This window comes from Clarias gariepinus, chromosome 22 (assembly GCF_024256425.1).
Source record: "Clarias gariepinus isolate MV-2021 ecotype Netherlands chromosome 22, CGAR_prim_01v2, whole genome shotgun sequence".
Classification (NCBI taxonomy): Eukaryota; Metazoa; Chordata; class Actinopteri; order Siluriformes; family Clariidae; genus Clarias; species Clarias gariepinus.
The window spans coordinates 5,469,148-5,613,326 of NC_071121.1; the positions used below are offsets into that span (position 1 = coordinate 5,469,148).

The following is a 144,179-nucleotide window of genomic DNA, read 5'->3' on the forward strand; positions in this document are numbered from 1 at the left end:
GTAAAGCTCCTTTGCGACAATGTCTATTGTTAAAAGTGTTATACAAATAAAATTGAATTGAATTGAACTACATAAACTTTACCATATGAATAAGTATATGTAGTGCTTTAATAAAGAACAATAAACTTTTTCAAAATAATTTTAGTTATCGGTTTATGAAGCATTTTCATAAATCTGTAAATTAGCTTTACCTATAGAAACAATAATTATGAGCACATTATTAATAATTTGTATTTATATTATAATTATATTTAATTAATATATACATATATATATATATATATATATATATATATATATATATATATATATATATATATATACACAATATATACATGCTATTTTTTATGGATATTAGTAATCTCTTCATACACAAAGAGTAATAATTTTTATTTTCTTGTGGCAGGATCTTCTTTTTGTTTTGCTACAACTGTAAAAAAAAAATGGCTGAATTAATCTTAAAAAACTGACTTCACAATTAAAAAGCTTGCAACTGCACAGACCCTTAGATTGACCTTTCACAAGTTTTGTCATACTTATACTTGCTTTCTAAAAAAAAAAAAGATTTATCTGGAAGGATGAAAGCAAATGATCCACAATATCTCTTTTATGCCATTAGCACCAGCACATCACTTACAGAATTTTAATCTTGTTCCTCTAATTAACTGTAAGGTGACGTCATCCTCGCCGCAGCTTTTCCACCCGGGCGCCTGGCCGAAGGAGGCTTATAAGGTCATCGCTCAGGCGGATCTCTGATTCCAGATCAATATTGGTTGGGAACGCTGCTTTATTATGGCCTCTGTTTCATGCCCCTTAACATTGAATTAGATAGCTACTGTGCATGACACTTCATACACATTAGAATAGATGAATAGTCATAAAAAAACAGCAGCTGTATGAAGATTTCATGGAGATGACTGACATTTCTTATTAAAGTGTAGCCAAACATTTTTTGTTAAATAGCTTAAATAGTAAAATTACAGATAGTGTGAAAGGAGATTTTGTATTAAAGTATCAAGTAGTATTAAAGGTAGAGGTATTATGCAAAATGCATTTTTTTTTTTAGATAGAACCTTTCTTGATTTTTGTATTTGCCAGGGCGTAAACCATTCAGTTAGATTTTTCCCCAAATATAAGAAGATACCGTCTCCTAGGTCATGGCTCAGCTTTGTCTAACTATTCCATTCGCTGGAAGAAACCTACACACATTGGGGGACCTCTGAGACTTATGTAACCATTTAAAGAAATACTAAAAATACAGGACCTTTAATTGTCAAGTTCAAGAATTATCCATGACCTAATCTAATATTCGAACACTTTCTGGACATTTTCTTGCTTGTTTTGCTTCTTGAGGGGTATTTCATTCACAGAAACATGATTAGAAGCTCAAAATATTTCAGAATATTAGCCTGAGCGTGTTTATGGTTGTTAAGTCTCAGAGATGCAATGTCCTTAGTTTGATGCCGTTGGAGACCTGCATATTCTCCTAATGAATTTCTTCTTAACTCATAAGACTTTATGCAAGGTGGGTTGACATTTCTAAACTGCCCCCCTGTATGTGTGTGTGTGTGTGTGTGTCTGTGTGTGTAATTGTACTGCCCTGCCCATGTCCATGCAATGGACTGGTGTGTCATCCAGGGTGTGTTAGCCTTAAGGTCTCCTTAGGACAAACTCTTAATTAAACCGGTTATTGAGGATCAAATGTGTGAATGATATTCTTGCAACAAAACAAAACAACTGAGAGAAACCACATTCACAATCACAGTGTTCGTTGTATTGCTCACTTTGGCTCACCCAGGGAATGCGCACAACCATTCAGGAGCGTTCACATCTAAAAATGAACTCATAACATTCTAAAATTCATCCGAAGATCTCTATACTGACGACCTCATGGGATCAAACCTAGTGAATGTCAAAGTGCATGAGTGACGGTCATATCGTCATTGTCGGCTGGTTTCTAGCTCAAGGCAATGGCACACCTCTGTCAGCCCTTGTCCAGGCCTAGGTTTCTCTCATTCTTTCTCTGGCTTTCTCCCCTCCACTGGGGTGTGTGTCTGTTTTTTTCTTCTCTTTTGGGCTGGGCCGAGCTGAAAGGACTTCTTTAATCAGATCATTTACTGAGGGAAACTCGAGATGCTCTGACTCCCACGTTCACCAGGTACACACAGCGGGATTACGGTATGAACGCCCTGGGGGTTTAGATGAACACACACACAAACACACACTAAATGAACACACACATATCCATACCAACCTAAAGCCACAATAAGGGGTTGGGAAGGAAATGAAAATGGAGATGAAAATAGATTCAGAAAGTCTTGATTGGCGGCACATTAAAAGGTTTCGTGTTGTAGTGTTGCATCTCACTTTTCACTACAGATCACTATAGATTACAGGTGTAAGATGGTATGTGTAAAATGCAATAATATAATACTTTATCAGAAAAAACATCCAGTGCAATAATAGAAGACGTTGTAACAAGGTCCATTGTCTGGCACGAGAAGTTTAAATTGATGTAGTGAAATTGAAAAAGAGAAAATATTCTTATCAGATGTACAAATCGCAAGTAGACTGTCAATTTAATTTGATATATGAGTAAGTTGATTTGATTTAATAGCACAAAGGTTTATTGTATCATTCGTTTCTAGCAGCTATTTTTTACAGATTTAAAATGACTAACTATCTAACAAACTAAGAACTGAAATGCTGTGTGTTTGGTTGTTTAAATGTACAAAAAAAAATCTTTTTTTACCTGCCAATTTTCCGCTTCACACTCCAGTCCAGTAGGTGGCAGTAATACACCAAACCAGCCATAAACTCAAATGAAGAAGAAATGCGCCAGCAAAACACACTACTTGTGGAAGATGGAAGCAGTTTGAAGCATTAAAAAATCATTAAAAAATCATTTAAAAAAAATTGAAGTATTTATCCTTTAAATAATTTTATGTAAAACAAACTTCTAAATAGCAATTTATTAAATTACTTTCTTTTAGTCTACAGCAGGAAATGTACTAACTTGAAGCATGAAGGCTGCCTCGCATATACTACGTTCGTTTGGTCTGTAGATTATAACTGTCCTGAAATTAAGACAAATTCTGACCAAGTAATTTGATTGGACAAAAATCATTCCGTGAGTGCTGATAAAGAGTACAACAGCACTGGGATGTTCAACTATATGTATCACTTCCTTTCACAGATACCTGAGACTTTTCTAGTGGAATAAGTCAAGGCATAAAGAGAAAGTAGTCCTGTATGATTTAGTCCCTTCACCTTTTGGATACATAGTGCCGGTTAGAGTTTAAAACTACTTTTATCACTATTAATTACACTAAGTGTTAATTGCTTATTGTCAATCGCCAGCTCTGCCGATCGTGGTTAGTTGGTTCGATCAGTCGAATAAGGATAATAATTGGCAAAATACCTGGCTAAATAAATGATGTTTGTGGAACTGTTGTATAAAAGCCATATCACACTCGAGGTCATGCTGTTGTACTGAATATCAGCACGGCCATGATATTGTATACAACCGCATCACATCCATGCTGATATTCATTACAACAGCACTCCCACTCATGTAATAATAGCTAATCTCAGTCTTATAAAAGAATAATGTATTTGTTATAGAAGGTGAATTCTCAAATCACTGTCAATCACCGACCTTTTGGGGGAAAAACTGGTTATTGATTAAATAAGAGTAGAGCTTTTTTAAAATTTTTATTCAAAATGTTCGAACTTAAATGTTTGCAAAATAAATATTCTGACCTTAAATGCAAAACTTTACCAGCACTGATACTCTCACTAACTCCCAGCACCGTGTAACATGTACTCATTGTGAAAACATAACCATAAATACGGACAAATTTCTGTCATTTTGTCTCTCACACACCTGGTCTACCTGTCACAGTGTTTGCGCTGTGCAGCTGTTAGGTTAGTCAAAGCTGAGATATCCTGCGTCACAGATGGAGCGTTCTGTACGAGAGAGACACAGACAGAGAGAGAGAGATATGGAGAAAATATAGAAATGCTCTGGGCATGTAGGTACAGTTGATGGAGCAGTACACCCGTCCCAAAAATATGACATCTGTGTGATATATCCATGTTCTCCTCGGATCCTTAAAATCCTGCATTTTGAAATGATGCCAAATGTGACCTACTGTTCACTGTGTGTGTGTGTGTGTGTGTGTGTGTGTGTGTGTCCACTGGGAGGATCAGGAGGCGAGAGGGGATCAGTTTACCCCAAAAATGTGGCGGCCATACAAAAGCATCCCATCCGGCAGGACCTGGGAGACTGTAGGGAGGGAGGGGTTACCACCGCGATGGCAGAATCCAGGAAACTGGAGATGACATGAAAGGGCGCATTAACAGAAAGAGAGAGAGAGAAAGAGAGAGAGAGAGTAGATTTGGGAAGTAAAGTAAGACAGGAAAGGGGAAGAGAGTTTTTTTCACTACCCTTTTTTAGACTATACAATGTAGCTTCATGATTAAATCAGTTTTAGTCATTCAGGTTTAGTAGGTGTGTTTGTGCATCTGTGTGTGAGTGTGTGTGTGTGTGTGTGTGTGTGTGTGTGAACCAAAGCTCCACAATGTTTTTCAACCTTAATTAATGCTAATTAATGGTAATGTGAGTCTGATTTCATGATAAATTCATACAAGGTGATGTGCTTGGATTTCTCTCAGTTTAACACAAATTAGGACCTAATTTAACTAAAAGTAACTAAAACCTAAAGTAACTAACCCCAGGACTAACCCCCACTATAACTGTTATAACCTTCATTCCAGACCGAGTTTCACAAGAAGTTGTAAGAATGTGAGATTCTGTTGCATAAGCATGCGACTCGGTTGTGGTGTTTATGTAATTATGTAATCGATAGTGTTTAAGTGACTCCACATTACCCATGATTTATAGTGTGGTTGCTTTTTTATGGATAAAACAATAGGATTAACATTGTCTAAACAAAACCCAATAAAAATTTCAGGCATTGTCGGTCATAGCTATGTGAGTGCAAAAATATCTCAGGTGAATCTCTTGCCGATGGTTTCTCACGGTTTGTTTAATGTTGTGATGTTGTAGGGGAGCTACACAGGCTTGCACTTGGGAAAATCCCGCCTGAAGTAAGACTCATGTAAAATTCCCAGTCTGTGACAAAAAAATACGTCACCAGAAGTGCAAGGTCACTGATTACATTTACTTCCATACTGTACTTAAGGACAGTTTTCACATATATGCACTTCACTTGAGTAATTACATTAGTGGATGCTTTTTACTTTTCTTACACTACATCCTTAGCATCTGTACTGTACTTTCTACTTCACTACAATTCTGCTTGGTGTGTAGTATCTGTGGTGCTGAGTGCTATATGTAATTGCATGATTTGCATTCCCTCCATGAAATGCTCAATCGTGTAGCAGGTGTTTGAAACCAGAAGCAGAGATGGTCGCATCTTTGACTTTATTGACTGTTCTTTTTTTCATCACCACCTTAAATACTGTAGAGAGCACCTTAAAACTGGCCATCCTTGTTGAGTAGTTTGTTGATGTTTTTTTGCATCTCTAGCTCTGATGCCACCTCCTTGGCATCCCGCTACACTGACTACAACAAACTGGTAAATATCTCTAATATCTTGCTGCAAACATTTAAGGTCATTAACTGGCACATAAACCAAAGTCTACTCATCCCATCTCTGTACACAGTTGGATTTCCAGTCTAGCTTGTTGTTGATACAGACATCTACGTATCTACAGGTGCTAACCAGCTCAACATCTCGACCCATGATGGAAATGTGGCTGGTTGAGGTCTTCTTCCTCCCTTAACTGGATTCAGAAAATACACTATGTGAGAGAAGATTCATTTAATTAACAGCTTTTCCTTATCGCTGAACTTTTACCTGGTTACAGAGGGGTTCCATATGATAGAACTTATCAGTAAATCCAACATGCTTGAAAATATCAGGAGCCTGAGTTGCTGGATGGTGCTAACTGCAAGGTTGTTCACCATGAAAAAGTGGCTCAGGATTTTAATATTTGTCAGTAACTGATCATAGGGCTCGCCTACCATCTGGCTACACAATCTACGCCAAACGTAGAACAAAACTGTATACTTTTAATTTATCTATTGATTGACACATTAATGCAGGACTTCCTAAAGAAATAAGCCTACACAGTTTAGCTAGTCTGCAGTATAAATTCCAGGTGTGAGATAGATGGATGATTAGAAAGGCAGACAGATAAAAAGAAGACAGAAAGACAGACAGACAAGCATATGTCACAAATATCTTGTTGTGATTGATTAAAGTAATATTTCTCTTAATGCATTGGTTTAGGTGGAGATAGATAGAAAGATAGATAGATAGATAGATAGATAGATAGATAGATAGATAGATAGATAGATGGATGGATGGATGGATGGATGGATGTGTGAATGGATGTGTGGATGGATGGATGAATTCCTAGATACACAGAGCCATCCTTCTATCTAGGAACTTCTTTGGTCCACCTAGGAACCATTGGGGCCAATGGTGACCGTTGTATTTACCCCCTCTTTGTACAACCATGGTAGGACCTTCAGCCAACACTCACACACGCATTCACACACTATGGTCAATTTCGAGAACGGCATTTAGCCACTTGCGGGAGGAAACCGGAGAACCAAGAGGAAATCTAGATAGATAGATAGATAGATAGATGGATGGATGGCTGGATAGATAGATAGATAAATAAATAGATAGATAGATAGATAGATAGATAGATAGATAGATAGATAGATAGATAGATAGATAGATGTTTGGATGGATGGATGGATAGATAGATAGATAGATAGATAGATAGATAGATAGATAGATAGATAGATAGATAGATAGATAGATAGATGTTTGGATGGATGGATGGATGGATAGATAGATGTTTGAATGGATGGATGGATGGATGGATGGATGGATGGATAGATAGATAGATAGATAGATAGATAGATAGATAGATAGATAGATAGATGTTTGGATGGATGGATGGATGGATAGATAGATAGATAGATAGATAGATAGATAGATAGATAGATAGATAGATAGAGAACCCTATGATGCAAACAAACAAAGTGAATGCCAACTATCTACACACGAACAGTGCATGATGTTTGCAGTATGCGATATTTGGTGCTATTTTTAACTCTTTTCTTTTAACATTTTAACTTTTCATCTTGTTATTGTTTTTGTGCAATCAATTAAAGCCTTATTAATACAGCTTGTAAATAGTATAAATTCCAGCTATCAAATAATTTAACCACTTACACTTAAGAATATCATTTGACCGCTAAGTAAAAATAATGGGATTATTTATTATTCCAGCTCAGATGCGAGAGTGAACACAGATTACGTCAGTCAAGAGCAACGACAGGGCTCGTGATCGAACCTGATAACTGAATGACATGAAAAACATGGCCTTTTCAGATTTCTGTATTGGCTGGAGTCAATCTGATTGTCCCCTTATTACACCTCATATAAGAAGATATCCCTCAGCCAGCTTGTTGCACAGCTCTTCTGTTCACTGATAGGGCCTGGCTCCTCGATAGCTCATTTACATAGACATGTGAAACGGCGCATTTAGCGTAGGAGTGAAATAGAGGGAGTTTGAAGTATGAATAAAAATGTGTAAGAGATACTTTAGCTGCAGTTTTAACAGACTCTTTGAGGGAGCTCTGAGACCTGTGTTAACTTGTTACAGAAATATTCAAATATAGGACCTTTAATATGTGACTACCGGCTGTCCATCGTAAACTTATAATCCCTTTACACCAGTCCTCGGGTACTTACACTGGCTTCCTGTAACATTTAGGATAGATTTTAAAGTACAGTACTTTTACTCATTTACAAATCACTTAATGTCCTAGGACCTAAGTACATTGCAGATATGCTCACTGAATATAAATCTAACAGACCACGCAGATCGTTAGGATCGAGTCAGTTAGAAATATCAAGGGTTCACACAAGACAAGGGGAGTCCGCTTTTAGCCAGTATGCTGCCTGCGGTTGGAACCAGCTTCCAAAAGAGATCAGATGTGCTAAAACATTAGTTATATTTAAATCTAGATTTAAAACTGTTTAGCTGTGCATTTGAATGAACACTGTGCTACTGTACGTCCGATCTTAAATTTTTAACTGTTTTATTTCTATTCTAAATCAAATTTTAAACAGTTTTAAAAGCTTCATTGCAAACTGTTTTTATTTTAATTTTAAATCAAATTTTAAATCATTTAAAAAGTTTTTATTGCTATTATTTTCTATTTCGTTTATGTAAAGCACATTGAATTACCATTGTGTATGAAATGTGCTATACAAATAAACTTGCTTGCCTATAATCTTTTCTAAACTTTATAGTGTAAAAAAAAAATCACAATTCCATCATTTAAAGGGTTTTCCCAGATTGCCACACATTTTACAATACATTTACCTTTTCAGGTGAAAGATCACACGCTATAGAGACACATGCTATATGAGATGCAACCCAGCAACTAATTGTTTCCTCTGAAATCTGAAATCATTACCAAAAAGCCAGGTGGGAACCTGGAAGTTTACCCACGACTACATGAAGCTCCTGGAGCGCTGGGACCGGCTCTGGCAAACCGTGCTGTCTATGTGTGAGAATGGGATGGTTTAAAGATCATGGCAAATCCAGGAAAAGTCATTTGAGCAGCAATGATTTAACAAGTGCCTTGTTTCTTATAATGAACTCTACAGGTATTAAACACACGCTGTAATGCAATCTAGGGATTAGATGTAAATAATCTCATCATATGTTGTTTGTTATATATTCCACCACGTAGTGTCTTGTGTCAGCGCACGGATTTGGTTTCCTAACGTTTGCTCACAGTAAGGGCTAGACTGTGCTAAAGTGTTGGAGACCCTGTTGACAGACAGACAGACAGACAGACAGACATACAGACAGACATTGAGTGTTAAATTTTTTTTTCAAGATTGTTCAAAGTAATATTTATTTCAAGGGATTGCTTTAAATGGTGATTAGATGGATGGATGGATGGATGGATGGATGGATAGATAGATATGTGTTCATTTTACATGTAGCATGTAAAATGGAGTGGTTTATTAGACACACACACACACACACACACACCCTGTAATGGCATTCTAAATATATGTCTGTGATGAAACATTCAACTGTCTCTGTCTGTCATTTAATACAATACAGCGCTCTCACCATCTCACTCACCCTCACACACACACACACACACGCACACACACATGGGAGAAACCTAAGCTCCTTTTAGCTAATGAAAAAACCAACAGCACCCCCATGTTAGCATTAGCCATGACCCTCCAAACCACGGAGGATATGGATTGATCCCTGTCTGTCAGATTCAACACACACACACACACACACACATGACACAAACACCCACCTCACACAGATATACACACTTAGTTAACGTAGTAAGGGTATTAGATGAAACCTGAGCCGTATCCTCTTTGGGGTTAAGAAAGCCCACTCTCTCCTTCATTAGCCCACTTGACCGCTGGAGTGGCCCTTGAACTCAAACCTGAATCCTCCTCCCCCACGAACAGTTAGCATCTCTTAGCTAAGGGATTCATTGGAAAGGGCAATGAAAAAAAAAAAAGAGTAGATCAGCCACATAATTTTCTTAAACGTTTTTAGTTTCACACCAAGTAGCCATGAGGCTAATCTAGCTAATATGCAGCAAACTTTCCCTTCATCTCTTACTTCAATATTTCGTTTCTATAAAACATAAATATAAATCACAATTTAAGTTCCATTAAATTTGTCCATTCGTTCAATTCTTTGCTGAAAAAGAAAACAGTTCAGCTTAAAAATGGCAGCAGCTGCAGTTTTGAGTTCTGTGACGTCCCTTTGTCCATTTTTTTTCTAAAAATATTAATTAAAAGAAGCATCACAAATCACATAAGCCTGAGATGTTAAACAACTCTGAACAGTTTGGAGTGAGTGTGTGATGAGTGTGTTTGATATACAGATTGTGGGATTTACATATAGGCATTTGGAAGATGCCCTTATACGGAGTGACTTACATTTTTTTTTATAATTATACATTTGGGAATTAAGGGTCTTGCTCAGGGGCCCAACTTCATGCTTTTGCACGTTCCATACTCATTAGCAAAGTTAAGTCTCATAGAATCAGTATGAAATGAAGATTTTTAGACCCCAGGACTGACCTGAGGTAAGGGAAAAGTGGTTTGTGTTCAGCCAAACTATTACCATATTTAAGAAAGAATTGTTTAAAACATCTAATACGATTAAGAAACGTATCCACACAAATAATAAAAAAAAAAAGGTTTAATACGTTAGACATAGAGTTCTGCCGTACAGAAAGACAAAAAGACAGACATGTACATGGGCATCAACCTGAAATAATAATAATAATAATAATAATAATAATAATATCACTGATTACATTAAAGCTCATGAAATTATTTTTAGCTTTAACCTTTTAACGTTTTCTACAAGCTATGTAACCATCAACAACGGGTACTTACACTACACATTACACATTAGATGCATGTCACATTTACTATTACAATGTCAAATTTTTATTTAGACTTCCAAGATAAACTACTAAGAGCGCCCCCTCATTCCCCCAAAACCTAGTCATGCATTGTACAGAAGTGTGTGTAAGTGTGTCCACATCGGTCTGCTGCTCACGAGGACTCCTGTGCCTCCTATTTAACTCAGTGTCAAATATGGCGCCCGGTGAAGGGAGTAGATTCAGTGGCACGTTTCTGCCCCAGTCTTTGGAGTGATACTTGAGTGTTTGATTCTTCAAGTGATAAGTAATTAGAGCACATCCCTCCCTCGTGTGCTCTGTCTGAAATACCAACATGACTGTAAATCAGGGGGTCACACCGACTCAGGAAATGAGCCATGGCCTGCAGTTAGTAGGGACCTTGAACTCAAACGCATAAACACCAGGGTTGGTTGGTGGACAGTGACTAGTTAAACAGTGAAATGATCCAAATGAAGTGCAGTTTAATTTTAGATTATTGTCTTTTATATATTTTATATTTTTGGAGTGATATATGGCATTAGTTTTTCTATGCAACTAAACTTGTTAGTTTGTTATGTAACATAATTGCAATAACACAAATAACACAAAAGAATTTTATGAATTAAATATTTACACAATTCACACCTTTTTATAGATATAATGTACAGTAGTGTTTCACAATTAAAACCTGAGTGCTTAAATGGCTCACTTCATGAAAAGAATAAGCATAATTAAAGCACAAATCAATTATCAATTAAACAATAATTTTCCTAACTGTGATGCAATTGTCTTGATTTTCAATTTGGTGAAATCCTAACTCCACATCATGGACTGCAACTACACACTTAAGCTCTACTCAGACAGAACAATGAAAACATCGAAATCACAGTACTATAGTGATTTATCATGACAAAACAGCCTGCAGACAGGTCACTGATTTTGATTTCATGATCCCCATTTAGTATCTCATGACTTAAAAATCTGGCAGTCTCTGATGCATGAAGTACAGAAAATTAGTTTAGGAACTTGTGCAACCCAAGAAGAACTTTCCCCACATACTGTAAATACAGACAGAATCACCAACCCTGAACACAGGCCTTTGTAGCTTTTTCAGGGTAATCATGCCTCTAATTGAACACATTTTACACCAAAAAAAAAAATGCTTCACAGATGTTAAAAATCCATTTAGATCAAAATCAAATAGTAGGAGACACAGAATAGCCAGTGCAGTACGACTCACCAAAAAAAGCCAATGCTGGCCACAATAAAAAGGCACCAGAACAACGAGTGCACCACGGCCTGGCACACACAGGCCCTGGCAGGTAATGAGCCAAAAGCCGCCAAACCGGCCTCCAAACTCCCCAGATAGCATTTTTGGCTCTTATTTTCAGTCCAGTCTCTGTGCCTGAGAAGTTTCAGAGGAATGTTTTTTGTTAAGGCATGAACCAGTGAGAAACAGGTGCAGATGATGACAGATGATCAGGCCAGTGATTATTGTACTGGTGATGCTGAATGCTGAGTGGTTGGAACAGATGAAGGAGGAAATGAGGTCGCTGATGAGGTTGTTGCATAAACAAGCAATTTTTAAATTGAATCTTTGGGCACTTTGTAGCCTGCTGCAGTAAAACAGTTCTTCTCATTTCTTTAATTTAATCAACATTGTTTAATTTATTTTAATTAAATGTACATTAAATAAGTTTTCTATACCCCTTATTTTGTGTACAGTATTATAGGTCGCAGCGGGTCTGGATCCTAGGGCACGAGCCAGGGTGCACCCTGGACAGGGTAGGGTGCCAGTCCATCACAGGGCACGAACACACATGCACACTACAGACAATATGGGAACGCCAATTAACCTAGTCTGCACGTCTTCAGACTGTGGGAGCAAACCGGAGTACCTGGAAGAAACCAACCAAGCACGGAGAGAACATGCAAACTCAATGGACAAAGACAAGAGGAGGGAATCGAACCCTCGTCATACAGTATAGACAATGTTGTATATACCAGTTGTATATATATATAGAATTTGTTGTATATATATTCACTGCCTATAGCTTTTTCATTCATTTTTTTAATTTATTTATTCAATGAATTTATTCAGACTACACAGCTACTGTATTAATTGCACTTCTGGTAGAAGCAGAACTCCATTTCGTTGCTGAGTGCAATTACAAAGTTGTATCTCTGCCTCCAAATCCCTTTTTTTTTTTTTCTTTTTGTCTCGCTTTTGCATCCACAATGTTGCAAGTTCTCACACGGTGCGTCTGTCTTTCAGCAAAATGTACACGAAGTTTGTAATTATATGTAACAGTAGTTAAATGTCGCAACATTCCGGCCTACAATCCAAGTGTTCTTGGCATGAAAACCATCGCAATCAAATTTCTGTCCAACTGCCTTTTCCTTAGCGTCATGTCCCGTCAAACTGCCTCGCTCCGTATGACCCTCAAAACCGAGAGATTCATTTCGCATACTTTCATATTCGAGGCCTCGGCGCTCCAGCCAGATATAAGTAGCGGGCATGCGTAAAATATAGTTGAGAGTAATTTGCTCTGGTCTGTTTTGTGTCACGGGCAGTCATGGATGAGTGAGACAGGGAGGAATTGGGGCCCTTTAAACCCACCTCATTAACACTGTAGGTTTAACTCACCTAGAATCCGAAAGAAAACATTTCTGTGTAGATTCGCGAGGGAAGTTTATAATTCAAGCTATAACCACTAATTAGGGAAATTATTAAGGCATGGTCAAGGAATTGTGTTTTGGGGGAGAAAAAAAAAAAAACTCAAGGAACTTTCTCTCTCTCTCTCGCTCTGTGCCGGTCTTGTGCTTTTTTTTTTTTCGGTTAATGCGGCCCTGGTGTTTATTTCCCCTTACGCACTCATTACCAATGAAAACATAGCACACATTTTTACTCCTAAAGTTTGGACAGAGCCACTGATCAGCCGTGTGTATATGTGTGTGTGTGTGTGTGTTTTAAGTGAGTAAGAGCTTCAGCGCTGTCCAATCACTCTACAGGAGATTTCTGTCATTGCCAGGCTGTGGAAGCCAAGGCCGCAGCCTCTAAGCATTCTGGGATTCCTCAGCATACTTTTGTTCCGGCGTCATGCTGGGGTTTGGGAGTGAAATAATTTGATTTCATTGTGTCTAACAATAGCGTTTATTTACACAGAACCTCTGATTATTTATTTGGCTAATCAACTTAATATAGCTGCTACGGAATTCCTGACTAAAGGCTCGTCTGTGGAGGATGTTTACTTTTTTTGCCAATTATATATAAAAAATTAAAAAAAAAGAAGTAGAAGGTAATCCAGTCTGCACCAAAGCAAATGAAATTCAGTTCAATCCAATAGGAAGATATAGAGACAATATCAAGAAGCTGTGAAGTTAAAAGCATATAAGGTGAAACCAAATTTGAACTTTTTGGTCCAAGTTCTCTAAAATTCCAGTATGATTGGTCTGACTTGGTTTGGATGAGTGTCGTGTCCAATGGCTATGTTTATGTTAATCCACTTACTGACAAACAGCCAGTCTAAGCCCCGCCCACTAATTATATTATAGAAAATGCTATTACGTTCAGCCTTTATTCACCACGTACTGTAGGCGATACATTACTGCACAGAAAAAATTCTTTATTCTTCGCATATCCCAGGCTGGGGTCAGAGCGCAGGCTCAGCCATTACATGGCACCCCCGGACCTTGCTCAAGGGCACAACCTTGCAGACCTGTTGCTCGAACCGCCAACCTTGCCATCAGAAATTCAAAGCCACCACCTATTGGTTCCAGGTGCTACCGGTTTGGAGCTGGTACCAAAAACTGCAACGTTCATCCATGTTAGTGCACGAGGCAGCGTGGTACACACCGCAACCAGGGTGGCTAACCATTACAGGGCACGCACAAAAAACGTGTGCACTGAATTAGAGCAGGAGCACAAAGCTGTAACATATAGTGTGGTGGGAAAACACCTACCATTCTCGAGTAAAAGATATAGTCTTATGGATGATGGGTATGGCAGGTGCAATGTCTTTCCCTGCTCTCTCTCTCTCTCTCTCTCTCTCTTACACTCACCCACACACACTCACCCACACACACACACACACACACATGACTCACACTGCCCCAGTGGGATAAGGGCAGCTAAATAGATCTGTCTGCTCTGACTTTGTGAGACCGAGTCAGACAACCAAACTGGGGAAGAGATACCATTAGTGTTTCACCTGCTTATCTGCTATAGAAGGGCCAAAGTACCCACTTCTCTCTCTCCCTCCCTCTCTCTCTCTCTCTCTCTCCCTCTCTCTCTTAACCCTATAGAAAGACAATAAAGCATCATAGACTGCAGAGCAGATGGTAGTCTAGTTCAGGAGGTACAACCTTACAGACTCACAGCTCCTAAAACATTCAATTTAAGTGCCTAATGAAAGATGAAAGATGTGTGTGTGAGTGAGAGAGAGAGAGCGAGAGAGAGAGAGAGAGAAAGAATATGTCTTTTTAGAAGACTGTCAATCCCTCTAATTCAGTTAGAACTGACCTGGCCTACAGTTGTTTTAATGGAAAGTCCATGTGTTGTACTGTAGGTGTGTGTGTGTGTGTGTGTGTGTGTGTCGGTGGGGGGAGTTCTTTAGGTCCAGCCGACATGCTGAGTTAATGGAAGTAATCCTACACCCTAATGAAATAACAATGGTGGTGGACAGAGCACACACACACACATACACACACACACACACACACGAAACCTTCTGTCTTCTTCATCATATGACTGATACACCCAGGCTTTAAACGTTTATATTAAGGTTAGGGTGGCTGCAGTAAAATTGGGAACGATTTGACCTTTGACCTCAGAAAGGACATTTGTAACAGCCACTTTCTTACAATCCGACTTAAACGGGGACAGGTCTTTTTTTTTTTAAATCCCTTTGATAATCAGAATGTACGAAGGTTGTGTCCCTTCGACCCTAATCCGTATGAGGGAAACTGCTTTTCTATTAAAACTGTAAACAGAAATAAATGTTTTTTGGGTTAAGGCTAGGTGTTGGCATGCCATTAATTATCTACACTAACACACAAGTCAATGGAAACATCCTGCAAAGATAGAATTACGTGTGTGTGTGTGTGTGTGTGTGTGTGTGTGTGTGTGTTCACATGGCCATACAGTGACAGACATGGTAATGGTTTGTGTCTGAGCCTTTCATGAGCAGCTCACTGCTACACCCTGCATCTTTTCCTCCTTGATATAATCACTTGGATTGTCAGAAAGACTTGCAGTATTGTTTTTTATATCCCTTTATATATATATATATATATATACGGATATAAAGGCAAATAATTTACATTCACATGCAGTATATAAGGCTTTATTTTCGACTTGGTCTACGTGTAATACAGATAATTAAAGCCAACATGATTGTAATGAATGAATTCTGGTTATATATTTACTATATAACTTCTGCTGTGCAGGTGTGAACGTGTTACATTCGTTGGTTCGTAACTGCATTGTGAGCAGAAATGGATGCCCCACATGTGATTTGTACAGCGTGCAGTGATTCGTTTTTTTGTGGTCTGAGAGTGTACCCATTTACCCGACCAAGAAAAAGTTCCAAAGTCAACATGGAAAATTAATGCTTACTGTTTTTTTGGGACCAGAATTGAAACATTATCAGGAAAAAGGTTCAACAATCAACAGTGCTCGTTACAGTGAGACGCTTAATGAAGAGCTGAAGCCTAAACAGAGGACTGCTTAAACTTTGTTGTAACACTGAGGTGTTAAAGCATCCCTCCTACAGTCCTGATCTCGCTCCATCAGACTTTGACCTGTTTGGTCTCCTGAAAGCAGTCCTACGAGGACGAAGATTCACTTCTGATGAAGAAGTAAAGACAGCGGTGCATTCATGGCTGACAGTTCAGCCGAAAGCTTGTTGACATGGACAGATAGACAATGTTTTAAAAAGCAAAATGTTGAAAAATCATGTATTTGTCCTTTTTCAATTAACTTTCAAGTAAAATAAATGCTACAGCGGAGTGCGGATAATTTTCGACTCAGCATTGTGAGCATAAACAGCGATATGTGTTTGGCTCCTAGCAAATTTTGTCCTAAATTATGCTGAACAGAAATGATAAACAGATGCAACAGCTCATAAGCGTCTAATTAAAGGGAACGTTTGGTATGTGATTGCATTATTGTCTGTGCAGGTTTTTGTGTCTTGGTTATTTTGTAATTTTTTTTTATAGATTTTTAAAAAATAATACAAAAATCAGTTTGAGCAAGAGCCTTTCAGTCTGTTTCAGTTATAATTACATCAAGATGACCAATCACAAAACACAAAAGGAGAGAAAGCGAGAAAGAGAGAGACAAATATACTGGCCCCCCAACCTTGACAAAGTCAAACCTTTTCACCTGCCATAGTATTTTAAGGCCCCCCTGTGACTCAGAGGCCCTTCGAATCATCTTGGCTCGCTCCTCACACCTTTACATCATCCCTGGGTGCAAATATACATCTCTGCCTGTATGTGAACGAGGAACTGAGTGCTAAGTAAGATAAAGGCGCAGAAATAAAGATGTACAGTGTATAAGTTTTTGGTCAAACCTGCTGAATACATGCATGTCATTTACTATGCAGTTATCCACTGAGTGTTGCATAAAAGCACTGATTGTGTTATGTAAAAAAAATAGTCTTCTGGCTGAATGACAAAACCACAAATATTTTTGTATTATTATTATTATTATTATTATTATTATTATTGGTAATAAAAAACAATGCTAAATGCATGTTTTATACAGTTGTATTCAAATGAACTAAAAATGTATGTTATCATATTATATTATATATCTACATATAAAAAAAAAAAAGAATGTCTCTCTATATTGCACTATGCTGAGGCCTATATAAATCTCTTTAAAAATAGTAATGCAAAAAATAGCAAAAAAAGTTTTTAAGGGCCTCCACCACCATGCATTAGTTAAGTCTTTTAGACTCACATCCTTACCAAGTTTGATGTGAAATTTATTTGAACCTCTCGCTTCTGCATCATTTTCTACTGCTGTGCATTACTGCCACGTGCGTGCCTGATTTAATATTTAAATTAGTGAGCAATTATACAGGAGCAGGTATTACTTGTTACGTGGACAATGAGGGTATATTTTTGCCATTTTTTTATGTTATTATAAAATAACATATAATATATTATTTATTATTTCGTTTGTTTTTGTTTGTTTTGCAATATTACCTTACATGCCATTAGCCTTATCTTTATTGACATCTTCATCACAGATACACACACATTTACACTTTCACACAGACCACCGGTGACGGTACACAAGGCCCTGCACTAATCTACTGAGCTGTGGATGCTTTCACTAAAAAGTTCCATACACCATGCAAAAACGTACACGCGCATGTACACACCCCCACCCGCGCTTTCTGCCGCTGCCGACCCTCTGTGCGAGTGTAAGCCTCTCTTGCCTCTCAGTGGGATATTAGCAGGATTTATGAGCTGTTAAATATTTCCTTTGTTCCCGGGGCGGCCGGCTGCTGGAGCGATCAGAGCTCCCGCTGCTCAGACGAGTTCATTAACCCCATCAGAGAGAGGCTCTCCTGGGCCGCTGACCGATCCCCTACAACAAACACCTCCCCGATCTGCCAAACACACATCCTCCTAGGTGTGTGCGCAATTTCATAAAAATATCCTCTTTGGATAAATGGAGCGTTAGTGAAGGCCGGAGGTGCTTCAGAGGATCGAATTGTGCGGCTTCATACACTATATAGGTGTGTTTTATATACATCTGTTTTTTTAATAGAACTTTTAAGCCTTACGAGGACACCCTTGAAACTACTTAAGGCCTCTTTTCCTTATCTACTTGGCACTTCCTTTGTAAGGTGGACTCTCCGTTGTAGGGTTCTACACTTGTGGTCAAAATATTTAGACAAAATTAATATTCCAATGTTTTAATGACATTCTCTCTCACTCGCTCACTCGCTCACTCACTCATCGTCTATATCGCTTTGTCCTGTCTACAGGGGGGTTTGGAGCCTATTCTAGGAGACTTAGGGCATGAAGCAGGGTGCACCCTGGATGGGTTGCAAATAAATCACACTGTACACATGAACACACACACTCACTCACACACTACTCCTACCGCCTGCTACCGCCTTCTTCACCATTCTTCAACAGTTTTCCATAGTGCTTAGTGTTTAGTTCTGGAGATAACCCAGGACATGACTCCAGAAGCTGAACACCATTGTCACACAACCAGTTCTCTCTAGTTTTTTAGTTAAATAGAACAAAATTAACAAATTAGTCAAATCAACTGTTCACAATGAGAACTATAACACATGCCATAAGTATAATGTATTCATACTTTTGGTCACCAGAACCTTTAAATCTTCTGGAAGAATGACAGACTAAAGAATCCTTCAGGGTCCAAGATTCAAGCTCCCTATAATAATTACATTTTAATAACTTCATCAGCCTTAAACTTATGTAATGCACAAGTTTATATGTAAAACAAATGCATGCTAAAAATGTACAACCGTAGATTGCTTAAATGTTCTCTGAATAAATAACCGGTTCTTCAGTTTCTAAAGTTTTACTTTTGCGATAACTAAACCCATGTACAGTAGTTAATAAAACACTTTTTTAAGGAACGTTATCGTAATATGATCAGATGTGTTAAATGGGGCAAAAAAGCTTCATGCTGCAAAAGATCACTTTACTATTTTACTTTATATTTCTTATGTTAAAAGTACTGCCATTTTATTTACCACCATTCCTATAGTACTGAGAAATTTATATTGCAGCAACCCTGACAGGAGTTCTGAATGCAAAACATAGGTATGTAATAATAATAATAATAATAATAATAATAATAATACACAAATATTATAATAATAAACGTATAATAATAAAATTATTATTATTACACATTATCTTAATTATAGTAACCGATTAGACAAGTACTTGTATACTTGCTGATATGGTGAGGTTTTCTTTATTAAGAACTTTAAAGCAGCCTCTTACATTTTCAGACACGAGGACGTTGTGGTTTCTTGGTAACATGATGAGCTGCATGAGAGGCTGGTCATGGAAGGACTGTTTATATCTGCTATGACATAATTGATAGCAGGAACTAACTTGTTTTATGGATGTTACACGATTTTAAGGGGAATTATGAACGGATAAAATGTATGACATGCCGTAAGTACTGTTCAAGTAAATAGTCTTTTTGTTTGTTTGTTTTTTGTTTTCAGACTAACATGCAGACATGCAAAGGTTATAATCATAAGATCTTAATTTGAGAGGTTTTTTTAACTAGAAAAAAAATTTTTCCGTTAAAATGAAATAAAAAAAATTATCTTAACCCCTTAAACTCTACAAAAGCATAAAACATTCAGTAATCTAGAAGAAAATGAAGTTATGTAGGAAAGGTTAGGAATATCAGGAACCACCAATGGATCATGGGAGTTCATGAAACGTCACATGTGTCGTGCATATTTCTTGAAATCTAGCCTAAACATCAGCGTCTGTGACATTTTCTAAATCTAGAGTGCTTACCAGCGTCCGTCTCTTTCCATCTCAGGCTTTATTGCGCAAAGTTGTAAATGTGCAGGGGAGAGCACTATCAGCGGAGTGGGGGGTAGGGCGTCTGGGACGGTGCCAGATGCAGGCCCCACTTACGCCACCACTCGGAGTATTTATAATTTGTTTGACAGACACTTCTGGTGGCATCTCGTGCTTCTACAGCGTCAGCACAGCGAGCACAGCGCCTGCGTCTATAAATAAGACTCTCCCCGGGCTGAACAACTCCCCAAACTCCCCAAACCCCCCAACCCCACCACCACCTCCACCTCCACCACCAGCAGCACCAGCACTACCACCGCCCCAACACCCTGCCCCACCCCAGTGACCACTTGCGCTCATCTACGCACCTTTTCATCCTCCAAGCAACAGCTGTCACAAAAATAAATACTCAGGCTTCCATCCAGTAATTGCACTGCCTCTACTTTTTTTTCGGAATTCAGATGAAATGATAAGACGTGTGTATGAGGCATGAGTTTATATTTGATTATGGAAGCGAGGGATTGGGTTTTTTATGTATATGAGTAAGGGATGGTGCCAAGTTTTCATGGAGCATACTGTGGAGTAGTTCAGGATCAACGCTACCTCCTGCTATTGCAATACATATAACAGCATGGAGTTTTCATATCTTTAAAGAACGGTGCGTCAATCATCTCACATTGTGGTCCGAACAAAGAGGAGGATAAGTTTCTCTCTCTTTCTCTCTCTTTCTTGATCTTCCTTGCTCTCCTCCTACTCACTTACTCTCTCTCTTTCTTTCTAATGATTACTGGTATCTGGTATATATTTCATTCCAAGGCATGTTGGATGAACATAAACATGCTTTCTCTCTCTCTCTCTCTTGCTCTCGCTCTTTTTCTCAGTGGTCTATATGACAGTCAATTGACAAAGAAAAACCACAGAGCTTCAGTCAATGTGTGTGTGTGTGTGTTCTGGGAACCCCTCCATACTCATATAGCCTATGAGTCATTTGCGTTGATCAGACCTACGGTGATGTCACTGTCTAACACAAATCATTCCTTGGCAGCGCGTTACCTCCGACTTCACATTCTACGCTCGTCAGAACCCATTACGTGGCACAGAGAGCTTTAGATATAGTGATGAACAAATCAATCTGTTCGTCATAATTTGAAAGAAAATCAAATCCGTGTCGTTTTGTGTATTGACCAGCGACGCCTCGGAGCTGTGCAGAAATGTGGGCCAATGTGCAAATCTATATTGGGTTGATCCCAATGTGTATGTACACTTCCTGTTCAGATGCCGTGATAAAGCACATGGCCTGAAGTTTGCTAATAATAGCCAGAATGTAAAAGCGTGTATGAGCTAGCCCTGGGTCAGCATGTTCACGCTCAGCAACTTTATCCTGGGTTTCTGTTGCAAATACACAACTGAACAAACAGCACCGGATAAATAAAAAATAAAAAAATATTTAAGCATGACATGTTTTATTTGTTAAAAGAATTGAAATTATTGTATAAATCACTTTAAGTCATTTAGTTTTTTCTGGACAAGAAATGTGTGTTTCTGTATATCTAATTAGATAACACATTACTGTGTTACCTATAATACTCATTTTAATAATAATTACTAATATTATTTGTACTGCATGCATATTTAACCTTTTCTAATCAGCTTAATCCCTTCAGTCTCAGGAATGACTTCAAAACCGTTTTTTCCAAGGTAAAATTAAATGAACCTTTATGTAATAAAGGTTATTTTGTGAAATATTATCAGGGTTATTTAAATCACTACATTGATCTTTTGTTCTTCTTCAATCTTCTTCCAGGGGGAAAACATTAATGATCTGTAACATAATTTATATTTATATTAGTTAATTTTTCCCTGGTGCAGGAAAGAAAATCATACAACTGATATTTCATATATACAGTACCAGTCAAAAGTTTGGATACACACTCCTTCTAATTCAATGGTTTTTGTGTATATTCGAGATTTTAAAACTTTGAAATAACACACATGGCATTAGGAAATTTAAGCAAAAAAAACAACATGAACCAGTTGTTATTTTAAGACATGAAGCTCAGCTGTTCTGGAACAGTTCTTGCAAGATCATTATTATCAAGTGCATTTGCAAAACCCATCAAGCACCATGATGAAACTGGCTCGCATGAAGACCTTCCCAGGAAAGCAAGACCAAAATTTACCTCTGCTACACAGGAGAAGTTCATTTAGCCTCAGAAATCACCAGCGCCTTAAGTGCCTTCACGATTGTTTTACAGTGTAGAAAGAAATAAAAAGGAAGGATTTGAATTATATTAAATTAGAAGGTGTTCCAAACTTCTGACAATTTTAATGTTGTCTTGAATATTTCTCCAGGCTTCCTGAAGGACTTTTTGGCTCTCGTTTTTGCAAGGTTTTTACTCCAGTCCCTGTTCCTGAGTGGTTTCAGAGGAATGTTTTTGTTTGTTAAGCCACACAGTGACCTATGAATCATTGAAGCATAAAACCATCTAACTTAAGGCATGAACCACTGAGAAACAGATGCAGATGATGACAGATGATCAGGCCAGTGATTAGTATACTGGGGATACTGAATGCTGAGTGGTTGGAACAGACGAAAGGGGAAATGAGGTCGCTGCTGAAGTTGTTACATAAACAACTAATTTTCTTAATTGTATCTTTAGGCACTTTGCTGCATGTTGCAATAAAAAATGTTTCACTTTTTTTAAATTTCATCTACATCATCTAATCAAATTTAATTAAATGTAATTAAATGTCATTTAATTTAATCTAAAAAACTGAGGGATGGCTCAAGACCTTTGCACAGTAATGTAAATTTTAAACACAAATTTAAATGCTTAGTGCATGGAGATTCATCCTGTCATCTACACCAGAAAATACTTCATCGATTGCTTTGTTTATTTATTTTGCATACTGCTTATCCTGTGTAGGGTTACAAGGGGCCTGAGGCCTATCCCAGGAAGCTCCGGGCACACAGCAGGGGACATCCTGGATGGGTGCGCAAACACACCCAACACAAGCAATATGAAAACGGCTATCAGCCGACAACTGGGTAGTGGAATGCAAGAGGAGTATGTGGAGGAAAATGCAAAGTCCACACACAGACGATAACCCTGATGGTGCAAGGCGATAGTGCTACCCATTGAGACACTGTGTCCCCAAAACATACACTATATGGACAAAAGTATTTGGCCAAACCTGTTTAGTGCCCCTTATCCCCAGTGAGAAGTAATCTTCAGCATACCAAGACATCTTGAAAAATGCTATAGTTAGAACTTTGTGGCATCAGTTTAGGGAAGGTGCTTTTCTATTCCAACATGACTGTGCCCCAGTACACAAAGCAAGGACTAGACAGCAAAGGCATGGTTTGATGAGCTTGTGTACAAGAATTTGACTGGCCCGTACAGAGCCTTGACCTCAACCCCATCGAGCACCTTTTGGATGAACTAGAACAGAGATTGTGAACCAGGCCCTCTCGTCCAACATCAGTGCCTGATCTTATAAATGCTCTACAGAATGAATGGACAAAAATTCCCACAGAAACACTCCAAAATCTTGTGGACATCCTTACAAGAAGAGTGGAAGCTGTTATAGCTGCAAAGGAGAGACCGACTCCATATTGAAGTATATGTATTTGGATACAGTGTCATTGTTTGGCCAAATACTTTTGCCTACATGGTGTGTGTTCATTCAATTATTCATTAATTTTTTTTCATCATCTATACTACTTTATCCTTGTGCAATGTTGCCTATCCCAGGAAACTTATACGCCATGAGGTGGGGTACACCATGAATGGGGTGCCAATTCATTGCAGGACACACACACAAACATTCACTCACACACTACAGGCAATTCGGGACACCAATCAGCATAATCTGCATGTCTTTGGATTGTGGGAGAAAACCAGAGCATCCAAAGGAAACCCACCGAGCACAGTAGAACATGCAAACTCCATCCATCGAACTCAGACGCTGAAGGTGCAAGGCAAAAGTGCATAACCACTAAGCCACCATAGTGTCTGGTGCACACACAAAAAAAACTGGGTGTGTATTGGAAAGCTGCGCACTCCCCCCAAACCAATACTTCACGCACGAGCTTCCTCATAGAGCTGATGGATTAATCTGGGGTTTAGGCTAAGAGGCCTAAACTCCTCCCGGTTTGGTTTGCGGAGTAAATAAGGCTCAGTGGATCACTCGGGCCATACGTACTATTAATACGCGCGTGCATGGTGCTGGCATCCCCCGGCCATGTTCCCCTCTCCGGTCTGGATTGGCGGCGAGCCAGCTGTTCCTCGGCGCGCAGCAGCTGGGCGCATGCGCGTCGCGAGGCGGCTGGGCTGCGTTCCTGCGCCGAGAGCTCTGTAGATTTAATAATGAAGTGGAGCGCGAGCGCGCTCGAGCTAACTCCAGAGACATAAACAGCAGAAAAACAAACAAACACAAAAAAAGGGGAGAGAAAGAAAAACGCGTAAGCGTTCGTGCGCAACAAGCTCCTATGCGTTTGCGTTTGTGCGTGTGCGCTTGAGTGGAAGCGTGCGGTTGTTAGAGTGACTTTGCGGTGTGGTGAAGTTATTGTGCAGGAGGATCCGCGCTGACGCTCGAGCGCGTGAATAGTTTTGGGCGAGCATGTGAACGGAGTGGACCGAGACGCAGCGTCTGGACCGTTTCGGAGATCTCCGTCTGACCACAACCACTCCGCAGAGTAAGTGCACCACAGTGTGCTTTTATTTATATTAGTTTATTTTATTCATTTGCTTTTTTTACTTTACATTTTTGTAAGGAACATATAGCATTTTCTCCCATTTTATCTATCTATCTATCTATCTATCTATCTATCTATCCTTTGCCAAACTTCTTACTGGTTGAATACATTCATTAAATTGATAGTTATCAGCTATGAATAAAGCAGTCAGTAGAAATTGCAATGTACACAACAGTAGAGTCTCAGCAGGATATATATATATATATATATATATATATATATATATATCCTTGGTGCAGTTTGTTGAAATGATCCAGATTTGGAGGAAACACTTTATAAAAAACAACCTGTGACAGTTCTGCTTTTCGCCTAAAGAACAAGTCTAATGCTGTTCTAAACTCAACCTGCTTTATTTTGTGTGTGTGTGTGTGTGTATGTGTGTGTGTCCTCACACCACAACTATAGCCAGTAGGCCAGAATATTCACTAGATGCATTAGATCTTCCCTTTACACTTTGGGCACATTCAGGTGCTCTACAGTGCTCACTCTAATTCTAGTGTAGAGTAATGTAATGTAATTACATTTACACTATCTCTGTAATAGATAGATCAGAACAGATCTTGTTTTTTTTTTTTTTTTGTTATTCATAATCAGGACACATAAAAGACTAAAAACGCAAGACGCGTTATTGCTGTGTTGAAATGGTTCGCGTTTCTCTATGCAATAAGTCACAATTTAACCAAATCATTAACTTGAACGTGTTTTTATGAATAGTTAAATTATTAGTATAATAGCAATAAATAATAATGAACACGCCATCATTCATGATTCACACTTAAGAGGGTTTGGGGACAATAATGTTACATATTACAATCATATCACAATTTGTATTAAGTCATATGACATAATTGTTACAATGTATTATTATTATTATTATTATTGCTTGAGACTCCTCTCCCAGTCCCCACTCGTCACGTCTGTTTTCCCCACGTGCCGTGTGTGTTTTTGTATTTGATACGAAGCAAACGGCGGAGAAATATCACCCCGACACCGAACCCGCCCGCGGTGCCCCGGCAGTGGCGCGCGCTGTTGGCCGCGGGCCGCTTTCTCGCGCGCGCTCTCGGTAGCGACTCTGCCTTTAATGACCCGATAACGGAGACGAAGACCCGCGGATTAGATTACACACACACACACGCACACACAGACGCACAGAATGAGGAGGAGGCGGTAGAGGCCACACTTGGTATCATAAACTACTTGACCACACAATTAATCCTAACCTTGAAGATCAGAAAGCATATCTCAGATTAAAATCTACATTTTATTTAAAAATATATGTGTTCTACAGTTAAAGCCTAACCTTAAAGTCTGAAAGTGATTCTGTCATAAGGGCATCATCTTAAATTCTGATCAAACAGCTTTCAGCTCTTCTCAAGGCACCTATTTACAGTTATAAGCATTATTATTATTATTTAATTTAAATGTAAATTTGAACACTGGGTGATATGCAGTGAAATGCTTATACGACTAAAAAAAGTTAAATATTAAATTATTATTACAATGAGATATGCTTTCTTATTATTGCAAAAATGAACTCTAACCTATACAAGATGCCTTGCCTTGATAGATAGATTAACACAAATTCTATATACTTATCTAAACAAATCACATAGATTTCTAAAATGCCAAAATTGCTTCTCGTACAGTAAAACACAAAAATCATCAGATCACATAATGTTAATATATCAAGGCTTGATAAGCAGGAATGCAGAAATTTGGAATTGTGGAGCATTATCTAAAACACACACACTGTTTTTAAAATTAGTTAACACCACAGTGCTGTTGAATTCTCCAATCTGATTCGGCCGAAAGTATTCAGTAGTTCCATGACAGTGCTGTCTGTAATTCCAGCACAGGTTTGTACAGTATGCATTAATGTTTCTGTGGTAACAGCTCATTCACAGGGACTTGTACGGAGGATGCTCCACATAACCTACGATTACACAATTAAATACACCATTGAATTAAAGTTGACAACTGAATATGTGTTGTTTTGCTTTCTGTATGCAGGTGGTGATAAATAATATTTATAATTTATAGTAGGGGTCCCCAGTGTCACTGCTTTGTAATAGTAATATTTGTGTTGGGGAAGTCTTTATGACAGAGCTCGTAGTGTTTTCTGGTTTCTCAATAATATGGCAAGTTAATGGAAGAGAAAGAAGCTGCTGAAGGAGTGACTTTATAGTGGCTATAAGTGAGAATATAAAGTAAATTGTCTCCACAGCATTAAACATAACTTATGACATGTTGATTTAAGTATGATATGTATAAGTATATCTCCATATATACATATAGAGATATACATCAATTTTCTTAAACTGCATGTCCTAAAGTGTTTTATTCTGGTAGTATAAACGAGTATGATCTCACTGTCATCAAGTTACATCATCAGTGCTATATGCAAAACCATATTTTGTATTTTGTATGGCCTGGCACACAACCTTAATAAATATTTAGCCTGCAAGCATGTTGCTTAACTTAACTTAACTTACCACCCAGCTAGCTATTCTAATGTTAACCACAAAAAATTGAATATAGAATTAGTTTAACCTTCTGTTGTTATACACTTTAATTAAATAACTTTTCAGCAGGTGGTTTTTCAAACATTGCCATACAGATTTGGGAAATTATTATTAATGTAATTGTTGCACGGACAGAAAGGATGAAAGATTCTTCAGCAAAAGAACACCTCTGTTCTCCTTTGGCATTGCTTCATATTTAATCTGGGAAATGAACTTAGCACATGCTAACATCGTCTATATATACTGTATATATATAAAAGATATAGCTAACACCAGGTGCTCTCTCTCTCTCACACACACACACACACACACACACTTTCTTTTTCTGTCGCTGTCTGTTTTTCAGCAAACATAACTATATTGTTTGTGTAAAAATGAATCATAACTTAATGAATAAAATAAATAAACAACATATAATTAATGATGTAGCTATCACTTATGCTAGCTCTTATATTGTCAAACCCATTGTAAACCCCAATAGAGACTATTTTATAAATGAAACTGGTAAATGACAGAGATAACTACTATGCTAGCTCTCTTTCTCTATCTTTGTGAAAACAGAAAATGAATCCACTTTGCAACTCTCCCTTATTACAGACATTAAGCTCCTTCTTTTTTTTTTTTTTTAAGGATTTCTCATTTGGTTTAAAACACAGCCCTTGCTATTTTATTTATTACATTAGGCACATAGATTAGCTTGGCATATGCTAAATTTCATTTTGTTCTCACTACTTTAAAAAGAAGTGCTTTGTGGTTAATGATTTAAAGGGAGGAAAAAGCAAAGCCTTTAGTGTATTTGGCTGGTCATCCTGCTGCGGTGGTGAAGCGCGCGGAGAATGGCACACGACTCTGAATGCAGCAGCAATAAAGTGTGCTGCCATCCACTTTTAAACATGACATGCAGGTGCTGTTCAGTTATAATTATCTTCGTCGTATTGATATAAACATATGGGGTGTGTAGGAGAAATGTACGAGGGGCGTTCAAGTCAATCCGAGACTTTTGATTGTGCAGAATAACAGAATGCAGTTATGAGAGTTAAAAACTCCCTTCATTGCTCTATATAATCCCCTGCTACACTAACACACTTATCCTAGTGTTTCACTAGTGCTTGGATACCATCAAAGTAGTACGTTTTCTCAGTATGCAGGAACCATCATCGGACTGCCTGCTTCACGTCAGAAATGCTGGCCTCCCAGGAACTCCTTTAATGGCCCTAATATGTGGAAATTGCTTAGACCGGGGTCAGGAATGTATGGTGGATATGGCAATAACACCCAGCCCAGTTCCTGTAAGTGACGTTCCTGACACGTCTCTTGGACACATTGGTGACAAGTTATCTAACAAATTTTCAAGAATCAGGCATTCTACTTGCTTGAACGTTCAAAGAAAGAACTACAACGCGCTCCGAGCCTCCTTGGCCAGGATCGTTATTCATGGATGTACGGCCTTATTTGAAATGTTCAGTTTTCTTACTGTGGTCTTGTATAAATGTCAAACTTACATCTTTATTCACCAGAAATTTTCGTACAAGTCCTGGTTTCACTTGAACGTCCTTGTATTTATTATAGTTATTTCAAAGCGGTTAGATTTGGAGGACCTAGTTGGTTCGAGTGAATTTAATGCTGAATTAAAAGCTTGTGTGTGTGTGTGTGTGTGTGTGTGTGTGGCAGGACAACAGCCTCTAAGGGCACGGATAACAGTAAAAATCAATGCTGCTCGGCTCCCTCCCCACTGAGCATTAAAGGCTAGAGTTTCAGCACACAGCGGCACTGTGCAAATGAAAAATTAAAATGATGTGCCCTTCACCCTGCCACACATATATATATATACACACACACTTACTGCAGCACCAATCTCACCCACACATACACTAGCTGCTCTTATTAGAAAGATTAAACGATAGACATTAAAGTCATTAAAAGCCACTAGATGTGAGAGAAAGAGCGAGAGAGAGAGAGAGAGAGAAAGGTAAAGTGCTCAGCAGAATTCAGAGAGATGAAATCAATATCAGTTTAACACTGTGAAGTTTTAAATCTTGGGCCCTGTATTAACAAGTGTGTAGATGTGTATAGGGAAATCGATAAAATATTTACTCATGAATTTTATTAATTTCCCTTGTAATTATGTCTGAAGCAGTTAAGACTCTAAAAAGTTAAGGTGTACAGCTGAGCTGATCAAGGTCAATAGTCTTGTAAGAAAAAAAAAATCTACAGTAGCTCTCCTGGTAACCTGGGATTTGAACTCACAGCCTTCTGGTTGCTTGCTTAAAAATCTGTAAATTTAAAAAATATTTCATGAAATAGAAATTAGACGCCATAATTCACTATTATTCTACAGTTTTTGTTTGCTGAGAAGGTGTGATTAATTCTCCATAGCAGAACAGAAGGAAACTTTTACCGTGAACGCAGCATATGATCTAAGTGTAATAATAAATGGGAAATAAAAACATACAATTGTTACAGTATAATGATATTTTAAAGGATTGTGGTGTCTGAGCTTTGTAACTTTTGTCAGTATTTGTTCCCCCAATCGACACGTCTTCCTTTAGAGGCGTTTACGCTGTGTGGTTTCTCGTTAACACGACGAGCTGCATTTTTCTGTCTTGAAAAGGCACGTTGGTGTGGGAACCAGTCATAACATTCCATAACATTATATCATTAATAAATTGCTTAATTAATAAAGCATTTAATTTGCTGTGCTACGATTTAGAGAGATGAAACACTTCGGCGAATACTTCTGAGCAACTGACATTTTGGACGCAATATGGCTAGTTCACAATAACAATGAGCGTACATGTTCCTGTTTATCCGAGGAGCTGTCAGAAGATAGCTTCATAAAAACTACCGATTTGCCCTGTCCTGCAATGATTTTACGATAGTAACGGTTTGCTAGCACTGGAACGGTATGTACAGTACGTAGCATGATGCAATCAGCAAAACATCCTAATGCTTTCATACTAAATATAAGCACTCGTGAAACGTCCATCTGTTTTATAATAAAGGTTTAGTATTGGACACAACTGAGAGAAAGAGACACAGGAACAATTGAGTGTGATTTTGATTGATTAATTGATTGATTGATTGATTGATTGATTGATTGATTGATTGATTGATTGACTGATTGATTGATGTACTGTTGAATGTTATGATGGTAAGGCATGACCACAGATAAAGCCCATCTGTGTAAGAATTCATTCATTCATTCATTTTTAGTAGCCACTTCAGCCCATCACAAATGAAACCCACATGGGCATGCACAGAACATGTTACACTCCACATCGGCTAGAGCCTGAGCCCAGGATCAAACTCCCAAGCTGTGAGACACAGTGGTACAGAAAGAATGAGTTATTTAAAAACTTGAAAAAATTTTTACATCAAGTTTTGTACTGGTTAAATAATATTTCTTCTTCTATTTCATCATCATCTTCATAATAATAATAATAATAATAATAATAATAATATATGTACAGTAGTATCTATGGATATTTATCAACTGCCCCATAAAATGCCCTTACACTCCAATATACAGTATAAATGCGTTTGGAATAAATCCGTTTTCTGGTCGTTTTTTAAAGCAGTAAGAAATACACTTTAATATGTTTGTCTACTAATAGTGAATTACTTTATAGTGGAATCGTTTAATTTCTTGAAATGTAAATTAGGGTGAAAGCTATATGGATTGCCCGATCTATCATACTGAATTGATTGATTGATTGATTGATTGATTGATTGATTGATTGATTGATTGATTGATTGATTGATTGATTTGCTGATCAAAAGCTTGAACCAGTGAGAAACAGGTGCAGATGATGACAGATGACGATTAGTGCACTGGTTTTGCTGAATGCTGAGTGGTTGGAACAACAAAGTTGCACATTGCAGCCTGTCCCAGTAAAACATGTGTTCTCATTTCTTTAATTTAATCCACTACAATTAACAAGATCATTTAATATGAGAGGTGGCTGAAGACTTTTGCACAGTCCAGTACATTGCTTTAACAAACAATACACCGATAAGGTAGAATATTATAATACACACTGTAATATACACTGCTTTAATACACTACACAGTACACTATATTGTAAACTGCATTGTACTATATGCTGATTTAGTACAATATACACACTATTTTATAAAGTATTACATATTATTATTATAACACACAAGATGACAGCGTATAGTAGTCTATAATAAACACTATAGTTCTAAAATACTGTAAAGCAGCGTTTCATAATTCCTGCTTTTACTGTATATGCACTGCTTTAGCCCACTGTACGCAATGAAGTATTTCATATTATGTATAATACACACTGTAACATATGCTGGTTTAACACTATATGCACACTATAAAGACGTTTGTGTGTGTGTATGTGTGTGTGTATGTGTGTTGCCAGGTCGCTGGATCAAAGCTTAACACAGTGGGAGTAATCAACTGATGGAGAATACACAGGAGCTGACCGAGCAGGCGGTAGGAGAACCACATATACACAGACAGACACACACACATAAGCACACACACATACGCATAACACAGGGGGCGGTTAGCTTGCATTGCGGTCTATGTTATGAAACCAGTTTTCATTAATCTTTCGATATAATTGCTGTCATATGGGAGCCGCGTCTGTTTTTCTTAAAAAGCTTTTCAGGATAAGTGAAACATGGCAGTTTTCCGCTGTTGTGGTCTGATTGTCAGGATCCCTCAAGGCGTGTAGAGTTGATTTTTACTGCTGCATGTGGCACAAAGAGTACAGTCAGCGTTCAGTGTGTTTCAGCTGATGTCTTCCACCTGTTCGATTTCTTTCTTTTTTGGAGTTTATAGATCGCCTCACATGTGATCTGAGTCAGTGCTTCATTTGGTTTGTATTAGTTTGTATTTGTACTGTTGGCATGTCATTCTTTAGTGAAAGTAGGAAGAAGAATCTATTTTATTATACTCTATTCTATTCTATTCTATCTGTTTAGATTATTCAGGGATACAAGCATCTTAACACAACGTTTAAAGGTTAACCCGCAGCGCGATGGTAGAATTATGATCATAAACTTATTAAGCTTTTGGGAAACCAAACCCAGGATTGCCGTGTGAACTCTGCCAGGATTATTTCCAAAAACATATCTTCTCATTCACAAAGTATTACTTTGGATGTTTTTGCCATTGTGTAGTAACATCAGAATGCACACTGCAGTACTTCATTATGCTGTACACATTTGTAATCCCAGAATGCCTTGCTGAAGTTTAGGGTCTAAAAAAATAAGTACAGCAATCCCATAATGCACTGCAGTGTTTGTAAGAAATAGGGAGTAGGGAATAATTTAGGACACAGATCATGTATTTTTTTTAAGAAATAAAACAATAACTGATGGATTAATAAATTAAACATATTGTAATTTTAGATTACAGGCAGATATTGTTTGGAATTGAACAAGATACATTTAAGCGGAACATAATTAAATCACACATAACTGGACTGAATTGAACTGAATTAAACTCAAATAAACTATGCTGACACTGAAACTGTACTAAATCGAAATTTATTGAACTGGACTGCTTTAAATTAAATGAACTGATCTGAATTAAGCTGAACTAGATTAAATAAATGATACTAAAGTAGATAAAATGTAACGGAAATGAATTCAACTGAACTGAAATGAACTGGTTTAAACTTATTTACATTGGACTAAAGAAATAATATTAGATAAACTAGATTAAATGTAACTGAACCGAATTAAAGGGAACTGAAATAAACAAACTAAACAGGACTCAATTTAACAAGACTTAATTGAATTGACCTGAATTAATCTAAATTAGACTAAATTACTTTAACTGAAATAGATTGAATGTAACTAAACTTAACTGCATTAGAATGAATAAACTGAATTGCATTAAAGGGAACTGAATTAATCTAACTAAACTCATTTATATTGAACTACAGTTAATGTCATTAATATAAACCGAAATTAATTGAATTGAACTAAACTGAACTGATTAAACTGAATTGGAATAAATTAAAATGAACTAAATGGAGGAGAATTCAACCTATGTGAAATGAGTTGAAGTAATTTAAGCAATATAACTTAACTCCAAAACTCAACTGAATTGAATTTAATTGTGTATTAAATAAAAATAAAAAATTCAACAGTCATTGTCTCAAAGCAACTTTACAGAATTAAAGAAAATCATGAAAATGTGTAAGAAAATATGTATAAATCAAAGTGATCTGGTTGTCCCTAACGAGAAAGCCGCGGGCGACTGAACTACGGAAAACTACAGAATTGAATCGAATGAAACTAGCTGTATTAAATTTAGCTGAATTGAATAACAGTAATGAACAGAGGGAGAGAGAGAGAGAGATGTGTGTATGAGGTGTATCCAGGCCACCCAGGACTGAGTGCTACTGGAGGGTTTTAATACTGAGCAGATGAGGACTGAGTGGCTGGGCACAGTAGCCATATGGCCAGCACGTCTTGAAACAGTGGCCCCACATGTGCACACACACACACACACACACACACACACACAGACACAAAGACTGACAAAAAGACACACCCCATCTTTCTCTCTCTCTTTTTCTGAAAGTGTTCTATAATCTGAACTTGTTCTGTGTGTGTGTGTGTGTGTGTGTGTGTGTGTGTGTGTGTGTGTGTGTGTGTGAGGCAGATCTGCAGTGTGGTGTAACAGGTGGAAATGTTGCTTGCTGTTTGACTTATGTACATGTTTCGCTATTAATAGTTGTGATGTTGTGCAGTCGGGCTCTCTGACAACATCAGCCTTGTGTGCGTTTGTTTGTTTGTTTGCTCGGCTGATTGTGGGTCTGCGTGACTCAGGTCTGTCCTGCACATCCTGCACATCCTGTAGAATCAGGCCGAATCCGCAGCACCGACGCGGACAGGGTTCGGGTTTTTTAGCTGAGCGGGTCGATATTTGTGGAGATTATAACAAGCAGCATGAGACATGAGAACCACATGGGAATTAAGGAATTATAACACACACACACACACAGAGTGTTGGGGAGGAATAGGAGGGTCAGAAGCAGCGGGTTGTGAGTTCAAATCTTGTGAGGGTCAGAGACGTACAGTTGGGATGAAAGACACCCATGAAGCACAACAGAATCTTGTTGTTACATTGTGACCGCATGTGTCTCGTTATATTTTGCTTGATTGATTACCGTCAGGACATATTTTCTCTTCCTTCAACCTGCCTATAAACTGTCATCATGCACGCATCAGGAGGTTAAAAATAACATTAAGCAAGGAACAAAACACCTGGGCGTGTCCAGAACATCCTGAAGTGTTCATCTCTCTTACACCACTGCAATTTAATCGAATTTAACAATTACAGTTCATAATTTATTAACCAATTCCATACTGTACTTTTTATAGTTATATTCAGTGTTGTGGAAAGTCTACAAAACAAGGAAATTTCTGTTAGGGCATCCTTCACCAGCCTCTCTTTAACCTCCCACCTGACAAAAACCCTACAGCTTGTCACGTCACTAAGAAATTGCGTAATATTGGTTATAAAGCTCTGACACTGGAGACTCCTTGTAAAAAAAAAAAAAGTGAAATAAAAGTCTGCCTTTTGATTTTCCTTTATGATTTTCCTTTGTTAAAGTTTTTATTACCATATATTACTATTTCCAAAAAAACAGCTTCCTTAAAAAATGAGCTACAGAGAACAACAGAGCTGAGCAACAAGGTGGGGGAGGGGGTGTCGTCTTATATGAGGTCACAATAGGAGAAAATCTAATTCTTTTGACTATGTAAAGCTGCTTTGCGGCAATGAAAATTGCTAAAAGCGCTATACAAATAAAATTGAATTGAATTGAATTGAAATAATTGACTTGCTCAAGCCCAGGCAAATACAAAAAAAATTTAAGTACAAAAAGCTGTTGTGTTTTTTTTTTTTTTGTAATGGTGTTGCATTCGAATTATTCATGCAACCCCAGTCAAAAATGCATTTAAATACTGTACTACGCCTAACCTAGTAGCCTCACCTACCTTAAACGTGCTCAGTACAATCACAATCACTTATACTTGTGCAAAATGATCAAACACAATGCCTAGTTTATTCGCAGGCAGTTGCAGCATTATGGATGTGACATTTGGACTCATATCAGTAAACAAAACGCTTTAGAGCATGGACGAGCTGTTTTTATTACATCAGTGAACTATTTTGCATGAACAACTAAATGTAACCTCTTCAGCTGAAAACTAACTTGTGAAATTCATATAATTATTTGCATTTTGAAAATATACAGCATTTTATCAATCAGTGTTCTGGATTAGGCATTAAACAGACGAGCTATTATTAGAGAAGGAGCATGTTTTCTACAAACCCTGTGAATTTTAAAGACGACTACAGAAATAAATTTACACTCGTATGATCACAAAAAGTATAGATTTGAAAAATCACTTGTCTGACCCTCTATATAACTATACTATATAAAGGATACGCTAGAATAATTTCTATGTTAATGTAATTATGAAGAAAAAAAGGTAGAAAATGATTAAATTCAGTTATTTTGCCATTTTTATGGTCCTTTTTTTCTCTTTTGCCTTGTCATCTATATGTTTCTTTGTACTTTTTCATGCTCAGCATTGGACAGTAAAAGTTTCGGCAATATAAGGAGACATTATTATTTAATGTATCAGTATGGTTTGGTAAGAACCCTATGTATTATGCCTACCATTTTTGCATGGTAATGTTAACCCTTACAATTTTGACTATGTGATGTCATTTGTACACTGTAGATTATCGGTTGTTTGATGATTATAATGGTTTCTACTGAATGCCTATTACTTTTGCACCATCGAAAAGTCAAACAAAATCAACCATTTTAAGCCCTGAACACTCTCATTTATTATTAATGGTCGATTATGTAGAGCATCCATTGTACAAAGCCCTGCCTAAGAAACAATAATGTATTAGAACAAAAGCATTCACTGTATTATAAACCAGATGACACAGTGCTAGAGCTGGTGTTATAGACATTATAGAAATTAGTTGGATAAATACTGTATGCTTATTGCTCCTCTGAGATTTTTTTCCTCCTAAGAAATACAGACAGGCAAAAAGACCAAGGGCAAGATCAAGAGGCAGAAGGAGGGACGTGGAGTGGCATGTGGTGCGCCCCAGGGGGATGTGTACAGGACAGAGAGGAGAAAAGGGGAAAAGGGGGGAAAACCACACTTTTAGCTTTGCAGCCTTGAGTCTGAGAGACTGAGGGGGGACTCATATTACACCTCTCTCTCTCTCTCTCTCTCTCTCTCTCTTTCTTTTTTTTTAAACACGTACACACTAACTCAGAGGCACATCATTCACACAATTTCCAAGAAAAAAACAACAACGAGACAGAAAGAGAAAGAGGCGGACAGAAGCACTGAACACATCTGTACTGAGGATCATGTTTATGTTCCGACTGCAAGAGAACGAGATCTCTCACTTCTAATATACATGTCAATCAAATATTTTATACATCAATTTATATCACTCGTCTTTGACTGATCAGAACCGCAACATTATTTATAATGTTTACAATAAATATAGTGTCAGTAATATCAGTTTAGGTTTCAGTTACATCGTCTGATACTTTGTTTTTCAGTTATGAAAAGGTACAAAGCAAAAAGCTTATAAAAGCATTAAGGAGAAAATTAACGAGAAACCAAAAGAGAAAGAAAAAAAACAGGAAAAAAAAGGGACAAAATGCTTCTTAAGAACAATGGATGGATACTGAACAACTGATTTAAATGTATAAATGAACAAATTTATCCTTCCCAAAATTCATTCCAAAGAGATTCGTCCCTCTTTGTTCAGCAACTCTCAAGTTTGACTTAGTGTGAAATTATATTTGATGTATAATGTTTTTCAATAAATTTAATCAGCTTGTGCTCTTTTTTCCCTTATGGACACATTTGACATTTCTAAATTTTTTTAATAGCATAAATCCATCTACAGACCTCTAACGATTTAGTCAACAGCTAGCTATACAGTAATTGATAAAATAAGTAAACAAAAATCAAAATCAAAAAGTTAAACAAGGAGAACGATAAAGAGAAACAGCATATAATTATTTTCAATATTCAGTCAAATCCTTTTTGGAAACATGGATATTTTTATTAATTTACACAGTTTAACGAAATAAAATGATATAAACTTTGGCTACCGGGATTTTGCAAATAAATAATAAATCAAAATTTAATTAGTCTTAGAATTGAATTAGCATTTACATAATGATAAAAAAAAATACTTATACTTAATACTGGTATACAGCAGGTAAAAAAAAAAAAAAAACACTCGCTAAAAAAATGAAGGATGTTTTCACACCTAGAATCTGTCCTGGATTCTGTGTGACGGTCTGGTTCTTGTTGTTTTACTGGAAAAAATCATCTTAGCAAGTAAAATATTATTACATCTAACCAAACCTGTCTTCAGTGTCTTATAGATAAGATTAAGTAATTAGATAAATTAAGATTATAACTGTCACATTTTAGATTATCACGTCTTTATTTTGACTCATGAGTATCATTCTCTGTGCTCATACTGTTGCAAACAGTGCTGTCTAAATAAATATTATTTGATATAAAAGGATTTTAAAATAAGAACTACCGTAACTACCCCAGTCATGTAAGCACTTTCAAGTAATTTAGCAGCAATTCTTCATTAAACTATTGCAGTCCAGTCGCAGCCATAAATAGATCCAGGGTTCATATGGATGAGAAGTGATAAGTGGACCAGGGTTTAGCTTAATGTAAATAATAATAATGATATTAATAATAATAATAATAATTAAAGAAATTATTATATAAGAAACACAGACGTTGGGATTGTTTTATTTAATTTCATTCAAATTATTCTTACAGATTTTTATTAATTGTTTAAAGTGTATAAATTATGAAAATTATATACAATTCCTACATATTAATATTACTAATATATTAATAGTCAATTTGTAACTTACATTTTTATTATTTGAACTTCATGTTGAATAGAATTAATGTGTAATTTAAAAAAGGGTGTATTCAACATTTTCATTTTTCATTTAAAAACATTTGACAAAAATGTCTTTGCTGAAGTAAAATAATGTAAATAATGTGAATAATGTGGTTTGGAGGTGATTTATTACATTTAATACATAAAAAATTGACATTACATTTAAATGCTTTAAATTGACGTATTTTAGCGTGGACATCGTAAATGAACGCGTCTAGAGGTTCGGTACTAAAATATAGATGATTTAATTTTCACGCACAATGTTGTCCATGCTACAAGCTTGTAGCCAATCAGCTAAGACGTTTGCTTCTTAAATTCTGAAGTGTTTATGCAAAACGTAAATTCAATAAAAAATAAAAAAAATATATAAATGATTCAGGATAAATGTCATGTGTGCCCTTAAAACAATCGTCTGCACATAATGTACCTACTTATAATCACTTGGTTAAATATGTGTGTGTGTGTGTGTGTCCAATTTTTGGGTGACGTCCTGAAGGACACTTCGGGTCCAGACTGAGCACATTATTTAACAAGCACGTCGACATCTGGGAAGCAATTCATCATTTAATTAAATGCGGCTGAAACCCGGCCCCTCGTTAATGAGATTAATTTAAATAATTAATGAGCCGCTGACACAAGCACGAGGCCTCATGAATAATTCAGCAGCATTTTTTTGTCGACTCCAATCGGAGGGGAAAAAGCCACTTTAATGCTAGAGTGCTTTTTTATATAAAGTTTCAGTTTATAATCTAACACACACACACACACACACACACTCACAGAAAGAAAGAGAAAACACACGTGAACTAAAACGCAAATGCATCTACACACACACACTCACACTCTTAGAAATGTTGTGTAGGTGTGTCTGGTGTAGTTCGCTGGTGTCCAGTTTCTTTCTGCACCCCCCCCCCCCCCCCACCTCCCCCCATGTTGGATTGTGCCATTCTGAGCGCACACATCAGGTTGGCATGGAAACGGAGCAGTCTAAGACAAGCATGTAGGGAGGTCATAGTGAGAAGAGTTTGAAAAAGTTTGTATCAGATGATTTGGTGAATAAGCGCCTAAGCACGATGAAATTTAGGTTTTAATGCATATGAGATTTTTTTAATAGGTCATTGCATGTTTTTTGCTTTTTATAACTATGTGTTAAATTATTATTATTATTATTATAGGGGGAAAAGTTGGAATTTCTATTGGGATCTTTAGCAGGGATGTGACGCTTAAAAGAAATAGTATATATGATTTGCATATAAGAAGGTGAATAATGTATCATTCTTTCATTCTCACCCTCGGGTACTTCAGGCAATCTCGTGCATCGTTATATCACCTGGAGAAGGTTCGGGTGTTGATGTATTTTCTCCTGTGTGTGGGTGTGTCTCCTTTTTCCCTTTCTTCTTCTGTAAGAAGTCTCTCTGACCTGCAGAAAGGAGCATTTCTGTGAGGAGATGTGTGGCATAGTCTTACACCTCCCTGGGGCTATTTGAAATGTGTGTGTGTGTGTGTGTGTGCGTGCTCACTGCTTGGGGAAGGGGGTGGCTTCAACAATGCTTTACATGAAAGCATGAAAAGATAGGGTATGAAGTTACAGTGGTAAGAAGCATAATGCTTCAAACTAGAATAAGTGTGTGTGAGTGTGTGTGTGTGAGGTGTCTAACAATAAGGCTGGAGTTTCTGTATGTCACACATAAACGTGTGTGAAGCAGCTTCAGTAAAGAAAAAAAAATCATCAAACAGAAACATGGAGATTTTCTGAAGCCATGTTTGGTGTGTTCCTGAGTGCCCCAGCTAGAGGAAATTAATAATGGTGCGCTGTTTCGTTTTTTTTTTTTTTTTCCTTTGGTAGGAATTCAGGGACGTTTGAACTTTCCAGCGATTTTAGTTTTCAAAAAACCTTTTTTGATTCCTGCTCCACAGGTGGTACTTTTCTGAGGAACTATTCATGTGGACAGGAGCGCTTTTAGATAGAGGTGCATAACGCAGTTACATCTGGGCCTCCGAGCCAACTGGAACTGGAAGCCCGTCAGAATGAACGCAGTCACACAGCTTCAGTGTCTCCACAAGGTCTCCGGTTTGATCCTGATCTCAGGTTACTGTATGTGTGTGCGGAATTTCATACCGTTTCCTCCCCGGTGTCTGTGCGGGTTTCCTCTGGGTTCTCTGGTTTCCTCCTTGAAACAGACCAGCGTATGGAATGTCTCTCCTAAACTCACCATGAGCGATGAATGAGCGTGTAAATGTGTGATGGCGTAGCATCCTGTTGTGTGCGATGGCCTATACACCGAGGCCACTCATTTAATCATACACACGGCGGTTAAACTTTCAGCATTTTTTGGGGGACAGAACTGGAGATTTTGGAGAAACCACACAGACATCCAGAGAACATGTGGAATTCTACAGACAGTAACCTGAGCTCGGGATCGAACCACCATGGAGCCGGCGCTACCCCTGCACCTCCACCTCATTCTGGAGTAATCCTCCGATTGGAAAAGAAAAAAATAATCTCAAGATTAATGTACAATCTACATAATTACGTTCGAGCCAAACTGGGACTTTTGATTGTACAGAACACAGATATGAAAGTAAAACTTCCTTTTAGTAAAACTAAAAACTGCGCTTATCACACTGTTTCACTAGTGCTTGGACAACATCAAGATAAAAAGTTTTCTCAGAACCATGATCATGCGCCACGAGCTTAATGTCTGAGACGCTGGCCTCCCAGGAACTCCTTTAGCAGCACAAATATGTGGAAATGGCTGAAATGACTTCAGGACCGCACAGGGAAGTGTACAGTATGAGTTCCTGTAATATGAAAGTGGTGTTGGTGAATGAATGGTGTTCAGTTCCCAAAGACGGATGTGTCTCTTTCACAAGTTGGTGATGAGTTATCTGTTGATTTTCAAGCATCAGGCCTTCCACTTCCACTCTATTTTCCTGCGGGTAAGAGTCTCGTCACCGTACTGTTCTTGAATTCTAATGTTAATGTCGATCGGTTTTAACGCCTTTATTCACACGTTCAGATTTGACTTGAATGCCTCTCCAAATGTTACTTCCCTACAAAGGTTTTCAGACTGACAGTATTCTTATCCTGTGGCCTAGAGACCTAATATCAGGATGTATTTATTGATAGAGTCATTAATCTGGATAAGAGTATCTGCCAAATCTCATGCTTTTCTATTCTTTTCCAATATTTATGTTGTTCCCTCGTTTCATTAATGGCGTTACTGCGTGTCTTTATAGAGAATTAAATCAGGGGTTATTAATTTTTAAGGGTCTATAAAGACCAATGAGCCATGCTTGTGATTTTTGGCATTATAAATAAATAAATACGACTTGCTTTTGGAGTAGAACATGGAGATTTCTTATTGGCAAGACAAGGTGGTTTGTTTTCTTTTTTTTCCCCAGGAACTATTTGAGATGCCGGATTGCATATAATCTGTTACTTCCCATAGCTGATGACAGAACAGTCACCTATTCATTCCTCCTGCCTCTACACAAACGCGCACACACACAAGCAGACTGTGCATGTCCGGCTCCCGTCTGCACCTGCATTTACAAACACCTCAAGCTCAAAGCATCAGGCTTTCAATGGCTTCGGTTAGAGATAAACACACACACACACACACACACACACACACACACACACACACACACACACATTCCTTTTCACAGTATTTGTATTAAAGTAAAATAATAGCTGTAGCGAGTGAAAGCATGCACGCGTGCGTTTTCGTGTGTGTGTGTGTGTGTGTGTGTGTGTGTGTGTGTGTGTGCGTGAGAGACATTGCACAGTGACCACTCAATTTTCCAAACATGCAGAACCCCTCCCAAAACCACACGTTACATCTGACACACATGTGTATTCATGTATGTGTGTGTGTGTGTGTGTGTGTGTGTGAGTGTGTTTTCAATTATGGTCCCATATGACTGCAGGCTCTGTAGTTTGCAAGGGGTAAGTGGTCTAAATTGAATCTGAGACGTTTATAGACATTTTAAGTTTCTCCACGCTTTGATCAAACCTTTTTGTCTTCATGGGCATTGATCATCAGGAAAGCCGAGGAATTCCGTAATATAAAGTCAAAAATGAAGAAAAATAAGAAGTGGCAGAGTGTTCTTAGAGAATGAAATATGTGAGGCTTGGTGAATTACACTGGTGCCGGATTTGGTAAGAAGACCTACTAGAAAGAAATATCTATTTATCTATCTATCTCTATATAGAACATTCAGTGAGCGGAACGCCTGATCCTTGAAAATCGTTGGATATCAAGGTGTTTGTAGAAACTACAGTATAGACGCATCATTCACCAACACCACTTGCACATTACAGGAACTCAGCTGGGAGTTATTGCCACATCCCCCGTACAGTCCTGACCTCACTACCAAGTCATTTCCACACGTTTTGTCCATTAAAGGAGTTCCTGGGGGGCCAGTGTTTGAGATGTGGAGCAAGAAATCCGATCACGGCTCCGGCGTACGGGAAAAAACTTTCTACCTTCATGGTATCCTAATAAAACACTAGTTTCCACTAGTTTCAGTTAGTTTTCATTAATGACTAGCTATCCATCCATCCATTTAGGAACCTCTGTAGTCCAACAGGGGACATTGGTGACCACTGTATTTATTCCTACCAAAACCGTGGTAGGACCTCAGGTCAACATTCACACACTATGGGCAAATTGGGAACGCAATTATCCTAAGCTGGGTGTCTTTGGACTGTGGGAGGAAACCGACTCTGGAGTGGGATTCGAACCCAGACCCTGGAGGTGCTAAGCAATGGTGCTAACCTCTAAGCCACTGTACTTCCAAAAGTTTTTTTTATTATTATTATTTACTATAATAAGTTATAATTTATACATAGTGCACATGAAGTGCAAACGTTTGTTTAGTTTAAAGTCTTTTGAGTCGGATCGAGCTCAAACGTTGAGGTGCTTTAAGACATTTATTTGAATAGACTTCATCAAACTATGTAATGATTTAAAGGGAAAATAGGAAGATTATTTAAAAAGAATTTTGGACTAATAGTTAAGGAGGTGCCAGATTAAGCCAATCTTTTTTTTTTTTTTAACCCTGATGATTTATTAAAATGCCCACGAGTCCCTTCACTGTCCTTTGTAATGGAAATGATATCTATTGGAGAAAGGTTGGGAATGTTGTGTCTAGAGCTTGGGGAAGTATCTGTACAACCACTAAAAAGAGACATACGCAACTTCATACAAGCACTCCAAACTAGAATGTAGTTTTCGGAACTGGTTTTCTCACCCATGTGCTGAAATCATGACATAATAACATGTGGTTTATAATTTATTTGCGTAAATAAACTATATATATATTTTTAACCACCTAATGTACCATTAAAGCTATTGACATCTAATGTAAAGTCGTATTTAAGGCAGGAAATGTTCAAACATTTGGGTCAAACTGTGAAGTGGTTCGCTAAGAGAAAATCAGGAAAACTGCTTTAGGAGAAAATATCAGCCTTTTACAGAACTGCATATGAGATTTAAAAAAATATATGAGGATACAGTCATTAACAGTAAATGGAAGAAACATTCACACACAGACGTGGATAAAAGATGCTGCTGAGGCAAGTGGAAGAAAATTCTGCTTTTATACAGTAGCACATTCAGAAATATCAGGTGGATTGTTTTACATTCTTAAACAAAATTATAGGAAGAAAATAAATACAGTATATACTGTTTTTTTGTTGGTTTTTTTTACTCAGCTATAAAACATTCAGGCATTACGGGTAGAAGGAGTGCTAGAATTTAATGAAATTTATTTTCCAATTTAGAAATGTGCCTAGGATGATTTAGGCATTATTATAAAGTCTTTAGAAAGAAAAAAAAATCTGATGTCGGTATAAATGAGAAACAGTTAGACATTTTCCAATACAGTATCCATTGCAATTTTTTTTTATATAGTGAGGACTGAGACACATTGTTCGATTTTTTCTTTTTCATTAAAATTGAAATAGAAAAAGGAGTTCTTAGAAAGTTCTAAACAAAGAGAGTAAAGGTTTGATATCTTGAATATTTAATATTCAATTCTGCACAATTTCTAAATCCTGATGCAAAGGCCTGCTTTGTAAAATAATAATACTGTGATTTCCCTCGTGTCTAATCTCTTCTACTGAACATGATTTCATTTGACTCACTGATGGATTTGTGTTTACAAACTTGTAGAGTCTGTACTGCCTCGAGTGCAAAGTGCAAAATACTGAGACACTCAAAACATTATATACATACAGTACTGTCCGAAAGTATTGAACCCCCCTTATTCGTTCATATCAACTTAAATTAAATGGAAAAAAACAGGAACTATGGCTTGTTTATGTAACAATCTCAGCAGCAACCTCACTTCCCCTCTCATCTGTTCCAACCACTCAGCATTCAGCATCACCAGTATAATAATCACCGGCCCGACCTGAATCATCTGCACCTGTTTCTCACTGGTTCATGCCTTAAGCTCGATGTTTTTTATGCTTAAATGATTCTTAGGTCACTGTGTGGTTTAACAAACAAAAAACATTAATCTGAAACTGCTCTAGTACAGGGACTGGACTGAAAATCTTGCCAAAAAATGAGAGCCAAGAAAGTCGTTCAGGAAGCCTAGAGAATTATTCCTCAAGACGACATTAAAAATACAAGAGATTCTGGCTCTTAAGAAGCAAAATATGAAGAACACTGGACTGTATGTCCAAAAAATCGTCTTGTTAACTTTAAATGAAAGTTGTAATTTAATAATATACACTGCCTAGTCAAAAATCACACACGCTAATATTTTATTGGACTCCTTTTGCTTTGATTATGGCACGCATTCGCCGTGGCAGTGTTTTGATAAAGTTAGGCAATGTCACAACATTTATTTCTGTCCAGAGTTGAATTGAATTCTCTCCAAGATCTTGTTGAAGTATTGATGATGGAAGAGTTGAACCGCTGCGTAAAGCCTCCTCCAGCACATCCCAAAGATTCTCAGTGGGGTTACGATCTGGACTCTGGTTACGATGCTGGCCAGTCCATGTGTCTCATGCTCACTGAACCACTCTTTTACAATCTGAGCCTGATGAATCCTGACATCATCATCTTGGAATTTTTGGGCCATCAGAAAAGAAAAAAAAAATCTATTGATGGGAAACCCTGGTCGTTCAATATATTCAGCTTATGCCCCAATTGTTTGGGCCCATACTGTAACGTTGCTGAGCCTAAAACCGGACCAACAGAACCAACCCCAGTTCATTCACCTCTATACCTACCCTGATGCACTCATCGCTCTGGAAGAGGGTAAATCTGTACTAATCAGACCACATGACTTTTTCCACATTACATTTTATTTTTCTTTTAGCAAATTGAAGGGTTTTGTCTGTTTAGCCTCAATGAAAAGTGGTTTTCTTAAGGCTGCACAGCTGTTTAGTCCCAATCCCTTGAGTTCTCTTCGCATCCTGCATGTGGAAACACTTACTATCTCACTATGTTTAACTCTTTTAAACATAGGCTTGAGTTCCACTGTTGTTGTTTTTTTTTTCAATTTGATTTCACCACTCTTTCACAACTCTTAAATGATCTCCAATCACATATTAATCACTGCAGCAATTATCCAATGGAAGGCTTAGTTAAATCCAGGTGGTGACTGTTTTGGGGGCTGGGCAGCGTAATTTGGAATGGAACTTTTTGCCAGTGACTTAATCATTTTAGACTACTTTTTAAAAAAATATATTATATGATGATTTATACAGAAATTGTGAAATATCATGCTGTAAAATGGTACATATGTTGTTTTGAGAGACGACTAATGCTGTTCCATGATTAAACAAATGCAATTTAAACAAATAACCCACTGGATTTCAGCAACTTTGTGCATGAGAAGAAAAAAACGAGGAGAATAATAATCCTTTCTGTTCTTTTGCAGGTGAAGAAACCTCTCCCTGATCCTCCTGCTTCAGACCTTTCTGACAACAGGTACAGTAACAACTACTGTACAACTCCTTCTCAATACACACACAAACACACACTACTGTGTAACAAACACATGTCCATTTAGAGGACCTTAATGCCTGGTTGTGACGTTTCACAGTGATAGTAAGTGTTTTATGAGAATGAACAGAAGAGCGGACACAGAGAGGAGAGACACACAAAACGCATGTATACACAGAGAGAGAGAGAAATGGATGGATGGATGGATGGATGGATGTTAAAGTCATTGCATATGTGAGTGGGTGTATTGTAAGTGTGTTCATTCAAGGACTATTCAATACCTGGATCTTAGACTGTGTGTGTGTAAGTGTGTGTGTGTGTGTCTGTGTGTGTGTGTGTACTGAATTTCGTACAGATGTTTCTGCAATAAACATTAAAACGCAGCATGTCCATTTGAGTGATGTAGCTTGATTAGAGAAGCAGTCATGAGAAAGGGAACGAGAAAAGGAGAGAAAGAGAAAACAAGAGAGAGAGAAAGAGAGAGAGGTATTCCATATCCTGGTATGATGGGATGAATAGTGTCAGTTTTGTGAGAAGAACGGTTGAGGTTTTGTCTTACGTGTTTTTTCTTCATGTCATTTGACTGATAATTTATCAAAATCTACTAAATGAATTCATAGCACTTGGCGCTATGTGCATGGTGGATTATGATACTCTTAAAAAAAAGATTCATCAAGGGTTCTTTGAATACACTTGGAACATTTCTGTAATGGAATCTATTCCAAGGAAAAAACATATTGAACCATATAGAACCGTATAGAATGTTGCTTTCTGATAAATATTATTATAAAGTTATAGATCTTTGTAGGCGGCGGTTATCACTGGGGCCTCACAAATCCAGGCTCAAGGGTTTGACTCCTGCCTCGGGGCTGTGTGCATGGAGTTTGCGTTTTCTCCTGGTGATTGGTGGGTTTCCTCAGAATATTTCGGTTTCCTCCCACAGTCGAAATTCATGCAAATTAGGCTAATTGGTGTTAATTGCCAGTAGTGTGTGAGTGTGTTTTTGGGCACCCTATCCAGGGTGTACCCAACCTGATGGAAGGCCCTTTATGGTAGGTTTTAGGAGCCCCATGACCCTTAACGATGAAAGCATCAATAGAGGGACAAATCATTCCATTTTATAATGATGTTCTTATTTTGTATTATAAATCCAGAACACACATTTGCTCTATATTGCTGTGTCTCCTATAACCACAATCACAAAAATTAACCATATTATATTGCCAAAAAGAAGGTTTTAGTCCTTATTTCTAAATAATTAACGATGATACAATGAATAAATGATATTTATGCTTGTTTAAACTTACTTTTATGTGCATGTGTAGTTTAATTTGCTTAACTTCTCTATATCACCCTCACTCTGTGCTTGCCAGGGTTGCCAGATCACACAGCCATAATCCCGCCTAGGCAGTGCTGAAAACCAACACATTATGATTATGCCTTTTTCCATAATTAAGCAGGCCGACTCTGTTTAATCTTCTATCTTCTTTCATATTGAATTATTAGAAATAAGTCCAGTTAAGGGGTCTAGAGCCTATCCCAGGAAGCTCAGGGCACAAGACAGGAGATGCCCTTGTTTTGATACATACTGTACAGTACACACCCAGTTGCATACTACGGCAACTAAGAAACACTAAAACAGCCTGAAAAGCTTGTCTTTGCAATGTGGGAGAATCCAGAGTCCCTTTAAACCACCCACAAAGCACGGAGAGATTTAAACCTTGAACGCTGGAGGTGCGAGGGAGCAGTAGTAACTGCTGAGCCGCAGTGGCCTCCTACAATATGTCTTTTCAGGCTTTACATTTGCCAAAAACAGTAATCAGGCCAAAAGCTTTTAGTTAAAGAAAATAAACAGCACACATTTAGAAAATGGAAGAAAAAAGTTTTTTTTTTTTTTTACTTTGAACATGTGAAGCCTTGACCTGGTGTTGTTACTTTAGGGATAGAATTATATTCATTCAGCCGAACACTTGGCACCTTTCAGCGAAATCACTTTTAGATTTTGTGATTCGTTTTGTCCTCGCTGCTTTCTATTCAAATTCCTCCTTACATCCCCCAACCTCATATTTTTGAGTTGTTTTTTGGATCGATTTAGTCTGTTGTTTGTTTGCAGGTCATTGGAGATGCAGGAATTAACCAGCCCTCAGCACACAGTCACCAGTGGCAGCGATGGCAGCTCCAAACTGGACAAGAGTCTCCTCACTAACAGTGTCTCGACCAACGGAACAGGAGGTAAGACATATACGGTAGCATACGGAGCAATATTGAGTCTTGCGTAACTCACACTGTAGTTGTGTTAAATTCATTGGTTGTATGTCAGGTTCATAAAAAAAAATATTATTCATAGAAATCTAACATGCATCTAACATCTGTCGCATAATTAATTGTCAGGCTTTATGAATTATCATATTGGGTATATTATAATCATTTAATCCACAGCACTGTTGAATTCTTGATCATGATTGTCTAGTTTTCTGTGACGATACATTTATTTAGTGTTTTTCGGAAGGAGTCTCCAGTTTCACTAAAGAGAAAGATGTAACATCGCTGGCAAACTGTTAAGTGTTATGAGATGGAAAAAAAACATTCCAAGATGTGCTGTTATAAGAAAATAAGCAATGTCATTATGACTCCGCTTTATGTTAATCGCACAATCCTGTAATTGATTACATTACTATTAGAGCAGGTCTCAAGTGCTTCGTTCCCTAAACTTGCCAGGGCATGGGTTATGCAAGATGCTGGATAAAATGTTGCACATTTCCGTGGTCTGAATAGCATCGTGCCTGCACAGACAAATTAGCCCACCCCATCCGATAGTTGCGACATAAAAGGAATGTACATGGAACTGGAGCAATGAAATCTTGCTGTCATGTTCCTGGAACGATCACATAATGATTAATCTGTTGCCATGAAAGGAGGAAATAATGTTCAGACATATCATGCCACTGAGACATTCCTATGACTGGGACACCTAGTGCCTTCACAACACCATTTCAGTGTTTCTCCATAGACTTATGGTAAATTCTGATCCTTCCATCATTTTTCATTTGCTTATTCTGGTTATATTGGAAATCATACATTCAATCATTTCACACACTGCTGTGTAATGTCATGGGGGAGCTGCCTGGAGCGTATCCAAAGAAGCTCACGGCACAACGTGGGAGAGTCCCTGGATGGTGTGCCAATCCATTTCAGGTGCACACACTCAGACACCTATTCATACAGTATGTGCCACTTGGAAACACAAGTCAGCATACATCGCATGTCTTTGGACTGTACGGTGAAACTGGAGTACCTGGGGGAAACCCACAATGCACTGAGAAGACATGCAAATTCCAAAGGTGAGATTTGAACCCTCAACCCCAGATGTATGAGGCAACTACTGAGCCTGTGACCCCCATAATGGAGACCAAATACAACTGAGCAAGTATGGGTTAATGGGTTTTACTCAAGAACACACCAAGGGCAGCTTGGAGATGGTGATCAGTAGCCCAAATCCCTAAACCACTGAGCCATCTGATTCTTCTACATGTTCCTCTTCCCACTGGAGACACATATTTGCGACAATCTTAGAGTTCCAATCTTCAACTAACCCCTAAAGGACAATTCCAAATGATGTGTTGAATATAAACGTGACTCACTCTCAACAAGCTGATTTTTTCAGCAGGATTTCTGTTTGCGAGTAGTTTTGTTTTTGTGCTATTGTTGCTAAACCAAACTTGTAGAAATTGTAAAAAAAAAAAAAAAAAAAAAACCTAAGACGTTGTCCAGTCATTTGTTGGACTGTACCATTTTTATGCAATTTATGGTGCTAAAAACTTACCAGAGTGTTGCAAAAGTAATAGGGATTTTACTGTACCAAAGACATAATGTATCAGTCACTATAACTGCATTATTATTACTTACTGTATGGTTGTTATTTTAAATAATGCTGGTTAGAAACCAAGGACTGTTAAACACCTTTAAGCAATACATTTTCTATTTGTGGGTTTAAGTGCTCAGTTATAATTTATTTTAAAGCAGTAAAAATCTGGTGTGGAGTCTATAAACATGCAGTGATCTAGGAAAACCTTTCAGAACATATGGTATTAAGGTTATGAAATAAAATTTCTATCCTTTTGTAATTCTGTGCATTTCTTTTGCTCTGTACATTCATGTCTAAACAATCTAAACAAGAAAACGTTGACTTTTTGGAGCTGACTCCGGGGTTATCACAGCTATGGTATAAAACATGAAATGACCAGGACAGCAGAAAACAGTGAATGTTGTGTCTATTGCATGGTATTCAAGCATTTTTTGTTTTTTCAAGCAAATTTTTATGTTTTTTTCAACCTAGTTTCCAGTCTATTTCATCTATAGTGTGTGTGATTATTACAGAAAGGAGTTTCAACACATTCTTTTGTACTGAGAAAAAAACAGACAGAAAGACCGTTTACTTTGTGCTCATTTCTAATGGAAAAGTCAAGGCCAGTTGATAAATTCAGAAAATACTGTATTTCAATATATGAAATACTGTAAATAATCCAAGCAAATTAAAATCAATCAACCAAAGCATCATTAACCTAACAATAAAAAAATCATAGGATGAGAAAGAGGTGAGAGAATGTGTTACTGAAGCAGCTCCTATGTAGTTTTATCCAATTTTGGATCTCCACCAGTAAAGTAATACACGATTACAGTTATTTATTATTCTCCAATGGTTTTATGGTATCCATGTGTGATTCTGTTTATGTTGACAACAAATACCATAAACATTGTGAAAGGATGAATTACACAAAGTTTATTTAACAACTTAATTTACAACCAAGTTTGATTAGAAGTGATTATAACTTCATTAAAAGTGATTTACTGACAGAATTAGTCAACTTTGGCAAAATATCTACAGATAAAAACTTTGAAGAAAACATGTTTTTCATAAAATTTTTCAGTACAGGAAAACATTTTTTTTTACTGGTAATTAATTGTCGGTCACTCCAGATAGTCATTTCACACATAAATTAGGAAAGACATCCAACTTTTAGGTCGTTTAATGATGATTATTAGCATAGTTGCATGAATGTTAAAAATAAATTTGGACGTTTTCTCCAAATCGATAAAGGAACTGATGCCCTGAAACAGGCTAAGAGGAGTATAAAAGGGGGGGGGGGGGGGGGGGGACATTTCTGCGTTTAAATATTTTGTTTTAAATTGTTACACAAGAATTGTTTCATAAGACTTTGATATTCAAATGATTGCATTTTAAAGAGAAACAGCAATCATTTGGAAAAGTTTTTTTTTAGTTGTGATTTTCTGTTTTTTGTTGCCAAGTGGGTAGAGCAACTAAATAATAATATTAATTACATTTTAATTAATTTAATAGTATTTATTAATAATTTGGCCCCTGCCCTTGTTGCCAGCTCCGCCCAGCTCTGCGATTCTCCAGGCAACAATTTTATGTTCCTTTCAAATGTTGATAAAATTTTATCCCCTATAGTGATATATTAGGTTAAGGAGAGTGATATGGAGGTAATTTCCTGACATATATGTTTGTAAAGCTAAAGAAGGCTAGGTTAGCAGTTATCGGCTAACCGCTAATAGCTTACCTAGCCTTTGTCAGCTATTGTTGCATATTTGTGTAGCTGTATCGATAACAACTGAGTATGTCATTGTGAATTATCATCCAGACACAATAAATTCAGTTGCTTCTGAAACAAAATGTTTTTCCATTATTTTGTTTGTCAGAAATGTGGATAGGATCAGCTTTAAAATGTCAATGTCAATGTAAAAAAAGAAAAAAAACTGTAAATTCCAAACATATATATATATATATATATATATATATATATATATTATCATTTTTAAATTCTACTACCTCACATTGAGTCGTGTGACTGAAAGATTTTGGACTTGGAGTTTCTGTCATAGTTGTATAGAATGAGGTCTGAGTTCATGTCTGGAGTCAGAAGTGTCTCTTGCTACAGTAAGTGCTGTTCTGGTAAAGCTTGGGTCAGGAAGATTATTCATTTAAGACTTGAAGGTCAAATTCACTCTGTTTTAGCCGGGAAACTACGCTGAGTCATTTGGAGTCAGACGGAATAAACCACGACACGTGTGTGTGTTTGTGTGGTGAAAGATTTGGCTGTTTATAGTTTGTGTTTTGTGTTTGATTGAGAATCCTGTGCAATGAAAGCTATTTCCTGTATTTAGAGGTTTTTACTGCTGGGAGGAAAATTCAAAAAAGATAAACTAATCTCTAACTAATAGTGTTAATTAAATGCACATTAATGTTCACGCTTCAGATAGATCAGTACATGTGTGTGTGTGTGTGTGTGTGTGTGTGTGGGTGGGTGGGTGGCAGTGACCTCATCTGGTTTTGACATGCCGGCCGAATGAAACAATAGAGTAACCCAGAGAGGAAAAGACAGCAGAAGTCTGTAAATCATTCCGATTGGAGTACGGCTAATGATTTTAACAGAGACACACGCACACACACATTACCAAAACAGCGACATATTCAACATTCTTCTCAGTTTACCTAATCATCATACAGTCCAATATGAATACACACATACACACCCACGCACACGTACGCACAGCAATTGACGAAAAGCCACTGGAAAGCAAGAATCCCAGTGCTGGTGAAAGATCATTTAACTTTGATCAAGTGTACAGTCACACACCAGTGCAGAAACACTAGCATGCACATACAGCACATACTTACTTCTTATTTCTAGACAAATTTATTTAATTTATAAGCATAACATTTTCAGCAATTAATTTTAAGCAAGAAATAAATGCTTAAGATAAAACAAGCATTTTATACTTTAAAATAGTAAAATGTTCCCTAACATAAGTTTAATAATCTAATATTTGATTTGTTATTATCTTATATTAAGATTATATTAAGAAATTGTATATTAATATGCTGTAAATATATTTGAGATATTTTCACTTGATTATCAGAGTCAGCAGAAATATTTAATACAAAATGATTTATTATTATATGAAAGTTAATATTTACATAGCTTAGAAAATAGATCAAGATAACAACGTTTCTAACAAAAACACAGATGAGAGATAAAGCAGTGGTAGTGAGGGTCACGAAACAGACATAAAGGAATCTGTAACAGTATATCAATCACATATGGAAAAAATTGTGGTCAGTGATTGACTGGCTGATTGATTGGCTATTGGGAATAGTATTGATTATTGATTGGCCATTGGGAAAGATGTTGATCAGTGATTGTTTTTTGGAAACTGGTGGTCAACATCTGGTATTGGGAACAATAGTAATTAGTGATTGTTTTTTTTTTTTGTGAAAAATGTTGATCAAAAATGGCTGCTGGAAACAATGTTGTTTACTGATTGGTCATTGAGAACAATGCGAATCAGTCCGTAGTCAATAGGACTGATGTTGAACAGTGATTTGCACTGAAAACAATGATAATCGGTTATTGGTTTTTGCAAACAATATCGATCAGTCAATGGTTGTTTTGAACAATGGTGATGGTTGTTGGAAACAATTTTGATTATTGGATGAACATTAGAAACTTTAGAAAATTGAGATTAAGAACAATACTGGTCAGTCACTAGTTGTTTGAAAAAATGGTGGTTGGTGATTGGTCATCAAAAACTTTAATCAGTGATTGATAATTGGGAACAACGATGATCAGTGATTGGTTGTTAGGAACAGTGATTAATTATTACAAGAAATGTAATTGTTATAGCTGTCCATATACATAGCTATATATAGCTCTCCATATAACTATATAACTAGTTGTTGGAAACAGTGATTGCGATTAGGGACTAGTTGTTGGGAATGTTGGCTGTGATGTGAGTTGGAGAGCCGTATCAAGTACATGTAAGTTGCTAATGTCTCTAGTTTTGTTTCTTGGCTGCTTTTAGGCTAGTTTATAAATAATAATTAATTAAAACTAATCTTATCAACACCACTACACTCAATACACTCATATTAGTACCATTCACTCTACTATGCCCAGTGCTTTATTAAGAATGATCCACAACTCAAATGACACCTGATTAGCAATGGTCCTGCGGATCCTCTGTAGACCAACTAGGGACCATGGAAGCAAATAGTAATTACCATTGTGTTTATTCTCATTTTTATGACTGTGGTAGGATCTCTGGGCAACATTCACATAGGCATTTACACACTATGGGCAATTTGGGAACGCCAACTAGTCTAATTCGCATGGCTTTGGACTGTGCACACAAACTCTATGCACATACTGTAGACCCGTGGCAGGAATCGAACCTGGACCCTGGAGATGCACAGCATCCGTGTTAACCACTGAGCCATTGTGCCGCCATAGATAACTAATACTTGGTCATTTTTATGCTTACGTAATAATTTGCTGTAGCTAATAAACTGGAAACTGAGTCAGGAGGCAATAAGAACTGATGTCCATGTTTAATGTTGTATCACGTGGGTTTAAACTAGGACGGAACAAGAACCTGTAGCCTTGATGACTTTTTTGCATGTACAGTATTTACTGTAACTGCGCTTTGGGAAAAAGATCACAAAATAATGCATTGTGAGAAAACCGTTTCTAGGCAAATATGATATTCGGACCTGGAGTCTAGCAGGCACCTTTTTTCATGTCAATATCAAAACTCCTACAGAGTGATACTTTCATTTGGAATCTTTTTTTAAAAAAAAACACATCAAACACAATCGGATATGAATGTAGAACAAGACTGGACGATTCTGTCTTTAGTGAAACCTTTATGCATATTGTAGTCCATGATGTAACTGACTCCCCCCCCCCCCTCCCTCAGGCGAGAACATGACCGTTCTAAACACGGCTGATTGGCTGCTTGGCTGCAGCACTCCGCCCACTGCCCCAAGTACGAAGGACTATGGTATATTGCATGCGTGTGTAGAGTGAACATGCTTAGAGACATTGTGTTTTAGCGTGTGCTGAGGTGTGTTATAAAGCTGCGGTATATACACACTGTATATACACTATACTGAAGGACAGTATAGGCACACTGTTGGCTACGGAGTTGTAAAGCTGCTGTATTTATGTGACTTGCAAAGGCTTTGGTGTGGCTGCTGTTCATACATTATAGGACTTTTTTTTTGTACGGTGGAGTTTATTTGATGATTTTAATATTTTTGTTTTTCTTTAGTAAAGACAGAGCCGCTGAACAGCAGTGATGCAGTCAGCACAGCAGGAGATACAGGGCTGGATACTTACACAGGGTCAGGTAGGATATCACACACACACACACACACACAGATGCAAACACAGAATGCCTTGCGTAACCCTATGACAGAAGTTGCTGAAAGCATTAAGGCCTCGTGTTTTGTCCTTGGGTTAACGTCAGCACAGCATTGTCTCTTTATTTAGCTGCATTACACGCCCAGACATACACACACACCAACATTCTCACACACACACACAGATCCCGAACTTCACGAAGGATTTATCCCCCCTGCAGAGAGAGCTGAGGCCCATACTCCAGCTGACAGAAGTGTCTGATGTCTCAATAGTGAGACAGAAAGAAAAGTGTGTGTGTGTAGGTGAGAAATGTTTGCATGGCTTCATATAGGAGGGTGTTTAAGACGTTTAGGAATCCATCCATCTCACAGTGGGAAAGAACTGGTAAACTCAGTTAGGACAATATATCCACTTTATGAAGTGCCTCAGTGTAGAATAGATACTGTACTGTACACAGGAGTCTTGTGTTATATTTCCTGTAAGGCTCGATTTATTCATATGGAGGTTTGTATTCTGTATTTTTTTTTTTTAAAAGGTATTTTTTATACCTATTATTTATATGCAGTTATTTTTCCTGTAAAGGCAAAAGCATAAAAGGTGAAGGAAGAAAGGGAAAAATGATTGCTAATATATACAAGAGACAACAGGGACAAGATGTAAAGGAAAAAGAAATAAGAACGACTGTAAGTAAAACATAAAGATGAAAGAAACTTAGTGGACAAATAAAAGAATAAGAAGCGGAGAGCAAAGAAAGAAAATGAGGGGAAAGGATGGACAAGGGCATGAGAAAGAAAGGAATTGAGTGGTTCAGTAGCAGAAAAAAAAATAAAAGGAAAAAAAAACAAAAATAAAAAAAAGGATGGGGATAAACAGGTGAACAAAAGAAAAGACAATGGGAGGAAATAAATGAAAGTAAAAAAGTGAGTGCTAACATCAAGAAATGAAAAGGAAAGAGCTGGTAAAAGAAGAAAATGAAAGGGTAAAGGAAACAAAAGAGAATGAAAAGCAGGGAAAAGGGATGAATGGATAAAGGGAAAGGGAAAGCAAATGAAAGAGAAGTACATGAATGGATGAAATCAAGAAAAAAGGGAAAAGGAAAAGATAGTGTTAACATCATGACAAGGATAAAAGCAAAGGAAGGGAAAGGAAAAGATGAGTAAAATAAATTAAAAGGAACCTAAAGAGAATGAAAAAAAAAAGAGATGACTGGATGAAGGAAAGCAAGGGAAAATGAAGTACAGAAAGGAAAAGCACCGGTCCATTTAGGTCGAGTTAAATAAGCACAGAAGAGGAATGGAAGGGGAAAACCCGGAGAACGTAGGGTCACTTTTTTGATATTGTTAATTTAATAGAGAGAAGTTCGCCTTTTTTCTTCTCCTTTTACTAAATGGACAGAAAAAAGACAGTTAACTGTCAGTCAAAAGAGTGTGTGTTCCTGTGTGTGCCTGTGTGTGGGGGGTTTACGGCTTTTGGCAGATGCTCTATGAGAACGAGTCGTCCAGGATTCATGTTCTGCCCTGCAGATTCGCTATTCAGCAAAGAATGTATCAAAGTGAAGCTGATAGATGACACATGTTGCTGTTTCCTGGTGGATCTCAATCCAGACCGTGTGTGTGTGTGTGTGTGTATATATGTGTGTGTGTGTAATGGGATTTATTGATCTTAACTAATACCACTTGTGATATTATTTTTTTATTGTGTGCAGTTATAACCAGCAGCGGATTCAGTCCTCGACCTGCACATCAGTACTCTCCTCCACTTTATCCATCCAAGTAAGGATCTATTTACACACACACACACACTCACATACAAACACACCTTACATACAACCAGTTTCGCCTACTCTCATGTTCCCGGGCCTGAAGGCATGAAATATATCCACTCACTTAAACAAACACCTCAAAAACAGATCCATCACATACAAGTCTTTTTGATCTGTTTGATTGACAGGCCTTATCCTCACATCCTGTCCACGCCTGTGGCTCCGCCCATGCCGCCCTACACTGGACAGTCCCAGTTCAGCAGCATGCAGCAGTCAACGGTGTACACACCATACTCTCAAACCACACAACCTTACGGCCTCTCCACCTATGGTAAGCTTCCTTTTCCTCGTTGGTGTCTGTGTGTCTTGTGAGCAGACACCAACGGTGTGAGCGTAGATGTTGTAATATACTAAGATATAAGATATGCAGTTTACGTTCAGTCATTGTTCATCACATATACATTAATGCACAGTGAAATTCTATATACTTCGCATATCTCAGCTTCTTGTTAGTAGGCTGGGGTCAGAGTTCAGGGTCAGCCATTATACAGAGCAGAAAGGGTTAAGTTGCCTTGCTTAAGCGACGACTTGATAACACCATAACCATCTTACCATAAGATACACTTCTTTAATATGTTTAATTCCATCCATCTATTCAGGAATCTCTGTAGTCCAACCAGGGACCTTGGTGGCCAATAGTGACCATTATATTTACTCCCATTTTTACGACTCTGGTAGGACCTGTGGTCAACATTTACACACTACGACCAATTTGGGAATGACTAGTCTGTATGTTGTTGGACTGTGGGAGGAAACCAGAGTATAAACTGTATGAGAAACCCACCATGCGCATCGGGAACATGCAAACCCCATGCACACCCCATGCACACATTGCCAGAGATGGGACTCGAACCTGGACCCTGGAGCCACTTCTAAGCCACCATACTGCCAGTATGTTTAATTGCTCTGGGTAAAGTACTACATGACCCACAATTCTGTTCCCCCAATCAGAAAATTTGGCTCAAATAGAAATTGGCCTAAAATAGTAACTGGTTAGTTTTTTATGAGATGGAGGACATGGAACAGTAATTCCACAGACCATACCCCAAAGTCAGGTTAGAATCTGGGCCACTGGCACTATGATACAGCAGCATGATTCCTTTACCACCCTACCACTATAGAAAGAGAAGTAACATCTCCATAAAAGAGTCTGTATTCTCTAACCAACTTTGATTGTAATTATGTCACTTAAACCGATTAGTGTTGCTAGACAGCTCCCCCTCTTGGTGATGATTTCCTAAACCTCCGCACTCTTATCACATGATAAGCAAGAGTGAGTTGCACCAGTGCCTGCCTTAAAAATTAATTACAATTCTAAAGTAAGTCCTACTCAAAGTCAGAACCACAACTGAGGATCGTGTAGTTTTCTGTGAGCCTCCAAGCAGGTGGTGAGTCAGGGGCAAGACATCGTTCCAATCGTCAATGTGAATGTGATGTCCAAAGCAGATGGTGCAAATGAAGTGGTGGTTTTGCATAAGTGTTCAGTAGTTGTAGTTTGGAATAGATTTCCTATTAAGCAGGTTAAAATAAACTTATTGTAGTTGATGGTACAAAGAAAAAAAACAAAAGACGCTTTCTCTACACAATAAATCTTAAATGCACACTATGTTGTGATTGCAATCCCAGTACTAAGCACATGGATGTCTGAGAACGACTTCTCTTTAGCTGCTACAGTGAAAATGTGTGTTACACTTAGGGTGCTTTCATACTAGGGACTCAGGAACAGATCTGAGACCCCAAAGTTCCCGTACAACTGCGTAACATGAACACTCAAGTATATGCCCATGCACAGATCAGCATACGGTACACTCGGGCACGGTTCAACCCAAATACTAAACCCAACTGCACCTATCATCCCGAATGTCAGTCTCCTCCAATATTTTTCAATGTTATAGCTGATATAGTGGTAAAGCGTATCATAAAGGTTGATTTTCTTGTAATCATATTCTCTTGGAGTTAATTGGTTGCAACAGAAACGTCTATATGTATACTGCCACCTACTGTATTGGAGAGTGTACTCAGGTTCGGAACAGTGATGCTACTGTGAAAGCTGGGCAACAGTGAAGAGCGAACAATATTATGAAAGCACTTAAGTTCAATTTAAATAGCTAGCTATTTTGGTAGGTACTGTATATGACTTTTTAAAGCTAGTCCTTCAATAAAATAGGTAATAAACCGCTGATAGGTAGTGCATGTTTAGTGCCTTTTTGTTTACCAGTGGGTTTTCCTTTCTCGGACAGCCCCATATAACCTTCTAACAGTAAAGAGTTTTCCCCTGATGTACTGTATATTTGCAGCGGATTTAGGAGTGATGTTACCTGGGATAAAGATGGAAGGGGGCCTGTCTCAGACCCAGTCCACCCTCCAATCAGGGCTCAGCTACAGCCCTGGATTTACCACCCCCCAGCCTGGACAGACGGCGTACTCACCCTATCAGATGCCAGGTAATTATAGGCTACAGCTAACCGACACAATAGCTTCAGTCCATCCTGCAGATAGATGTGAGAGTAATGAAAACTTGATTACCAGGATCTGCCAACATGGCTAGTTTGAGCCAATGGATTCTCACAGTGTCCCTCCTTTTTTTTTCTCTATCTCTCTTTATCTCTCTGTCTTTCCCACACACACACCAGCATCAGGGTTCACCTCCTCCCCTGGCCTCTACACCTCCAACAACTCCGTGTCCAATCCAGCCAACTTTAGTACACAACAGGTACTGTTACACACAAACACACACTTTCAGAATGATGACATCACTCACGAAAACAGGTCTAACTGTGTACACGATATACCCGTGCATCATTAGACATTCAGCCGTAGGTAAAAAAATAAAAATAAAAACGGAATGCTTTTGTTCCTCCGATGAATCTGGCTGCATAAACAAAGGAGTTAGTGCTGAAGGGAGAGGAGGGAGAATCCTGAGGAGGAACGGATGGGAAAATGAGTCTTCCTGAGAGCATTTTTACTGCACCGTTCATGTGCTCAGAGACGTTAGTGACAGGTTTAGAGGCATCTGCTGTAAAAGACCAAACAGTGTGTGTGCACGTGTGTGTAAAGGACACCAAGGGATTCATAAATGCTCCCATCAAGTGGTCTCTGTGTTCCGGCCAGGACGCGTCGTTCCTTCGTTTTCACTCCGTTTCTCTCTCTATCGCTCTCGGATTCTCTTACCCCTGGGAAAGTTTCCATTTCTGCAGCTCTTCAAAAGCAGAGCTCAATAGTTTGACCTTAAATATGTCTACAAGGTAATACACTATAAATTACGCCATATAATGATATTCCAGAGCGCTGTTAAATTCTCAAATCACATTGGTCAGGTGTGTATTAATGCCATTAATTTAATGCGTTATCATTTCCGTGCTCGGATTCTTAGACAATTAAAGCCAGATTGTTAATGATAACTTAAGAAAAAAGGGAAAAAAAGTCCTTTCCTTTCATGACTTTGCACTATATGGTTACAGTTGAAGTCAGGAGTTTACGGAGTTTTAAACCAAATACACTTAAACTCAAGTTTTCACAATTTCTAGTAAACATTTCTTGTCTTAGGATCACTTTATTTCAAGAACGTGAAATGTCAGAATAATCATAGAGAGTTTTTTCTTCCATTACATTTCCAGTGTGTCAGAAGATTACATACACTTCTGAGTCACTGTTATTTAGTAGCATTGCCTTTAAATTGGACCAAATGTTTTGTGTCCCCTTCTACCATTTTCTTACAATAAATTTCACGAATTTTAGCCCTTTCCCCCGGACAGAACTGGTGTGACCGAGTCAGGTCAAAGTCACACTTTTTCAGTTCTGCCCACATATTTCATATCGGATTTAGCTCAGGGCCACTCCAATACCGCAACTTTAACATCCTTAAGCTATATTTGCACAACTCTGAAAGTATGCTTGCGTTTATTATGCTTTTAAAAGAACCATTTGCGACCAAGCTTTACCCTCCTGGCTGACGTCTTGAGATGTTGCTTCAGTATATCTATATAGTCTTGCTCATGATACCATCTAAGTGCCCCCATCCCTTCTCAAACAAAGAGGCACTGAGTATGACTGTAGGCCTTAACATTACGTCCAAAGGTAAACCCCACTCGCCTCAAATGAAGCTTATTAGCCTATCAGAAGCTTCTAAATCCATGTCATCATGTCTGGAATTTTACAAGCTGTCCCAAACTTTTGCCCTACAGGAATTGTCATAGAGTGGATTACAGTATAAGTAAAATAATCTGTAAACAATTGTTGAAAAAATGACTTGTGTCAGGCATGAATTAGATGTGATAATCGACTTGGCATAACATTGGTTTGTTAACATGAGGTCGGTGGAGTGGTTACAAAATCAGTTTAAATAAATTTAACCAAGTTAAAGACTGTAACCTTTTGACTTCAACTGTATGTGCCCAGCTAAACTTAATGTTGCCAAATGTTATTTAAGTGTTTGACTGGGCGAGTAATAGCTGGTGATGGACAGTTCGAATCATTTTGGTGACTCGGTTCTTTGAATCTAGCTCATCAAAATTAACTAATCTTTTTTGAGTCATTTTATTCATTTCGATCAGAAATAAATTAAAATGTTGCGTTTTCAATAAAAAATACCCCCATACGTCTACATACACAAATTATGTCTATAGTTCCAGTTATGAAAATATTACGATGCAGCTAACGACATATTATAATAAACAGAATGAGCAGCTCACCTCTTATATCTTTCAGTCTGAGTCGTTCGTTCTTTAAATCTATTGCATCGCATAGCGTCTAAGGAAGTCACGTGACAAAGGAACGAACGACTCGAGACTCGAAGACTCACTAGCACAATCATTCAATACTGTTTCCTGTGTACTGCACTGCATAGCGTCTAAGGGAGTCACGTGTCAAAAGAACGAACGCCTCGAGACTTGAAGACTCATTGCTGAGAATCGTTCAATTCTGTTTCCTGTATATAACATTTTTGCAAAGGTTTTGTGATGCTTTGCGCATGCGCGCCTAATAGAAAACGAACGAATCACTCTCTGAGATTACTCGTTTATCTGAGTCATGTTAAAGATTCGTTTAAAAAGAACAAATCGTTCATGAACGACCCATCACTAGTGATAGCTTAGATGGCTTTTATTGGTTAGTAGATCTTAAAAATATAAAGTGATAATCGAAATGATCGTTTTTTTCCTGGCCGTTACACACCACTAAAAGTAACTCGAATCGAATAAAAAAAAGTACAACATTAAATTCTTTCATTTGAAAAAGTTAGCGTTGCTAAAAGTCACGTGGTATAAGAGGAATAAACCACTTTGGAATGTGTTGTTATTGGAAAGTAATCGGTAACTTCAGGGTGGGAACTGCCTGGTGCGTTGTTCGATCTAGCTTTTTGGGTATGGTTTTTTGTTGGCGATGATTGTGGTTTGTTTTTTGTTTTTTTGGTTGAATGGGTAACTTGTTTGGTTCTAGCAGATGTTTTATAGGTGCGAAAACCATAGGCATATTTTCTCATTAGGAACTTTTTAATGACAAGAGGAACTTTTACTTAATTCTGCGATTAATATCCTACATTGACTCTAAATCTAAATCCAGTCCTGTATTTTGTAATCACTGGAAGGTTAATACACTGTAAGCTTAATATAACTTTAAAACTATGTATTTTTTTAACCGTAGGAGTATCCCTCATATACAGCGTTCGGGCAGAATCAGTATGCTCAGTATTACTCTGCCTCCTCCTATGGCTCCTATATGACAACCAACAACACACTGGACAACACAGGCTCCACCTCCAGTTATCAACTGCAAGACCCCGCCCCTGTAATAACAGGACAGGCTCCTGAGATGCACCCAGGTGAGTGCTGACCAATCGGGAGGATAACAGTGCAAAGAGCTTGGGAAGTATAGTTCCTCCTGGGTTCCAGGACAGCATTAAATATGTTCTTGATTTTTTTTCTCAGTGTATCACCTTTTCACTGACGTGGTGCTGGTGCTGGATCAGGGAACCAGTGACCATTTTCAGAACCTAGCCATGTAACCATTAATCAGAACAGCATTCCTAAAGGTTTGCACTTTTTAGATCCTGTCTCAGTAGTGGTCTGGTTGTTGCCATGGTGATGAAATTACTTTGCCCAAATCTCTAACAACAACAGTGCAGTGTTTGGGTGCTGCGACTGACCCACTTCTGGTGAAATGTGATAGGGTTTGAGATCGGGAACCAGTACCCTGTTGGTGGAAAAGGACTGTGGAAAAGACACATTTGTTACATAACCATGCAGGCTCAAACAGCAGTGTTTTTCGTGCATTCAGGTGATTTTGAGGCGGGCCAGAGTCCTTCTACGCCCATCAAGGAACTGGATGACCGGACCTGCCGTGGGGGTGCGACTAAAGCCAGGGGGCGTGGTAGGAAAAACAACCCCTCCCCTCCTCCTGACAGTGATCTGGAGGTAATTTTATTTTACAAAACATTGTAAACATGTTGCTGATAATTCAGCCACATTGATATTTCATATGATACAGTGATAGTTCAGTGATCAGACACAGGAAAAATTTGAATGGTGCAAACATTTTAAAGAAGGTTGTACGTCTACAAATGACGATCCCGGCTGGGTGGCTTGGAAGCCACTGCAGTAGTTCCCATGAACATTCAGCGAGTGAAACGCCCGATCCTTGACAATTGACGGATAACATGTCGCAAAAAGAGATACATGTCGAGAAGCGATACATCTCGCTGTGGGAACTGTACAAACAATCTCCAATGCTCACGCCAACCTATTTACACATGTTTGAGCCGTCAAAGGAGGCCAGTGTTTCAGAAATGAAGCAGGCAGTCCGGTAATCGCTCCAGTGTTCTAAGGAAATTCTGATGAGATCTATGCATTTGTGAAACGCTGGGATAAGTGCATTATGGTAGCAGAGGATTATATAGAGAAATAAAGGGAGTTTTTTACTTTCATAACTGTGATCTGTTATTCTGCACAATCAAAAAGTCCATATTTGACCTGGTCACCGCTTGTACATACTTTATTTTAATATGCTTGTGTTTTACAGAGAGTGTTTGTTTGGGATCTGGACGAGACCATCATTGTCTTCCACTCGCTTCTCACTGGATCTTATGCTCAGAAATATGGAAAGGTATTCTCTATTTACCTTCTTCTTCTTTTTGTCTTTCTTCCTGCTGAAAAAAACCTAAAAAGTACCTGTTCTAACATAATCATATATTATGTTTGTTTTTTTTATCAGTACTTGTACCAAAGTCTGAAAAGCTGATTTACGTCCAGCACCAACAATATTTCAGGCCAGGGCATTGGTGGCTCAATTGTAGGTTTCTCGTCTGCCATGCAGAAGGTCTGGGTTTAACTCCAACCCAATGCCCAAACCCCAGCCATTTAATGCAGTGCCGGTCCCAAGTCTGAATAAAATTGGAGTGCCAAGTTGTGTGACGATCAGATAGTCCGCTGTAGCAACCCTTTGATGGGAGCAGACGAAAGACTAACAACAACCAACAATATAATAAAAGAATTACTCACTCATTGTCTATACCACCTTATCCTATAATGGGTCGCAGGGTTCCAGGATACATAGGGCACGAGGCAGGGAATACCTTGGAAAGGGCGCCAATCCATCGCAGAGCAAACACTCACTCAGTCACTCATTGACACAATAATTGACCTAATCTGCATGGAACCTGGAGCCCCCAGAGGAAACCCACCAAGCACGGGGAGAACATGCAAACTCCATGCACACAGACCGCGAGGTTGGAATCGAACCCTGACCCTAGAGGTGCGAAGCGACAGTGCTAACCACTAAGCCACCGTGCCACCATAAAATTAATGAAGGAGTGTAAATAAATGAATAATACAAAACTAATATGGAAATAATGTGGAGGGGATTAATTTGGTCTCAGATCTAAATTTTTAATAATCATCACACCCTTTCAAAAACAGGCTGTAATGGAAATTAGATTAGGTAGCATGAGCTGCATGTAATCTTTTGATGGTATTTCAGTTCAATGCTGCTTTACTTTGCCACACCTTTTGAAATTCAATCTGAAAACAATGTTGAACTGGTGTTGTAGAGGTGCGTGGGAAACAACCCCCAGCTCACGGGCTTTAACTGGAGGGGAAGAAGCACTGGATGAAGTCTGATATATCATTATATCATTAGTTACATGACGAGTGTGAGGGTTTTGAAAAACAAAAAGAATCTTTTAAGAGAGAAAAACCGGTAGTGTGAATGGAGCACCAAGGAAATCTAATGAAGCACCTGCAGAACCCATATCTAAAGTTTCCTTCGAGACTGTGAATCCTGCCTATGTCTGCGCGGCGTAGAGGATTTAGAGGTTTTTATTATTATTATTTAATTTTTTTTAAACCACAAGGTCCACGGGATTGACCAGTTCCCTGAAACAGCAGCAGCTCTGTATTATACAGACTTTTTTGACAGCGAGTCTGATTAGACGTGTGAAACGTTTGCCCTGTTTTCACACCTTCACTCGTTTCTTGTCGTTGGTTCTGTGAGAGCTGTGGAGACAGCTGCATCTATTCCCAGCTGACGGGCTATTTCTGACAGCGCAGTGACGAGCAGGACCCTCCGATCTTAGGCACTTCATCAGCGACACTGCCAAACTCTCTCTCTCTCTCTTTCTGTCTCTCTGTCTCTGGCACACAGACACAGACACATACAGCCTGGGACGTGGAAAGGCTTAAAATCAAAAGGTTATTTAAAAAAAAAAATTATTATTTGTACATTATTATAAGAGCCTTAGACAGACAGACAGACAGACAATCAGATTTATAATGCAAATTATAATGTTACAGTAGCAGAAATATGAAAACAGTGTATTAACAGAGAATACAAGTCTAAAGTACAGCTTAATAGAAATAATAATAATAATAATAATAATAATAAACTACAAAATATGAACTTTTACAAGAGAAATGCAAATAATTGTAAATGTCTTTTTACCAAGTAATAGTAAAAGTGTTAATTATTAAATTGACTCTACAATGATTTTAAGCTGTAGCATTGAAAGTTTTGACACCCCCCCCCTCCCCCCAGAATCTCTGTGTACAATTTCATACACACAATATGTTTAACGTGTTTATATATTTAACTTAAATAGAATTGTGCAAAAACAAAAATTATTTGTCTCTTATACCATTTATTATTTAAACAGCGTGATGATCGTCTCCGGACATGAAATATTCTAGTAGAGAGTAGACACTAGGAATGTGTGTGTGTGTGTGTGTGTAAGTGTGTGTGAAAGATGAAGACACACTGTTTTCTATTCTGGCTCCGCTCTTTTGAGGCAGTCAGCGTGCACATAGCCAACTCACATGTGATGATTTTTACAGCTGAGAACCCCCAATCCCCCCCTCCCTCACCCCCCACCCCCCTTTCCCCACCCTCCCTCTAGCCTCTCCTCATTTTCCTTCTCTTTAACCCTGTCGCTTCTTTAAACTCCTGCCTTCTCCTCGGGGTCGTGACATGGCTGTATGTGAACGGGTTGATGGGTTGCAGCGAGCGTATTTGAACCTGTTATGGATTTTTTTAGACTAAGAGGCGCAGCAGTGGGAGTCAGAGTGGAGGAATTCGTGTTAGGGTTTTGGGAAGACTTATTTGAGACCTGGCTAATAAAATCGCTTTTTAAAATCAACATTTGTAAGGATGTGAGTTTTTTATTTTATTTTTAATCATGTTATATGATAAAGTTGTTGATGGTGATGATCAAGATAAACATAAAGAACATAATGTAATGTAGTAACATATAGCAAGCTAGTTAAAAGAATTAATAGCCTACAATCTTTATGATAGGGAGTCTTTGTCCTCTTATTAAAGACGTATGTATTAAATTGTGTTTGCTCCTTTCAAGTTGTTGACGAATGTTTCGCGCTCCTTTCTCTTCTGGTTTTATCTGGCTCGGATCTTTAGACGTCTTTATATATTTTAATACAACATGACATATTGTGCGTAGCCGTTAAAATGCACATTCTTTATTTTGGAAAGATGGTCCTACTGTCAGGCGGACAACGTCACCTCATGCATTAGGGTTTGGGGTTTGGATCTCACCTCCAGTCTGTGTGTGTGTGGAGTTTGTATGCACTCCTTGTGCTGGGTGGGTTTGCTCCAAGTACTCCGGTTTCCTCCCACAGTCCAAAGACAAGCAGCGTTTCCAAATTGCCCATAATGTATGATTGTGTGTGTGTGTGTGTGTGTGTGTGTGCTTGTGCGCTTGAGTTGAGGAATAGTTCTCCAGGCTTCCTGAAGGACTTTTTTGGCTCAGATTTTTGGCAGGTTTTTCCTCTCAGTTTTAGTCCAGTCCCCATACCTGAGCAGTTTTTAACCGATGATTAGTTTATACAATGGAACCTTGGATTACGAGCACACTCATAAACAAAATCAAAGAATTCCCATAAGAAATGATGGAAACTCAAATTATTCGTTTCACAGCCCCAAAAAATAAATACATAAAAATAATTAATACAAAATATTAAGTAAAAATAAAACAAATTAACCTGCACTTAACCTTTAAAAAGAATCGCGACAGAGCATTGTTTTTTGTGTAGAGCAGAGAGAAAGAGTGTGTGTGTGTGTGTCTGTGAAGCCGAAAGTAGGAGGGCTCTGTGTGTGTGTGTGTGTGTGTGTGTGTGTGTGGCACGGTATCCAATGATGCGCATGCACACAGACACAGAGCAGACTGAGCCATGAATGGATTTTAAACCACTCTAATGAGACTTGCTTTTGCTTTACACGTGCGCCATACACACAGTGTTATAGTAAACATGCATGGATGTTGATTATACCAGTAAAAGACACGCACTAAGACCCAGCAGGGGAGACGATTACCCACAATTCTGCAGCGCAAGAGAGAAAAAACGTTGGCTCAGTTGTGAAAACAAGAAGCGCCTGCGTGATATATGATACTCAGTACTCGTAAACCAAGACTTGTTCGTTTTCCAAGTCAAAATGTATTTAAAGTCTTTGCTCGTCATGCAGGACACTTGCAAACCGTATTACTCGCATTTCGAGGTTTCACTGTACTGGTGATGCTGAGTAGTTGGAACAGACAAGAGGGGAAATGAGGTTGCTGCTGAGGTTGTTACATAAATAAGCAGTTTTTAAATTGTAACTTTAGGCACTTTGCTCCAGGCTGTCACAGTAAAAAAAAAAAAAAAAAGGTCCCATATCTTTCATTTAATCTACATCGTTTGATTTAATTTAATATGAAGAAATGACCGGACATAAGATTTAGCCCGTATACTGCACAGTACTTTATATATACAGCTTTCTATGAGCCAAAGCATGGCTGGATCCTGGTACACTTGACCCCAAGTTTTGTATGCTTGTGTAATACGAACACTTCCTATCATCCTGGGAATGGATCAGCATACTGTGCTCCAGTCCACTTGAAAATATGAAAACCAACTGTACCCGAACACCTGGCTGTGAACCGCTGTTTAGACTGTGACATCATCAACACTGCCTGTGAAATCATCTGAAATCTTAGTGTGGCAATGGATGTTACAAAACAGTATGTTAGGTTAACTTCATTGTACTCGTTTTCTACTTGTTTACTTGGCAGCTTTTATACCAGCAAGGTGCATACTGCCACCTGCTGCATCAGAGTGTGTAATGACACAAGTGTAAATCCTCTCTGGCACAAACCAGTATTACTAATGTAAAAGCTGGCCAGCAGGGAGGAGGGAGAAATCGTACCCGGGCATGGAACAAACCAACCACACCTAGTGCAAAAACAGCCTTAAACATACAGTGTATATTGAAAAATTATGTGTGCACCTAATCATCACTTTCCCAAACTGTTACTGCAAAGTAGGAAGCACACATTGTATAAGATGGTTTTGTATACTATAGCATAACAATTTCATGTTAGTGGATCTAAGAGTCCCAATCCAATGCCACAGCACAACGCTGACTTTATGCCCTGGTAGTAGAAGCTTGAGAAACTGCCACGGCCATGCTCTGGGGTCTACTGGAAATGCCTAGTAAAAGGAGTGCAGGTTATTATAACAGCTCAGGTTATTATAACACCGATCGAGATGTTCAACATGGACACATCAGTGTGATATTCCTGCGTGCATGTATTATGGAATCATGATAAGCCTATGATGATTTCCTTGTAGGATGCTCCGATGGCTGTCACACTGGGTCTAAGAATGGAAGAGATGATCTTCAATCTTGCAGACACACATCTCTTCTTTAATGACTTAGAGGTAACCTCTCGCCCTCTCCTTTCTTCTTTCCTCTTATTCTTTTGATGCCATTTACACATAAAAAAAAAAAGTTTTACATGTTGTACTCTTACATTCCAGCTTCTCATAAAGTTGTCCACATATTAAGGAAAGAATAAGGGTGTATAGTAATGCAAAACTGTCTTTAAGAATAACAGTTTACACTAGGTGTCTAATATCTCAGCTTTTAATCTGTAACACAGTTCCGATTCATTTCTTTTTGATGACTGTAGCATGTGTGTATGTGAGTTTAGGTTTTTGTCTCCCCCTGGTGGATTTTATTACGGCCCCATGTGGGACTTCCACCTCTCACTGACATGAGTGTGTAATTTATATGTGTGTGTGTGTGTGTGTGTGTGCATGTTCTCTACAGGAATGTGATCAGGTGCACATTGATGACGTGTCCTCAGATGATAACGGACAGGACCTTAGGTGCGTCTCAAACACTGCTACATTTTTTTAATTTTCAGTGAACCATTTCTGTAATTCTAGAATTTCACTGCTGTATTGGATTATAATACTGTTGTTGATTAATGTTTAAAGCATGACTGTTATTGTTATTATCGACAGTACTTACAGTTTTGCCACTGATGGCTTCCATGCAGCTGCGACTAGCGCAAGCCTCTGCTTAGCCACAGGCGTCAGGGGCGGAGTGGACTGGATGAGGAAGCTGGCCTTCCGCTACAGAAGAGTGAAGGAGTTGTACTGCACGTATAAAAACAACGTGGGCGGTAAGCTTCCATCAACTGAACGGAAAATATATAGCTATATACAATTATAAGGTAACTAGCGTAACTACCTGTCATTCATAGAAAAGTATAGTTTGTAGAAAGAGTTAAAAGGTTAAAGCTAAAGAAAAAGCTGATCAATTTTGATGTAATCAGTGATATTATTATTTTAGGTTGAAGCCCACGTACATGTCTGTCTGTTTTTCTGCTTAACTTTTATTTATACAAAGAAATTACATTTTGTAAGGTTGAGTATCTTACACCTTGTTTACGCGCTAAAGAAGTTGTACTTCTTTCGTTGTCACCCAAATACACTACCTGTTCGGTAATCCGAGAGTGAATCACAGATCAGAAATGAAAATAGGAGATCGGATAAACATGACGTTTTGTTTTAAAATGTATTAAGACAGTGTATTAAAATTCACTTATACTGTATACCACGTCAGCACTGTTATTTCAGCTGTGAAAATATTCACTTATTCAGTGTAGCTTTTCTAATTAATATCTATTGGTGCAGGTGTTTGTTTACATTTTTTTTTTAAATATAAAATCACTTTTGTAAGTCACTCTGGGTAAGAGCGTCCACCAAATGCCTAAATGTAAAAGCAAGTAGCTTATTTAAAAATAGATGATCAAATCCAGCACATGATTGTTCATAAGATCGCTTTTACTCAACATTTTGATTTCACTTATGGCACAGGTTAAACTTCAGGCAGATATTTAAGTACAGTTTTGCGTGATGTTGAGACAAAAACTGGCTGGACAGACATACAGACAGAAACACAGACAGACAGAAAATTTTACATAGCGTTGAAAGATCTAGTTCTGACCAATGTACAGACAAAATCTCTATTTAATTTATATAGATTTTTTTTTTAAAAAGTATGCTGTTAGCAGATGTGAACCGCAATATTAATGTTAGAATGTTGAGAAAGTAAATGAAAATGTAATTTTTTTTTCTTCTAATAGCTGAAATAGTAAAAGCTCATACAAATTTAATACCTGTTCTTCGGCAGTACTGCCATAAACTCAATCACCTTTTGTGGGTGCCAATATATTCGATTTACACTAAAAACCCATATTTTATTCTGCAATTTTAGTTAAAAAAATTTATATGTATATTTATGTTACATAGTTTCTGTGTACTGTCTTTGTACACGTGTAGATTTGTGATAATTATGAGCCTTAATGCAAAATACATAACTTTGATCATAAAGAAATATCTGAGTGTTCAAGAGTATGGTGACGGACATGTGCTTTTTTTTTTTTTTTTTGTGGGGTGGGGGGGCCCGTTTCCTCAGGCCTCTTGAGTCCGGCTAAGAGAGACGCATGGCTCCAGCTCAGGGCTGAAGTTGAGGCTTTGACGGATTCATGGCTCACCACTGCACTCAAGTCTTTGTCAATCATCAGCTCCAGGTCTGAGATCATAATACAGCACATCTACACTGGCTGGCCAACACAAGTCACATTTTATTTTATTCAAATCATTCATTTTATACAATCACTATTAGCTTTGATTACAGCATACAATCTTATGGCTAGTTCATGTGTGAAAATGGTGCCTCATGCTCCCAGAACCACTCTTTTACAACTTGAGTCCTGAAATATGTTCAAGTAATTAGGGAAGAAAAACTGTAAGCAAAATTCCTTCACAGTGATGGGAGAGACTGATAAAGTCATACAGGAAACAATTACTTCATTTTCTGTCTGCTAAAGGTGAATCTACAAGCTATCATGGGTGTGAATCATGGGGGTACTTAGTATTGCCTGCATATTTTTTCTTTTTGGCTTCATTTTTGTTAAATAAACAATGGCACAGTGAAAAAAAGTTATAATGTGTAGCTTGTCTGAGGTTGTATTTGCCTACAACCTGCTATGATCATATCATTTCTATTATCTTTTTACACAAATATACATATAAGGCAGTATCAAAAAGTTTAGAGACTAGTTTAGTAACACGCCAACAGATGGCAGCACAAGGCTGCACGCACAGTCACAGGGAGCACCGACCTTTATGAGTCAGTGTGCCAAAAGACATAATCCTGTGTACATCGGGAGCTGTGCAACTGGTGCTATTCTAAACACGTGCATTACCAAGTCTGCGATTTCATTAATTCAAGTTAGAACAAAGAGCAACTGTGACATTCTTTATGAAACTGGGCAAATCTGCCACGGAGAAGTTTGACATGATTCACCAAGTTTACTGCGATGCTGCAATGACGAGTCGTTCAAGGTGTTTCAAGGTGCTTCAAGAGTGGAAGAACATCGCTGGAAAATGACAAGAGATCAGGAAGTCCTTCAACAAGCTTAACCCCTGAAAATGTCAAAACTTTTCAGTAAATTGTGCATGATGATTGTCCAGGAACAATCCACAACATTGCCGCCGTTGTTGGTGTGTCATGCAGAACAGTCCAGGCGAACCTCAAGTGTGATTTGAACATGCGCCGTGTTGCTGCCAAGGGAGCAGAACGTACATCATGTTGAAGTCTGCCAAACACTCACGGAGTGTGCTGTGGATGACCCCTCTTTCATGTTGAGGATAATTACCGGTGACGATACTTGGGTGTATGGGTACGACCCTGAGACGAAGCAGCAGTCTTTACAGTGGAAGAGCCCGTCATCTCCACGACCCAAAAAGGCGAGGCAGGAAGCTGGCCTCGACCGAGTGCATGCTCATTTGATCCTTTTTCAGTATTTGCGGCATTGTGCATTGAAAAATCGTCCCCAAGAGCCAGACCATCAATAGCGAATGTCTGGATCTATGGTGTGCAAATCTCGAAACCTTTTGATACCACCTCATAGAACTTTCTTTTGGCTACAGAAAGCTCCCCATTCTGTATCATGCTAAGAAATAAGAAGTAATCAAAATCGTAGTATCAAAATGATTTCGGATCTCTAATTTGTTGATATGACATGTTCACATGCAATCTTTAAATTTGCGAATGTGTATTTATAATCATTTTAAAACTTAAAATGCTTTATAATAGCATATAACAGTATGTGGGTTCCTACACTACTTCAGGAGTTGTTTAAGTACTTAGAAGCATCACTAGAAGCAGTGATACAGTATTTAAAGATCTCTCTCCCCCTATCTCTCTGTCCCATTAGGAGTAACTGCGTTAACGTCTTGGTGACTACAACACAGTTAATACCAGCTCTCGCTAAGGTCCTGCTCTACAGCCTGGGCTCGGCTTTTCCTATCGAGAACATCTACAGCGCAACTAAAATAGGTGAGTCACTACAGTAAAACATACACGGCCGAGTAAACACTGACGTTATGAACGAGCTTTTAGGTCTCAAACGAGACACTAGTCTAGAACGATAAGACCTGGGGTCCAAGAAAGCAGCAAAGGTGGCCACTGATGATCAGAATAACACCAGGCCACCGTGTGTCTATGAAGTCTTCTATAGAGAATAAGGCAGTTTTTATACTCTTGGTTTAATTGTGTTCAGCTGCTTTATTACGTTACATGAATAGCATCACAAAATGATAAGGTGGAGAAAGTGAGTCATGACCAGGTCACTTTGATCTGTTTTGATTCATGATTTGATGCCGAGCCAGTCTGTTCCACACACACACACACACATTCATGCACACACTGCTTACCACTCGTTATGTTTTCCATGTGGATTGTAAAATCAGGATGCCTGGGGGTGCAGTGTTTCTGTGTGTGTGTCACTATGAATCCATCATTCTTTACTGTTTATGGAAAAAAAATCCTTTTCTATGTCCGGCCTCTTGTTTCTCCTCTCTCCTCTTCTCTTCCGACTTGCTTTCTTTCTTTCTGAAACTTCTGTTCATCCTTTTATGACCGGTGAACCCTCTGTGTATGGCTGAATGTTTTTTACATGAGCTTAAGGCACTGCCGTATTTTCCACAGGTAAGGAGAGCTGCTTTGAGCGTATAGTGTCCAGGTTTGGCACTAACATTACATATGTAGTGATTGGTGATGGGCGCGATGAGGAGCACGCGGCCAGCCAGGTAACTTTCACGACCTTCGACCTTAACGCCTCTGACATCTAACCCTGTTTATTATTGCAGGAAAAGAGAGTTGCTTTGAGCGAATAATACAAAGGTTTGGCAGGAAGGTAGTGTATGTTGTTATTGGGGACGGTGTGGAAGAGGAGCAGGCTGCTACCAAGGTAACGACCCCCACCCTGTGATCCGGAAGCAGTGTGTGACCCCCCCATCTCTCCCACCCCCTTCCCTAAAGTGGACTTCCTCCCTGTGTGTGCTCTAGCCGTGCTTTACTTTAGCTCTCACTGACACACTGCCAGCTCATGTGCTTGAAATGTGTTGTTTCTGTGTTTTCTTTTCATACGCTGGTGATGGTAACCAGTGCATTGATTTGCCAGATGTGCATCTCCTCGGGTGTTGTTGCAACCTGGCAATCATGCAACAGCTTTGTAAAAATCGCAAAACAGAGCTATTTAACCAAGAGTCATTATGCGTTTGAGCTCATATTCCTGTTAAGTAGAATCTCGACCTGGTTAAATGCCTCTGTTTTAGAAGAGTGTATGTCGATCAGCCATAACATTAAAACCACCTGCCTAATATTGCGTAAGTTCTGTGTGTGCCACCAAAACAGCTCTGAGCCTTTGAAGCATGGACTTCACAAGATCTCTGAAGGTATGCTGTGCTATCTGGTGCCAAGACATTAGTTGAAAGATGGGGTCTTGTCCATCACATCCTACAGATCCTCGATTGCATCAAGATGTTGGGAACTTAGAGGCCAAGGAAAGACTTTCACCTCTTTGTCATGTTCCTCAAACCATTTCTGAACTATTATTTTCAGTGGGGAAGGAAACATTATCCTGCTTAAAGTAGCAATGCCATAAAGGAATGTACAGTTTTTGGTCAGCATCAGTGTTGAGGTAGGTTGTACATGTCAAAGTAACATCCACATGAATGCCAGGACCCAAGGTTTTCCAGCAGAACATCATCCACATCATCATACTGCCTCTGCTGGCATCCCATAGTGCATCCTGCTGTCATATCTTCCCCAGGTGGACACACTCCTGGCCATCCACAGGATATTAAAAAAACAGTGGGTAATCTAACCAGGCCAGCTTCTTTCATTGCTTAACTGTCCAGTTCCGATGCTCACATGCACATTGTTGGTGCAGATCAGATCAGATGGGATCCGTGAGTGCATGCTTGCCTTGAGCGACAGTTCATTGGTTCACCGTCCCTGGACCAGGTTTGGTAGGTACAGATCCTTGTGCTTTCCCATTTTCCCTGCTTCCAACACATCAACTTTGTGAACTGATGGTTCACTTACTGCCTAACATATCCCACCTTTTGACATGTCCCTTTGTAATGCGATATTCAGTATGTTTCATCTCACCTGTCAGTGGTTTTAAAGTTATGGGTGATCGGTGTATTTCACAGTGTGTGCAAAGTCTATTTTTGTACTTAATGTTTAAAGATTTATGTTTTGTTTTTTTAAAGCTAACAAGCATTTTTTAAAACTAAGATCAATATGTCGAAGCTTTTCATAATAATTTTGAATCCTTTTTTAATTTTACTTTACAACACCATAATACAAAGATTAGGTTTTTCATTTCTATGTTTTTAAACACAAGGTGAAGACATATTTTGCAAAACCTTTGAGATGGCTAGATTTTCAGCAGGATAAAGGGTTTTAAATAATGCTGTCAATCAATTCAAAAATTTAACCTAGTTAATCAGTCATAGACTGTGATAAAATATTCAGATATACTTGTATTATAAACGTTGGAATGAAGAAATGCATGACAAACTTGGTAAAAGTAAAAAACATATGTAGTTTTATAATATCTCTCTAGTTAACAAATGTTACATTAAAATCTCTCGAATGGTAAATTACATTGTGAGCTCTGTCTGCTCCTATAGTGATGACCATGTCAGTTATCTCCTTTTCAACTTGCCTATGCAGGTGGCTAGCAAAATGTTTTAACAAGCCCAGACTGAAAGAGTGCAATTGCCATTTGTCACTGATTTAATGTGCTGTTACACCAAGGTAGTTAAAGCTACTCACTGATGTTCAGCGGTCTCCATTAAGTGCAATAAAAGTAGCTTCTGCCAACTACCTCAATTTCACAGCCTTATAGTTAGTGTATTCTTGTAAAAAAAAATCCTTTTGAAGGCAGCTCGAGCACAGAACTTCCATCTAGAAGCTTTTAATAATGAAAGTTGCTGTTTACCTGGTGATGTTTCCTCAATTATCTTATTATCCATGTTAAACGTGCCTTTATCATCTCACAGCTGGAAAACCGTGCTGCGATTATGGAAAGCCATTAGGGTCAAATGTGGTCTATGATTAATTAGCATAAAAAAAAAACAAATTTGTTTAAATTTCCAGACATACATTAACGTGTTAATATTGACAGCCTTAGTTATAATACACATTTCCAAATAGGTAGGAAATATATATAAGGTCAACATATCAAACTTTAAATGAGTTAGTTTAGGAACAGAACTTAAATAGACAAAAAACAATTTTATGGCCAATTTAATTCAGGCCAGGTCGACTCAGTAATATGCATCTACAGTATGTATTATTACCATATGAAGCAAACAATGAGCTAAATTACATCGAAATTAACCTTGAAAAAAATGCAATACATCATTACCACATGGTTTACCTAAACTCATGACATGACATGCTAATAGTTCTTTATTATTATTATTATTATGAATACTCTGATAATGAGCAGTATTGTAATAAAATTAGCTTAATACGATATTTGAACGTCCCAAAATATTCTATGATATTTTTTAAGTAAACCCAATACTGAGAAATGCTTGTTGGCACTTGGCAGCCTGTTTTTCCCAGTTTGATGAAAAATGTTTACATGCTGATATTCATAAAGGGTTTGAAAGAGGTTTGGACTTGGAAATAATCTTCGCTCATACTGTACATACAATAAAGAAATGGATCAGTCAGTATGTACTACATCATCGTTTCTCATAACACGCAAGTTACAAACCTTTTTATAAACCCTTTATTGACATTTAATTGTGGGTAAACTTCAGCGTGTCACTGTTCTCAGCTTTTCCTGTCTGTAATTGTGTGATAACTGCCTGTCGGGTTTTTGGTGACTGTAGTGAGCTTCATGAATGTAATAATAGCCTTGATTTTGAAATGGTGTGTATACAGTAGAAGGGGAATTGGCTATAGTATGAAAGAATAACTATTTATGTGGACAAGGTTGCATAAACATTGGGCCTCATTTATTAAACCAGATAGAAGTATTCATATTTTAGGAAACCTCCTATGTTTGTAATTTCCAAATATAATATTACATGTCAGGTTCAGTTGCATGCAAAAGTTTATTGAGTCAAATTTCATGACTTGAAATAAAGCAAATTCATAAAACAAATAAATAAGCATGATCATTCAGCTAGGGCAAAAGTAATGGCACCCTATAAAAGGATGATGCATTGGTATTGCATGGTACTTGCATCTATGGTAGTAGAGACGCTATTAATAACCCAACTGGAATTTTTGCTTTGCTCTGTCCCACTAATCTGTTTAAGTTCATATTTACTAAAAGGTTGTTAAGCGAGGCCCAATGTTGTTAACAGTAAAGTAGTACATGCACATGTGATACACACTGAGTTGCCAGTTTATTAGATCCACCTATTATATTAGTGCATTTTGATTTACTGTGTACGTTCATCTTTTCCCTGTGTCAGATAATAGGATGCTGATGTCTGAATCTAGGTACCATGTAGATGGACCTAAAACCCTGGCAACTCTGTATATACAAACGGGTGATGAATTTCAAAAAAACATTGCATTCTCCTCCTCCTTTGGAGAGAAGAGTCACTGGAAATAAAAATGAAGCAATGTTCAGCGATTCTTTTCATCTTACAAGTCAAACCGGGTCTTTTGATTGTGCAGAATAACATCACATGTATGAGAGTAAAAACTCTATATAATCCCCTGCTACAGTAATGCACTTATCCCATCGGTTCACTAGTGCTTGGATACCGTCAAAGTAGGAAGATTTCTCAGTATGCCGGAGCCATGATCACACTGCCTGTCTGAAACGCTGGCCTCCCAGGAATTCCTTTATTGGTTTAAACATGTAGAAATGGCTTGCAGTGAGGTCAGGACTGTACAGCGGATGTGGCAATAATTCAAAGCCAAGTTTCTGTAACTTGCAAATGGTGCTGGTGGGAAATTGTGTGTAGTTTTCAGACTGATGCGTCCCTTCGACAAGTTGGTGACAAGTTATCCATCGATTAGTGGGTGCTCCAACTGAGCCAGGATCATCATTCATGGATATCTTCTTTAAAAAATCAAAACGTTTGCACCATTTAAACAATTAACGGCAATTAAGAGTCTCATCACTGTGTTTGAAGTGTTCTATAAAATTTAAATAGTTTTTACGACTTTAATTTCAAGAAATCACATGTCCCGGTTTGACTGGAGAGCCCCCCTTACAATTTCTATCTCTCTTTTATTTCTAATGAAAATAATGCAGAGGTTAAAATAGACCAGATTTTAATCCAGATGAACAACAAAGAAAGATTTGTTAAATCTAAAACCCTAAAGTGTTCAACAATTTCAGGGGACTGGTGTCCTGTTTTGGATCACCACCTTACGTAAATAATATATATATAGTTTTCTTCCTTTAATTCATCACCTGTCTGTAGATGTATTTATCATTTCTATTGTTTTTTTTTTGTCCCTCGTTTTTAGTTTAACTGACATCTCTTTCTCTCTCCTCGCAGCACAACATGCCGTTCTGGCGAATATCCAGCCACTCGGACCTGCTCGCCCTCCACCAAGCACTGGAATTCGAGTACCTGTAACACTCGACAGATGTATCATAGGCCTCTTTTTTGTACAACTATTTAAAAACAACATTACACTGCAGTCTCCTTTTATGTCGGTTTTGTGTCCTCTGTCTTTTTAATTATGATTTCTCTGGCTTCTGAGATAACTCTGCACTGTCTTAAAAAGACTCGGTGTGTCTGGGGAAAAGGGCAAGAGGGGGATTTTAACGCTCAAAACGGGCTCGTCAAGCACTCACAAATGGTCTTACATTATATACACACACACACTGCATCTCGGTGGGAGCTTCATTTCTCTGAGACGAACAAAACCGCTTTTACCTAGCGTTTATCCTCTATCAAAGGAGCTTCGAACCCATAATGCAGTTCTTCCTCCGCTATAAACCAGTAGATCTGTACAAACTAGTCTAGGTGAATTAATAACTCATGTAAATTATTTTACAGGAACTCCATTTAACATTAAAGACTGTGCATTATTTTTTTTTTCATTTGGTTTTTTTGTAAGTTTTTGGCAAAGAAGTATGTGTATAATTTGTCGTGCCTTATGAACTGTTTTGTGTGGGTTTTTTCTTTTTTTTTCATTTTTGAAAATATATGTAGATGAACAACAAAGACTGAAAATGAAAGATTGAACACTCCACATTCGTTTTCTGTTCATTTTGCAACAATGATGTGAAAAATTAAATTGCTGAGCAAGATCTCAGCGAGACAATTAAAGGTTTTATCTTCAGGAATAAAACTAACACTGGACTTGTTCATGCACAAAAGAAATTATTTTGAAAAATAAGTACTTATCTATATAAATATATATATATATATATAAAATATGGACAAAGCAGCCATTAGGAACATTACATAATGGCCTTTAAATAGCGCATGCTAGTTTCATGTAGCTACCTCATCAACACCTCAGGCAGCTAGCTAACTTGGGAAATTCATGCTAGCATTAACCAAACCTTTAAAACACATCCACTTACTGTTCCCATATAATGTAAAAAAAAAAAAAAAAAGTGGTGTATTTTACACTGATTAGCCACAACATTAAAACCATTTAAATGTCACAGGACTAACATTAATTACACAAATACTGTGGCACCTGAAAAGGGGTGGGTTATGCTAGGCAGCGAGTGAACTTTCAGGTCTTAAATTTGATGTGTTAGAAACAGAAACAAATGGGCAAGCATAAGAATGAGTGATTAAGACAAGGGTGAAATTGTAATGACCAGATCAGTTCATCTCTAAAAACTTATATCGAGTCTCCTGTACTACGAAAATGGACAACCAAAGAACCAGACTCATGAAGAACAAAACCTTGGCTTACTGGTCTGATCCCACAGAAGAGTCTAAATGTAACAAAATAGTAACGTTGAGAAACATTCATGCAGTACATCAGGAGACTGATCAGACTGTCCACCACAGAGCACTTAGATTAGAGGACCAATATGGTAATATACTGTGTGTGTATGCAGGAGTATCAGAAATGGACCATAAAGCAGTGGAGGAAGGTGGCATCATCTATTTTTTTTTTTGACCTTGTGACTTACAGGAGTTTATATGCTGTTGGTGCCAGAGGTCCATGCCTTGACTAGTTGTTGACACATGAGCAACCTACTGCAAGGCCCAAATCTTTGGCCTTCACACACTACATTTATTGACCTCCAGACAGACAACGTGGATTACTCTGTCGGGTTTGGGGTTTTACTCAGCTTGTAGGCAGCCGCTGGTACCTGGAGAGCACTACAAATATAGCACTTGGCAAGCTCATCCCAGTAGGCTTCCACAAATCTGATTTACTGTATCATACATCCTTGCCTGGACCATTAGTGCACTCATTTGAACATAATTACAATCAAACCACATCACCAGATGTTTTCATTTGTAAAACTGATAAGAGAAACAAGACAATTTGAAATTAGTGGGCCCAGCTACTACACATCCACCTACATAACCTGTGCTTAATATACTAAAATTGGCTTAAGCTTTGTACAAGAGTGACTCCTGAGGACAAAAGTTGTAGATTGACAGGAGGAACTTCTGGACATAAATTGTTCAAGCAGCTACACTTGCAGGCAAGTCACAGACATAAGACCAGCTGCTTAATGTTGCATCAGTCATACTACCTTGTAGAACACATCTGTACATTTTACATAAGTTCTAAATGCAGAGTATCTACAAGTATATAGATTAGTTTCTATTAAAGTTGTCAGAAATATAAATCAAGAGACTGCAAATTAAATGTTTTCAAAAGGCTTTTATTTAGTTCTTCATTTCTTGGACTTGAAGTACTCTTCGATGACATCCTTGGCCTGAGACTCTTTGCCGTAGTCCTGCAGAAGAAAATTAAAGCTGTGTCAATACGACGCATTTCAAATACAAATCCAATCAAGTCCACTTCATGAGCTTAACTTCAACATCTGAACTTCACAATTATAAACCATGATGTGATTAGCAGTAGAGTGATTTATTTTATGGATTTTCAATTCGATACAACTAGTATTTAGTAAGGCAGAAAAATGCACATTCCAGTCCAGTAGGTGGCAGTAATGCACCAACCACCCACCAAAAAAATAATCTGGCAAAAATGCAAAGTCGTTTGTATGTAGCAAAAGCTGTATAGTTAAGGAACTGATTTAAAATCATTTCACATTTGCATGTTTACCTGAATAGCACTGAATTATTCCAAAGTAAAAACTGACCAACAAAAGATGGATTAAATTGCACAGTTCTAATGAGTCTTTCCCATGAATGAAAGGACTAGCATTTAACCCAAATGTTAATTAAAAACTAGAGCATTTGACAGTGCAATTCTGATTCCAGCAGGAAAAGAAAAATCCTGGAAACCATTCTTTACATAGAAAATGCTGTACCTTTACATATGCAGAGTTGCGCATTAACAGACTACAAGAGCTATGCTCCTCACTACTCCAACTAACAATTTAAGTAATAAAAGCAGCTTTGTTGCCCTTCTGGGGGCCTCATAGACCAGGTATGGATCTTGAGGCTCGTGATCCAGGCTACTTCTCTCTCGCCAGTAAGAAAACATAAAACAGACACATGGCATGGAAAGCCAGGGTCTGGACTCGTTCTGGCTACTGCAAACCGGCCCTAAAGCCACCAGCAGTCACGTCTCACCCCTCAGCAGCCTTTTTAGATAAGGCTCACCAGTTTAAATTCACAAACAAAAGGAGTTCTGCTTAAATAGTTTCCCTCACCTTAACGACCACACAGCTGCAGCCCACCACCTTGCGGGGTTTGCCCTCTCTGTCAATCTTGCACAGACCAACCCACTCACCAAGTTTCTTGTTGTCGTCTACCTGTAGGGACAAAAGAGGGACAACGTAAATGCATGTTTCAAAAAGTAATTTTTACACACACTTTAGTTTTCCTTTAAATAAACTGCATTCATTTATTCAAGACTGATAATCTGAAGAACTAAATTTAAGTCAATCAGCAACTAACAAAGGTCTAATCGGAGCAGAAAGGATTATCTACTCAACACTTGGGCCCCTGCCTGCCAACATGTGAAAGGTTTAGAAGACAGCACATCTAGAAATTATAAAGGAACTGCACATATAACAAATAAAAAATAAATAAAATTTCTGGGTCAGTGAGACGATACGCAAACTGCCACGCAAGACTCGCAATACATAACTGAATCAAATACTCCCCCTTCAGCCAACTTAAACAGTTTTCCGTTCTCGGGTACAGTGGCGCATTTCAAACTTTGATACAGCAAGTGGCAATATGCACCTACTTGGCTTGCGATCCGGCATTAAACAAGAGATGAAAACAAAAGTTAACCTACACGCCAAACCTAACGTTTTGGTAAATTAATTTTTCAAAACGGTAGGCATAGCGTGAAGGGTAAAAAAAAAAAAAGGAATTCAGGAGCAACGCTCTCGCTTACTACTTCAACTGCTATGGGTGTGTAGGTCAGACAATTTGGAGGAGACAGTCAGCACTGACAAGGAGTCTAAATTATTTCCGAGCTTGGGTACGACTGGCTTTAATCGGATTCGACCACCTCTTTAAGCGGACTCGGGCATGGTTCCCAAGCCCGGAATGATTAAGCTCTCAATCAAAATGAACCAGACTTTGAGGTCAGGTGTTCTCAAACCATCCCGGGATCCTAATGTGAAAATACCCTAAATCAAATAATTTAAGCGGATCGCCAAATATCAAATCATTGACTTAGGAGAAGAAATTATAATACATAATTGAGGTTCTCTTTCCTAATAATTAGCAATTAAACAGTAGCAGGATGGAAACACAGAACCTCAGGAGATGCCTTAAAGAATCTATGGCTTACAAAAACTGCTGGAATTCAATACTGTAATTCAATAAATCATACTGCTGCCTACTGCATTTTATTTGGACCATTCCCACTACATTATCCCTAGGACACACCAAAGTACAGCTAAAGTTAACGCGCACGGTCCAAGACTAACACAGGTAAGAGACGCGTACAAGATACAATCCAGAACCTTTGCAGCCCAGCTGAAACATCAGCTCTTGAATGTCCACCTGCATCTACATGCCACATCAGTGTGTCTCAGGAACAATTGGGTAACAATGGCAATTTCCTCACTGAAATCAGTAGAGGGAGCCAAGTTGTCATCACCGACACACTAACCACCCCTGTGTATGGGGAATGTAGCTCGGCAGTCGTACCTTGATGAGGTTGATCTGATGCTCGGCGCACAGGGCCTCCACCAGCTTGACGTACATGGGCTCGTCGCAGTTGGCAGCGAGGACGCACAGATGAGCCTGGCGTCTGGTGGGAGAGAACAACAAAATACAATGAGAAACTTCTAAACTCTGACCGCTCCACTAAACCCTAATCATCAGCACCTCAGAAAGAAATTGGGTAACAAGTGGCAGTTATCCTCAAGAGACTTCAGTAGAGGGAGCCAAATTATCATCATAGATGCAGTTTGTCTACATGTGATCATCTCAACACTGAGGTTCTTACTTATCCAAAGCCTTGGCAGCCTCCCGAATTCCACGGGCGAGTCCATCGTGGATGAGTGCGGTCTTGAGCACCTCGGGCAGGGCGGTGTTCACATCCATCACACCTCCAGCAGCAATGCTGCGCACAAACAGGACAGGGGAAAAATTACAAGGTGAAAGCAACAGCGCTGTGCATTTACAGTAAGGCTGTCCAGCGGCGCTCAGACTGAAGGTCTCACTCATGAAGGGAGTGAAGGGGTATCCGACTAAAGACCAAGAAAGTCATCACAGCAGCCGAGGACTCGATAAACACACCATAAACCTATTAAAATATTAAAAGGCTGAAATACTGAGCTACTCCAGGCGTCACACAAACAAACCAACAAGTCACCAAATTAATTCTCTCCTCCACCATCTCTAATTTGTGATGCGTTTTCATGTTAGGCAAAGACAGCTTTGACAGAACTTGGTTATTAAAAAAAAGAGACTGAATTCAATTCATAATTGACCACTGCTAGAAAGATAAAACTACACCCTGAACCACAACTTGGATTTTATATAGATTTTATATCTGAGCAGGTGAGGGTTAAGGGACTTGCTCAAGTGCTTAATAGCAGCAAGTTTAAACCTGGCTCCTTCCAGTCAGCAGTCCAATGCCTTAACCACTAAGCTAGAGTAAAAGAAACTGGCCAATCGGACCGAATCGGGTTAAACTGTTCCCATGATGGGGCTATAATTCATGATATTAGAGGAATAATGGCATCAATGCAAACACATTTGAAGTCACATTTCACTAAATTTTAAAATGCACATGATTAAATTGCAATTCTAAAAAAAAATTTAAATGTTCTACAAACTTGTTTCAAGCTCGGTTCATTTATTGTGAAGCTTTTGTACAAAACATTAACCCTAAACCCTTTAATATCAATAGTTTAATTAATAGTATACCTTTACAAAAGCCCCACAGCAAATATTTCAATAGTTAAGAATATATATTTTAATGATAAACAGGAGATTATTCCTTGTGAAATCTTCACAGTTAACTGGAGTAAACTAGTACTTAGTTATCTTCCCACAATGATCAGGTGGCAGTTAAAGAGCAAGTGAACCAGCTAACTTCACTCAGTCTATATCCATCCTCTTTCTACTATGCGCTCATTTAATAACTCTACATTTTAATTCCCTTCATAAACACATACACATTATAACAGACATGAAGCGCACGAGCAGAAGCGCGAGCGCTTTCTAACCCACTGTACTGGGTGGTTTGATGGCGCGAGCGCCGGCGGAGCTGGAGTCACGCTTACCCTTCCTCGGCCATTGTAGACTTGCGATGGATGTTGGACTTAAAATTCTAAAATGAACACACACAAACACCGCCATATCAGTATTTAATCCTTTTGATGCACTTTAAAGCAGTTTGATTAAAGGATGTTGGTTATTTACAACGGATTGTCTCAGAGAACAGAGGAACTCACCCAAACGTCCCTCTGACGGCGGGGAAAAGAGGACGTCACACACGCGACCACATTGTTTTAACGGTAAAAGGACCTGAAGGTGTCCTGCGGAAGTGCCTGACTGTAATGTTTTCTCGGTTTGAGAAATATGTCTGTAAAAAATATAGATTATTTTTATATGTTTGCTCTTAGTTTGTATTTCTAAATTTTTGGCTCAGTTTCCGTCTATTAAATTAGGTTTTTAAAAATAGGCTTATATTATTGTAATCGTAATAGTAAGTTTTCAGCACTAGGCGGCGCTCTACGCTATTCCTCCTCACAGTGATGAACTTTTTTTCTTTCTTTTATCCTGAAAGACATTACACATGAATAATATAAACAGAAATGTTTGGGGTGGGGAAGCACAAAATAAGACATCTAGTCACTTAAGAAGTTATAATAGTTTACTCTGGTCCTAAACACTAAACATTTTTAATTTATTAATTTTCCATGCAAGCTTATCCTGTGTACATCAATCCATCTAGGAACCTCTGTAGTACAACCAGGGACCATGGTGGACAATAGTGATTACCACTGTATTTCCCTTTTTTATTATTCCCATTTTTACAACCATAGTCACATTTTTTACACTGTATTTATTCCCTTTTTTCACAAACCTCTGGTCAACATTCACAAACTAAAGCTAATTTAAGAACACCAATTAGCTTAATTTGCCTGTCTTTGAACTGTTGGAGGAAACCCAGCAAGCAGGCAAATTCCATGCACACAGATGCCAGGGACTCATCTGTAAAGTGCAAGGCAACAGTAACCACTAAATCACCATGCTGCTGAAGGACATTACACGAAACAGAAATGGTTGTGGAAACAGACACATTAAGACATTTAGTCCGTTAAGAAGTTACAATAGTGTACCGGGTCCCACTCTGGGTTTGAACATTTTGAATTGATTGAATTGAATTCATTGAAACATTTTTAATTTATTGAACGCACACAGTCATACGCCACAGGCAATGCATGTCTATCCATGTGCTGATATCCTTAGTCATATACTGTAATGAAAAGGTTGGGCACCCCATTGCTGCAGGGTGCAAGCACACACACACACACACACACACTCCAGGCAATCTGGAACAGCTTACAATGCAACAAATCATGTCTATACCAGAGCATTCTCAGGAAACCCAAAAAGCACAGGGTGGACATGCAAACTCCAGGACTCCACTGGTGGCTTGAACAGTTACGGCTCCCGGTTACTGTTTGTAAGGTTGGAGGTTTAAGCCCCAGCACGTCCAAGCTGCCACTGTTCATCCCTTGAGCAATGCCTTTAACCCTGTCTGCTTTACGGATTATGCACTTCAACCCCACCTTCCTGAGAGATGCAAAAGAAATATATAAATAAAATAATAATAATAATACAACCCGACACAATTCTCCTATTTTTAATCCGTGCTTGGGACCGAGACTGGTTTCAGTAACTGGTGTTTGGGTAAAATGGGTGGAAATCAAAACCAGGCCTTCCACATGGCAGGTGTAAAACCTACCACTGAGACAACAATGTCCTTATGGTGTTGTAAAGTACATGTCACAAAAGCTGATTGATCTGTTGATCTTAAAGACCAAAACTAAGATTTTATCCATCAACCCTGGAGATGTAAGGTGACAGTGCTAACTGCTAATCCAATATGTCCTCAATCCTTTTTTTTATTTTTATTTAATTTAAATCAATTTGTCACAATCGAAGGTTGAAGCTGTGTAAGAAACCCGACTCAATAAGAAACCAGTTCTACTCTGGGTGACAGAAAATAGTGTGCTCTTATGTCATTTTACTTCTATAACTGTATAATGTAATGTCAAGCAGTGGTTACAGTTTTAATATTTGTACATACAATCGAAGATTGCATTGACATCTCTTGTTTTGTTGAGTGTCACTTATAAGTATTAAGTTTTTTAAGTTCTGTATGTCATGGATGAGGACTGAGTAGTATAAGAGTATATCAGTGAGATTTGTTGTTCTTGTTGTTCACGTGTTTGTTTTTCTGCCTCTCTCAACCATTTTAAGTTGTCCGTCAGGTTCCACTACCAATACAGGTTCAACTGAGTACTCGTTGATCCTGTTAGTTTGCTGCCTTTAGAGCACTGACAGGGTATAGAATATAAAACGTTCTTTTACTGGAAAATGTCTACTAGAACATCTGCAGCATAGTAGGGTGATATGACAAAATATAGCAATCTAGGACATTTTCACATTATGGATAATAGTGCAGTTTTGTAGTAAATGTAACCCTAAGACAGAGACAGATTCCAGAAGGTGAACAAAATTCTTATTATAATACGTATTCCTAACAAGTGTCGTTGAATTTTGTTTTTATAAGGGGTGTTCAAGTCACACCTGGACTTTTAATTGTGCAGAATAACAAAGCACAGTCATGAGAGTTGAAACTAACTTTATTTCTATTTATATTCTCCTGCTAAAAAAAAGTGACTAGGTGACTCACTGTTTTACGTATTACTTGTACATACCAGTAGACTAATTACCTCCATGCACTCCTTCCAGTCAAGCTGAGACATATATTATGAGACTCGTGTGGGTGTTTGTGTGTGTGTGTGTGTGTGTATGTGTGTGTGAGGTGTGGCTGTCAGGTGGTAATCATGTCAGAACCTGCCTCTCTGGTCCTGGTGCAGGTAGTGTATTCACAAGCACACACACCATACACACCTTCACACACCTACACTAACACTTGAGTCTGCCACTGCGGTCACATCGTCTAACTATCCTTCACCATGTCTATTACCATCTACTTCAGCAGTGTCAGTGGCTCCAGAGAGGTAACATACTTACACTACGTTCATTCCTTTTATTTGTGAGATTTTTTTTCCCTAATTTGTATATTTTAGGCTGTTCTTCTTTTCCGATCTTATATCAGAAGTATTTAAACAAAACGTTTAATTTCTTTAAATCTCATTTTTTTCTCGTGTCTGATATTGTACCTGCATGATCATAGTTTTCCTTGCTTTGCTTTGTCAGATCTGTGCGAAATGAAAAGTGTGAACTTGTATGCATGAAATCTGCTTTATTTTGACAACAGTCATTAAAAGAGGGGAAATTCCAAGTCAGAAAACAGCCAGTTCAGCAAACTTAGGTTAAATCTAGTTCAGCACTATTTACTGGAAGATACTCCACCTTGAACGAGTTGTACATTAATCTTTATAATCGACTAACTCTATCCTCAATTGCCAACAGTGTTTCTTTGTAATGAAATTCTTAGTCCACTTTATCTATTCTAATTTTATTGCAATGCTTTCCTACATTAGCTTCATCCCTGCCTAAAGAAAGCATTGCAACAGTAGCTTAGTGCTTTTTGCCTGTCCAACTACCTGTATCTTTTATCTGTACTGTACAATCAGCTTAACTAGATCAGTTTCCAAAGCTTTAAATTTTTTCTTCAGTTGCATCCTGCTTGTCATTTTGTATTAAACTAAGTCTAAAGTCTCTGTTTAATTAAGCACAAATATATTATAGCATTATATATATTGCATTGTGAATATCTGAGTCCAGGGTTTGCACCAGTATCTTGACACTGGATTTCTTATAAATATGTAATATAAATATATAATAAGTAATTTAAACGAGATGAGAAAAGAAGGATGTGCAAATCCACAGTCATGCTTCAAAATCTAGTGGAAAGCCTTCCCAAAAGAATGGAGGTTAATATAACAGCAAAATGAACAAAAATGTGGAGCAGGACATTAAACAACAATATGTTTAGCAAATTGTTGTATTTAAATATAAAGATAAAGTGTTTCCGGGTGGAGAAGATTAGGGCCGTGACATTATATAGGCATCAGGACATGATAAGGAGGTGTATAATAGTGTATATTACGGCTCTGCCAATACATGAGTCAGCGTTGGAGTTGTTTTGCTGAAATGAAGAGCAAAGTAACTGCATTTTTGCATTGTCTACGTGGTGTCTTTTAAAGCCTGATGATCCATAGATGTGTTAACCTGGTCGATCAGTACATTTAGGGCGTCAGCTGACATTTTATTACCACATAACATTGTTGACCCTAGACCTGAGCAACTGAAGCAACCCCAGATCATAACACTGCCTCCAGTGGCTTGTACAGTGGAACTGTGCATGATGGGTGCATTGCTTCATGCACTTTCCTTTTTCCCCTGACACGCCCATTGCTCTGAAATAGGCTCAATCTAGACTCTGAAATCCAAACTTTTTATGCTCCTTAACAAACTGATGCGTTTTTTTTTTCTGATCAGTCTCACTAACAAGTGGTTTTCTTATTGACACACAGTTGTTTAGATCTCAATTCTGTAAGTTCTCCTCACATTGTGCTTACTTTCACTTTTAAAACATACAGTAAGTCTAATTTCTACTGTTTTTTTTTTTTTTTTTTACAATGCAACTTCTTCAACAGTTTAAGTGCTCTCTATTATCTTTTTCATGACCATATATCTTCTGTGACGTTGATGGTTCAGCACTATACTTTCACTATAATTCCAGTCATTTCAACATCTCTTTAGTTGTTTTCTTTGCTTAATGCAAGTCATTATATTTGACCGTTATCTTAAAACACAGAACTCTCTTACGACATGGCTGTTTAAGAAATCCCTGCGTCTGTGGCACGTTATGAAATTTTATGTATTAGCTTACTTAAATCCTAATGGTCATTTTTGGCTACACAGTTTTTTGTAGAAAGATTTTATTTTAAAGTGCATGATATACTGTATGTATAAACAGTTTAAATTAAGTAAAGTATATGAACTTTGAGCTTTTTAAAAAAGGATTTTAAACTGAATGTCCCCTCAGGTAAAGGACCAGCAAAATAAAATTTTCCAGTACCTTGATTCTAAAAATATCAAGTACTTTGCCAAGGACATCACTCAGAATACTGAATTAAAAGACGAGATGAGGCAGAAGACAGGGAACCCTAAAGCCTTGACTCCTCAGGTCTTTAATGGAAATAAATACTGTGGGGTGAGTTGTTTTTTAAATTATAAATAAAAAAGCACATGTTCTTGTGTATGCAGACAGGAGTTCATCATGTTTAATGATGACAAAAAAAAAGCAGTCAGTTTAGTAAATGATGCAGTTTAAGTTCAAATGGATTTGCTTGGAGTTTTGGAGATTTAAACATTGTGCTTATTAAATTTATTTATGGGTGGGCAAAAGTGTAAAAAGATCACTGTGGGGATTCGAATTAAAATCTGATTGGAAAATGAAATGTAGTACTATGTAACGGGCAGCGAACAAGTTTCAAGTAATACATTACAAATGACTGCACATAACCAGGTAGCATTGTTCACTTACATGCCTCTACAGCTGCACTGGAATACCTTCTTTTACCACGTCCTTGGGGAAAATGGCTAAAGATGATTTAAAACAATTGTTTACTGTATGTAGTCTGTCGAAATAAAAGAAAAGTTTACAGGCACCAATTGTGCAAGTTCTCCCACTTAAAAAGATGAGAGAGGCCTGTTTTTGATCATAGGTACACCGCAATTATAAGAGACAAAATAAGAAAAAAAAAATCCAGAATATCACATTGTAGGATTTTTAAAGAATTTATTTGCAAATTATGTTGAAAAATTAGTATTTGGTCAATAACAAAATTTCATTTCAATACGTTGTTATATACCCTGTTGGCAATGACAGAGAACAAACGTTTTCTGTAAGTCTTCATAAGGTTTTCCCACACTGTTGCTGGTATTTTAGCCCATTCCTCCATGCAGATCTCCTCTAGAGCAGTGATGTTTTGGGGCTGTCGCTGGGCAACACGGACTTTCAACTCCCTCCAAAGATTTTCTATGGGGTTGAGATGTGGAGCCTGGCTAGGCCACTGAAGGACCTTGAAATGCTTCTTACGAAGCCACTCCATTGTTGCCCAGGCGGTGTGTTTGGGATCATTGTCATGCTGAAAGACCCAGCCACGTTTCATTTTCAACGCCCTTGCTAATGGAAGGTTTTCACTCAAAATCTCACGATACATGGCCTCATTCATTCTTTCCTTTACATGAATCAGTCGTCCTTGTCCATTTGCAGAAAAACAGCCCCAAAGCGTGATGTTTCCATCCCCATGCTTCACAGTAGGTATGGTGTTCTTTGGATGGAACTTAGCATTCTTTTTCTTCCAAACACGACGAGTTAAGTTTTTACCAAAAAGTTCTATTTTGGTTTCATTTGACCATATGACATTCTCCTTATCCTCTTCTGGATCATCCAAATGCTCTCTAGCAAACTTTAGATGGGCCTGGACATGTACTGGCTTAAGCAGGGGGACACGTCTGGCACTGCAGGATTTGAGTCCCTGGCGGCGCAGTGTGTTACTGATGGTAGCTTTTGTTGTAACGCTATTTTGGACAAATATAGTGCTTTTTCCCCTCAAGGTGGTCGTGGCTATATGTGTCACTCGACAGAGCCAATGATAATTTACCAGAAGATAGAGAAATTACTGTAATGCACCTACAAGCCAGCAAAATCCTCAAGCAACAGAAACAAAAGTGTCACACACAAAGCTCCAAAATAGGGGAAGCAGACTATGAAAACTAAACCTATAAAGATAAATGGACAGATCAATGTATGTTTATTCTTCCTGCGAAAAGTAAAAAAAAAAAATTTCTAATATGTTCCGAAACTGTGGAGCTAATGACGAGCAGTAATGTGAAGCGCCACTATGAGATAAAACACAGGTTGTTAGAGCAAACATATCTGTAAATGTCCAGTGTGAGGGCGTGTGAAATACCTAAACTGGGAGCCCAGTGTTATGTGCTAAATTCCAAATGTTGTGTAGAAGTTATAAGCAGTTATGCCACAGCATCATGCAAAACTAGCTTGACATAATTTATTGACCTTTTTGCAGTACTTAGAAATCCGCCTAAAGTTCAACCTGCACCATATTTAACATCAAAATGTTGAGTAAAAGCGATGATATGAACAGTTATGTGTCAGGTTTTGTAAGCTACTAATGCACTACTTGCTCAATGTAAACAAACACCTGCACCAATAGATATTAAGTAGAAAGCTAAACTGAATATTTTTACTGGGATTAGTTCATATTTTCATGGCTGAAATAACAGCGCAGAAGTGGTATAAGTGAATTTTAATGCGCTCGAGTTGTTTCAAGACAAAACTTTGTTTGATCTACTTTAGATCTACTTCTATTTCTCATCTGTGATCCGATTACCGAACAGGGAGTGCGTAAAATACTCAACCTTAAAACATTACATTTTTTTGTATTAATAAGACAGACAGTTCTGCCGTACAAAAAGACAGGCAGACATGTACATGGGCTTCAACCTGAAATAATAATAATAATAATATCACTGAATACATTAAAGCTGATCAGCTCATTTTTAGCTTTCATTTTTTAAAGTAACTCTTTCTACAAACTCTTTTCCCGGCATTCCATTTTTGTATAACCAAAGTTAGGAGCAGGTACATGGCTTATTGCGTAGTAAAATATGGTAGAGCAGTCAGTTACGTTTTAGTATCTATTTAATCACATAATGAGCCAGGGCTTTGGCTTAAAGTCGTTTCCTAGTTTTGTCCTTATGAAACATTTCATGAATAAATTTATAGTATACTATAATATTTCTGTTGTAGAACAACATTTACTGCAGGTTCCATCCTTTCCTTATACTGTAGTTAAACAGCTCACTGTGATATGTAGTAAAAGCAGTGTGTGTGTATGTGTGTGTGCATAATTTACAAATGTTTGACAGGTGTTACACAATATGTCTCTCCCTGTAAGTAAATAGGACATGGCACCACTTTAAAAAAAACGCCCTTTAAATACACAGTAAAATCTACTCACATCTTAAGTGACAACAATGTGCACACACATACAGTACACACACACACACACACACACACACATACTGTGACAAAATGTAATAATGAATGCATTTTTTGAAACACAGTCTCAGTCCATCCCGGTGTTGAAATCTAACCTGTTTCTGATTCTCACCTGCAAAATATAAAGCGCTTAAACAATTAAGTGTAAGGAAATCAGTGTATTTAGCTTGTATAGGTGTGTGTGTGTGCTCTCTAAACGTGTTTTACTCATCTCTGTGATCACAGGACTATCAGGCCTTCTTCGATGCAGTGGAAGACGGCAAGCCAGAGACGTTCTTCAAACTTTAAAGCAAAATCAGTACTTAAGCCTCTGCTTTAGGGCTTTGTGCAATAGACAGACAAAATATATTAAAAAGCCCAAAACCTGCCACATGAACAAATTTACACGCTTGCAAATTTGATTTCCTGTAGCTGATACATAAAAATAATAAATGCATAAAGTAAAAGAGGCTTGTTAGAATTGGAACTAAGTGTTCAGATTTATCAACAGGAGATTCATTTTTTAAAATAAACAGATGTTAAATATTTAAATAAATTATAATGTTTCACATATAAATCTAAGGCAATTTGGTCGATTTTATGATGTCTTTAATATCAGATTTGATACAGATATAGTATGAGTATTAAATTTAGTTTATTAAGTACATCTACAGTAAGTGTTACATTATATACTTGCAGATGTGTTGATTAGTGTTTTTTTTTCTTTGCTATGGTGAAAATACAAAGCCAAAGTAAGATCTTTTTTCTCCTTTGATTTTGAGGATCTTTATTTGTTCACATCTTTTTTTGCTTGGAATGTGTAAGGTGTGTTAAAAAAAGTAAAAAGAGAGAGAAGGAAATAAATGTGGTTAATGTATTAAATTGTACAATTGTAAAAAGTACAGTATATTCACTCATTCTTGCATTCATTTATTTATTTTTGACATTTAACTTGAGATACATTTGGTCAGTTACTGTTAATTGGTTGAGAAACCAAAAATAACCAATAACAAATTAAATTAATACAGTGGAACCTTGGAATACGAGCATAATTCTTTCCGGAAGTGGGCTCGTATTCCAAAACACTCGTAAATCAAAGCAAATTGTCCCATAAGAAATAATGGCAACTCAAATTCCACAGCCCAAAAAAATAAATACATAAAAATGATAAATACAAAATATAAAGTAAAAGTAAAAAAATTCAACCTGTACTTTACCTTAAAAAAAAGTCCCGACAGATTAGTGTTTCCGTTTATGCGTGCAGGCGCTATGTGTGTGTGTGTGAAGCTTAAAGAAGAGGAGACTCTTACTTTCAGCCCCTCCCGTCTCCCCCTTCTTATGTTACACAGTAAACCTTTCTCCTCTCTTATTTGAATTTTACACAAACACACACACATTAACGGAAAGACTGTTTTGTCAGAAAATTTGCAAGGAACATCTCTAATGACATTCGTGTGAGTGCATACTAACTGAATCACTGCTGTAAAGTTTATCTCTCATTTATCTCGTTACAGTCTAACTGATGAGTTAAATAGGTTTAATGCCTGTCTTAATGACTTCAAGACACACAGACTATAAATAATATCATCTTGGTCCATGAAGGATTTTATATATATATATAGTATATATATACATAAAATGTTACACAAATATAAATATCAGTTCTGAGGTTCTTTAAGTAAATCCTGCGTTAATGTGATTGCGCTTTCTATTAGTTATACCAGGGACGCTGTTTCCCACTGTGTTTGAACAATCTGCAGCAGAGCTATGGGGAACTGCTGTGGGTGGAGCTATAACATTATTAAAAGTGCCGTTTTGTCTCCTACTGCTCTGTGTGCAGGAACCAAATAAACTGTAACATCATTCAAGTCCCGAGTGTGCATGCTGTCAAAACCCTTCATGGACCAAAATGATATTATTTGTTATATGTTATGTGGATATATATGAATATACATGTAAACATAATTACTCTGATAAGGATGATTAAACACCTGACACCTGATGTAGGTCAGAACCTGGGATGTCCTGGCTAGAGGGTGTGTACTGCCACCTGCTGGTGGATTTCTGTAAGATTTAGGGGTTAAAAAGTTTCTCACGGCCCCTGGGTCAATTTCCCGCTGAGTGAACCTCATTCACACGGACCAAGAAGATGGCAAGGATTCACCACAAAACAATGTCCTGATGTAATAGATAACTGTTCCTGAAATACTTGTTCCCTCTCATTCTCAGTAAATATCCCATGTGAAGGAAATGTTAGATTTGTGATATTAACCAGATGTCGTTTTAAGTTATTTAAAGTCTTTTTAGATTTCATTCACCCTTTGAGAGCAGAGAGCAAAGTCACAGTGACTGTTGAATATAAAGAACAATTTAACTAATAAAAAATAAAATAAATAAATAAATAAAAATCATTGTAGCATGCGGAAAAATGTCCATATAGTCAAAGTGACCTGGATTTCTCTATAATAAAGTTATTATCCCTATTTTTAAGTATATTCTCCTAATTTTAAGCTTGAAGCAGTCCAATTGGCAGATTTAGGAATTATCTTTAGGAATAATCAAAATAACCTGCCCAAAGAAATGTAAAAAAAATAGATTTCATTTTCTTATATTTTGTTCACTGTTATGTTATAATAAAAAAAAATACTGGATTGAATTAATCTTAACAGATTTCCATTTGATAAAATGAACAGTTATAAGTGTATTTCCCTTCAAAACATTATATTTCAAAGACAAATTTAATATCATTATATTGAACAATTTTCCTCTACTCTTTTTAAGATTTTCTTCAATTTGTTTTATTGTGTTAATAATTGTCCTTATTTTTTATTCATTTTATCTACTAAAAGAATGGAATCGGTCGATCTAGGAACATTTACACAGGTATTCAAACACTACAGAAAACTAAGGAACATCAATTAGCGTGATCTGCATGTCTTTGGACTGTGGGAGGAAACTGTAGTACCCGGCGGAAACTCACCAAGCACGAGAGGAACATGCACACAGACCCCGAGGCGGGAATTAACATCTGAATGAACATCTAAATGCAGCAGTCACAAAATGCACAGACTCGGTGCATCGTCACAGAATGAGTGTAAGGAATAGTTTAACATTTCCATTTAAACAGTATCAAAAGTCATGGTGGCATGTGCCAAACAAAGAAAACAGTGGTTATGAATTGAAGGTCATAACCATTCACATTCTAAAAGTACAACCACAAACATAACCAATTATCTGAATGAGTACCTCTTTGACCCAGTTTCAACAAATATTGCACAACGTGAGCTACAAAAGCTGGAATTCAAGGCTGCTGTTCAAAAAAAACCCTGCTGAATAAAAACCTGATGCCTTAATAAGATACATAGTTTGATGTACGGTGGCACGGTGGATTAGTTACGTCGCAGCTCCGGGATCCAGGTTAAATTTTTACTTCAGGTCTGTGTGCATGGAGTTTGCATGTTGTCCCCTTGCTTGGTGGGTTTCCTTCGGGTACTCCGGTTTCCTCCCATCGTTCAAAAATATGTGTGTGCCCTGCAATGGATTGGCACCCCGTCCAGGGTGTACCCTGCCTTGTCTCCTGGGATGGGCTTTATCCTGTATTCAGGGTTGAGGGGGCACCTGGAGATTTAGGACAAAATGGTAGGGTACATGCTGGACAGGGTGCAATTTGAGTCACCATATTATATTACACTAATACTCCAAAACCATGGGCACTATGTATATATACAGTAAAACCACGGATTGCAAATAACGCGGTTTTCGAATGTTCCGCAAAATGAGCAAAGATTTTTAATACATTTTGACTTGGAAAACGAACAAGTCTTGGTTCACGAGTACCGAGTATCATGTATCACGCATGTGCTTCTTGTTTTGACGCGGAGCGTCACGTGATAACAACTGAGCTAACGGTTTTTCTCTCTCTTGCGCTGCGGAATTGTGGTTAAATCATCTCCCCTGCTGCGTCTTAGTGCACGTCTTTTACTAGTATAATCAATATCCATACTGTTTCTTAGAACACACGTGTGGGCACATGTAAAGCAAAAAAAATTTCATTAGAGGTTAAAAATCCATTTTCTTCCTCTCTGTGTCGTTATGTGTGTGTGCGCGCAGTATTTGACACCATGCCAGTTCACACACACTCTCTCACTCTTTGTGTGTGTGTGTGTGTGTGTGTGTGTGTGAAGCAGAGTGTGTGAAGCGGCACAATGTCAAATTACGCGTGCACACACATAACGCACACACGTCGCAGCGCAAGAGAGAGAAATCACACACATACACACACACTGCGTGTATAAATGGAAAAACCTACCTGTCGGGATTTATTTTTCCTTTTTTTTAAAGTAAAGTGCAGGTTAATTAGTTTTATTTGTACTTTATATTTTGTGTTAATTATTTTTATGTATTTATTTTAGGGGGCTGTGGAACGAATACTATAATAATGGAAACTAAGTTCCATTATTACCTTTGGAAAAATGTGCAAGTACAAGGTTCCACTGTACCATGATTGGGGGTTGGTGTTCAATTAGGCACAAGAGGATGTGAGGCATTGATGTTGGATGAGGAAACCTGGGGTGCTGTCACCATTCCAGTTCATCCCAAAACCAAAAATGCCAGTTCTTCCACAACAATCTTGGCAAAATTATGTCTTTATAGACCTTCCTTTGCTCACAGGGGTATTGTCATGCTGGAATATTTGGGTAAGGAAAAATCTTGATCTTCTGGTCACAGTTTGGTGAAGGCCCACACATACAGTTGGAGTGATGGCCAAGTGTTCACTTAATTGTTTTGCCATACCATATAACTTATTTTGACAGATTTACACTTAAAGAAAGACCAAAGGATCCCATTAAACGACAGTGTCTGCTAATTCTTTTATATTTTGGGCAAGCTTGTGTAAATCAGTTGGTCCAATGAATATGATGTATACAAGACTATGCACGTGCTGTGGTGTGAAAACTATTTTATGATGTTCCAGGACGATAATTCCACCAGAAATACTGCTACAACTATTGAAAGTTTTATATTATTATTATTATTATTGCTGTTATTATTATTATTATTATTATTGCTGTTGTTGTTATTATTATTATTATTATTATTATTATTATTATTATAGCGTCATCAACAACTAACCAACTTAAATCTTGAGTTTGACTTAGTCCTGGTCTTGGATATGACAATATTGTGCTTAAATACATTCCCAGTCACTTCTGTGACCTTTTGTGGATTTGTAAGAACCACTATGAGGATCTATGTATCAAGTCCTCGGTTAAATTAATCTGACTTTTTTGTATTTTTTTTTTTTTTTTGTTTATCGAGTTAAATTTGTTCTGGATATTGACTCTGAAGATAATTCTGATCCTCCACTGCACTTGTTTCATCTAATTTATGTAATCTATCTTTTTTTGATGCTATCATTGCTTTTAAGTTAGAATGTGTGTGCTTTAAAGTTAGAATTATGATTCCCATGTGATCTCACATCATTTCAACATACACCACAAATCGCAAAGGTAACTCTACTCATTTGTCTCCAATATATGCATTAGTACGGTACATCAGAAAGCTGAGAAGGCAGCATGGTGATCATTAGAACATTTATAAACCGTTGCTGAATTATTTATAAAGCCATTCATCACAAATCCCCTGCATGTATTACCTCTCTGTTAAAGTGTTTATAATTCCTGATTAATGCAGTCACATATTTAAACCTGCAAAATACGGCACTAATTGTGTGCAACTGTGAATGTTTTACTTTAAATGTCATTTGGCCAAAATGTATTTTTGTCTTTACTTTTCATGCATAATGTCCATGTGATATGGGTAAACAACTATAAAAAATATCTCTGCTAGATTCTTCACCCTGCTTTCTTAGAATGTGTTGATTAATTTCTTATGACAGTAGCTCTGAAAGTGTTGAAAGCTACAAGGTTTATATTAAGGCACTATTACTCTTACAGATTTTCATAGCAACAACTTAACCCTTCCAATGCAAACTCCAGTATATAGGCCTCTTCCAAATGGTTGAAATGTGGCTTTATGGTAAAATTATCAACATTTATATTTACAAAAAATACTACTACTATTACTACTACTACTACTAATAATAATAATAATAAATTTGCTCCCTCTTGTGTGGTGGTGCAACAGCATAAATGTTGAAGTGGCCCTAAATCCACTTCATTTCTCATGATATTATACACATTATTAAAATAACAATAATAATGAAACAACAAAAACAATTTTGTTTTTATGTTTTTTTTACCTATCATTCTGTACCTCAACCAAGTGGTAGAGATGGCTCAATCAGGTGAAGTTCAACACATTTTTTAATGTGATACAGGGACACAAAATGTGCTCTACCAAAAGGTTGAGCAGAACATTACAGGGTTGACTAGAGCCTTGTATTATGGATGTGAAGATGTGGTTATAAAAATTGATACAATGAAGCTTGATGTGAGAAGACATTTATTGAATATTTTTTTGTAAGTCTCCAGCGTCAGCATTTTGTAACAGTCAGAGGTAAGGCTATAACTACGTTTTCCAAACCAGAAAAATCGTAATAAAGTTAAGGTTTTTTGTGCCTCTTCTAAAGTGTACAGTATATGTGTGGCAGTGGAAGTACAGAGCAGTGAGATTTCAATCGTCTTCCCTGTATTGGATTTTGTCCTGATCTCAAATAGACATCAAAGACATAAGGACAGCAGAGCACTAGCAGGCAAACATATTTCCTCGTTTTCCTTAAATGTTCATCTTTGGTTCATTCAAAGTCAAAATTTTTAAAAACTAATGCTGACTTTAACAAAATCAACAAAATCACTCATAGATATAGATCCTATAAAACATAACATACTGAATAGGGATACACAGAAACATCACACAGTGATTGTCATAGATTACAAAAAGAACCCGTAGTGATACACACATTATACAAGCTGTGTCAGTGTGATTGCTATATAAGAAATGTCTTGAAACAACACAAACCTTAAACTCACATCACTTGTCTCATTAGTCTAAATATGTCTCTTTGATGGGAACGAGGTTTGTCTATCGCGCAGATGCATAGCCGGCAGTGATGACTTCATCGTCTCATGAAAACAGAATGAACACAGCTCGAGAAGCTCCATGGTGCTTCAGTGCTGGAGCTCAGCCTCAGAATCAGCATCCTGCAGAATTTGATTTTGATTTAGAGTTACGATGATAATTCAGAGAACTCATGCATAGAGAATATGGAATTTAATACATATCCTCTATATAACATACTGAATCTACAGTGTTACAGTTATTAGTTATATAGCAGCAGTAGACTGTGCAGCACAGCGCATGGGTCTCTGCTGGGACAGATTGGTCCCAGACACGGAGCCAGGTTACAAACAGACATTCTGGGAAATTGAATTCTTCTCATGATTGCATTTTCTTATAAAAACCAGCTGACATTCAGAACTAAATATAACATCTATTAAAGCTTCATAACCATCTTTAAAATGTAGAGAAGGTATTGGGTCAATCTGGTGATTTAACTTATTTTTTTTAATTAATTTTTTTATTAGATTCTACTGAAGGAGCCGAGAGCTTGTCGGGAAAAATAAATTTACAAAGCGCTCCAGGATGCAAAGCAATGAGCGAAATGAAAGATGATAGGAGATCACATAAGATGAGCGCTGTGTGTTAGAGGAAGAGAGACAAAGAGAGAGATGAGTGTGTTTCTGTACTGTACCTTCCCTGAGGCTTGGGAGTTGAGGCCAAGAAAAGAAAACACTGTGTTGTCTTCCTTAGACAAGAAGAAGTCTTCATAATCCTGAAAAAAAACAAAAATGCAACGTTAAAGAAACTGTTATTCTAAAGTCATTTATCTGCCCCCGTAAATAAAAGCATTCTTAAGCTAATCTTTTTTCTTTCTAGCGTTTGGCATCAGTTCATTTAAGGGTCAGAAAAAATGTAAATGTCTGAAATTAAGAAATTAAAAAGAGTAAGCAATACTAAAGATCAGATTGTCTCTGTCTCGATTGTTACAAGTTAAGACGCATTAAAGGAAATCATGTTGGTCCACTTTTAATTCTTGGAGCTTTAAAGTCAATTAAATAAGACAGTTGACGTAACACCAAGACAACATTCACATTAACAGTACATTTTGTAATGAAATGTTGCATGGCCAAAATGTATTGTGTCAAAATATTGTTTTTAGTTTTCACTCCCCCTGCTAAACGGCAATATGATATAGTTAATCTATTTTATATATAGGCGCAACTAAATTCATTTTGATTAGTCAGAAGGTGTTGAATCATTTCCTATGACAGCAGCTCTGACCGCTACAAGGCATATATTAATGCATTAATGCCCTAATGCATTTCCATAGTAACATCTTAACACTTTACCATGCTTTTTTGGTTTGTTCTTATTATTAGTGTAAGGAATAAAAAAAAAAAAAAAATTGCAATCATTGTAAAAAAAAAAAAAATTGCCCAATACTGTATTCAATTCAATTCAATTCAATTTTATTTGCACAGTGCATTTAACAATTGACATTGTCGCAAAGCAGCTTTACACAATTAAAAGAATTATTGACGTTTGTATGAAATGTGAATGTGTATAAATCAAAATGATACGGGGCAGCACGGTGGCTTAGTGGTTAACACTGTCGCCTCGCATCTTCAACATCAAGGACTCGATCCGTCCCGGGTCTGTGTGCATGAAGTTGCATATTCTCCCGTGCTTGGTGCGTTTCCTCCGGTACTCCGGTTTCTACCCACAGTCCAAAGACATGCAGATTAGGCTAATTTGCATTCCCAACTTGCCCGTAGTGTGTGAGCGAGTGTTCGTTTGTGGTGTGTGCCTTGCGATGGATTGGCCAGGGTGTACCCCGCCATGTGCCTTAAATCTCCTGGGATAGGCTCCAAGCCTATGTGACCTTGTGACCCTGTATATAGTATAAAGTATATCCTGTATACAGGGTCACAAGGTCACATAAAATGAAGTGGTTTAGACGATAAGCCAACGACAATATACAAAATATTACCCTCTTCCAAATGGTTGAGATGTGGCTTTATGGTACAAGTATCAGGATATTTACAAATATCTTTCTTTAACCACTTTAAAAGATGTAAAAAGAAGATTCTGAGTTGTCTTTTAAAGACACGAAGTAAAAGAAACGGAGCAGAACCTTCAGTGATGAATTGGCACCCAGCCCAGGGTGTACCCCGCCTTGTATTCTAAGTCTCCTGGGATAGGCCTCAGGCCCCCTGTGACCCTGTGTGAGTAAGTGACTGAGCAGAAAAAAAACTTAATGGCCTGAAATTTAGAAATAAAAAAAGAACCCAAGTTTTGTAGCAATACGAGCCTCTGTGTTGAGGATTATACCAATTTACAGTACAGATTTTTCAAGATATCTCGATTATCTTAATTATAAGTTAAAAAGCATTATAGAAAATCATCAAGTGCAACTTTTAACTCTTGGGGTTTTAACGTAAATTGAATTTAACAGTTGAATTAAATAGAATCAAATTGCGTGTAATATAAATTCGTTTCTGTACGTATTTAATATGCTTGTTTTTGGTACATCAGTGAACTAAACCTTAAGAGGCACGTATAAAGTGTCAGTTTAGCAAAGTCAGTTAGGAAGTGTTTTACAAATCATATACACTCGCATATACACTGATTACGATTCCAGGTATAAGTGCAAGTCTTATGAAAAATACTTTAATCTGAGATCACACAGAAAAACAAATTCTATTGCACTTCTCATCTAATACCCTACTGAAATCTTCATTTAGCTCGCGCATTCATACAAAATACCCAAGACACTAGGTCTCATTATTTAATGCACCAAGTCAGCATGCTCAGTGTAATGTTTATGCATGTTCAGCAAAATCGGATGGAAACTTCACAAGGCTGAGCTCGAGCGATAAAAATAGAGCCTGAAAAATTCACACCGCAACCAGAGGAAGGAAATAGCAATTCTGATTATGATAAAAAGGGAGAATGATAAATACCACAAAGCCCCTGTTTTCGCGCAAAAACAAAGCCTTAAGCCTGGAAATCAGAGATTTAAGTCAAGTGTTAGTTTATATTATTGATTGTGAATAATTACAGCAACCGATCTGGCTTACTGCACAGTCATTAGCTTCATCTGGAGTGCTCTATTTCCCGTGTTTATACAACTGTTACATTACCACAAAGACGCGCTCCATTGCTAATGCACAATGGTGGTCTAATTCAAAGTTTTAATACCAGGTCATGTCATGTGTTTCTACATAGATATTTAATTTTCTTTAAATATGGAAATGATTTTCAGCACCACCATTAAGCTTCAGTTTACTTTACTGTGAAAACTGGAATTAAGCTCCGCCCACAGCCAGGACAGAGTTGAACCTTTGACTTAAGACTGCATGCAAGCGGGCCTCCGAGTGGCGCAGTGGTAAAGCCTCGCCCTATCATCCGGGGAGCGCTGGTTCGAACCCCTGGTGATGCTGTTTTCCTCTCACAGCCGGAGGCACAGAGAGAGCTGATTGGCCGAGCTCTCTCAGGGGGGAGGGATGAGAGGTACTTGCGCTCCCACATTAATCACGGCTCTACAGCCAATCAGGGGCGTCTGTGAGCTCGCGCACGCGGAAGGAGCGGCTAGCACTTTCCTCTGAGTGTGTTACTCCGCCCCTAATGGTGCGTGAACAAGCAGTTCGAAAAGATGCGGCCGGCTGGCATCACGCGGTTCGGAGGAAACACGGGATAGTCTTCTGCCCTCACTTAGGCCCTCTTCGGCCCTAAGTGGTAGTAGTATCCTTAATGTGGGAGCCCCCTAGTGACGGGGAGGAATTGGCTACGACTAATATTGGGGAAAAAATTGGAAAAAAAACAAAAAAATATATATAAAAAAAAGACTGCATGCAAGGTAAAGGAAGTTAAAATTAATCATACAGTAAGATTAACTTATTAATCTCCTGCACCTGATTGTTACTCACCCCGCAGTAAACCTTTCCATTAAAGATCTGAGGGGGGAGCGGGTTGCCCTTCTCGGGTCGTTTCTCTTCTGGAATGTTCTCGTACATCCAGAGTCTCTCTTCCTCCAGCATGGTGATGTCTACCTCCTCGAAACTGATCCGGTTCGCCTCCAAAAACCCTACGACCTCCTGCTGGCGCTTTTTTACCTGAGGAACGATGTGAAACCCCTGATGTTAAACTTCACAAATAACTAAACCAAATCAATTAAAAAAGTCATGCTGATGGGATGATGTCATTGATGAGCCACCTGTATGGTCAATAATGAAATAGTTCACTTAATCACTTATTTATAGACTCAAAAGAAACCCTACAAAGTATCATTATGAACAACAGTTCAAACCACCGAATGCTGCTGATTAAAATAATAATAATATATAAAAAAAAACTAACTAAGCAATGTACAGTAGCAGCAGCTATGATTGAATTAGGATGCACAAACTTCTACATTTCAGCTTGACATCATTTTTCAGTTTTACACCACAGGGTTGTTGGATCTCTCATCTGATTGGTCAGAAGGTGCAGTAGGTCTGGCTGCCACTCACATGTTTAATGCATGTGTTCTTATATATACAGCAACAACTCAGCCAGGGACTATTATGATTTAAGTGTGTGTGTGTGTGTGCGTGTGTGTATACACCTATTCAGTATATTCAGTGACAGTGTTTGTTAGTAGTTTGTTAGAAGGTTTATTAACTCTTAATGAAAGAAAACAGAGAGGCTAAGGAGTTACTTTATATTGTAAGTTATTACAGGAAACAGTGGTGTAGTGCAGGGAATACTCCCGTTTCATGAGAGAGAGAGAGAGGGAGGGAGAGAGAGGCACTTTACCTTCCTGGACAAGTGTATATATAAATAGTACTTTGTGTACACCTTTTTATTTATTTATTTACTTTTTATTGTTTTGTTGTATCCCACTAACTGTGTTTTAGACTGTGCTGCTGCAGAACAATAATATTTACAGAGACAGCCAAACAAATCTATACACACTTCACGAGAAGAAAAATGTATTTATTAATATAATAATAATGATATTATCAAATTATTAATTTATCATAATATTATCATATATATAATGTTTAGCAATAATTTTAGTATTAAAATATTTATATAAGTTTTTCTTTTCCTGAAGTCTGTATAAATAAAAGCGATACAATACAATTAAAAGTACACAAAGTATGATTTATATAAAAAAATGCCTCTATCTCATATACCTTGGATTGTGAGCATAATTTGTTCAGGAAGTGTGCTTGTAATCCAACAGCACTTGTATATCAAAGCAAATGTCCCCAAAAGAAATAATGGAAACTCTGATACAACTAAAAGAAATTAAACTGCACCTAAAGAATCGTGGCTGGACGACTTTCTCTATCAGTAACGGAATCACTGCTATCTGTCGGCTCACTTGAATCTTTTTCTTTGTGTGTGACTTTAACAAGGAGCCTCTCTAATGACACCTGCTTTTGCCTCCTTTTAAGGATTTCGTGGAAATGTGACGTTGCATTGTCGTTAAACAGATTCATCTCCCGCACTCCTATAGCCGCTTTAACATTACATTTCATGGAGGCTGTTGTTGCTGTACTAAAGGACAGTCAGTACACTTGGACACAAAATAAGAAAATTAATTTACGCAGACACACACATACACACACACACATGCTTATGTTGCAAATAAGTGTTTGCAAATTGCGTACGAAAATACGGACTATACGAGTAACACGTGCGCACTGAGACCACGCATGGGACACGATTACCCACGGAGTGAGACAGAAGAACCATCGAAAGAACAAATCATATATTGGCTACTCGTATTGCAAGACCTTACAAGCAATTTCCCAAATAAAGTTATGTGAACCTTGAATCATGTTAAAATTTATTACACATTTTTGCTCGTCTTGCAGAACAATCGCAGACAAAGTTACTCTAAATCCCAGGTGTTAGCTGTGTTAGCTGTACATTCACTAGCTGTACATTCACTATTTTCATGCCAAAAGTTAATTATATGACCAAATTTGACCCTAATGGCTTCACATAATTGCAGCACAGTTACCCGGCTGTGTCTGATAATGGCATGTATAGCTCGGATAATAAGGTGAATAAGGAAAAATCACCAGGTGTGCTGAATGGCAGGTTTTATTATAAAAAGCTTCTAGGAGGAGGTTTGGATAAAACCAAAGTTGTGTGCTCAAGCTACCATCAAGGGGAACTATTTTTACATTAGACATAAGATGTGGGAGTGGTGGCCCAGGCAGCTATGGCTCTAGGTTGTTGATTTTTAGATCTGGGTTCGAGCCTCACCATCAGTGGGTTTGCCACACCCCTTACTACCCAGATAAAGATAAAGCAATTTATCCATAGGAAAATTTGTTTCAGGACAAACGAACTCACAGCGCAGCGGCCCAGGTACACACAACCCAGCGCCCACACCCAGAGAACAGACAACATTAGTGTATTTGGAAAAAAGCATGATGTCACTCTTCTATACAAGAAATGCAAATAAGTGTTTGCAAATTGTTGAGGCGTGTTAATCCTCTTCCTGTAACAGATCTCGCTCTCGTGTTTTATCCCCTAAATAGCAAATACTGCATAATTCCAGTAATCAAATCCAATCCAAGTATGAGGCATGAGTTACGTTTTATTGCTAATTTAATTATTGCTTAATTACCGTCATGTAATTACCAAAGGGGTGTATTTTGGCCCGCAAGCAGCTGGTTTGGGGTCTAGTCTAGGGTTAATATGAAACCACATACTGCTTTGTGTGTGAAGGATGACTTTGTTAACTACACGCCCATGCCTAATGATCACAGCGAGATTTCTGTGGTTGCCATTAGTGAGAAGCAGGAAGAGGGTATTGATCTTCACCAGGGGTTTGACTGAGGGAAATGGGCAGGATGCAGCTGGACTAGACACAGATGCACAGAGACACATTAATAAAATGCTGACTCCATCGTCTGGCAGAAACACACACACACACACACACACACTCCTTATTGATTAGATGTTCTATGTGTTTACAACCATGTAGGGAGATCAAAGTTCTAAAATTCAGTTCGATGCTTTTGAAGAATAGTGCGAAATTGCAGATTTGAACTTATTGGGAAACCTGTGTATGAGCCATGAAGAGCTACAGTATATAACATGTAAATAACCATGCATAAATATTATTATTATTATTATTATTATTATTACCAATATAAAACTATTATCTCTATTCCACCATGTTCATTCATTTATTCATCCGTGAGTAACAACTTTTTACAGATTCTGAAGCCTATTAGTGGGTGTGAATTGAGAACACACTCTGTAAAAAAAAAAAAATTGTGAGCAAAACATCTAATTCGCTCTCGCTCTCGTGATAAATTAATATCCATCCGTAAAGCATAATAACAACCTATACTGGGATGTGTAATATCATATGCTGGTTAACTTAAAATCCTGTGTAATAATTGATACAGTGTATTTTTTTTTTTTACCTGACTGTAGATTCAATGGTGTTCAAGTCAAACCGGGACTTTTGATTGCGCAGAATAGTAGAACACAGTTATCAGAGTAAAAATCCTGATATTTCTCTATATAATATATAATCCCCGGCAACACTAATGTACTTATCTTAGTGTTTCACATGTGCTTGGAAAGTGGAAAGTTTTCTCAATACGCTGGAGCCATGATCGGCCTGCAAATGGCTTGCAGCCAGGTTACGACTATATGGTGGATGCGGTAATAACTCCCAGCCGAGTTCCTGTGACGTGCAAGTGGTGTTAGTGAATCATTGTGTGTACAGCTCCCACAGACAGATGCGTCTCTTTCAGAAGTCGGTGACAGTTACTCACATATGCACCATTCAAATGTTTTACTGTGTGCATTCATTTATGATTCATTTCATTACAAGTCCCGGCTTGAGTTTGAACGCCTTCTGGTGTGTGTCTTCAAGCTGATTGATCTCAAGCAAACATTTACATTTAGTACAACACATTTAAAGTTTACTATTGATACTATAAGCCTTTTTGGTCATGTGAAAATGTTTTGACCTTTTAGCTGAGGGGGCATTTTCTTCGTTTTTTTCCCCTCGAGCCAAAGGTCAGACAGGTTCAGACACTAAAAAACTGTTTTAAAAGGAATGGCTACACTAGAACACCTTTACATTTATTTATCGACTTTGTACATTAATATTGTGTTGCACAATCATGTGAAGGTTTGATGTAGGTACATGTATGTGGCCATGTGCAATAACACACACACTCACTTATGCATATACGTACATGCATATGTGCTTATATATACAGTCAAGCACACAAAACATGTGCTCACATACACACACACACACACACACACACACTCACACTTGCATATACACATATACATTACAAGTTGGCTGGCTCTTTTTTGTACAGTTGGCACTGTGTTGACATGCATATGACAAACAAACTAATCTTGAACTTATATAAAGTGCATTATAAATAAAAAAAAAAAATTATTATTACTATTATTAAACTTTTTAGTATTTCATATAAATACTTCTGGCCTAATACAAGCCACTGCATCTGATACCCAAATTTCGTCAGCACAAAAAACACACACACACAGAAACATACATTGATGTAACTGTAAGCACATAAAGAGCACCGATATGCTTTACTCCTGGCCCAATTACGCTCCTGTTACATTATGACATTTTTTTTTTTGACATTATAAATAAATGATTTCCTTGGTCAAGTTCAGCAGATTTTATGCGATGATGCACTTGGGATTAATGCAGCATTGTTCCTAGATCAGCTGTATAAACAAAGCTTTTGTTCATAGCCTCTCTATCGTAGTGAAATATTTTCTCACAGACACAAACATGCATACACACATGTGCAGGGGTGTGTCTTTGGGACCTGGGATGTTTGACAGGATTCCAGTTTATCATATGTGTGTATCGACTAGGGAGTAGTGTGTTGTATTTGTGCTCTGTGTGTATACGTGTGTGCATGTGTGTGTGTGTGTGTTTGGAGGACAGATGGACTCTGTCTCTTTCCTGTCTCCATGCTGATTGCGTGCACATCCCTGTTTTAGGGAACGAAGTGGAAAAATAGACAAAAAGAGAGAGAGAGAGAGAGAGAGAGAGAGAGAGAGAAAACAAGAGAAAGTGAGACAAAGGGAAAGACCACAAAAGAAAGCAGAGAGAAAAAAACATCATGGACAGAGATGAATTAAAAATATTTACAGAAACATGATTATAATCTCTTTTATAATTTGTTTATCTCGCTCTCTTTCGCTGTCTCATGCCTCTCTCTCTCTTTCTCTCTCTCTCTCGCTGTCTGTCTTTCTCACTCAATACAGCTGCCTCTTCTCAGCCCCCTTATCCACACACCCATCCCACAAAAACATACCCAACACATGTGTCCAGTGCTATAGGACCACACACTCTCTCTCTCACACACACACACACACACACACACACACACACACACACGTGTTAAATAAAGGCAAAATACCATAAACACCTGTGTGACCTCCAAATATCTGCTCCATAGTAATTTAATTAGTGTGTGTGTGTGTGTGTATGTGTGTGTGTGTGTTTATAATATAACTGCGTTGTCTTTAGTCATCAGTTCGTCCATCATGGAGTCATTGTGTTTCTGTTTGTGAGACAGAGAAAGAGAGATCTAAAAATAGCACCTCGGTTAAACAAGTCGGAGTTTTGTAGAAATATAGAGAAGAAGGAAAAGGGTGCGTTACTCATTTGTACCATTACCTAATGCAGCACCGGAGTGTAAACCACACAATCTGATAAAGAGCACGACCTCTGCACGACCATGACGCTTACACAATAAAATCCTCTGTTTCTGCAGGATGCAACATGCTAACGTCTGACGTTCAATCATCTGATCATGATTGAAATAAAATGTGATCTTCAATATCTTAGAGAGGAACGGATTAGGAATCAGACATGTGTCTAAAGTGTGTGTGTGTGTGTGTTTCATTAAACTCTAGCAACTGACTAGTTGGGAAGGTAAACATGCACTCTGGCCGCCCACACTCCTGCACTTTACTCACGATCCACCCCGAGGGAGACGACTTTTAAAACTCCTACAGACTGAGATTAGCGTCTCGGGTTATACAACGAACTGCACTGTAGAGGAACACGACATCATAATCATGAGCACAGGTCACTGGAGCACAACAAAAGGCATTCGAGACAGTTGTTAGGAGTGTTTGCACACCTGTGCACACTTAACCCTTTAAACTCCATTAATAATATCCGTCTTCTCAGAAGTACCGACAAAATAATGTCTGATTTTCAGTGTACAGACCCAGAGTAAGAGTTTTTTTTTCATGTCTGTGTATAGTTGTACCTGCACCACTATTGTACCTTTTTATTCTGGAAACATACACACTGTTGTGTAGCTTTACACAAAGGATTTGTTTTTAGTGTACACTCCCGTACTTAACCTTAAACATACAAAGCCTACGTATAAACCTGCAAAAGGTGTGTGTGTAAAGATAAAGGTACGACCCCAAGGACCCCAAGTGTAGTATCTTTTTAAACTTTATATTTTTTTTATTATAGTGTGTAGAGGGTAAATATTTTACTGCAATTAAGTAATAAAAAAATTTAAATAGAAAAATTATGCACAGTTTCCACTTAATATGATTAAACTATAGCATCTAAATGAGTGTTAAGATCTTATACAGTGCTGTAAAAAAGTATTTGCCCCCTTCCAGTTTTGGTCTTGCATATTTGCCACACTTAAATGATTGCTTAATACTGCTTAATATGACTACACTGTAAATGTTAATTTCTAATATGAGTGTTAAAAATCTTATAGTTCTGTGAAAAAGTATTTGCCCCCTTCCAATTTTTTTCTTGCATATTTATGAAACTTAAATGATTACGTAATACTAATTAATATGATGAATTTATAAATGTTAATATTTATAATAAGTGTTAGAGAAGTTCTTATAGCAGTACATCCATGAATGGTTACAGTATTCTATATCTTTGACTTTGATGTTCTATGCATGACTTTGAAGTGTATCACGATGCAGTTTATGAAAATACTGAAATCATTCTTGTACTGGATGTCCCAAAACTCTCCATGCATATGGGTTAATAATTAAACAATTCCATGCACTATACCAGCTGTGTTAACAAGCTCATTATAGAAGCAGAAACAACTTTAATACATTTTTATTATTAATTTTACTTATGGATGGAGACTTTGTTGACATCCTGTAGTTAAATAAGATATGACAGATGTAAATAACGCAGCACATACATCTTGCTTTCAGTGTTGGGAACGTGAATAAGCGCGTTACTCACCGCCAGAGAGCCGGACGAGGAGGCGATGTACACCCTAATAACCATACTGATGCCCCTGCTCTGCGCGCTCACGTGCACTCGGACTCGCGCTCTGAAGGTGTGTCTCGAGCGCAGAAGTCTGGAGTCGCGAGACAGCGCAGGCTGCTTTCAAAAGACGCGCACGCGCGCCTCCGATATTTTCGTACCATACAAACACGGCACTCCTCACACACACACCACTCACTCACTGACCCAAATGACCAGAGTCTCTCCAGAAGCATGCTGGGAAGTGTATTTTAGAGTGACATTTTTTTTTACCTTGTTTAGTTTCGTTTTTATATATATACTTTTAAACATTATTAATTCTTCATTATGTCTAGGTCACGTCCCTAAACCTTTCAAGTTGGCAGTTATTAAGCCGCTTCTTAAAAAATCTAATTTGGACGCGAATGAAATAACAAATTACAGACCGATTTCAAACCTTCTGTTCATATCAAAAATATTGGAAAAAGTAGTATCAGCTCAAATATGCACATTCTTGCAGGAAAACAACATCCTAGAAGAATTTCAGTCAGGTTTCAGGCCCCATCATAGTACAGAAACTGCACTAGTTAAGATTGCGAACGACTTGTTTTTAGCTTCAGACCAAGACTGCATCTCAATACTAGTCTTACTTGATCTTAGTGCTGCATTCGACACCATAGATCATAATATTCTCATAGATCGCCTACAAAATCATATAGGTATTCAGGGGCAGGCATTAAAATGGTTTAGATCATACCTGTCTGATCGATACCATTTTGTAGATCTAAATGGAGTACCGTCTGATGTAATGCCAGTGAAATATGGGGTCCCACAAGGGTCAGTTTTAGGACCTCTGCTGTTCTCAATATACATGCTTCCCTTGGGAAACATCATTAGAAGGCATGGGATTAGTTCCCATTGTTATGCTGATGATACCCAATTATATATCTCAACAAAACCAGATGAAATACCCAAGTTGTCTAGATTAACCGAGTGTGTCCAGGACATAAAAGATTGGATGACCAATAACTTTCTTTTACTAAATTCAGATAAGACAGAGATATTACTCATCGGCCCTAAAACCAGCACACAACAGCTTTCACAAATTAGTCTGCGTTTAGAAGGATGTACTGTTACTACCAGCTTAACAGTAAAAGACCTGGGCGTAATATTAGACAGTAACTTGTCTTTTGAAAATCATATTTCCAATATCACAAAAACAGCCTTTTTTCATCTTAGAAATATTGCCAAACTTAGGAGTATACTATCCATATCTGATGCAGAAAAGCTAGTTCATGCATTCATGACCAGACTATTGTAATGCACTACTAGGTGGTTGTCCTGCATCCTCAATAAACAAGCTACAGTTAGTCCAAAATGCAGCTGCCAGGGTTCTCACTAGATCCAGAAAATATGATCATATAACCCCAATATTATCAGCCCTGCACTGGCTACCTGTTCAGTTTAGAATTACAAAATAGTATTACTTACATACAAGGCTTTAAATGGTTTAGCTCCCACATACCTAACCAGTCTTCTGATACGCTATAATCCACCACGTTCCTTAAGATCACAAAACTCCGGACTTCTGGTAATTCCCAGAATTTTAAAATCTACAAAAGGGGGCAGGGCATTTTCATATTTAGCTCCAAAACTTTGGAATAGCCTTCCAGACAGTGTTCGGGGAGCAGACACGGTTTCCCAATTCAAAAGTAGACTCAAGACGCATCTCTTTAATCTGGCATATGCGTAACTCATCCCATAACCTCATACTCCAGTACACCTATCCTGAATGGCAACTACGCTAATTTTCTCCATCTTTTGTGTATTTCTCTACCCATCCCGAGGCATCTGGAGATTGTGCCAGCTTTAGTAGACAAAGGCCAACCCTGCGAGGTTTCTGAGGCATCCAGAGAAGGACCAGCTCCAGTTGGATTCTGCTTTATGATGGCTGGAGCTACACATCCTGCTCCTGTGCTTCCAGTGATCCAGACCCCATCTGCCCTCTGCACCTACTGACTCCCTGTGCTGAACTGGACCTCATGTTAATCTACACAACTTCTGTTATATTAAACTTTTACCTGCACAACACACATGATGTTATATCTGTTATCACCCAAATGAGGATGGGTTCCCTGTTGAGTCTGGTTCCTCTCAAGGTTTCTTTCTATTGCTATCTCAGGGAGTTTTTCCTTGCCACCGTCGCAACCATTTTATTTATCATTCATTCATCTAATTATTATTTTGACACATTTTTCTCGCACATACACACTTCCAAATATTTTCTTTTCTTTTCTAAAAAAAATAAATAATAATAATTCTTTAATTTTTGTGAAGCTGCTTTGAGACAATGACCATTGTTAAAAGCGCTATATAAATAAAATTGAATTGAATTGAATATACACTACATATGATTAACATAAACAAAATGAATAAATTTTATACAATTTCCCTTTGAGATTAATAAAGTATCTATCTATCTATCTATCTATCTATCTATCTATCTATCTATCTATCTATCTATTAGAAGGTGTGTCTAAAAAGGGTGTGCTAAAAACCAGTAAATATATATTTTTTCTTTAAATTTTTTATTGGGTGAATATACACCTTTCCATTTCCACAATGTCAAACTAATGCTGCCTATATACAGTGCTGTGAATAATTTTTTTTATTTATTCCTGTTAATATTTTTTGCATTCTGTTGCATATTTTTGCATATTTGTCACACTTAAATGATTGAGATCATCAAACAAATTTTAATAATACACAAAGATAATCTAAGTAAATACAAATTGTCGTTTTTTAACCGATGATTTCAATAATTAAAATGGAAAGCTTTTCAGACCTGCCTGGCCCTATGTAGAAAAAGTCCTGTAATTGCCCTTAAATCTAATAACTGGTTATGCCACTTGCAATCAACCATTTTGGGATAACTGGCTGACTGATTTTTTCACATCACTGTGAAGAATTTTGGCCCACTCTTCTTTGCTGAATTTTTTTAATTCAGAGATATTCAAGGGTTTTTAACCATAAATGCCTGTTTAGGGATCTTGATCCAATTTAAGTCCGGACATTGACTAAGCCACTCAAAAACCTGTATTTTGTTTTATTGACTCATTCAGAGATAGACTTGTTGGCGTGTTTCAAATTATTGTCCTGCTGAATAACCTAAGTGTGCCTGAGCTTGAGGTCACAAACTGATGGCTGTACATTCTCCTTCAGCATGTCCTGGTAGAGCAATTGTGGCAAATCATCCAGGTCCTGAAGCTTTTTTTTTTTTTTTTTTTACAAATCTGTGACAAGCCTCTGTGTTCTTTTTGGTCAGCAGTGGCTTACACCTTGGAATTCTCCCATGGATGCCATTTTTGCCCAGTCTCTTTCTTATTGTTGAATCATGAACAGTGACCTTAACTTGCCTGCAGTTCTTTTTATGGTGTTCTGGGTTCTTTTACCAGCTACTGGATGAGTCATTGTTGTGTTCCTGGAGTAATTTCCGTAGGGTGGCCACTCCTGGGAGAGTTCACCACGTTTTCTCCATTTGTGAATAATGGCTGTCACTGTGGTTTACTGGAGTCATAAAACATTAGGAATGGCTTGATAACCCTATGCTTTTTCATCCAAATTTCCTTACCTTTTTTTTTTTTTACATATGGACAGGCAGCTTTTTCTTTTCCCTTAATAAATAAAATCATCATTTAAAAACTGCTTGGTTGTTTTTGTGTAATACTAAAAATATTTGATTAAATTGTGATAAATATGCAAAAACAAATAGGAAATGCTTTTTCACAGCACTTTATAGGAATTGTTATCATTTGAATTGGATTATTATATCAATAGACAGAGTACTGTGTAATTGCAGTCCAGTTGGAAGGGAGAGCGCGCGCGCGTGCACCTAAGCACATTGGTTGCCATGGCAAGGCGTCGCTATGACACCGTTACAACAGGAGGCAGCGCGTGGGAGCTTTATAAATAACTCTCTCTCGTGCACTTTTCTCAGTTTAGTGATAAACGCAGCTAAAGTGGGGCGGCTCACACGGACAGTGCTCAGGATGTGGTAATTAAATTTCTCAGTTTAGTTAGAATTAAGATTAATGTGCTTTTTGTTTGCTGTTTTGAGAAAGACAGAGAGAGAGAGAGAGCTTTTTCGGAAACGCGTTTCAAAATAATCCAAGCTAGCAGGCTGATTAGCTCTGTGTGACTTTTCATCCACGTACAACAAGAAAACACACACGGATTGCTGAAGAAACTGGTAAATATTTATAGAGATATTGTTTTGGATGTTTATTTTATAGTCTGACTGTTCCAGCAGAGACAAAAGAGAGGCGATTAGCTAGTTAGCAAGATTAGCTTGCTTCACAAGGAAAACTGTTAGCATGCTAGTGTTTGTTTATATGGATATTCTGTACAGTATCTTCGCATATCACTAAGTCTATCCTGTATGTGAAAACAACAACAACAAGAACAACAACATTGGAGCTTGTAGCTGTTACAGGACACCTGTAGTGTAACTCATCAAGAGTGAATCATAGGCATCTAAACAACATCTAAATGTGTAGAAAAAAAGTGTTTAGATATAAAACAAATAACTACTGCAGTCAGACAGGACACTTGAGTCATGCTCAGTTAATCCCTACCAGCTTTATTTGTCATTCCTCCCTAATCTGGGCTGTATCCAGTGTCACCAGGTTCATGAACAGAAGAAGGTCTCCTCTCTATAAAGGCGGTTTATGACTCAACTCTGAAGTAAAGTAGAAATTAATACACTGCTTCCCCTCAAACATCTTATTCTTCATACTAGTGTGTTCATTAGGGAGAGAAATCACAGATCACCACCTGATACGATTATTATCGCAATATCTAGGTGACGATTCGATTAAAATATCATGATTTCGTAAATATCCCGATTTGATATTCGGCCAAAACACAGTACAGTATTGGTGCTGATTTTATATATATTTTTTTATTATACATATAATACAGAAAATGTGTTTGCCAAAGAAGCTACTGCCAAAGAAGCTAAAGAAGCAACGTGACCAATTTTGCATATTATATAATACAATTTTAAATATAATAAAATAGCTAATTATTCATATTTCTTTGAGTATTGGTACTAAAATTGGTGTAAGTTTCTCGAAGCATATGACCTGTAAAAATGTTGCTTAAATTGGTTTGTGGTAAAAGCTTAAAGAGAAAAACATCTGTATTGTCCGCAACTGTAAGTCAAATTTATGCTGCAATATCTTGACAACTTTGCTGTTTAGAATAATTCAGGTTTATATCTTTGTCTTATGTCTGAATGACAGTTAAGACCTTGAAAGATTTGAAAAAGTAACGGACGCTACGGACATAAAAGGGCATGGAATTGTAATAAGCAAATGTGTTTCTTTTTATCTGGTGAAAATATAAATGTCTATGGATATTTACAAAAAAAAACAAGCATGGATCGTAAGATATTATTAAGTATTGTGAAAATGGTGTTATATGATCCTATCTGAAAATTCACTAATTCACCTAGGTGAGGCACTTTTTAGCACCAGTATCATGTTTTGGCCAAAAAGAACTGAGCGGTATATATAATAGCTTTAGTTAATAATTGTTAATATGTGTGTGTGTGTGTGTGGTTGCACAGGTTCAGTTTTTTATTTGATGTGTGTGTTTGCTAGTGTACAATATCACATGCACCAGACTTCACGAAATGAAAGGGAGTTGTGTGTGTTTCTGTCAGAATAATAAGTAATTGCGGAAGTTTTTAGCTTTGAGAAGGGACAGATAAAAAAAAGAGACTTGCGTGATTCCTTTTATTAAAAAAATAGATTCATTGAATTAGTTTTATTTTAGCTGCTCTGGGTCATTTATATGGCTTTACTGTGAGTTGGTTAGACAAAAAAAATCCTAATCCTAAAAGCTGATTAAACTAGCCTTAACAATGAAGGCTAAAGTCGGTGTAGCAGTAAAAGCCTGTACTTTCTGTTCACATATGCCATTAACAGGATTTTTTTTTTTTTAATAAATCAATTATGGAGTAATGCTATCATATGAGATGAAGAAGCATTGTCATGAAAAACTGTGGAAATAAAAATTATCTGCTCGGTAAATGTGGTAAATTTAAAGCAGTCTAATGTGCGTTTAATTACAGAGGAGACATTTTTTAAATACACCATCCTGAGAAAGACAGATAGATAGATAGACAGGCATACTTTATTGATCCTGAGAAAAATTCCGAAGTTGCCACACAAATAAACTGATTGTTTTTTTTTTCCTTTTAGCATTTTTCCACTGTTTTCCTGTCACACCAAAGATGTTCTCTAGCTCGTGAGGCAAAGTTTTCACTCTTTTTCATTGTACGGCACGGACATGTATTGGTTAGCACTGTGGCCTCGCACCTCCAGCGCCAAGGGTTCCATTTCTGCCTTGGGTCTGTGTGCATGTGGGTTTTCTACGGGTACTCCCAGTCCAAAGATATGCTAAAAGAGGCTAATTGGTGTTTCCAAGTTGACCGCTGTGTGTGTGTCCTGCGATGTTTTGCTGTCCAGGGTGTATCTTGGCTCCAGGCCCCTGCGACAACCCTGTACAAGAGAAGTGAAATAGTAGATGAAAGAGTAAATGAATAAGCACATAACATGGGTTAAAAGCAGTTTTAATCTAAAACTGGTGATAAAATCCACAGGAGAAGGGTCACAACATTCCCACATACACTCTTCACAATCCTCATCAAGCCAGTACTGAAGATACACACAATGCATATTTACCGTAGGTTCTCAGATAGAATACAGTAGAATGCAACAGAGTGCCGTGCCTACCCATAAACCCCCTCTCTAAGTCACAATGCAAATACATTTAAATTCAGCTGTGTAATTCTGGTATCGTGGTTCAGGGGTTTTTTTTCCTCTTGGTACAGAGAGAAGTGTTGAAATTCGAGTTCAGTCTGGAATGTTCTAGGCACGTGCATGAGTCAGAAAATTGGCCTTTAAACTAACTGTTAGTGAGATCTCCAGAAACAGACCTGTCATCAAGCATACCTCAATCCAGATGTCCCACGTCTCCGGAGCGCCTTAGTGTTTAACGCTTCATCACAATACCACGCTGACTAAAGATGGCACTCTGACATGATCCTAAACATTTCCACTGTCAGGGACGGAGCTGTGTGGACGCGTGAAGTCTGTAATGAGCCGTGAAGGCCGAGGAGATAATGGATTTATTCATCAGTGAAAGAGTAAAAGAATAATCGCCGCTAGTGTTGCGGATGATGTTGTAATTAACGTAGATTGCTGGATAAAACGTTGCGCGGGCGTGTGCACGGGTGAGGGTCGTGTGTGTCATGATTCCGTCTTGAGTAGAGCAGATGTGGGTGTGTGTGAATGCAATAAGAGGAATACACACGATTGAAAACAGACCTCTCAAGTGCAGTGAGCCCAAGTGTTGTCAAGGTGACATGAGACAAGTTTTGAGCGAGTGTGTGTTTGTGTGTGTGTGTGAGTGTGTGTGTGGTGCATTTCAGAGTAGGGTAAAATAATTGCGGCAGTGAATCAGGTGATTTTTTAGAGGTCAGGGTAATGATGAGCAATATAAAAAAAAAAAGAGAAGGAACATCCTGCGAGCCCTTATTATTTAATATCTGTATGTTCAAATGTGTGTTTATTGCTCATCCTGCTAGCAACTTGCCATTGATAACATGATTTATGAATTGAAGAGTGATGCATCATTGAGTTTATTTTTTTTTATAGTTAGGTTTAACATCATGGAGTGTGCACATTATAGCTGCAACAAACAATCGTACGCTCTTGCTTTCTCTCACGAATTTTTTCTATTACTGAGAAACACAAAGGGATCTATCTAAGGCTTTATATTAAGAAGGGGAATCGCCACTTACCTCCGATAATACGATATCATGAAACCTCAGTGCCGATTCTATTAATATTGCGATTCTATAAGCATGATGATTTTATAAATATCCCTATTTGATATTACATTTCCCCGATTTTATTACAAAGTTAAGCCTTAAAAAATGTTTAATGAGTAATTAAATGTAGCTCAGTCCTTATAGCATAAGTTTTCTCAATTAAAAACCAAGTGCAGAATTTAAACAATACAAACTACCTTCAAATGCATTTGAATGAGTTTAACATTTAGCATAATTTTTTTGTTTAGTTTTTGAATAATTAGTGCTCCCTGTGTTTTGAGACTGGTGTATGTAATGAGTGAGTTTGAGAGAAAAGGCAAGATCGGATGCTTTTAACGTGCACAATTTTTGATAATGTAACGCTATAAAATGCGCCCCTCGAAAGCTTCTGCAATCGGTACAGAATCTTTTATATCTAAGGCTGATCGCCCGATCACTGGTCACGGCCAATCAAACTGAAAACCAGCCAATTCTGGTTGCTGGCCGATCGACCGGGTCATTTCTATTATACATGTAAAAATAGTTTTTCAATAAATTATTCTGCAGTCAGTGCGGCGATACATGAATCACCACATATTTCTAAAATTATGATAGTTACACAATTGCAATACAAATTTAATCAGCACCTAGGGGTCGTGATAATATCGTATCGGGCAGTACCAATGATTCATGTCCATCAGAAATACTCTGAGTCGTTGTTATGGAAAAATGAATCCAAACATTTCAACCAATCAAAGTAGAGAACTCATGAGTGCCATGATTTAAGAAGGGAAAAAATTCAAAACTATTCCTGTAAGATATTTTACCAAAACATCATTTGATTCAGGAAATCCCATGTTGGATGTTATAGTTTAAATGAGAAATGTTCTATTTTATAAAAAAAGTTCATGTGTTCTTTAAATATTAACACAAATGATTTAACGTTTGGTAACAACTATAATTGTAATTATACTATATATAAACCGTGTCTAGCTTCACTGTTTATTACAACAACGAGTATATAAGTCTGTATTTGTAGTTCCAACATTTTTTACCAAATTGTTGTTAAATCATTTGTGTTGTGCTCGTAATCCAAGGTTCCACTGTATTATATATATATATATATATATATATATATATATACACACACACACAGTGGAACCTTGGATTACCGTTGCTTTGATTTACGAGTTTGTGGAATACGAGCCAACTTCCGGAAGAAATTATACTAGTAATCCAAAAACTCGTAAGTCAAAGCAAATCCTCCCATAAGAAATAATGGAAACTCAAAATATTCATTCCACATCCCAAAAAAATAAATGCATAAAAATAATTAACACAAAATTTAAAGTTAAAATAAAACAAATTAACCTGCACTTTACCTTAAAAAAAAGTAAAAAACAATCCCGACAGATAAGTGTTTCCGTTTATCCGCGCAGGCGCTGTGTGTGTGTGTGTGTGTGTGTGTGTGTGTTTTTTTCTCTCTTGCGCTGCGAAGTGCCAACACATAATGCACACACATAACAACAGAGAGGGGGAAAATGGATTTTTAACCTCTAATGATACTTTCTCTTGCTTTACACACGCGCACACATGTGTGTTATAAGAAACAGTACACGTGTGCTGTACACACGCAATTTCAAACACAAAATAAAATCTTTTTTACACACACACACACACACACATGTTCACAGTGTTATAGTAAACAGTACACGCGTGCACGGATGTTAATTATACCAGTAAGAGATGAGCACTAAGACCCAGCAGGGGAGACGATTACCCACAATTCCGCAGCGCAAGAGAGAGAAAAAACGTTGGCCCAGATGTGATCATGTAACGCTCGGCGTCAAAACAAGAAGCGCATGCGTGATACATGAAACTAGGTACTCGTAAACCAAGACTTGTTAGTTTTTCTAATCAAAATGTATTAAAAATCTTGCTTGTCTTGCGGAACACTCGCAATCCGAGGTTTTACTGTATATAGTATATATGTTCACTGTATATAAAACTGTATATAAAAGAGTATCAGGTTTAATTCTCTGTTTTTCAGCGTTGCCTGGACAGCGATGGATTCTTACGATGTTGAGGATAACCGTATAATGGAATCGGAACAGAGCGTTAGAGCGTCTCGCAAAGACTCGACTTTGTCTGGGAAACAAAACAGGAAGCAGCGAGAGAATAACGAGAGCTCGAAAACCAGAACCCGGACCAGGACGCGAGAGAGGAACCAGGACCCTGATAAGGATCAGATCTCTGATGGAGATCAGAGCAGCGTCTCGTTCTACTCGGATGATTACGAGAACGCCTCACTGTCTGACAAGACCTTCTCATCACGGTCTCGTTCTCCGTCCCCACACAGAGGAGCGAGGACACAGAGAGTCTCAAGCAGCCCTGTGCGCCCAACAGGTACAAGCATGAGTACTGTATATACACACTCTCTCTCACACACACACACAGTATACATACACTAAAACATCTGACATGATTTCAGTGAAGAAACATCAGGCACCTTACCTTGAACTTAAAAATAATCTTTCTGGTAGTTTTTCTTATTGCTTTAAATACAGATTTTGAGTGAAACTGTGTAAAAGATTCAGGACAAAGCTAAAGTAGCAAACATTGTGTGCATTTTATTTTCATCAAACTATTTACCCAAGGACAACAGATACTACTTGAAAATAGAAAGTACACACATGAATAATGCAACCTGAAAGTTTTTGAAGAAGTTATGAGAAAGGTTTAAAACTTAAAGCACAGTGTTTAATTTAACTTTAAATATGCTTAAAATCTTCTCGTTTATTGTTTATTTTTAACTTTTATTTTACCAGGAATTTCTATGAGATTATAAAACTCAATAAGTGTCCTGGCAGAGTGTTTCTTTCCTTACAGATACTTGAAATACGAAGGGACCTTCTTGAAATATTCCCTTTCATTCAAAAGTCTGAATGTACCTCCTTATTTTTTAAGGAGGTCAGTGTATGTTAATTGGTTTAGCCTACATTGCCACAAATGGCCAACAGATGGCACAAAGATGCACAAGAACATTATACTGTATGTAGGCGTTTTTGGTATTCCCCTTACTGCTATTTTGTACACAGCCTCATTAGAGTCACATCCGATTCTTATTGTAATCACCTAATCGGTATTATATAGTCACCCACCTTTGTAAGTGTTTGGAGAGTAACACAATTTTCATATTTTTGCTGCTGTGCACCATCGCAATGGTTTTGCAACAAAGCAATCAACATGTAATTGGAATGTAGACTTTTAACTCTAAGCAGTTCAACTAGAATATTTCATTAACCGTTTAGGGATTACACACTCTTTATTTCCACAGTCTCGAAAGTAATTAGACAAAGATGTAGAGTAGGCAAAAGATGTACTCAAATAAGAGTAACTGTACTTCAAAGTAATATTGCACAAGTAGAAGTAAAAAAGTAGTCATATAAAATATTACCAAGTAAGAGTGGAAAAGTATTTGGTGAAAAGACTACTCAAGTACTGATATATATATTTTTTTTTTTAGAAATTCTAATATATATTTTATATATATTTTAGTATAATTATAATAATTATATATGCCAACATTGCAACATTCAGTCTGTTTAGGCAGATAAAGAAAACACTGCAGTATGAAGCTGTTCTTTTGCAAGTGGAACATGCTTGATATATGATGCCAGGGATGCCGGCTAAGGATTTTTTTCCCTCGCTATGCTGCCGGTTGTGGTCATGTGACTACATGTGGTTATTGTTCTTGCGGCTGATTGGTTAAAGGGAGTCATGTGGTTATTGTTGTTGCGTCTGATAACAGTCAAGTGCTAGATCTACTGGCTACATTTGTAGAATAAATGGTTAAAAAAAATGTAACAAGAGTCAAGTGTAGCCAAATGTAGCGGAGTAAGAGTAGCGTTTCTTCTTTACAAATCTACACAAGTAAATGTATAGTGCAGTAAAACTGCAATAAAAAAAAAACTCAAGTAAATCTTCTGATGAGCAGTTTAATGGTGAATTATGGCAGATTTCTTAGTTGTTTTATGACAGATTAAGTAGATAAATGGTCTGGAGTTGTTTCCAAGTGTTGAATTTGATTGTTGTAGCTGTTTGTCAATTCTCTCAATATGCAGTACAAAGAACTGTCGATATAGACGAATGAAAAGCAAAACATATCAAAGAGATAAGAGAAACTTTGTAACAGGTGAAGCAAACTGAAACGTAAAGTGGCTGAAGATGTAATTTTTCCTTTGGTGCAGGAAAAACCCTTTCACAACATCAAGCCAACTCGAGAACACTCTGGAGGAGGTAGGCGTACCGTTCTCAATGTCTACAATCAAGAGATGCCTTTATGAATGTTAATACAAATGCAAACACTTAAGAACAGAAAGGCCAGATTAGACTTTCCTGAAGAAAAAGAAGTTGACACAGTTCGGATACAAGATTTAAAAAAAAAATTTCATACACATGAAAATGCAAAAACATGCCGTCAAATCAGGCCAAACCATTGTAAAGCCATTTCGGCCAATCAGAAGCTTAAAAAAAGGTATCTTGAGTTTGTAAGACTCTGACCTTAAACGCAACAAATACAGTGCATAAGGTGGTTATTTCTGTAGGGGCGGTGGCTCAGTGTGTTAAGGCTCTGAGTCGGCGGTTTGAGCCCCAGCTTCTCCAGGTTGCCGCTGTCGGGCCCCTTAAGCCTGTCTGCTCCAGGGCCACTGTATAATGTGCTCTGACCCCAGCATACTAACAAGAAGCTGGGATATGCGAAGAATAAAGAATTTCACTGTGCAGAAATGTATATGGGATGAAAAAAGGCTGATCTTACCTACAAGCCAGAGGCTGCCATTTTTCTGTCCACACATCAACACTGAAGACTGACTGTACAGAGTTTCACTTTACAGTTGGTACTGATCCAAAACCTTCATCAAAAGTAATTAAAGGTGAGGAAATTGTGTTTTTTTTTTAAAGGGGCACCTGATGTCCAACCAATTTAGCTGCTTTTCACTTACCAAAGAAACTTAAGGCTAAAAGATGCACGAGGAAGCAGCAACTGAAGCCGGCTGCAGTAAAGGCCTGGGGATCCAGCTCAAGGGAAGAGACTCAGCATTTGGTGATGCCCATGACTTCCAGTCTGAAGTTCCAAATCTTACAGATAATTGTAATATTTATGATTATGATGGTTTGTCAAATTAGTTTTGTGCCTGTAAAAAGTTAAACTCCTTAAATTAAAAAGTCATCATATTATGATCACTTTATTTCACATTCTTTGTGGTGATGTACAGAGGAAAAAGACAAAAATTTCACTGCTGTCCAAATACTTATGGACCAGACTGTATACAGTTTTATATATTAGCTATCACGGTTCTTAAACATTCCTCATTTAATATAGATACATGATTTATTGTGATTTGTACATGCGGCACTATATAGTCCTGTAATATGAAAGAAAATATTAAGTAATTAATAATTACTTAGTAATTGAATTTTTTTTTTTTTTTTGTACTTTTAATTGTCAGTCTAAATGTATTTGTTTTGGGCAGATTTTTACAAAAGGTCTGTATACAGCATCCTAAAACAGAGTTTGTGTGTGGACGAAAGGCCAAAACCATATTTTTTTTAAAATACCCATGTACATGCAGAATAGGTCTAACTTTTGCCAGAAGGATTAGAAGATAAGAACAGAGAGAAGGAAAGGAAAGACCCATGCTGCAAATCATACCACATCATATGATCTGTTGTTGACGTTATGGTGTTTTACTCGTCTGATAGCCAAGTTTGTTGCTGAAAATGTAAACTTAAAAAAAATTTTTTTAACTAAATTAAAAAGGATTTGGACAATTATTATAAATTAATGTATAAAATATGCATTTAAAACGTAACAAGTACATGATGGCTGATTTTGGGATGATACTTCAATATTGTCCCTACAATGCTTGTTAATAATCAGCTTGGAAAAATGTAGAATGTTTAGAGAGATTTTAAAGCACTTAAGTTTCTCTGAGAAAGAGCGTCTGCCAATTGCCATCAATATAAGCGTAAATTACTTAATGGCAGATGTTAAAGCTGGATGATATAGCCAAAACGTTTATCATGATGAATTTGTCTGTGTTTATTGATATTGATAGTCTTCATTATTATTTCATAACCATTAAGACACAGTTTCTAAATATCCTTTTAAATAATTTAGATAAAATATCTATTAATAACTCATCTATTAACCAAATGGTCATTACTGGGTAAATTTTTTTTTTCTTAGAATATTATATAAATGATAAATAAACGTATAATGTACAGTATGTAAAATATCACACAAATGTACACGGAAGACTTTTTTCTTTTCTCCACTTGGCTCATTGGCATCATATCTTCAGCCATGCCATGTTTTGTTTTTTTTCTACTTTAACAATTTTATGTTTCCTGAGTGAACGTAACCATGAAAACCATCACACTGACATGCAACCCATGTGCACATCACCTTCTGCCCCGTAGCATGAGATTGAGCTTCTTCACTATTTATTGTTAAGCTGTTGTTCGTTAATATTCTCTGATGTTTTCTGGACACTGTGAAGACATGGTGTACTGTAATTATGACATGAGGACAAAGAGTATTATATAAAAATAAAAAAAACACCAAAATGGGATGTTTATAAGGGATGGGTTACAGCCCTTCTTTTACATTTGGGGTAAAGTCTAAATTGACTGTTTAGAAGAAGCTTAACTGCTTGATAAATGGCTAACAGCACTTGAAAGCACTTTACACTCCATAAAACTGGTAGTTTTTATAGACTTTGTCTGCATGGGATGGCAGCTAATTTTGCGTTTTTGTCTAGACAACTTAAACTGTTCAATCAAACACTGTGAAATAGACCTAGTACAGTTGGATACTGACCCAAAATTTACTGTGAAAACAATTCAAGGTAAAGAAATCATGTTCTTAAAGAGCACCTGATGTCAACCCAATTGATCTGCCTTTCACTTACTGAAGAAATTTAACGCAGGAAGACCCATAAGCAAGCAGCAACTAAAACCAGCTACAGTAAAGGCCTGGCAAAGCAGTACAGGGGAACTGCTGAACTGTTAAACTTAGCATTTGGTGATCCTGCCCTTTTTTCCCACAAAGTATATCAAATTATTAGCATTTTTAGAATTATGTAGGTTGTCCAATTATTTTTAAGCATGTGAAAAGTTAAACTTCTTGAATTAAAGCATCTTAATTGCATCATGATTGTGTAATTTCAGCTCTATTGTGGTGATGTACAGAGAAAAAATCTAAAATTGTGAGATTATCAAAAATACTTATGGACCTAATAGTTTTCCATATTAGTTATCTTGATCTTTAAGCATTACTCATTTAATATGAATAGATGTTTTATTGTGGTATGTCCATATGGAAGAATATAGTCTTATAATTTGAAACAAAATAATAACAAAAAGATCATCCAACTTCAGTTCTTACTTAGTAAATGAACTGTTAATTTGTGTACTTACATACTACATTCTTCCCTGCAGGAGTGCGCAAGGGTGTACCTCGGCGTTCAGTTCCTCAGACACTACCCCCTAAGCAGCGCTCCAGCGGCCTGCGCTCTCAGAGCCTCAGTAAGGACGCTTCTCCCAAGGACCTGGACCTGGTCACCAAGCGGCTGCTGTCTGCGCGCCTCCTGAAGATCAGCGAGTTAAAAAACGCCCTGGCTGAGCTGCAGCTGCGCACTGATGAGCTACAGCGTGAAAACCGTCTACTGAAGCAGCTTCAGCTACGCCACGAGAAGGCACTACATCGCTACAGCGACACGGAGAGCGAGATCTCGCAGCTCCTTTCTCGCCACAACAACGAGACGCACGTCCTGCAAGAGAGGCTGAGACGAAGTCAGGAGAAGGAGCGTCTGGCCGAGCGCCGCTGCACCGAGACGGACGCGCAGCTCCAACGCTGCCGAGACCAGCTGCACAAACTGCAGCAGCTCGCAGACAACCAGCATCTCGGAGAAAGAGACGAGCTGGCACGCAAGCTCGTGCACGCGCAGGTCAAAGTGCAGGAGAGTGAGCGCAGAGTGAAGGTCTGAGCACAATTACATACTCACATGCATATTAACTGCATGCAGTGTACTGTATATACTCTGAATATTGTACATAATTATTTTTTTTATATGAAGCGTTAAGAAAGTCCCCCGACCAATTTATATTTTTTCAGAATTCAAACATTGACCATCTGATATTACTTAAATTCAAAATTTATAATAAAATTCTACTGTAAAATTTAGATATTTTATATAAGTAATTGATGAGCTCTGTCTCTTAAAACTGTTATCTGTTATGATCAAAAACTGATAGGAAATCTTTAAAAAAAAAAAAGGTTCAGAAACTCAAAATTCAAAAACTAACTGTAATAGGAAAACTGGTTAGGCTTAGTGATCAATAATGGCCTAGAGTTGCAAACAAGTTCAGTTCTATCATGTTTTAAGTCTAAAAAAAGTTAGTCTTATACGCCTTTGACAGGAATCTACAATGTAACGCATACCAATCCACTTCACTGAATCTCTGTCCCCTTTCTCCACACTTCCATCACATGACCAAAAACCACATGTCAAATGTAAATGTCAAATGTAATAGTGTTGTCTCTGCGCCTTTAAATCTTAAAGGTATCCCAGACGTCATTTTGTCTCACAGTTGTTTTCCACTGTATTAGATTGTGATCTCTGTTTTTTTTAAATAAGAGTTATTCACCATCAGGACAGCTTTACAGGACAGCCATTCTCTTTTATTGTGCTTCCGGTCTGATTGATTGAAACCAGTGAGGGCGACTCATTTCTCCCACACACATGTGCGCACACACACACAGAACATACCGGACTCTTTATACATTCACTAGTGTAAATATTGCACTGGTGCACTGCAACCATCGTTCTTCGAGGAATCTTTATACAAATCTAATCTATGCCTGGGTTTTGTAATAAAATCGTATCAGATGGAACAGGCCATACTCAAATTGTTTCCAATTAGGAGCATGAAATTGTCCAAAATGTCTTGGTATGCTGAAGCATTAAAAGTTCCTTTCACCGGAAGTAAGGGCCAACACAAGGTCCATAAAGACATAGATGAGCGAGTTTGGTGTGGAAAACCTTGACTGGCCTGTTGAGTCCAGACCTCAACTAGATAGAACACCTTAGGGATGAATTAGAGCGAAGACTGCGAGCCACACCTTCTCATCCAACATCAGTGTCTGATCTCACAAGCGCTCTTCTGGAAAAAAATCAGGTCAAAAAATTTCCATAAACTCACTCCTAAACCATGAGGAAAGCTTTCCCAGAAGAGTTAAAGCTGCAAAGGGTGGGCCACCATCTTATGCTGGATGTTACTTAAGTTCATATGCATGTGAAGGCAGACGAGCAAATACTTTTGACAGTATAGTGTATTATATACTTACCCTTAGTTGAGAAAGTAGTTCAATAGTTCTTTTTTGCTGCTCTCTCTTTTACTATGTAGTTAATTTTAAAATGTTTTCGCTGTTTGCTTTTACATTTATATTTGGCACATAAACATAAGTAGCCAGACCAGAGCTTCTCACGCATCTGATTAAACGCTTGCTGCTGGACTTTCCCTCAGCCATTGTGTACAAAGTTTTTCCTCAGATCATGCGTGTCATTGTGCTGCAACACTGGGTATTCTGACCTGTCCTATAAATGTGACTATATGTCATGCACATCTCCATTTTTTCCCTGCTGTTTAATAGTAAGAGAAGTTTGTCACTTTCTGCTCAGATAATTGAGGCTCTGGGTTACTGAACTGAAGGTCGGCGGTTCAAGCCCTGGCTCTGCCAAGGTGCCCCTGTTGAGCCCTTGAGCAAGGCTGTAATGCTGTTTGCTTCTGGGTCACTGTATCATGGCCAACCTCATGTGCAACGAAAGAATTTCACTGTGCTGTAATGTGTATGTGATAAGTAAAGGCTTCTTCTAAAAAGATGATAAAACCTCATACATTCATGTAGACACGTTTTTTTTTGTGAAGGGACAGTTTTGTAAAGTAAATTTTTTTTAAAAGTTTCTCTAATGTGCTAAGTTATTGGTTCATTAGTTGTTGTGAATAATTTTCATTTATGCTGTTTGTGTGTGTGGTGTGTGCCTCTGCTCAGGAATTGGAGAAGAACATGGAGTTAAGTACTGGGAGATTTCAAAGGCAGCTGGTGAGTGAGCGCAAGAAAGCCCATAATGCCCTACAGGAAGTCCAAACACTGCAAGAGGAAATGGACAAGCTTAGCACCAAACTGAAGGTACCTAAATATGCAGGAAAAAGAAGCAGGTCCTTGGCACATACACAAACATTGTTATTGTGCATGTTGATATTTTAATGATTTTGGTTGTAATGTCTTTTAGGAAAGGGAAAGGGAGCTGGACACTATGAACATTTATGCTAATCGAATGCTGAGAGGGGCTTCAAAGAAAGACTTGGAAGAGGCCACTAGGAGGAAAGGTACAGTTTTAAATAAATGTAAACAAATAATGACCAGTTAGCATTGGTATTCTATTAGCAAAGGTGGGAGTTAACTGAGTACTTTTACTTTGTTACTGTACTTAAGTACATATCTCACATATCTGTTCTTTTATTAGAGGATACTTTTTACTTTTACTCTTCTCAGAATTACAGCAAATATCTGTACTTTTATTTAACTACATTTCTGCATGGAATTTGGTTACAATACCAGACTGTTATGTAGTATTTAAAGTGGGACAGGAATTTTGTAATTGCGTGTCAAGGCACAGGCAATAATTAAATAAGATTTTTTTTTTTTTATTGAAAGTGGAGCTGGTTGCAGGCAGCGACACAATCAGGAAGCAGTGTTCATGAGAAAGATAGCTTTACTATGAAAAAGTGCACTGTAAGCTAATACAGCTCATACAATATACTGCGTGCTTGAACGGACGACATATTTTTCAGAGCTGTATTGGACTGTGAACACGAAATTAGGATTATTCACCATCAGGACAACTTTCCTTTATTTTTTATACTTGAAGACTTTTACTCAAGTACACAAGTAAATGCAGGACTTTTACTTTTACTTAATGTTAAAGGAAGTCTCTACCTTTATACAAATACAGGATTTGTGTACCCCCACCTCTGTTTTATCATATATGTTGTTCTAGCAGGATTCACATTTTAGCTAAGATGTTTTTAAAATTGCACATATGGATAAAAGGTGTTAAAAGTCAGTCTATAGTCTTACAGTTCCACAATTTGTATCTTTTTGTATATCTTCAGGTCCCAGCAGAAGCAGCAGTAAAGCAGTCCAGACTGAAGACAGACAACTCGCGCTTGACTTCCCCTCACCTCCTCTTGCTATCACTAATGGCAGTGAGCATTTGTCTGATGAACATACAGATGATTACCTGTCTCTGAAGGCGAGTCTCTTTGCCACTTATTCATTTAGGTCAAGCTTTCAGCCTCTTTAGCTTTGACACATTTGTACAATTGAGGTGAAGTAATGCTGCGTTCGAGAAGAGAATTGCAACTTGAAAAGCCACGTCTACACCTGGTAAAACCCCCCTCAACCTTAAATTTCAACCCGTCAACCTGGGGTAGTCTTTACTTCTATCATTCCTTTAGCTGTTTATGGAGTGACATCAGATCAACATGGTTGCTCAGTGATTCCCTCCTCTACTTTTAAACAACTTTATTGCTTTTTGATTATTTAATACACAGACACAGTACTTAAGTAATTCTATATGATTAGCAGACTTGTCACTTTTTCAGGGGTAATCATTATTTATTATGAACATTAGCTGGCTATCCTGTTGCTAGTCTACTTGCTGTTGTCCTCTGTTTCCTGCAAGAATTATGTCTGCGGTACTTTTCCAAGCATTATTTTTTTTAGTAAAGTCTTTATACATGTTTGAGGAAAGGTAACGTTTGCCATGATAAGATGAGACCATGATAATGAGAGTGGTTAATTTTTCTCCAGGTAAGAACTATCTTTATGTAGCAAATTCAAAATCAAATTTATAATACACAGGCCAAAAAAAGTCACTCTAAGATTTAATTCTGTCTCCTTTAGCTTTTATTACAACACATAATCTGGTGGCCAGCTTATATATGCCATCAGGGAAGTAAAACTCCCAAGATGTGATAACCTGGTCATTCAGTACATTCAGGTCAGTACTGAGCAACCAAAGTTTATAGCACTGTCTCCAGAGGCTTGTACAGTCGGCACTATGCATTATGAGTGCGTCAATAGGGTCAATCTGAACCACTTACCTTTTTTCAATTGCTCCAAAGTAGGGAGTCTTTATGCTCCCTAACAAACTAAAGCATTTTTTTCTGATTAGTCTCACTAACCAGGAGTTTTCTTATGGACACACAAGTGTCCATATCACACAAGTTCCAATCCTGGGAGTTCTCATTAGATCCGGTGTGTATGGAAATGCTGTTACTTTCACAAAAAAAATCACAAAAAAACTAACTTTAATTTTTAATGTTAATTATTTTACCATGCAACACATGCAACCAAGTGTTTAAGTGATCTTCATTAGTGTTTTTCCCTGACCACATTTCTTTCACAAAGTTGACAGTTCAGCACTTTCTTTCCAGGTTTTAAAAATGTGTTTAAGGATTCATAACCCAGTGACAGTAATTTAAAATCTCCTCAGTTTTTTTTTTTTTTTTTTTTTTTTTTTTGATGCAGTCCAATAATTTCACTCTTCTAAAATGGTGACTTTTTTGGCCAGGTACTTCCTTATTATATGCCTCCTTATACAAATTAATTACTATAACAGTGTAAATAATACACTGATATCCTCTAGATATGTAGGAATAGAATGCAGTATGGATGAACAGATTTCTAAACTTCTTACAAATTTACAAGCTATATTATGGAGGTTTAAAAAAAAAATTCAGGTCGATGTTGTGGTTTGCTGGATATTCTGCTTTTTTGTGAACAATGATGAATATGAGGATGCAAAACTAATTCCACTTCTTTTTTTATTTAACTTCTGAATCCATTTCTTGCAAAGTAATGTGTACATTTTACAAGGCATGTTCAAGTCAAAGCAGGATTTTCGAATACATGTGTGCAGAATAACAAATTACAGTCATGGGAGTAAAAACTCACTTTATTTCTCTATGTAATCCCCTGCTACACTAATGCACTTATCCCAGTGTTTCACTAGTGCTTGGATACCATCAAGGTAAAAAGTTTTCTCATTACGCCGAAGAGAGGTGCTCAGACTTTCTGCTTCAAGTCTGAATTGCTGGCCTCCCAGGAACTCATTTAATGGAAAATATGGCCTGGTTTGATCAACAAAGGCGCTCTGTTTGTGCAGGACAATACATGACCTCATACTGCCCACAGCACCACACGCGCATTACAGGAACTCTGCTAGGAGTTATAACCACATCCGCCGTACTGTCCTAACCTCAATTTAAGCCATATTCACGTTTGGATCATTAAAGGAGTTTCTGGGAGGGCAGTGTTTCAGATGTGAAGCAGCCAGTCCGATCATGGCTCTGGCATACTAAGAAAACTTTCTACCTTGATGGTATCCAAGCGAAAGTGATATAAAGTATAAATAAAGTTTTCTAGAGTTTTTTACTCTCAAAACCTAAACGCCCTTCGTAAAATGCTACAGAATGACTTCACAATGATTTGCGGTTTTAATATAACGAGACAGTTTGTGGAAATCGTGTCAAAATAAAATGTATTTCAATTTATGTTCCATTCGGTCTTACAAAACAATTTGAACAGACGCCTGGTTAATTCTATCGTCCTGCTGCATGAAACAGAGCCCTGAGTTAAAGATAGCTCAGGATTAGGGATAATCCCAGGATGAAAATGGTCACATTATTCTCCAGCACTGCTTTATAAAAGGCTTTATACCACAGCACTGTTGAGTTCTGGATTTGGATTGGTTAGTAAGTGTTAATTAATTTTCTATAACAGGAGCTCTGATGGTGTTTCTGGCTGTAGGTTTATATTGATGTCCTAGTTCTAACACATTAGTGTTTCTATAGTAGCCGCCCATTTACAGTAATACAGGTACAGAATAATCTAAACCTAATAGTAAACATATTACATATCATGTTGCTATAAAAGGAAAGCACATAATTGTTGATTTGGTGAAGTTTTTTGAAGAAAATGATTATGGAGAGCGTCTTCTTATAGGAAAAATGAAAACACTTTGCATAAACATTTTCTATTTAAAAACTTCACCAAATCAACAATTATGTGCTTTCCTTTTATAGCAACATGATATGTAATATCAACGTGATGTTTTATTCCTCACTTACAGTAGCATACATTTAGATTACATGCGCAGTATCTGCAATCTCTCACTTAATCACTGACAGGAACACCATGTCAATCAATCACAGTCTATCTTCCAGCTCCTGAGAGGATTGAATGCACGTCTAATCCTTACTGATCGGGAGTTTATCCCAGATTTGTGATTTCTAACTATTTAAAAAAAAAAATGAAAGCAAACTTACAAGCGTGGACATTAATCAGAATAGACTTTAATAATCTTTTGGAGTGAGATGGGTAAATGAGTACTGTATGGTTGAATGACTCTTTATGATATCAATATCTACATAGAAAAAAACAATCTCAGTTTTTAAGTTTATCAATGTGAACTGTTTGTTTGTCTCTCGTAGACACACGGCTTCTCCATATGGTCGTTGAAAAAATCTCTTTAAGGGACAGACCCTTATTCTGACAATCAGTGAAACAGAAATGAACATGGCTGATATTTAAAACTTAAACATATATAGCAAACACTGCTAGTACAACAATCCTTTGAGGCTCTTATTTATTAGGTGAGACTAGTCTCTCGGCTGCTCCCGTCAAGGGATCTCCATCTGATCCGCACAAAACTTGGCAGAGGTTTTACACTGGACGCCCTTTCTGACGCACCCCTCCCATTTTATCTAGGCTTGGGACCTAAGAATTTAAGACTAAGAATTGTTTAATTATATACCTGACTTTGATCCTGGAAAATCTCTTACTTTGTGCAAGTGTGCAAGTGTAGGAATTGAAGCTGGTTCAAAGCCAAAAGGGTAGTAACACCGAATCTTGATTTCATTTTGTTCGCTTACTTTGCATTTTTTCAAATTGATAAAAATAAGTATTTAAAAAAAAATATTTTTGAAGCATTTTTACTTCTTTATACCTGCCTAAAACTTTAGCATAGTACTGTACATATAAAATATGCACTGTATGGCCACAAGTTTATGGACACCTTGAATATCCTATTGAAGATTCAGTCCCCATTGATTGCTATAATAACTTCTACTCTTCTGAAAAGGCTTTCCACTAGATTTCAGCTGTGGGATTGTAGCTGTGAGCATTTTTGTTTAATTACCGATACAACCAGAGCATTATTGATATCAGGCACTGATGTTAGGTAATGAGATTCTTCTACTGAAACTTTGACAAGCTGTTTCTTCAAGGTGCATTATGATGTTGGAACAGGTTTTGGCCTCTTGGTTCTAATAAAGGGAAGTTATAATGCTACAACATACATCATATTTAATTTCATGCTTCTAACATTGTGTCCACGGCATGCCTTTGGCCATACTACATACTTCAGACACACTGATCACGTGATATGAAACTCTCTTCCTTTCCTTATGACACAGGATGATGCGTATTCTGAAAAATAATGCTTTTAAAATCCATTACAACTCTAAGTGCATGCATTAGTTAAGAATTTCTCCCATTATTCTGTGCACTTAGAATATAAAATATCACCACATATGAATCTGACTTTTTTTTCTTTCTTCTGATATTCCATCAGGAGCAGAACGGCAGTCAGCAGAGACAGACGCAAGAGGAAAAGCAAAAGCTCCAGGAGATGGCGAGAGAAAGAGCGAGGGAGCTGGAGGAAAAGGAGAGAGAGAAACTTAGACTTAAGGAAAAAGAGAGGGACATTGAAAAAGAGAAAGAAAAAGTGCGAAAGCAGAGAAGAAATTTCGAGTGGGACTTAAATGAAGCCAAAGGGACGAGACAAAGAGATGGTGAGTCGCTGAGGAAATTTCTGTTTTATGGTGTTTATCGTTAATGTTGTTTGATTTGTTCATTAAATTCTGTCAAAATTATCTTGCTGTTGCCATATTGAAATACTATATAATGTTTGGCCTTCAATATCTAATTATGTTCGTAAGCTGAGGTACATGACAAAACCATGGTGCATATACAGTGGAACCTTGGATTGTGAGCATAATTAATTCCAAAAGCTTGTATATCAAATTTCTCCATAAGAAATAATGGAAACTCAGATGATTTGTTCCACGACCCAAAAATATTGTTTATTAATATAATCCATATAAAATATAAAGTAAAAATAAAACCCATTAACCTGCACTTTACCGTTGAAAAGAATCATGGCTGACGAGAGAGAAGAGGAGGAGGTGGGGAACTAATATGTAGAACGACTTTTACACACATGCACACATACTGGCGCACACACACCAACGGAATCACTGCTCTCTGACAGAGAGTCTCTGTCGGCAAACTGGAACTTGTAACAATAAACTTTTCTGATAACCCTTGCTTTTACCTTATTTTGAGGATTTAGCTGAAATGTGACGTTGCGTTGTTAAACAAATTCATCTCCCGCACTGCTACAGGTTTGTTGCTACGTTATTGCTGTACAGTTACTAAAGAAGAGTCACTACACTTGGATGCAAATTTTTTTTTTTAAATGCTTAACTGATGTTGAATATGCTAGTGACGCACGCACACTGAGACCAAGCATGAGAGAGGCTCACCCACAATCCCGCAGGACGAGAGAGAGAGAGATAAGAACCATTGGCTCAGTTGTGATCACGTGACACTCGACAGACAGAGTGTATATGTATTACTCGTATTTTAAGACTTCGCTCGTTTACTGAGTTAAAATTTTTGCTTGTCTTGCAAAAGGCTCGCAGACCTAGTTACTCACAATACAAGGTTTTACTGTAGTTATTAGTTATATTTGATGCTTAGTTTTTTGGGGGACTGCAAAACGAACTACTAATTTTATTGCAAAATTGGGCCCTAATTATCAATCGTTTGTTAAAGTACACCAAACTAAACTAAATATTACCGCAGGATTTATAAATATTTCATAAATGTCAGAAGTGTGCATGTGTGTGTTAATGAACGACAATCAACTGATTGTACAGCACAGCTGACTTGCATTGGACGTTGGTGAGATGGGAAGAGGGGACACCACGGGGCATCACTCACTCATGAATCTTCTATACCGCTTTATCCTGTATTCAGGTTCGCGGGGACCTGGAGCCTATTCCAGGAGGCTTAGGGCACGATGCGGGGTACATGGACCCTTGGACAGGGTGCCAATCCTTTGCAGGGCACACACACATACAGTACTCACACACTCACACTCTCATTCACACACTACAGGCAATTTGGGAGCGTCAATTAGCCTAACCTGCATATCTTTGGATATTGGGAGGAAACTGGAGTATCCAGAGGAAACCCACCAAGCACAGGGAGAACATGCAAACTCCATGCACACAGAGAGGGGAATCGAGCCAGGCCGGGAATCGAACCCAGACTCTGGAGGTGCATATTAAAATTAAAATGTATTTAGGGTCCAAGCACTATGACATTTGCATATGTAAAAAATACACTAAAAATTAAATAACACTTAAACAAAATTTCAAGTGACAATACAATACGCTAAAGATCTAATTAACTGTTAAATGAAAATTACTTTGAACTAAAACTGTTATGTTAACTAAAAACATTTTAATTACATAAAAGCAAAAAATAAACAAATACAATGGGAACATAGAGAAATATAGTACAGGGATCTAAGAAGATAAAGCTGGTAAGAAGAGCTCTAGAAATGGTACTGAAACCTCCCTTGCATGTACAAAGACAGTAACTTAGAACACCCCACAAAAGAGGGTGAAAATGAAAATTAGTACACCCTAAGTGAACAAAACTGTGTCCAAAGTGTCAGTGTCCTTTAAGAAGATATACTGAAATGTTTGCTGAAATTAGAGGGTGTACTCTCTTTTGTGAGTGGGTGTAGGTGTGTTGTGTTGTGTGATACAGAAGACCGAGCAATGTCAATGCCTGTTCATGCATGTGTTCATATTCAATTATCTCTTTTGTCCCTTGTTACAGTGCGGGACAGAGATGAAGAGGACAGGAAGAGGAGAAGTGAGTGGCAGACTGAAGAAGAGAAAGTTAAAGACAATCAGCCACAATTGAGTGAGCAGGAGATCCTGGCTAATCAGGAGCGTGCGCAGGAAGAGCGCCACCGCAAAGACCAACTTTTGGCCAAAATGCGTGAGATTGACATGCAAACTCAGGCACAGGACACCGCCTTCTTTCATGAAGAAACAATAAGCACTCGCACTCCTCCCCAGAATCAGAACACCTCCGTCTTCAGTTTCACGGAGCCTCACGAGTATCTGAGCACACCCAAGACCGGGATAAGGGGCGGAGTTTTGAGATCACAAAAACTTAACCAGGATCTTGACCTCACCTTCGGTAGCTACGCTCCATCGTTTGGTAAACCCGCCCCTCGTGCAGGTCTCGGACACCGAAGCCCCATCCAAAGTGTGGACGTGTCATCAGGAGATGAGAACGGAGGGATGGATCTCAGTGGGTTTGCGAAGGAGAAGAAGGCCAACCTAATGGAGCAACTGTTCGGATCTGCAGCCTCGTCCGCGCCTCATGAGACGCCCAGCAAGATGGAGCTCTTGAGTTCTCCCAGCACGAAACCTTCATCAGGCGGACGCAGACGAGACGCCGAGACGCCGAACAGGCTGAAAAGGACCACGCTACACGTCACCGAGAGTGGCCCTGCTATTAGAGCCATTACGACACTCGATGATGACATTGAGGAGGTCAAACTATGAAGGAGTCATAGTTCCATTAAGATGGTTATTTTTTGACACTGAAAGAATGAGGAAGATTCCATACTTTTTGTAAGTTAATTCCTTCTTTTAAATGAAAACCAAGCCTAGGGTGCACCGAGCTGCAGAGTCAGATTCCTGACATTCATTTAAACAAACCACAGTGAACTTTGATCTTTACACCCAGTAGATTTCTATAGCTTAAAAAAATGACCTCAGTGTAACAACTGAAACAATAAGCACAAAAAAACCTAACACACACAGTTCATTTGGCACAAATGCTCGCTTGTAATTTTTAAACTAAAGTGGTCTTAGATCTCTTTATATTTTTATACTCTTGTCTTTATATCTTTAAAGGTAAGTCAAAAACATATTTGTATAGGTTTGTATATTTTAATATAGTTAAAAATTAAATTTTAGACTTGACACTGACCTTACACGTATAAGAAAAAGTTGAATCCTAGTGAACCTTTTATTATTTGCACCAACTTTTCATTAGCTTCCAATCTGCAATGTTTGCACTACATTATAAAGCACTAAACCGCATTTCTTTTCCATTATCAACATTATTATATTTTTAATAACTTATTGATAGTTAATATCTTGCACAATTCATATCTTGAACAGAATTTTATCAAAACCTGAGTTACGAAATACAAGTCAAACATTAAGTAATATCTATTTAATCCTAATGTGTGTTGTTGGCAAAAAGTTCAGGAAAAAAAATAATAATGAGCCAGAATACACTTCCTGGTCAAAAAAACCCATCAAGTTTTAGAAGGCGCACATCACGCAAAGAAAACAACTAAGGATTTTGCTAAAATGACTGAAATCAAGTTAACTGTCTGACACATTTTTAAAAAATGAGTGTGATCAGAGATCGTTTAAATGCTCACAGCTTGGTTTAGCTGCATCAAACAAATTGACAGTAGAAATCAGACGTATGTATAATAATGAAAATAAGTGCATTTCCACACACACAATTTGATGAGAACTCACAGGTTTAGGACTAAACAGCAGTGTGGTCATGAGAAAACCACTTGTTAGTGAGACTAATCAGGGAACAAATAAATCTTCAATTTTCTAGGGAGCAGAAAGGTTGGACTTTGGAGCAATGGAAAAAGGTCACGAGGTCTGATGAGTCCAGATTGACTTTATTCCAGAGCGATAGGCGCATCAGGGAAAATAGAGAAGCGCATGAAGTGATGCATCCATCATGCATAGTGTCCACTGTGTTATGATCTGGGGTCACTTCAGGTCAGGTCTAGACTCAGCAACGTTATGTGGCAATAAATTGTCAATAAAGTCAGCTGATGACCTGAATGTACCAAATGACCAGGTTATCACATCTATGAAGTTTCTTTTTTCAGGACTCAAATGTTATTCCAGGAACGTGTGTTTCTGGGAGCATGAGGAATAATTTTTAAACATGAATTGGCCAAAGCGCTGTGTGTCATAATCAAAGCTAAATGTTCTGAAATGGAAATGTAACAGTGTGTGACTTTTTATTTTTTTGAGTCAGGCAGTGTGTTATTGTTCACTTTAAAAGAATAAGCTTAATATTTGATCTAATATCCGATATCTCAGGACTAAAATTAAAAATAATCCCATATAATGGCTTTACTTGTGGCTGTAGTGATGGGAGTTGGTAAGCATTCCATAATGGATCATCCGTTTAAGTAAACCATACAATGGTCGATTAATATTCGGTTTAAACTGCACGCTATGATGATTCTTGCACTCGTTGTGTTTCCTGTCAATCAATCTCGCTACTATTTACTGATCCTACACATAGAGTACACGTCACATATAAGGTATGCGTTAACATTCTTTTACCTAACATAGTTTCAAACATGACACAGATGTCAAAGCAGAATACATTATCATTGTAGACCAACTAGTATTTACAATTCTACGCATAATCCTTGTGACAGAATTTACGCGTCACTTGTATAATTTCTCCTTAAAACATGCTGGAGCGGCCTTTTTTACAAAAATATTATATGACAGGTCACCGTGAGATAGATTGTCCTGCATTGTGAACAAGGGCAGTAATCTGCATAATACGTGTGCACGTTTCTCTAACTTTATACGTGTTTCTGTTACACAGCAGTTAACCTGGTGTACAGAAAAAAAAACAAGCATCATGTTGTGTTTTAGAAACTTTCAATGATTTAGTGTTTTTTTTTTAAATACTTTTTCATAATAGACAGAAAATCAACTATAATTGATGATCATCCCATCAATAGTGTTTAGTTACAAATTTTACTGTTTTGCTGTTATTTTTGCACTTTGGGAAACAATGGCCTAAATGTCTAGAAAGGGGAGAATTTTTTTGTTGTTGTTGTCTAATGAGTTACAATTATTTTATTTATATATTTTATTTTTTTGTTTACGAGCAGAATTTCAACTTTTTGGTAAAACTCCTGGAATTATGACAGGTTTTTGTTGAACTTATTAAATAAAACGGCACATTTACAAACTTATTGTACTAATATAAACATTATATTCATGTTTAGAAGCTACATATAGCCACATTGATTTTTTTTTTAATCTCTCAAGTATGGAGGCATGTGCCTACTTCTTTTTTATTTTTATTCATGCTCTTCTTCAGGAAGTGTATTTGTAATCTTAAGTTTACTTTATAGTCAGCAACCAATGACGAGTTTAAATACTCAGATTAAAATTGCCCTGTAAATTCCCAGGTTGTGGATATGTTATGAAGAGCACTTGTGAAAGATTGTGTAATTAATGTGGTTTGTATACAAAGGAATGCTTCCAGTAATATGGAATTTATGTAATATATCTCAGGGGAAGGCGGCACGATCGCTTAGTGTTTAGCACTGTGGCGTTGCACCATCAGGGTTCGATTCCTGCTTCGGGTCTGTGTGCATGGAGTTTGCATGTTTTTCTTGTGCTTGGTGAATTTTCTATAGGTACTCCAGTTTCCTCCCACAGTCCAAAGACATGCGGGTTAGGCTAATTGGCGTTCTCAAATTGCCCGTAGTGTGTAAATGACAATCGGGCATCAAACTGGCACCCCGAACCCTTAAGTAACTGTCACAAAAACAACGGATATATCTCCGGGGTGGGTAGTACTGTATGTGTCACCTGATGTGCCGGATCTCAGGGGAAGTACAGAGCTGGATTGAATTCTCTGTGTGGTAAAGAATACAGTGTACCACTACCACTTTATTAATTTTATATTTATATTTAAAAAATTATTAAATGCACAAACATGTATATACAGCACACATTGGCTTATAGTTAAATAGGGACTTAAATAAAGAAATGGTGCATTATTTTTAATATGACGTGCGTGATGTTAAACATAAACGTTTTTTGTTTTAGATAGGTTAAAATCATAAAAATGATTTCTGTTTATTTCTATGTATAGATGAAGATTTTTAATGTGGTCTCAAACTGTTGGATCTCTATAAGTTTGCAAAAGTGCTTAGACAGTGCATTAAAAAATGTAAGTCTTCATCATCATGTTTCATATTTAGATAAAAATATGCTTGGATCTTTTTTTGTTCTGATCATAATGATTATGAGATTAAGTGCACCACTATTGTACACTTACAAGTCTTTATGTCTCGCTTTTGGCAAAAGTATATAGACACTTTTTGTTATAGTATGCTTGGTCGATCATTTGTATGTGCACTTTGGTGTAGTGTATATGGATTTGTGATTATATTTTATAATAAATGGTTAAAACAATACAGTGGATTTTGATTGCTTTATAGAAATGCTCAGTTGTGTAAACAGATAGAAGCACTGATTATTCCTGAATGCTGGATTGTTCTTCACTTGGGACTGGTTTGAGGTTTTTCCGAAAAAGAAAAAGGCCAAAACAAGTGAAAGCTCTGGCTGTGCAGAGAAAAATCTTCTAGAGGAACATGCATGATGGTGCTCAGTGTCCACCATTGTCGGGTCATTGTACAGGCATGGGCTTTGTTGGCTCGTGCGCGGGTTTTTTTTTTTTTAAACACGTGTTTGACGCACGTGCACAAAGCTATAGATGCGTGTTGTGTGGGGCTTTTAATATCTGTATCCGTGCAAAACTTCATTTTGTTTCTCAGGTCATAATCTGCAGGTCGAACAACAGCGCGTGAGGGGTGAAGGGTGTTGACGTCAAACTGTTAGGATCGTGTAGAGTTAAAACAGACGGAGCGTTTTATTTTGTTCAAACCGTTTCTATGTTATTGGAAAATTGTATAATTCGATTAATTTTGTTTAGAAACGTCATGTTTGTATGATATTGCACAACGAAGAGAACTGGTTAAACTAGAAATACGTTTCCCAGAGAGCCGAGCTCGCGCTGTCACGCGCGGATTGGTTCTTCGCGTGGTTGCCAGGTTTTTAACAAATGCTGCAAAATAAATACACTGCACTAAATAAACCTGAAACTAAACCAAAAAAAAAAATTAAACCGAATATATAGAGAATATATATATATATATATATATATATATATATATATATTCGTAGTATTTGCTTAATATAATAAAACATAAATGGCTCTGTATAATGTACAGTGTCTTCCAAAATTATTCACACCACTTAAACTTTTCCACATTTTGTCACGTTTACAACCACAAACATAAATGTATTTTCTCGTGTTTTTTTGTGATACACCAACACAAAGTGGCACATAATTGTCAAGTAGAAGGAAAATGATAAGTGGTTTTCAAAATTTTTTACAAATAAAAATCTGAAAAGTGTGGTGGGTTTTTACTCTGATCCCCCTCTCTGATCTTTACTCTGATTTAATCTCAGTATAAATACAGCTGTACTGTGAAGCCCTCAGAGATTTGTTAGAGAACATTAGTGAACAAACAGAATAATGAAGCCCGAGGAACACACCAGGAAGGACACTTGTGGAGAAGTTTAAAGCAGGGTTAGGGTATAAAAAAAAAATCCCAAGCTTTGAGCATCTCAAAGAGCACTGTTCAATCCGTCATCCAAAAATAGAAAGAGTATGACACAACTGCAAACCTACCAAGTCATGGCCATCTACCTAAACTGACAGGCCGGGCAAGGAAAGCATTAATTAGAGAAGAAGCCAAGAGGCCCGTGGTAACTCTGAAGCAGCTTTTACCTCTGCATCCACAGCTCAGGTGGGAGAATCTGTTCACAGGACAACTATGAGTCGTGCACTCCACAACATCTGACCATAATGCAAGAGTGGCAAGAAGAAAGTTGTTGTTGAAAGTAAGCCACGTTTGCAGTTTGCGACGAGCCATGTGGGGGACACAACAAACATGTGGAATAAGGTACACCACCTGTTTTTACATTTTCCCCATTTTGTACCATAGAAAATATTTCAAATATTTCACTTTCTATAAATGTGCTTCTTCTGGAAGAATAATGTGATCATCTTCTGGACAGCTGTCAAGTTAGCTGATTGGACTGTGACACCATGTGTCTCTATTATTGATAGTTTTCAAAATATAAAACAATTCTGAAATGGTGAACCTTGGGTTTTCTTTAGCTGTAAGCCATAAAAATCTCAATTAAAAAGAAATATACACTTGAAATGTATTAGTCTGTGTGTAATTAATCTATATAATATAGTTTCACTTTTTGAATTGAATTACTAAAAAAAAAAAAAACTTTTGAAGAATAGTCTAATTTATTGAAATGCTTTCACATTTAGGCATTTGGCAGATGCCTTTATCCAGAGCGACGTACGTTTGAATTTCATTATACATGTGAGCAGCTAAGGGCCTTGCTCAAGGGTCCAACAGGGACAATAAGGAGTCTTGGAATTTAAACCTGGGACCTTCCAAACCATAGTCCAATGCCTTAACCACTGA

General features: G+C 37.7%; 6 protein-coding genes and 3 non-coding genes across 12 annotated transcripts; 4 read left to right on the forward strand and 5 right to left on the reverse strand.

Moving 5' to 3' along the window:
- Window positions 1–24,457: 24,457 nt before the first annotated feature.
- On the forward strand, window positions 24,458–79,723 carry eya4 (EYA transcriptional coactivator and phosphatase 4). Of its 4 annotated transcripts, none has more exons than XM_053483378.1 (20): window positions 24,458–24,767; window positions 31,744–31,817; window positions 46,242–46,291; window positions 48,420–48,538; window positions 55,085–55,168; window positions 55,439–55,516; window positions 57,236–57,302; window positions 57,481–57,623; window positions 59,650–59,796; window positions 59,986–60,065; window positions 62,993–63,170; window positions 63,626–63,762; window positions 64,367–64,450; window positions 69,460–69,549; window positions 69,941–69,999; window positions 70,138–70,298; window positions 71,597–71,711; window positions 73,404–73,525; window positions 74,177–74,277; window positions 79,021–79,723. In XM_053483378.1, exons 2-20 carry the CDS (start codon window positions 31,785–31,787, stop codon window positions 79,099–79,101), a joined length of 1,929 nt encoding a protein of 642 aa, XP_053339353.1. In that variant the 5' UTR covers window positions 24,458–24,767; window positions 31,744–31,784; the 3' UTR covers window positions 79,102–79,723. The 4 variants fall into 4 exon arrangements, with proteins under 4 accessions (XP_053339353.1, XP_053339352.1, XP_053339354.1 ...); XM_053483377.1 differs by lacking the exon at window positions 74,177–74,277 and adding an exon at window positions 74,338–74,438; XM_053483379.1 differs by lacking the exon at window positions 74,177–74,277 and adding an exon at window positions 74,338–74,438 and having other exon boundaries at window positions 55,085–55,153.
- A 1,596-nt stretch (window positions 79,724–81,319) lies between these two features.
- On the reverse strand, window positions 81,320–85,593 carry rps12 (ribosomal protein S12). The gene is made up of 6 exons (XM_053483443.1): window positions 85,512–85,593; window positions 85,341–85,387; window positions 84,056–84,172; window positions 83,755–83,857; window positions 82,296–82,397; window positions 81,320–81,410 (listed from the first exon to the last, which is right to left on the reverse strand). Exons 2-6 carry the CDS (start codon window positions 85,352–85,354, stop codon window positions 81,348–81,350), a joined length of 399 nt encoding a protein of 132 aa, XP_053339418.1. The 5' UTR covers window positions 85,355–85,387; window positions 85,512–85,593; the 3' UTR covers window positions 81,320–81,347.
- Window positions 83,630–83,711, reverse strand: LOC128510893 (small nucleolar RNA SNORD100). Its single transcript, XR_008356142.1, has one exon. It is a non-coding gene; the product is annotated as a small nucleolar RNA SNORD100 (small nucleolar RNA).
- On the reverse strand, window positions 83,930–84,015 carry LOC128510894 (small nucleolar RNA SNORD100). The gene has a single exon (XR_008356143.1). It is a non-coding gene; the product is annotated as a small nucleolar RNA SNORD100 (small nucleolar RNA).
- On the reverse strand, window positions 84,250–84,328 carry LOC128510897 (small nucleolar RNA SNORD101). Its single transcript, XR_008356146.1, has one exon. It is a non-coding gene; the product is annotated as a small nucleolar RNA SNORD101 (small nucleolar RNA).
- Window positions 85,594–88,182: 2,589 nt separating the features above from the next.
- Window positions 88,183–94,213, forward strand: zgc:153284 (uncharacterized protein LOC751696 homolog). Its single transcript, XM_053483444.1, has 3 exons — window positions 88,183–88,316; window positions 90,314–90,481; window positions 93,584–94,213. Exons 1-3 carry the CDS (start codon window positions 88,272–88,274, stop codon window positions 93,644–93,646), a joined length of 276 nt encoding a protein of 91 aa, XP_053339419.1. The 5' UTR covers window positions 88,183–88,271; the 3' UTR covers window positions 93,647–94,213.
- A 5,572-nt stretch (window positions 94,214–99,785) lies between these two features.
- On the reverse strand, window positions 99,786–111,821 carry sh3bgrl2 (SH3 domain binding glutamate-rich protein like 2). Its single transcript, XM_053482847.1, has 4 exons — window positions 111,633–111,821; window positions 104,290–104,475; window positions 101,052–101,132; window positions 99,786–100,500 (listed from the first exon to the last, which is right to left on the reverse strand). Exons 1-4 carry the CDS (start codon window positions 111,675–111,677, stop codon window positions 100,468–100,470), a joined length of 345 nt encoding a protein of 114 aa, XP_053338822.1. The 5' UTR covers window positions 111,678–111,821; the 3' UTR covers window positions 99,786–100,467.
- Window positions 111,822–115,595: 3,774 nt separating this feature from the next.
- LOC128510789 (lebercilin-like) lies at window positions 115,596–127,565 on the forward strand. Its single transcript, XM_053483305.1, has 3 exons — window positions 115,596–115,884; window positions 121,565–121,920; window positions 127,018–127,565. The coding sequence occupies exons 2-3, from the start codon at window positions 121,581–121,583 to the stop codon at window positions 127,563–127,565; spliced, it is 888 nt and encodes a 295-aa protein (XP_053339280.1). The 5' UTR covers window positions 115,596–115,884; window positions 121,565–121,580.
- A 7,690-nt stretch (window positions 127,566–135,255) lies between these two features.
- On the forward strand, window positions 135,256–142,036 carry LOC128510788 (lebercilin-like). Its single transcript, XM_053483304.1, has 2 exons — window positions 135,256–135,501; window positions 137,624–142,036. The coding sequence occupies exons 1-2, from the start codon at window positions 135,339–135,341 to the stop codon at window positions 138,361–138,363; spliced, it is 903 nt and encodes a 300-aa protein (XP_053339279.1). The 5' UTR covers window positions 135,256–135,338; the 3' UTR covers window positions 138,364–142,036.
- Window positions 142,037–144,179: the final 2,143 nt, after the last annotated feature.

Excerpts from the sequence above, each read along its gene's own strand:
- LOC128510788 (XM_053483304.1), top strand. The coding sequence starts at position 135,339 with ATGGCGAGAGAAAGAGCGAGGGAGCTGGAGGAAAAGGAGAGAGAGAAA. Across the intron at positions 135,502-137,623 it reads AGGGACGAGACAAAGAGATG|TGCGGGACAGAGATGAAGAG; the intron begins GTGAGTCGCTGA and ends CCCTTGTTACAG.
- LOC128510789 (XM_053483305.1), top strand. The coding sequence starts at position 121,581 with ATGGATTCTTACGATGTTGAGGATAACCGTATAATGGAATCGGAACAG. Across the intron at positions 121,921-127,017 it reads CAGCCCTGTGCGCCCAACAG|GAGTGCGCAAGGGTGTACCT; the intron begins GTACAAGCATGA and ends TCTTCCCTGCAG.
- sh3bgrl2 (XM_053482847.1), bottom strand. The coding sequence starts at position 111,677 with ATGGTTATTAGGGTGTACATCGCCTCCTCGTCCGGCTCTCTGGCG. Across the intron at positions 104,476-111,632 it reads CCTCGTCCGGCTCTCTGGCG|GTAAAAAAGCGCCAGCAGGA; the intron begins GTGAGTAACGCG and ends ATCGTTCCTCAG. Across the intron at positions 101,133-104,289 it reads ATGGAAAGGTTTACTGCGGG|GATTATGAAGACTTCTTCTT; the intron begins GTGAGTAACAAT and ends GTTTTTTTTCAG.
- eya4 (XM_053483378.1), top strand. The coding sequence starts at position 31,785 with ATGGAGAATACACAGGAGCTGACCGAGCAGGCG. Across the intron at positions 71,712-73,403 it reads TTGTCAATCATCAGCTCCAG|GAGTAACTGCGTTAACGTCT; the intron begins GTCTGAGATCAT and ends CTGTCCCATTAG. Across the intron at positions 73,526-74,176 it reads CTACAGCGCAACTAAAATAG|GTAAGGAGAGCTGCTTTGAG; the intron begins GTGAGTCACTAC and ends TATTTTCCACAG.
- zgc:153284 (XM_053483444.1), top strand. The coding sequence starts at position 88,272 with ATGTCTATTACCATCTACTTCAGCAGTGTCAGTGGCTCCAGAGAG. Across the intron at positions 88,317-90,313 it reads GTGTCAGTGGCTCCAGAGAG|GTAAAGGACCAGCAAAATAA; the intron begins GTAACATACTTA and ends ATGTCCCCTCAG. Across the intron at positions 90,482-93,583 it reads ATGGAAATAAATACTGTGGG|GACTATCAGGCCTTCTTCGA; the intron begins GTGAGTTGTTTT and ends CTGTGATCACAG.
- rps12 (XM_053483443.1), bottom strand. Across the intron at positions 83,858-84,055 it reads GCTGCCAAGGCTTTGGATAA|ACGCCAGGCTCATCTGTGCG; the intron begins GTAAGAACCTCA and ends CTCTCCCACCAG. Across the intron at positions 82,398-83,754 it reads ATCAGATCAACCTCATCAAG|GTAGACGACAACAAGAAACT; the intron begins GTACGACTGCCG and ends TTGTCCCTACAG.